The 116,826-nt window shown below is 44.3% G+C and overlaps 3 protein-coding genes across 6 annotated transcripts; 2 read left to right on the forward strand and 1 right to left on the reverse strand.

Annotated features, from left to right (window-relative positions):
* The first annotated feature begins 6,424 nt into the window (after positions 1 to 6,424).
* Positions 6,425 to 17,575, forward strand: PSTK (phosphoseryl-tRNA kinase). Its single transcript, XM_043597783.1, has 6 exons — positions 6,425 to 8,811; positions 10,894 to 11,185; positions 11,419 to 11,617; positions 13,423 to 13,498; positions 14,018 to 14,111; positions 17,307 to 17,575. The coding sequence occupies exons 1-6, from the start codon at positions 8,596 to 8,598 to the stop codon at positions 17,501 to 17,503; spliced, it is 1,074 nt and encodes a 357-aa protein (XP_043453718.1). The 5' UTR covers positions 6,425 to 8,595; the 3' UTR covers positions 17,504 to 17,575.
* A 422-nt stretch (positions 17,576 to 17,997) lies between these two features.
* IKZF5 (IKAROS family zinc finger 5) lies at positions 17,998 to 42,457 on the reverse strand. 3 transcript variants are annotated; one of them, XM_043597780.1, is made up of 5 exons: positions 42,344 to 42,457; positions 40,735 to 40,883; positions 25,517 to 25,722; positions 23,319 to 23,501; positions 17,998 to 22,100 (listed from the first exon to the last, which is right to left on the reverse strand). In XM_043597780.1, exons 3-5 carry the CDS (start codon positions 25,647 to 25,649, stop codon positions 21,157 to 21,159), a joined length of 1,260 nt encoding a protein of 419 aa, XP_043453715.1. In that variant the 5' UTR covers positions 25,650 to 25,722; positions 40,735 to 40,883; positions 42,344 to 42,457; the 3' UTR covers positions 17,998 to 21,156. The 3 variants fall into 3 exon arrangements, with proteins under 3 accessions (XP_043453715.1, XP_043453716.1, XP_043453717.1); XM_043597781.1 differs by lacking the exon at positions 40,735 to 40,883 and having other exon boundaries at positions 42,344 to 42,453; XM_043597782.1 differs by lacking the exons at positions 40,735 to 40,883; positions 42,344 to 42,457 and having other exon boundaries at positions 25,521 to 25,626.
* Positions 42,458 to 42,460: 3 nt separating this feature from the next.
* Positions 42,461 to 80,522, forward strand: ACADSB (acyl-CoA dehydrogenase short/branched chain). Of its 2 annotated transcripts, none has more exons than XM_043597778.1 (11): positions 42,461 to 42,745; positions 61,568 to 61,727; positions 61,943 to 62,043; positions 65,031 to 65,237; positions 66,004 to 66,174; positions 67,137 to 67,262; positions 68,949 to 69,041; positions 73,113 to 73,202; positions 77,366 to 77,503; positions 79,524 to 79,623; positions 80,360 to 80,522. In XM_043597778.1, exons 1-11 carry the CDS (start codon positions 42,704 to 42,706, stop codon positions 80,428 to 80,430), a joined length of 1,299 nt encoding a protein of 432 aa, XP_043453713.1. In that variant the 5' UTR covers positions 42,461 to 42,703; the 3' UTR covers positions 80,431 to 80,522. The 2 variants fall into 2 exon arrangements, with proteins under 2 accessions (XP_043453713.1, XP_043453714.1); XM_043597779.1 differs by lacking the exon at positions 42,461 to 42,745 and adding an exon at positions 54,941 to 54,988.
* Positions 80,523 to 116,826: the final 36,304 nt, after the last annotated feature.

The following is a 116,826-nucleotide window of genomic DNA, read 5'->3' on the forward strand; positions in this document are numbered from 1 at the left end:
ACTTGTGAGGAGCACAAGTGTTGTATGTGAGTGATGAATCACCAAATTCTACACCTGAAACTAATTTTACCATATATGTTAACTAGCTACAATTTAAATAAAAGCTTGAAATAGAAAATAAATCACCAGGTCTTGATTTTCTTAAAGGAAATCTTTCTCATCTTTCTTCATCTCTGCTTCTTATTTTCAAGCACTAGCTTTCATCTGAACAATTCCAGGAGTTTCTTTACTGTCATTAGCCTTCTCTGTCTTTTTTAAATGTTTTATATATTTTTGAGAGAGCACAAGCAGGGGAGGGACAGAGAGAGCAGGGGGTACAGAGTATCGGAAGTGGGCTCCACCACTGATAGTGGTGAACTCAACTTGGGGCTTGACCTCACAAATCTCGAGATCATAACCTGAGCCAAAGTTAAGCACTCAACCAACTGAGCCACCCAGGCACCCCCTCTCTTTTTAAGTGAGCTCTATGCCCAATGTGGGACTTGAACTCGTGACCTCATGATCAAGGGTTGCATGCTCTACTGACTGACCCAGCTAGGCACCCCTAGCCATCATTCTCATACCCTCCATTTCATCCTCTACACTGCCCTCTGTCCCTTCTGATGCTTGATGTCACCATCACCTTTTCTGCTTAGCACAGCATAAAAAGCCCTTGGTACTGTGACTGTGACTCCTGCCTGCCTCTTTCCACATACTGCCTCCTCCTTTTGCACATACTTTTCCCTCTATCTAGAATCCCCTTTCTTTGGGTAGTAGAGAATGTCCTCTTTATCATTCCAAACCAAGCAGATATCCACTTTGCTACAGAATTAAACTGATTTCTCTGTAGTATGCTTACCCCTTTTAAGTATGTGAAGAAAAACCACAGCTGGATGGTAAAAAACAGATTTTATTTAGAACTATTGCAATAGGAGATAGACCTCTATATACAACCAGGCTCAATTCTCGCTCTCTCTTTTTAAGTTTATTCATTTTGAGAGAGAATGAGGGATGGGCAGAAAGAGGGAGAGAGAATCCCAAGCAGCCTTCGCACTGTCAGCACAGAGCCTGACACATAGCTCAAACTCACGAACCGTGAAATCACGACCTGAGCCAAAACCAAGAGTTGGGTGCTCAACCGACTGAGCCACCCAGGTGCCCCAAACCAGGCTCAATTCTGAATATATCATGGACAAGTGGGAATTTATAGGCAAGGAGCAGGCTGGGGAGTCTGTAATGGAAAATTATGAAGAGGAAACATCAGGGGTCTGGGGAATTCTGGCTAAAACCAGCCTAATAGAACATTTGCCAATGAGAGGCCAGGATGGTCAGCACTTGGGGGATGGTGGAAGATGAGGAACCTGATTAAACATCAAGGGTGATCAGATCTGGAGGATGGGGGACTCTTGCTAAACTGACTTGGCAGCAGATCTCTTACTATAACTAGATTTTACAAGGAAGTGCACAGGTGAGCCTAGGAGTAGATTTCAGGATCCTGAGTGATCAAGCAAAGAGTCTTTGTTAGATACGATAATTCTGCAGTTTCAGACTTTATCAGTTTACATAGTTGTGTTCTCTACTATCTGTAGGCTTGTCAAGATTAGCAATTATTTTATGCCTTCTAGAGGTGTTGAGCACATGTTTGTTGTATGGAATCGACAAATTGGCAAAGGCTGGGTGACAGCTTTATCACGAACTAAGACACCGAAAAAGGCAAAACGAGTAAATTCAGTCCTATGCTTTTTTCTTCAAAGCCAATGTGGTGGTTGTCCAGAACTGATCTCAATCTTACTGTGAAAAATTACTTTTGTCATGAATTGCAACTTTTTTCCCTGTTTTCCCCTTTGAAATAAATCATAAAATGTATGTCAATACAATACAATTCCCACCAATATCACTAGGATGAACTATGCAATTTTTAACTCACCTATTTTAAAGTTTATTACAGCTTATTAAAATGTAAGAACTCAATGTGCTCTTTAGGAGCATTTTTCCAGTCTGTTTTCAGAATATAAGCCAATGCATACTGAAAGGTACATTTTAGAAAAAAAAAGTGAGTTGGAGTATTAATTTTCCTGAACCCATTCATTTAGTAATACAACAGTTTAAATGTTGACCATCTTAATTTTAAGTAGAGTTACTTCTTACTGTATATGTCCTGCCTTTTAGCCAGGAGTATACTCCCCATGAAGGTGGTTATAGGAACTTCTCTTCCTTCCCAACAAGTACCACTTGGATTGTGCCTCCTTCCATTTCTGGCTCTTGCAAGGTCCCACAATTGCCAGGAATTCCCTTCCTCTCACCCTGCCTCCATATGGGCCTGTAATTAAGGAAGGAGTTGGGAAAGAAACAATGACTTCCCTGTCCTTTCCCCCCAATTCTTGTTTATAGGTATTTCCCACCCCATCTCATTTATAACCTCTCTTCTGGTTAGCAACATTGCTGTACTCTATATAAAGTTTTTAATATAGCCTGACTTCAACCTTTGTGAGGAAATATGGAAATGATGGGGAAGCTCTTGATCTAGAGCTGAATCTGTGCTCACATCCATGATGTTGACTATGTAACATCTTCTTATACTAAAGTTGCTTTGTCCAGTAAAAGGGTTAACTTGTTCGAAACGTGCACATTCCAAAAAAGACCTGGCTCTTACCCAGCTCCTGGAAATACCCTCTAAGCTGTTGGCATATCCTGCTTGATAAAATTATCTTTTAACTAGGGGCCTTGGACCCCACCATCTTGAGGTTACGCTAACAATTGGATTTATGGTGAGGGGCCACATTCTATCAGTTTGACCCTTGAAAGGCTGAAGACTGAGTAACTAACGTCAGCACATGGGTGCTACATGCCTACCTGACTGACCCCCAATAAAAACCTTAGACACCAAGACTCGGAGGAGCTTCCTTGGTTGGCAACACCCTGCACATGATGTCGCACATCATTGCTGGGAGAATTAAGTGCTGTCGTTACAACTCCACTGGGAGAAGACAACTGGAAGCTTGCACCTGGTCTCACCTGGATTCTACCCTATGTGCCTTTGCTTTACTAGTTTTAATCTGCATCCTTTCATGTTTAAGAATCTGTTATAAGGCACACACAGGAACAAGACATGGTTATATCTCACAGCCATGTTAGATTCGTAACCATGGGTATAACAGCTTTTCTGAGTCCTAACAAATCATTGAGCCCGAGGATTGTCTTGGGGACTACAGCACAGTTGTGGTCATCAGTATATGTCAAGAATTGGACAGGGGCGCCTGGGTGACTCAGTTGGTTGAGCGTCTGACTTCAGCTCAGGTCATGATCTCACAGTTCGTGAGTTCAAGCCCCACGTCGGGCTGTGTGCTGACAGCTCAGAGCCTGGAGCCTGCTTCAGATTCTGTGTCTCCCTCTCTCTCTGCCCCATCCCCACTCATGCTCTGTCTCTCTCTGTCTTAAAAATAAATAAAATATTTAAAAAAAAAGAATTGGACATTCTTCCATTAAGTAACAGCATTTAAATTCTAAATGGGGAAAATAGTAGTTTTATTAGGAGATAGTGTGTATGGTTTCTAAAAAGAACCCCACGCTACTGTTCAATGATATTCTTGCTTCCCTACCTCTACCCACACATCACTATCCTAGAGTCTTAGTAAAGAGAATAATTTTAAAATAAAGTTAGGGGAAAATATTTGAAAATACAAATAGAGGTGTTAGGGGTGAGGTAGGTAGGAGTCACATAACTGTCTTGTTGCTGTGTGTGCCTTACAACAGATTCTTAGACACTTTGATTTAGGACCCCTTTATACCCTGAAATTACTGAAAACTGCAAAGAGGTTTTATTTGCATGTGTTACTTTTGTAACTTAAAAAAATTAACAACTTATGGGGCCCCTGGGTGGCGCAGTCGGTTAAGCGTCCGACTTCAGCCAGGTCACGATCTCGCGGTCCGTGAGTTCGAGCCCCGCGTCGGGCTCTGGGCTGATGGCTCAGAGCCTGGAGCCTGTTTCCGATTCTGTGTCTCCCTCTCTCTCGGCCCCTCCCCCGTTCATGCTCTGTCTCTCTCTGTCCCAAAAATAAATAAACGTTGAAAAAAAAAATTTTTTTTTAAATTAACAACTTGTTCTGCTTGTATCTACAGCCGTATATACTAATGTGAATGAATTCAGTAAAAAGACTAGATTGAAAAGGTAACCAGCATGAGTAACATGGTATCTATGGAAAAATCCACTCCAGCTTCAGAATACCTGGCTTAAAATGAACTTTCGTAATGGACCCGTTTCATGGGATTGTCTTATCCTGCATTCTTGGGAACTCGGCAGTGACCGAGGTTGTTCACCTAGAATTTTAAGATCTGGGTGAGCCAACTCTTCTTTTGATAAGTTCATAAGCAGGAAAGTAGCATCCGAGCTAAATGAGTTATAGGATGTATTTTGTGTTTTTGTGACACTTGCGCTTTCTGAAGAAGTAACCCATCAAATATTCTACATAATATGCTCACAACCCACTTTGAATATTGTGTGCTTCCTAAAAAATTACCCATCTTTATGCATAATTACAGAATTTTGAAGTATGTTTATTAATGCCCCCCCCCCAGGGATAAGTTATAATATTGGACTTCAGGAAAAAGGGAAACTATAAAATCCTTGTAGGATTTTTACCTTTGATAGCTGTGTTTTTGTATACAATACATATGAACAGCCAAGGTATATTTTCTTAATTGGTAGTTATATTTATCTCTACATGCTGTGGACATTTTACTTTTCTCACTTTCCTCAAATATTCTTTTTTTTTTTTTTAACAGCAGGGGAGGTCTTTATTTATGTGCAGATATCTAATATTTTTTTTTAATTTTTTTTCAACGTTTATTTATTTTTGGGACAGAGAGAGACACAGCATGAACAGGGGAGGGGCAGAGAGGGAGGGAGACACAGAATCGGAAACAGGCTCCAGGCTCCGAGCCATCAGCCCAGAGCCCGACGCGGGGCTCGAACCCACGGACCGCGAGATCGTGACCTGGCTGAAGTCGGACGCTTAACCGACTGCGCCACCCAGGCGCCCCGATATCTAATATTTAACACAGTATCTGATACACAAGTACCAAGTGAACATTGAGTGAATAACTTTCAGTGTTAAAATACATGGCTCACTAGACTGTTGAGTTTGTTTTAAACATCTTTGTAACTATTTTAAGCATAGAACAATGGTAGGAAGGAAACAGTAAGAAAGCCCATTAGAAATCTCTAGGAATTGTTTTCTTCCAAAAGAGTTGTTTAGAAAGTTTAAGAAACCAGGAAATTGAAATGTGTAGCATCACTGCTCCTATGAACTAGAGGTTGACAACATCCAGATCCTCCATTATCTTAGCAGAACTGCTTCTCGTACCTGTGATCTTTCCTCAGACACTTTGCTGGTTCTTAGGGTTGAGATTAATGATTTTTCTGGCACGGAGTACCCACTGTCAGCACGGTAGAATGATTGACTCTCTCACACTACCAGGGGCAGAGCAGTCTTTGAGAAATCAGAAAAACACTACATATTGTAAAATTACGTCAAGATCTGGTAACATTTCAGTATCTGGCTCACATTTTGAGATACCTTTGTTAGGATTTTTAAAAGCTCAATGAAGAGATAAGATTGGTGACTTGAAGATGATTCAACTGAAAACGATATCGATAGTGTTGGAGAGGAGCCAGTAAGCTTACAAAGTTTTATGCCAGCCTGAAATTTACAGGAGTTTTTGAAACGGGTATGAACAAATACCTCACTGGAGAGCAAAGAAAGGGAAGTTCGTTTTCACAGGCCCATGGGGAGATGGCAGCTAACGGGACAAGCACTTACTAAATGTCTACCAGGCTACGGACTCGCTTGTCTTAATCTTCTCAGCAATGAGGAGTGAGAAATTGGAGAGGTTGTGAACAATGCCATGTTTGGGTTAAGGTAAAGATTGTAAAAAATCTGTAGGGGTCCAGAAGGCTTAGCTCTGGGAATTAGTAAAGAAAAATGAGCAAAAGAGGTGAAGAGTGAGGTTTTATATTACTATTGCTGTGACTGAGGAAATCTGGGCTTTGGCAAGCTAGATTGTTAGCAGTTTGTTAGCAGCTGAAGAACTTGAGTGCTGAGTTGGCAGAAAACAGCGTTAGTGACCGGAGGAGAAAACCTGCTTCTGAAGATACTGGGGATGTCAGAAGGTGGAATCTCGGGGCGTCTGGGTGGCTCAGTCAGTTGGGCGTCCGACTTCGGCCCAGGTCATGATCTCGCAGTCCGTGAGCTCAAGCCCCGCATCGGGCTCTGTGCTGACAGCTCAGAGCCTGGAGCCCGTTTCAGATTCTGTGTCTCCCTCTCTCTCTGACCCTCCCCCATTCATGCTCTGTCTCTGTCTCAAAAATAAATAAAAATGTAAAAAAAAAAAAAAAAAAAAGGTGGTATCTCTGATTTTGGAAGTGTCCTTTTGAGCCCTTCACTCACAATCAGGAAACTTAACCCCAGAGCTGTCACACACTGTTTTGTGTTCACTTGCTCTCAGCCGAATACAGCTTCCCCTTCAGGACAAATTGACATGTTTGCAACGGGCAACTGAAGCAAAGCAAACTGGAAGCGCTCGTGAGAAGAATGAACAGCCTCCAACATGGAAGACTTAGCCGAGGCAAAAACCGGAATCCGGAGCTGGGCACCCCCCACGTGGTAGTCAGGAGACCTTGGCCAGGCAAGAGTCGGGGAGTGCCTGCGGCTCTGAGGGGCAGAACTGAGAGAACAGAACTAGCAAGGTTAGGTCTGTCAAGCAGCCTCACTACAAGTTCAGAGCAGAGTGACTGCTCCAGCAGGAAGGGTTACTGACCCACCCCCTTGCTTCTGAGAGGATCAGAACGGACAGAAGGATGATAATTGGGGTGCACTTAGTGACAATGCCCGTGTGGCAATCAACTTAAGAGCGATTTAAGTCAATTTGAACAAACCCTAAGCAAGAGTGACCTGTGCCCCTTCAGATTATGTGTTTGTATATGAGTCAAAAGGGCCACAGATGTCTCTCGAGGATGGGCTTGCTTTTTGGTCACTGTGATTACTGCAATGACACCAAAAATAGATCAGTCTGATTATGGATACTAGAATCCAACAGAGCAATGAAAGTTTGGGTCCTTTCCCTCCCCTAAGTTCTTAGCATACTCAGCTTTATCCTTTTTTTTTTTTAATGTTTTTTGTTTTGTTTTTAATGTTTTTACTTTTGAGAGCATGTGAGTGCGGAAAGGGAAGAGAAAGAGGGAGACACAGAATCAGAAGCAGGGGCGTCTGGGTGGCTCAGTCAGTTGGGCTGTCAGCACAGACCCTGATGCAGGGCTTGAACTCACAAGCTGTCAGATCATGATCTGAGCTGAAGTCAGACGCATAAAGGACTGAGCCACCCAGGCGCCCCTTAGCTTCATCCTTAAATCAACTGACATGGGAGGGAAGGGGAAAGGAGGTTCAAGGGAGGGCACTAAAGGGCAGAGACACCCAATGTCACTAAGCAAGACTTTTTAAGTTCCAAGCAGCTACCTGCTTAGGCTGAATAGAACGTCTAAATTTCAGCTCAAAGTTCTGTATCTTCATTGCTGACACCATATATTTGAGTTCAGGGCAGTCTGCAACTCAGCAACCACTGCCATACTGCCTTTTGGTTGGGGACCTTGGGCTTGCTGCCCCACTGTCATAATATTCCTTCCTCATTCTTGCACTGGACCAATGGCAGAATGTCATGAAATTAAGAGTATGTTTAACTCGTGGCTCAGCTTCAACAGAAAAAAGAAAATGTACATACACGTGCCGTGTCAATTTATACCAGATTTAACATTGGGTTACCGATTGTATTTTGCCCCGGTATGTGGATTCTAACCTCACTTGTTCACATTTTGAACATACCACTTTACGACTGAGAAGTAATCCCCTTTAAAATAAGGTGTAAGTTAGAATCCGAATTCAACTTCTCTACACTACATCTGCACACAAGGAGTTTGTCTTATACCTCTCCACAGCTTAGTATTTGAACACTAAAATACCTACTGTCCTCTGCATGAAAGCATTGGAACTGAGGTCTAGGGATGTTCTATCCGGCCTCCACTTCCTCACACTTGCTGTAACTCAGGGCACAGTAACTATTTATTTTTCCCTGCCACCTGTCACATTTAGGAGGGGCAGTGGAGCGCGGCCGTGGGACTGTCAGCTTCGCCTGCTATGCTGACCTCCAGCACTTGACCTTTCAAAGACCGCTAGAGAAAGACGCCCAAAGCTTCTTCCGGGATCTTCCAGGGCCCGGTACTTGGTCGTGGCAAGACCGAGGCGCACTTCCTAGTGGCTTGCAAGTTTCCAGCGGGGAGGACAAATCTAACTGAACACTGAGGCCACCTCTCTGACCCTTTGGGAAGTGGCCGGAGGTTAGGAAACGCATCACCGCGGCCTGCCGAGCCCAGAGGACTCGCCTCACAAACGGGGGCCCTCGCAAACAGGCGGGCCGCGCACGGAGCCAGGATTGGAAGACCCGCCGGGTGCCCCCTCCCGGCCCCAGGCGGCGCGGCGCGGCAGGGCTGTGGGAGACTGCGCGTGCGCGCTGGGCGGCCGGTTCCGGGGACGACGTCCCCAGCCGCCTCCCGTCTCCCGCGACAGCATGAAGACCGCCGAGGACGCCAGAGGAGTGCATGGCGAGGGGCCGCGGAAGCTAGGCCTCTGCCTCCTCTGCGGCCTGCCCGCGGCAGGAAAATCGACCTTCGCGCGGGCCCTAAGCCCCCGGTTACGGCAGGAGCGGGGCTGGGCCGTCGGCGTGGTCGCCTATGATGACGTCATGCCGGACGCGTTCCTCGAGGAGGCGAGCGCGCGGCCGTTGGTCAGTACGGAGGGGGCGGGGCCTAGCCTGTGGTCGCAGAAGGACATAGAGGGGCTCCACCTAAATGCTGGACTGCCCCTTGTGTGGGAGGTGCGGCCCTGACGGAGCAGGGGAGACTGGAGTTCGAGAGAAGTGGCGTTGGTTTAACGTAAAATGTGTCGACTCCGTCTTAGAAGGATTCGTCGCAGAGATTTATATTTGGGGCCTGTACGGATTGTGTATTGCATACAGTGAGTCTTAAGACGGCGTTAGGTTTTGTCGGCGTGCAGGATGGTAGCGTCCCCACCCCCACCCCCACCCCCCACCCCCATCCCCATCCCCATCCCCATAGACAAGTATGCTTTTGAAAAGTCCTTTAGGAAGATCGTACTTAGGAGAGGCACAGAATCTCTTAAAAACCACAGCCAGTTTAACGTCCAGCCACCGGTGAATCCTTGTGGGTCTTCAAGTTTACACAGTTGGGGACTTTTTTTTTTTTTTTAAGATAAAGGATACAAAATTATGAATAACAAAATTACTAGGTTCCCTCCCATGACAATAGAAAGCTGTACAAATGAAGGGGCTGGTGTCTGAAGCTCTCTCTTCACTCATTTCCGGGTAAATCTGCCTCTGCCAGCATTAGAAAAAGACGGCTGTTTCTCAGGTGACCACCAGATGAAGTAACGGGCTTGTGTTTAGGCACCTACTTACATAGAGGTACTTACAGATTCTCTTGAAGCCTTCAAATCACACTCTGTGCAGCGAGATGCATCCCCTTGGAGAAGCACAAGAAAAGTGCGACCTCTGGGGAAGAGTGGATTCATATCTCCCATCTCGTTCTCCCCCTAGACTAAATACTCTTCGACAGATTCTGAAAAATTGAGATAGATTTGTCGTTCAGTACCTGTGTGTATGTGGAGGCATCTAAATAAAATACGAATATGATGTGATTCCACTCTCTATGTATGTAAAATTATAGTACGTTCGGTGGCTGGCAACTGTATGTATTCTGTCCCGTTCTTGTTCTAATTGTGAGATGACTACAGTATCAAGTCCCTGGTAGCACTAGATTTAGTTGGATGATAGTATTTTCGCCACTTGAGTGAAAGCTGAAAGTTGGTGAGATGTATGGTTGTATTTACTGGGCCATTTCCTCACTTTTATTGTTACAGTTTTTCCACTCCTCCCTGTAGACGGAGACTGTGGGACTCACATGAGTAGGAAATCTCACCTTTTAGGAAGTGATCGTGTTTTCCTTCTCCGTAGGTTTAGCTGATGTATTTGTTGTATGTGCTGTAATGTCAGTGATGTGGGAAGGCATGGACAGGCAGGAGAGGGACCCTTATCTCCTGTTCCTATGTTTTCTCTCCAGACTGGACCTGCTCTCCACAGTCCTTGAATGGCACAAGATTACCTATGTTCTCAAGTTACTTATTCTCTTCCCTTCAGTCTAGCTTTCCCCATCCCATTCCAACTCTGTTGTGAACCTCAAGGCTTTTCACCCTGACCCAGGCGCCTTTCAGCAGATCTTTTCTGTCCACAACTTTTCTCATCTCAAGGGCAAACCAGCGTTGCTTTGTCTAAGCCAATTTTATTTTGTCAGGATATTGATTTTGGCTCGTTTCTCTTGGATGGTAACAGCTTTTCATTCTTCCATTTACTTACTCATTCAGTCACTTTCTGTACTGGAGCACCTCTTACGTGCCTGACCGTCTGCTGGAGGCCAGTTAGACCATGGACTATCGATTGAGCAGAGAGTTAGAGATGTGCAAACAAATGCCTAAATAGTGTAAGCCCCGTTAGGGTGGAGACCCCGTCTGTGCAAAGCAGGATGTCATGTAGGCAAGGGAGGATCTGAGCTGCCTCCTGCGTGGATGTGTCTGTGGAGACTTCAGAGGATTATCCTCAGGGAGTAGGAGTTTCGGGGCAGAGGAAACAGGATATTGGAAGACATAGGAGGCAAGGTGAAACAAGTTGTGCTCAGAGAATTCCACATGGTTTGGCTCTGTGAGCTGAGATGTTCACGTGGGGTGGAAGGCGATAAGCGGGAGCACCCTGTTGACCAAAGCCCAATATAAATTGTGATTTTTCCCTCTTTTGTAGCCATCCCAATGGAAGTTGCTTCGACAGGAACTGTTGAAGTACCTAGAACACTTCTTGTTGGCTGTCATTAACGGGTGTCAGATGTCTACCCCACCCAACAGGACTGAAGCCATGTGGGAGGATTTTATAACCTGCTTAAAGGATCAAGATCTGATATCTTCTGCTGCCCCGGAGGCCCGGTCTTGCTATCTCTTAACGAAGACTGCTGTTTCTAGACCTTTGGTTTTGATTTTAGATGACAACTTTTATTATCAAAGTATGAGATACGAAGTCTACCAACTGGCTCGGAAATGTAATTAAAACATTTCTTTTTCTCACACACAGACACTTGTTTGCATATCAAAATCACGACTGCTTTTAGTGAGAATTGAATTGGATCAGGAAGTTAGTATAGATTTACTTAATTTTCAAAGCTAGATGTTCAGTATTTTCCTGCCACAGCTGGGATAATTTGCCTGATTTGTTTATTTTGCATTTTGGACAAAATAGTGCACCACTGATTTCATGGTTTCACATTGCTTTCAGATTCATTAGGCTTTTGCCAGCTTTTTTTAGATTGTTCTCTGGAGACCTGTTTACAGAGGAATGGCCAAAGACCCCAGGCACTGCCTGCCGAGACCATCCACCTGATGGGAAGAAAGCTGGAAAAGCCCAACCCCGAGAAAAATGCTTGGGAACACAACAGCCTCACAATTGAGAGTTCAGAATGTTCTTCTGAAGCCAGGTATCCTACGCAAAGCTGACCTTAGCTGGGTGCCTCCCTGAGGGAGCACTGTGCCCTTGGCTTTACCCAGGTCCACTCGGTTAACCTTTACACAGGCATGGAGATTGCTCTCTCTCCTCTCTAGAGAAGAGGCAACTGAGTGAGAAAGTTAGTTTGCCCAGAGTCCCCGAGCTCGTGGTAGCTCAGATGTGAACCCAAGTTTGCTGGCGCACATGTGCTCTTGTTAAGACTATGTTCTCCCAGGGGCGCCTGGGTGGCTGAGTCGGTTAAGCATCTGACCCTTGGTTTCAGGATCTCACAGCTTGGGAGTTCCAGCACCAACATCGGGCTCTGTGCTGACAGTGCAGAGCCTGCTTGAGATTCTCTCTCTCTCTCTGTCTCTCTCTCTCTCAAGATACATAAATAAACTTAAAAAAAAAAAAAAAAGACTGTTCTCCCAGAGATCAGAGCAGGGAATGCAGAGTTGGACACATCTTTGAAACTCTTGCCACAGTAGCACAGTCTAAATAGGTTGCCCAGTAATTTTCTCACAGAAAGCAAGAGAGTGGAAGTGGTCTGGAGTCCTAATTTTGCCTCAGACCCCCCTGCAGTTACACCACTGCGTATATGTGATGCCTGTGGGCTGCAGTGCTCATGCTTTCGTTTGTGATATATGTCTTGAGAGTTCTACAGCCGCACATTTCTTTTTTTTAATTTTTTTTTTCCAACGTTTATTTATTTTTGGGATAGAGAGAGACAGAGCATGAACGGGGGAGGGGCAGAGAGAAAGGGAGACACAGAATGGGAAACAGGCTCCAGGCTCTGAGCCATCAGCCCAGAGCCTGACTCGGGGCTTGAACTCACGGACCGTGAGATCGTGACCCGGCTGAAGTCGGACGCTTAACCGACTGCGCCACCCAGGCGCCCCTACAGCCGCACATTTCTAATGGAATTTTCGCAGATGATGGAAATGTACTACATTTGTACTGTCCAGTGTAGTAGCTGCTGGCCACATGTGACTCTTGAGCACTTGAAATATAGCCGGTGCATCTGGCGGCCTGAATTTTAAATTTTATTTTAATTACTGTAAACTTAAATAGCCTCATGTGGCTAGTGGCTATTTTCTCAGACAGCACAGTTCTAGAGCTATTTTGCCCTCATTTTCTTAGCTCCTGCCTAACTGTTGTCCACAGGGGACCAGCAGTTTTTAAATGGCTAATTTTTAAAACTCACTTTGTTTTCACTTATCCACTTGTCACTGTCTGAAATTATACATTTTTGCTGATTTAATTATCTGTCTCCTAATGGAGATGATGTAACCACTGCTGGACTTAGAAAGTGTAGGGATCTTGCTGTACCCCCAACTTACAGCACATAGTTTCACATACATAGTAGTAAATGAATGGATTCTACCTGAACCCCCCATGGCCCCTTGACCAGCGAGGAAACTTTGCTAATCCCCATCCAGTAAATAAGAAGCCAGAAAGAAGTCCCTTCTTGAGGAAATAAAGTAGAGTTATAGTAGCACTTAATGAGGGAAAAGAGAGAATTTCTTTTCAAAGCTTATTGAAATGAGTCTTAGAAAATTAATATTTTTTAAATAGGGGGATTCTTTTGCCTTATAATTTGTTTTCAGCTTCTCCATTTGGATTTTGTAAGTAGAAGGTAGCTTCCAAATCTTTTCATTTTTTACCCCTTTGGCTTAGGATCCTTTGGATTATAGCATGTTTATTCCTCTAGAATTCAATTCAGTATTCATAAACACAGGTTCTTTTTAAAAAAGATGTTTGATAGAAGGATTCATTTTATCTCACCTTCTCTTCTAGCCTGAAGTTGATTGATTTATTGCTTACTGCTTTGGAAAATCCAGTAAAATATATTGAGGACAATGTGGAACAAAAGGTAAATCTTCCAGTACAGATGTGGTATAAATGGCAAGGTACAACTGTTTGAAGGAAGGTCTTTCTGAGCTGAATGTAAAAAAGAATATGAGTAAAATGTGAAAAATGCCTTTGTCACCGCCTTGGCATCTCAGCAGCACTCTACTCATGACAACTGGCTGCAGTGGCATCCTGGTGGCCACGTGCAGTGGCATCCTGGTGGCCACGTGCAGCAGCTGGTCAAAGCCGACTGTCACATTTTCTGAAATATTAGGGCCTGTTAACATATGTTGCTGTTGGTAGCTTGAGACGGACAAGGACAGGAGCACTTGCACCGCACATAGTGACAAACGCTGTAGATGGAGAGCCCATTATTGGACAGATTGTCAGCCCCCGTCATCTAGATGGGATCTCGGGAGGGACAGCTGGAACAGAAAAGCCACCGTAACTTTCCTTGTAGTCTCATCAGAAACACATCACAGTTTAGCCACCTCTTTTATGAAACTACCTAACTTCCAGTAACGATGTCTGTGTTGCATAGGAAGCAGACAGAATCATTTGTTCAACCAACCTTCTTCATCAAGCCGATCAGATGCTCCGAAGGACTGTCTCTCAGACGATGAAGGAAGCAAAAGGTATGTTGAGCAGTCGTGTGGGGTTTAGTTGATACAACTCTCCTGCTGTTCTTGTTCCCTTGGGTAGTTGGTTAGCTTTCCGTCACAACGTTGACATCGTTTTTAGTTTCACCATGCAACTGGATTATAGAAAACTAAAAATTCTACCCCCAGAACAGGGTATTTATCCATCCCAATACATTTTTATTGAGTGGCTACTCTGTACTAGGCTTTATTCTAGATACTGGGGTGTCAGCAGGGAGCAGAACATTACTTTGAGGAGACAGACAGATAAATACATGAGTCTCTGCTGGTGCCCTGAAGAAAAATAAAGTAGGGTAAGGCAGTGGAGGGTGATGGGAGAGCTTCTTTTAAAAACTGTTTTTTAATGTTTTTTTGTTTTGTTTTTATTTTTGAGACAGAGAGAGACAGAGCATGAGCTGGGGAGGGGGAGAGAGAGGGAGACACAGAATCCGAAGCAGGCTCCAGGCTCTGAGCTGTCAGCACAGAGCCCAACGCGGGGCTCGAACTCACAAACCGCGAGATCATGACCTGAGCTGAAGTCGGATGCTCAACCGACTGAGCCACCCAGGCACCCAGGAGAGCTTCTTTTAAAGGGTAATCAGGAAGGCTTCTCAGAGGTGATATTTAAGCAGAGATATGAATAACGGAAAGAGTCAGCATGCAGATATCTGGAGATAGATCATTCCACGCAGTGGACACAGGTGCAGAAACCCCGAGGTGAAGTTATTTGGTAGGTCTTGGAGCAGAAAAGAGGCCACTGAATCGGGTGAAATAAGGAATGGGGAGAGGTGGTCAGGGGCCACGTGTCCAGTCAGCAAGCTCAGTGGATTGTCAGTCTGAACTTAGATGGCATGTGTGGTCGTTTTATAAAAGAACTCCTTTAGGGGTGCCTGGGTGGCTCGGTTGGTTAAGCGTCCAACTCTTGATTTTGGCTCGGGTCATGATCTCATGATTCATGGGATCAAGACGCGTGTCAGGCTCTGTGATGACGGTGCAAAGCCTGCTTGGGATTCTCTTTCCCTCTCTCTCTGTCCTTCCCCTCTCTCTTTCTCTGTGTCTCAAAATAAATGAATATTAAAAAAAAATTACTCCTTTCGCTTTTAAATATTGAACTCTACACTATATTTAAAATCTGACTTAAAAACTAATAGCCTACCGTTTCTTTAGCTTTTACATGCTAAGTGCCTTATACATACTGTTTCCAGTCTTGACAGCCTCATGAGGTAGGTGTTATTTTATAAATGGGGAAATGAAGGTTCTGAGAGGATCAAGTAACTTACCCAAGGCTGAACAGCTACTAGATACGTGGACAACCTGGGTTCAGAGTCAAGTCTGACTCTAGTTTATGTTTTCTGTTACGCTCCCTGCATCATCAGCATCTATTATTAACACCTTTACAACAACATCTATTATTAACACCTTTACAACAGTTTCTTGGAAAAAGAAACAATACACTAACCATATGGTGTGTTTCATACTTTTTTTTTTTAACCACGATCCAGAAGCAGATTTTATCTTGTACCCGAGACTGTAGCTCAGTACACGAACACACACATGCATAGCAACAAGTTTCACAGAACCCTCACGTTTGGTGAGCTCTCTATGATCTTTTTGATTCCATTTTAGATAAACACAGTTTGCAACCTGCATCTCACTTGTAGGTTATAATCCAGAGTTTGAAAAACACGGGCCTGGAACAGAAACAGCAGCATAATTAGAATAAAAACAAAAATAGTTGCAAATAGTTGCAGGAGCTGGGGCTCAATCATTTGCCTGCCTTGTCTTCTGTATAAAATGAAGAGAAGGGGAGGAGATAGGATTACACTCAAATCACTCTTATTTCCCACCCATTAAAAAAAAACTTTTTTTTTTTTTTGGTGAGGGAGGTGGTCGTAGCATCTAGATCTATGCTTAAATGAAATTAGAAATTCATTTCTCCTACCACCAAGAAAATGAAAAGACAACCCAGAGATCAGGAGAAAATCCTCGCAAATCATCTATCTCATAAGGGACTTGCATCCAAAACAGATAAAGGACTCTTACCACTCAATAATAAAGATAACCCGGTTTTAAAAACGGGCAAAGGATCTGAATAGACATTTCCCCAGGGAAGATACACAAGTGGCCCACAACCACAAGAAGACACACTTGACATGATTAGTCATCAGGGAGACGCAAACCAAAACCACGAGCGGCCACTGCACCCACTCACTAGGCCAGCCAGAATCAGAAAGTCCAAGAGGCGGTGAGCACGTGGGGAAATCCGAACCCTCGTCCGCTGCAGGTGGGAATGGGAAGCAGTGCAGCTGCTTTGGCAAACCACCGAGCACTTCCTGCAGCGAGTAAGTGTAGTCACCACGGGACCCAGCAGTTGCACTGCCAGGAAAGAGAAGTGAAAACGTATGTTCATATAAAAATGTGAACACAAATGTTTGCGTCAGCATTATTCATCGGAGCCAGGATGAGCCTTGAAAATGTTAGACTAAGTGAAAGAAGCCATCACAGAAGTCCACATGTTGCTTGAGTTCAGTCATGTGAGAGATCCAGAAGGGAGAAATCTAGAGGCACAGAACCCAACGTGGGACTCTATCTCCTGAACCTCGAGATCATGACCTGAGCTGAGACCAGGAGTCAGACACTCAACCGACTGAGCCACCCAGGTGCCCCCTGAGTTGGAGTCTAAATTAATAAAGGGTATATAGTATGCAAATTTATTTCAATAAAGCTGTTTAATATAAAAATCTAGTTCCTCAGTCACATTACCCACGTGGCCAGTGGCTGCTGTATTGAAGAGGGCAGATCCAGGACATTTCCATCATTGTAGGAAGTTCTATGTTGGACATCTGCTCTAGAGACTATTTACAACAGTTTCAACCACACTGTCATTTCCTATTCCTGCTTTTTTTGCCTTACTACCTGTTAGCTCAAGAACATTCTAAACCAACCATCTTGTCAACAACAAAAAAATCCCCTTCAGGCTTATCTTTTCTGCTCATGCATCTCATACCAAGTTATTTAAAAGGTTTGTTATCACGTCAGTGTGACCTTTTGTCTACATAGTACACCAACTCAACTGTGATTAATAAAATCTGATCAGTTTGTCAGAAGTATTCAAATTAATTTCCTATGTTGTTAGACAGCCTGGCCTGATTTAGTTTACACGAATAATTTGAGAATGTCTTTTCATTTTAGAGGAACGAGTGCTTCCTTTCAACTTGAAGCTTCTAGCAGAAGAACTCAACAAGCTCAAAGCAGAGTTTTTGGAAGACCTAAGACAAGGAAACAAAAAGTACCTGTGCTTTCCAGAAACCACCAATGTATCAGACGCTATTGCTTTTTTTCATCATGAGAAAGATAATATTGTCCAGAAATATTTTTCAAAGCATTAAAACTTTTGAACTTACAATCAAATATCCGATTTTGGTTGAGTTTGCAAAATAAAACCATTTTGCATTACTGGATATTTTCTAGGCCAGTGGTGTGAACTGCCAGACTTGTTTAAAAAAAAAAAAAAAGTCCATTCTAAAGATCCATTTGTCATAACAGAAACTACTTCAGTTGGTGGCTTGTCAGATGTGACGTGGACAATTGAGTATCGGCAGCAGGCTTCCTCATTTACGTGCCAGAACCCTTAGGGTAGGGCTGGTGGGGACAAGAGTCTTCGTCAATAAGGCAGAGAAGGAAGAAGACAAGACGTGGATACATGGAGCTGTTTTTGTTTTTAACTCATGTGACAGATCTTCTCATGGGTAAGGCATTCTACAAATTCAAACCAATGTAGCCATAACCCCCCCCCCCGCCTTTTTTTTAATTAACAGTTTACATACGGGAAAATTACTAAAAACCTAACTGGACCCTAGTTTTCAAAGAAGAAAAATCGAGATCAATAGAAGTGTTATTTTTTTATTCATGTATTACAAAAGCAAAGCTTAATTCACAATATGAACTACAGACTAGATATGGTTATTTCGGCATCAAACTGCTCTCTGGAATCCCTAAACAATGTAGTGTTTTGCAACCATACTCAGGTTTTATGTTTTGCATATAAAATATGTTCTTTACATCAAAGTACATATGAACAAAAACAAGTTGTAGAAATCATAATCCCTCTAATAAGATCATTTAATGAAAAAGTCCTTAGCAGGGAATTTCTTTAAAAATAATACATCCACTTGATAAATATCTTTGTAAAACTTAAAATGAAGTTTATCTCAACATTTTTAAAGGAATATCCCCTTTGTCAAACAATTCTGCAGATAAATGGCAAACACTTATTTCTAAAATGAAATAGCAGTGGCTAATATTCAAAGTAAAAGTCTAGCCTTTACTTGAATTTCAAGAAGTTGTAGCTACATACGAGATTAGTAAAATCTGAAACGAAATTATTCCCTGTTAATCGCTTCACAGTTTCTTAAAAAAATATTAGTGGAGATAAATTATCTATGAACTTTAAAAATCTAAACTTATGTTCACTGAACAAAAATAATTTTAGTTTCAGAGCATTGCCTGTTCACAGCAAAGTACTATAAATAGTTCACGTTCAACTTTTCCTAGCAGCTCATTTCTATAAAATATTTGATTAAAAATAAAATGGGAGAAACATATTCAACACTTAATGGAAGATAGTATCATCTTTCCATGTATAAAATTTAACTCACAGAAAATTTAAATAAAATCCTAAATCTTTTTAAAAAATACAATACTAAAAAAGTTTCTAAGGTAGATTTGATTCAAAAACTTTAGTGCATTTAGAATTAATTGTAGCGCTCAAGCACTGACGCCTTTGGAACACGGACTGTGCTCTTTTAAGTCCTAGGAAAAGTAGATTTCTAATTCTAGTTTATAATTATGAAAAAAAAGATATTCTCTGTTTAAGTTAAAATGTACCTTCAAAACATCTATCTTTAGTTGTCAGAAAAAAGTGTTTGTCACTATTGGGCCCAGAATATAGAGTTGTTAAACTGGTTTTAATGAGAGAGTCCTTCCTCTTTCTTTAATGAAATCTCTCATTTTCTATCTCAGAGTATTGCTTTCGTTTGAATTGCAAAAGCTTCCAAATGACGGCAACCTGTTTCTCCTGGCAATAAAAAAATACTAGAGCCAAGTCAGATTTGGAAATGGTTGCATGAACGTGGATCTGAGCGGTGAGTGAGTGAAGCTACAAGAGAAATACAATCGTAGATGGCACAAGCCTCAGATCTGACAAGGAAGAGAGTTATTGACAGTTTGGACAGACTCCTTGCTGCTCTCTCAACAATGCTGCTGAGATTAGTTTCAATTGGACATTAAACCACAAGAACTCCTTTTACTGGCTTTCTAGCATTTGGAAGGGAGGGCAGAAGATTCATTAAGTTGGCACTTGGGGGTTCTGGGGACATACACTGTCCGTGTTTCCCTTTTAGTTACTATAGATGAGCTGAGGTCTTTTTTGCTTATTAAATGCTTAGTAGTTAGGATATTCTCCTTAAGAAGCCAATTAGTAACACTTTGTAAGATCTGAACCAAATTAAAAAATCAAACTTTTGCAAAGTACACAGAAACCAGCAGTTAGTAACAATATATTTTATTGTTTGACCAAACCCTCTTCAGAGTAAGCTAGTTATTACACAATATAAAAACAATAGCCTCCTATTCAAAATTATTCTAGATTTAGCAAGTCTTATTTTTGTAAACAAATTAAATACCACATTTAACTGCATCTTCTATTTTCCTACTTTTTGTACCCTATCCTACTAAGGCGGCGATTCAGTCTCCGTATAGTTTTGTCACTGTACACGAAAAACTGGCAGGACCTGCAAATAAGCATTACAACTTGAATTCACAGCAGATCTTTTACATGGCCAATTCTGAACGAAAAACCAGAATTTGCTCTGCACACACGTTCTCATTTTTTTAAGTATTACTTCACCACCACATTTTCCCATGTGTTACTATACCACCTCTTCTCAGAAATTATGGACGATGAATGGACAGAGGGCAGGAAATGGACATTTCAGAGATTCTGTGTGTGTGTGTGTGTGCGCGCGTGCGCGTGTACATGTGTGTAAAGGACTGCATTTCCGAGGATTGAGATGGATGAATTCCACTGTACCTCTTTGGTCATCAAAGGAATAGAAGGAATAACAGAGTCTCAGTATATTTATCAACCTCGCCTGACAATAATGATGTCAGAATGGAGAATTTAAATGAAAGGTTCAAATTAAAAGAAACAAAAAGGCATCTTTACAGATAATCCTCTTATATTTCTAGCACTCTCCTGTATTTACCTGTGGCTTTTGCAATAAACCAGCATAAAAAGATAGGTGTTTAAACTGGAAATGGAATAAACAGGTATTTTAAATATTAAGCCCATTTTCAATTTAAGTTTCATTTCTTTTCAGAACTTTTACCTCATGTTTTTATAGCTTTAATTTGAAAGGAATGCACTATTACATTTCCCCTTATGGAGAACAAAATCTACACAAAGTAGTTCTGTGATTATCAGTTGAAACGAAAGCACGGCTTCAACTTCAGCAATGTGAACTAAACAGCATGTCAGTTAAGAGTGTTGTTAAAGGCAATTCCTCTCTGAAAACACTGAAATAAGCTGTTAATAGACTTTGGAAGAGGCGGTAATTTTACCATGCTGATTCATGGCAGAAATTACCTAGCTGCAATGTGTATGTTGAAATACCAAGAGTAGCAATAAGCTTTGAAGATTTTATGGACCATAAATATGGGAAATTTAAATGAATACCTGTTAGGATTATGACTGCACTCCAATTCTCAAATGTCTAAATGAAACGAGAAAATAGACCCCAATGTGTCTAACTGTTCTAATACATAAGTGACCCTCACCAGATTTTTATGGGGAGAAGAAAAAAAAAAGGAGAAAGTTTTGTTTCCACTGTCAAACTTACATTCTATAAATATGTAGATAGACTTTAAATTAGCAGACATCTTATTAGGAATGACCCCACCCCCAGAAAAACAAAAACAACAATAAACAAAACGATAAAACACAAAGGTAAAACCAAGGAAAGCATAATGTGATTACTTTCAATCAGTGTTGGTTATGTTGTCCCCTTGCAAAATGACAGGCAAAATCATACTTGTTTTTACATTTGCAGCCACATATGTTACACTGGAAAGGATTTTCATACCCATGACATCCCATGTGAATAGTGTAAAGGATGTTGTCGGCGAAGTACATATCACAGTGCTGGCAGTGGTGCAGGAGCTGAGGGTCCTGGACCGGCAGCGTGGGAGCCGGAGTGCTCGGCTGGCTGTTCCCTAGGCTGGGGGTACTGGTGTGGGCACTCGGTTCGCTGCTCGGACCTGCCACCGGACTGTAGTTCCTCTGGCTGTGGGGCGGCCGAGGCTCAGGGCTCGTGGGGGAGGAGCTCTGAGGAATACTCGCGGACACGGCGGCAACGACCGCTTGGGCAGAGGGCTGCTGCATCATGAAAGGCTTCTCATCGGGGCAGGGGACCACGTCGGGGGAGGCGGGGTTTTGGTTCTCCGGCGGTAAACTGGACAACTGTCCTGCCAGAGTCGAGAGCTGATTTAAAGGGTTGTCAACCATGAGTTCTTGTGGGTCCCTTGGCAGGCCACCCGTTGGTGCGGTTTTTGCCATACTTTCATACGAGTCGGTCTGGATATTTGGGATTTCATGGGTAAAGTCGTTAAGGTAGTCTGGCTTCTGAACCACCATGGAAGGTGGACTTAAGTTGATTAGTGCTCTTCTGCTATAGCCCAGATTGCTTGTTTTCTTCTGTAAAACTCCCCACATTTTCTTGCTGCTTAAGGAAGACCTAGTGCCTTTAATTGGTACCATTTTATGCTTGCGCCTTCGATGATGGGACAGGTTACTTCGATCACTGCAGCGGAAGGAACATAATTCACATTTGTATGGTTTTTCTCCTGTATGGGAACGCATGTGGGCTTCCAGATGGCGCTCGTAAGCAGATGCAAATGGACATAAGTGACACCTATGAGGTTTCTCACCTGTTTAAAAAGAAAAATGGGGGAGAAACTGCAAAGGTAGCTCATTTGTGGAGAGTTTCATGTTTTGTCCGTTCACTAGATTTAGAAATTGTTCACGTTTCTTTGCAAAGAAACCTGTAGGCTTAAATAAAGCTTAAGAACTCTTCAGCCACAATTTGAGACATAGAGATCCATTCTCTTAGTCAATATCATGTAAAAGTTGTTGTGGCTTCAGCTGGCATTTTGGGAAAGAAGAGCAAAACTGACAGTACCCTGTATAACAGTGACTTTACCAAAAGTATGCCTCAGTTATGTGTTTATGTACACACCTGTACACGAGCACTTCTCCATACATACTCATACACACACACACACATACCCCTTCTTCAGAAAAAAAATACAAAAAGCCTTTCTAAAAAGTCCTTCTATTAAATAGAAAGCTCAAAATGGAAATGAGTTTCCTAGTCCAAGTATGAGTTATGCCAAGTGTCCCTTCAAAATGGCCAGTGCTTTACCTCTACCTTCCTCCTTCTCCTCTTCAGCTGCCAGAGGGGACAATTTGAGTTAGTGCCCTTAGCTGGAAATAGTGTAAAATAAGTATCTGGAGTATGAGATTTGGAGTCATTAATTTAACAAATTAAGTACTGAATACTTACTATGTGTCAGCTGCTCTTTTAGGCTCTGTGGGCACCAAGAGGGCCCTGCCACAAACCCTGTCCTCAGAAGGGGTCTAGGTCAGCACCACATAGCATGAGAAACCACAGGCACACAGCTGGGACACGTGACCAGGGCTTGCCCAGGGCAGGCACAGCTAGGAGGGTTTCTCAGGAAGTGGGGTGGCTACAGCAAGCCCTGCAGATTAGCAATGTAGTCTGTGACTGTATAAATGCCTTGTCCCTGGTCGGCAACTGAAACATACTAAGGGTGAAGATAAAAACATTTTATCACTTCACATACTATCAGCATTAACCTGCCCAGCCTGAGAAGCAGATAAATGTTGAGAGATTACTTGGAACACGAAGAAAGATGGCTAAGGAGGGGGAAGCTCTAGAAGGGGCCTTACTTCCTCTCATTATGCTATTGTTTTGAAAAAATAGAGTAACTTCTCCATTTATCCATACCTTGTTATCAGCCATCAATGTTAAACTATTAGAACTATTTATAGGACGCATCAACCTGCCTTCCTTGGCCCCTCTCCCACCCCCAAACAAATGCCTTCTCCAGCTGTTTCTCCATTACCTGTGTGGATTCTAATGTGTTCAATAAGCCGGGCTGTTCCTTTGCTGGCATAGTTGCAGTACCGACACTTGAGCTTCCCATCAAAGGTCCTTTCAAACCCGTCTACTAACATTCCTGAGTTTTCATCCAGAGAAACTTCAACAGATGGGTGATCGAGTCCATTTTGATCACCATCTGTTCCAGCTATAAACAAAGTATAGCAAAAGAAATTATGCATCTCAGAATCAACGCAATTTAGCATTTTGGTTTTGAGTGGTAAAAAAATCATAAATTGATAGTTAATTTAGCACAAAAGCTAAACTCGTAAGCTACAGACTTTCACTTTCTGAACTGAGGTTAATTTCACACAAAAGCAGTATCCTGTTTTTGAGAACCTTTTATAGGGGGATCTCAAATTACTTACACATACATTTTATCAGTCCTCCACAGGCTTCTGAAGAAGAGAGCTGAGTATTATCCTAATGTGACAGGTGAGGAGACAGAGGGGAGTAAGGAGTAATGGCAAAGTTACACACGTTTAAGATTCTAGCCACTTCTACAAATACTATAACTGGCAGTCATGGTAATCTCCCCAATCCTAACTCTATTTACTGTAGTCTAAAGCAATTAATGTTGAGTTTTGCACTGTTCCACTTGGTTTATGCACATGTTCTAGAGGCTGGGATGCATTTAGGATCTTAACATTCTAAATAAGCACATAAAGGAAGATAGTCTGATACCTCTGAATGTTAGAACTGCAAGAATTTGAAAGCTAAAAGGTATCGGTCTGGCCCTTTGTTTTTAATGTGATCCGACTACTTCTTTGTATCTATAAAGAAACTGAAGGGGCAAGTGCTCCTAATCAGGAAGACCAGAAAGCAGTGGGGACTACAAGCCTTTTCTCTTGGATCCCAGTCCAGGAACCTATAAACTCAAGTGTCAGAAGGGACATTTTTGGTGCTGCAACTTCATGGGCAAAGCACTTCTACTGCATCCCCAGGAAATAGCAGTACTATTTGTGTGAACACGTCAAGCCGCCTCCTCCACTGTTTCCTCCCTGCTTCACCAGGAGAAAAGTGATCTTGCTGGTCGGTGAAAACCCAATATCCAACAGTGCCACAGCATGGGAGGGACAAGGCTGTGTCCCCCTCTCTGATTTCTCTCTCGAGCCGGTGACTCCAAAGATTTAATGTGCATGTGTATGAATCACATGAGGAGCTTTTTAAAATACAGACTGATTCAGTAGATCTGCACTGGGAACTGACATTTTACACTTCTGACAAGCTCCCAGATGATGCCTGGCCACTGCTGTTGGCCCCTAGACTACAGGCCACAGACCATCTTCATCAGGGGTCAGCAAACCTCCCATAAGGATCAGAGAGTAAATATTTTGTGGCTTTATGGGCCACATGTTCTCTATCACAACTACTCAACTCTGCTGTTATAGCACAAAAACAGCTATAGAAAACATGTAAACAAGCAAATATAGCTCTGTTTCAATCAAATGTTACTTACGGATGCTGATGTCTGAATTTCATATAATTTGCACATTAGAGTATTGTTTTGGTTCCCCCCCACCACCATTTTCAAATCTAGAAATCTCTCTTAGTTTGCAGGTCATATAAAAACAGTTAGCAGTCCAGGTGGGGTCCGTGAGCTGTGGTTTGTTGACACCTGAGCTACGTTCAGAAATAAATTCCAGTGTGTTTGGTAAGCAAACAAGATAAAGTCTGTCTGTAACAGGCCCAAACGGGTTGCTTTCTCTATTCCAGTTTGCTGTCTAAATGGGTAAACAGGTCAGCGCTTTCTTCATTTTAAGAGAGAAAAAACAGAAACCCCCATCATGTCTCTGGTCTAATCCAGATTTCCTAATGGCCAAATCCTTTGTGTAGTGAAGCTGATGTTAGACCCCCTTGGGTTCCTTGTGTCGACAGTTAGCTACTAGAACTTATAAGATGGGAAAGATATTTGGAACTCCTAACCTTCCAATGAGACCATAATGCCTCTCTAGACCATGTTAGGCCCTTGGGGAAGCCTCATTCTCCCTCAACAAAAATCTGACATGTGTAAAGAGGAAAACAAACTGTACTGTATCTTTCTAAGTAAAGATGGAATGATTCATATTAGTCAATAGTGGTCTTCATCATATGCATAGCTATATACAAACATTAACGTATTTATGAAAAGTGAATTAATTAATAGTATTAAGATGAGTCTACCTCCCTGAAGAGCCTCTGCTTCTTTATCCCCACTAACTGATCCAGAAATCATATTCACATGATGAGTCTGTTGAGTCAGATATTCCTGGAAATCTTTCACGAAGTCCAAAGGCTCTGGTTTCTTTTCACCCATCTTTACTTTTTTCTTTTTCTTTCTTTCTTTTTTTATTTATTTTTATTTTTTTGAAGTTTACAGTTCGTTATGCCTAGGGGGAAAAAAAGTGAAATAATTTCACACTATTTAGTGAGATCCAATATGTATTAAAACAACAGTGACAAAGATTACTATGTTCAAGGAATTAAACAAAGCTACAAAGAACACAGTACCTGCCTTTCAATATCTTACTATTTTCTTGGTGAACTAGATAAGACATACAGAAAATGTTGAATATTTAATATATTTAATATTTAAATAAACTAGGATTCAAACTTAGTCTTAAAGGATGGAATGAAATTACAAAGACAGAAAATAAGAGAAAATAAGTCCAGATGAAAGAAACAGGCACATCAGCAGGATTATCAATGGAGACAGTCAAAAAAAACCAAGTGGCTCAATCAGGGCCAGAGAGAATTTTCTGGATGATGGACATATTACATATCTGCATTGCCCAATACAGTTGCTACCAGCCACACACAGCGATGAGTACTTAAAGTGTGGTGAATACAAATGACCTGAGTTTTTAATTTTATTTAATTTAAACTGAAATAGCTACATATGGCTAGTGACTATCATTTTGGACAGTAAAGGCTCTCAAATCATAGGGTTCACATGGATGAATACTCTAGAAATAAAGGTGATCTAGAACAAGGGGTGGTAAACCTTTTCCATAAAAAGGCAAGACAGTAAGTATTTTAGGCTTTGTAGGTCATAAGGTTTCTGTCGCAACTACTTAACTGTCATTATAGCTGAAAGCGGCCATAAAAAACGCGAATAAATTGAGTATGGCTGTGTTCCAAAATAAAGCTTTATAGAGGCAGGCCTTAAGCCAGGTTTGGCCTACATGCCATAATTTCCCTGACCCCTGCCCTAGAAATCCAAATCACCACCTCTGCCGCTACCCATCATGCTATGAGAATGGAGGGAAAAAATTAAGAAAGAAAACAAAAAATCTGATGCTCATGTAAAGTATCATATAAGATTTTGTAACCACAAACTAAACCGATCCTCACATAGGTATAATTATGGCCCAAATTCAGAAATCAAATAATGAAAAAGTTTTCTAGTAAAAACAAGATAAGGAAGTCTAGCACCTAGGGGACAAAAGTCTTTTCTTCCAGTAAAAATATTTTTATGCAAATGTCTAAGGTCTTGTTAAATAGATCTTCTGCTAAATTTTTTTCCTCATTAAATATTCCAACTATTTAATGAGTTATTTCTATCTAAAAACACTTATCTTTGAAAGCCAGATGATTCATTCAGTAGAATCAATCTAAAGATTAGTCACTTCTCAATATGTAAGTTTAACATTTTCTCAAAGCCCGGCATACACACAGAAGAGCACATAAATCCTAAGGGTAGAGCTCAATGAATTGTCATACACTGAATGCATCCATGAAGTCAGCATCCACATGGAGAAACAGAAGGCCACCCACATCCTGGTAGCACCCCGGCACACCTTCCTGTGCTGGTCCCTGAGTCCCAGCAAGGACCCTGCGACCTCTGAAATTGCTATGGCACAGGGTTTGCAGATATCAGCTTTAGATAGTGCAAAATGGTTTTTCAAAGCGCTTAAACCAGTTTACACTCTCACCAGCAGTGAACAAGAGCTCTCTTGCTCTACATCCCTGCCAACACACAGGTATTTATTGCTTTTTTCATTGTAGCCATTCCAGCACATATATGGTGGTATCACACTGGTTTTAATTTCTATCCCTTGATGATTAATGAAGTTGTGTACTTTTTATGTTAATTAGCCATGAAGACACCCTCTATTTTCATACCCAGTGATAGCTTTCAAGTCTTTTGCTTATTTTTCTAATAGGTAAGAGTTCTTTGTAATATTCTGGATATGAGCTCTTTATTGGATATGTGGATTTCAAGCGTCTTCTCTCACTCTGTTTGCCTTTTCACTTTCCTAAAGATAACCTCATGAACACAAATTCTTAATACAGTCCAACTTCCCCATTTCTTTCCTTCACATTTAGAGTTGTGTCCTTACCAATATCTTACTTGAGGATGTTCTTCTGTAGTTTCTTCTAAAAACTTTACTAGTTTTTTTTTTTTTTACCTTTCATATTTCATCTGGAATTTGTGTATGTATAGTGTGAGGTGAAGAGTCAAAATATACTTTTTTCCCAAAGAGATGTCCTAGCAACACGCATTTCATAGACTAGCCTTTCTCCACTAGATTCTATTATCACCTTTCTAAATCAGGTGATTATATATATGTGGCTCTATTTCTGGATTCTCTATTCTGTTTCACTGGTCTATTTTTGTCTATGCTCACACACCACGTGGTCTTTTTCTTTTTAACAATTTAATTTTTATTTTCTTTTGAAAGTTAGTGATGCATGGGCAGAGTCTACACATACATATTTGCATTTGGCTGATGAAAAGAAAAGTTTCAAGAAAGTGCACAAGAAATAAAGGGCGCCAAGCACAGATGGCAACCACATTAAGAACTAAACAAACAAACCTACTCCAGTGTGATTCAAACTGCAGTGGTGGACGGGACTGTCAAATCCATAGAATCTTAAGAGCTGGAAGAAAGTTTAGAAATCGAGTCCTCCCCCTCCTCCTTCATGATATAATTCCCCCCTCTATGATCTTATGACCAGCTAGATCCTCTTCATTACATCCCTAGTCAGCAATTCTCTTCTCCCCCCTATAGCTAACATGTCTGCTGAACTCAGTCATCCCTTAAATGGCATGATAATTTTTTTTAGATTACTTCTGAATTTTTTCTAGGAGGTGTCACAAATTATGGTATCCGCTCCTGCATTAAATATCAGAGAATCTTCTAAGGATGGAAGGAGCAGGGGGCATGTAAACAACCTCCTTTGACTGCTATTTAGATGTTTCAAAGAGCTAAATATTTCAAAAGTTATTTCAACCAAATGGAGATTTACACAATACATGTATGTCTCCAAACAGTTTTTTTTAACTAAATGGGATTTTTAGTAGATATTCTGATAGTTTTACTATATTAGGTATTTATACACACACACACACACACACACACACACACACACACACACACACATTTTTAGTGATTCATCACTTACATATAACACCCAGCACTCATCCCAACAAGTGTCCTCCTTAATACCCCTTGCCCCTTTAGCCCATCCCCTCACCCAACACTCCTCCAACACCACTGTTCTCTGTATTTAAAAGTCTCTTATGGTTTGTCTCTGTTTTTATATTGTTTTTGTGTCCTTTCCCTTATGTTCATCTATTTTGTATCTTAAATTTCATGAGTGAAATTTGTCTGAATATTTGTCTGACTTACTTCATTTAGCATAATATACTCTAGTTCTATCCACATTGTTGCAAATTGGAAGATTTCATTCTTTTTGATTGCTGAGTGAGATTCCATTGTATATATACCACATCTTCTTTATCCATTCAGTCGATGGACATATGGGCTCTTACCATACTTTGGCTATTGTTGATAGTGCTGCTATAAACATTGGAGTGCATGTGCCCCTCTGAATCAGCACTCCTGTATCCTTTGGATAAACACCTAGTAGTGCAATTGCTGGGTCGTGGGGTAGATCTATTTTTAATTTTTTGAGGAACTCCATACTGTCTTTTGGAGTGGCTGCACCCATCTGCATTCCCACCAGCAGTGCAAAAGGGTTCCTCTTTCTCCACATCCTCACCAACATGTTGTTGCCTGAGTTAATTTTAGCCATTCTGACAGGTGTGAGGTGGTAACTCGCCGTGGTTTTGATTTTTATTTTCCTGATGAGTGATGTTGAGCATCTTTTCACGTGTCTGTTAGCCATCTGGATGTCTTCTTTGGAAAAGTGTCTATTTATGCCTTTTGTCCATTTCTTCATTGGATTATTTGTTTTTGGGGTGTTGAGTTTGGTTAGGTTCTTTATAGATTTTGGATACTAACCCTTCATCTGACATGTCATTTGCAAATATCTTCTCCCATTCCGTAGGTTACTTTTGCTGTTTCCTTCACTGTGCAGAAGCTTTTTATCTTGATGAGGTCCCAATAGTTCATGTTTGCTTTTGTTTCCCTTGCCTCCAAAGACATGTTGAGTGAGTTGCTACAGCTGAGGTTGAAAAGGTTGTTGCCTGTTTTCTCCTGTAGGATTTTGATGGATTCCTGTCTTATGTTTAGGTCTTTCATCCATTTTGAGTTTATTTTTGTGTATGGTGTGAGATAGTGGTCCAGGTTCATTCTTCTGCATGTCGCTGTCCAGTTTTCCCAACACCATTTGCTGAAGAGACTTTTTTTTCCATTGGATATTCTTTCCTGCTTTGTCAAAGACTAGTTGGCCATACATTTGTGGGTCCATTTCTAGGTTCTCTATTCTGTTCCAGTGATCTATGTGTCTGTCTTTGTGCCAGTACCATACTGTCTTGATAATTACAGCTTTGTAATACAGCCTGAAGTCCAGAATTGTGATGCCTCCAGCTTTGGTTTCCTTTTTCAGGACTGCTTTGGCTAACTGGAGTCTTTTCTGGTTCCATACAAATTTTAGGACTGTATGTTCTAACTCTGTGAAATGCGGGTGTTATTTCGATAGGGACTACATTGAATATGTAGATTGCTTTGGGTTGTATCAACATTTTAACAGTATTTGTTCTTCTGATCCATGAGCATGGAATGTTTTTCCATTTCTTTGTGTCCTTTTCCATTTCTTTCATAAGCTTTCTATAGTTTTCAGCATATACATTTTTCACCTCTTTGGTTAGGTTTATCCCTAGGTATTTTATGGTTTTTGGTGAAATTGTAAATGAGACTGATTCCTTGGTTTCTCTTTCTGCTGCTCCGTTATTGGTGTATAGAAATGCAACTGATTTCTACACATTGATTTTATATCTTGCGACATTGCTGAACTCATGAATCAGTTCCAGCAGGCTTTTGGTGAGTCTTTTGGGTTATCCACATAGAGTGTCATGCCATCTATGAAGAGTTAGTTTAACTTCTGCCTTGCCAATTTGTATGCCTTTTATTTTTTTGTGTTTTCTGATTACTGAGGCTAGGACTTCCAAAACTATGTTGAATAACAGTGATGAGAGTGGATATCGACTTTAGATCGTGTTCTTGACTTTAGAGGGAAAGCTCTCAGTTTTTCCCCATTGAGAATCATATTCATGGTGGATCTTTCATATATGGCTTTTATGATCTTGATGTCTGATCCTTCCTTCTATCCCTACTTTCTGGAAGGTTTTATCAAGAAAGGATGCTGTATTTTGTCAGATGCTTTTTCAGCATCTATTGAGACAATCATGTGGTTCTTATCCTTTCATCACAATGTGATGTATCACATTGATTGATTTGTGGATATTGAACCAACCCTGCATCCCAGGAATAAATTCCAGCCGATCATGGTGAATAATTCTTTTAATGTATTGTTGGATCATGTTTGCTAGTATTATTGAGAATTTTCCCATCCATGTTCATCAGGGAAATTGGGTCTGTAGTTCTCCTTTTTAGTGGGGTCTTTGGTCTGGTTTGGTTTGAAATCAAGGTAATGCTGGCCTCATAGAATGAGTTTGGAAGTTTTCCCTCCATTTCTATTTTTTGGAATTGCTTCAAAAGAACAGATGTTAAGTCTTGTTTAAATGTTTGGTGGAATTCCCCTGGAAAGTCATCTAGCCCTGGACTCTTGTTTGTTGGAAGATTTTTGATTACTAATTCAATTTCTTTCCTGGTTATAGGTCTGTTCAAATTTTCTACTCCTTGTTTCAGTTTTGGTAGTTTGGATGTTTCTAGGAATTTGTCCATTTCTTCCAGATTGCCCAATCTGGTGGCATATGATTGCTCATAATATTCTCTTATTATTGTTTGCATTTCTGCAGTATTAGTTGTGATCTCTCCTATTTCATTTGTGATTTTATTTATTTGGGTCCTTTCCTTTTTCTTTTTGAACAATCTGGCCAGGGTTTATCAATTTTGTTAATTCTTTCAAAGAACCAGCTCCTGGTTTCATTGACCTGTTCTACTGGTTTGGTTTTGTTTTTTTTTTTTAATTTCAATATTATTGATTTATGCTCTATTCTTTATTATTTCCCATCTTCTAGTTTTGGGCTTTATTTGCAGTTCTTTTTCCAGCTCTTGTAAGTGAAGGCTAGGTTGTATATTTGAGACCTTTCTTCCTTCCTTGAGAAGGCCTGGATTGCTATATACTTCCCTCTTATGACCACCTTTGCTGCATCCCAGACGTTTTGGGCTGTCATGTTTTCATCTCCACTGGCTTCCATGTACTTTTGAATTTCCTCATTAATTTCTTGGTTAACCCATTCATTCTTTAGTAGGGTGTTCTTTAATCTCCAAGTATTTATGGTCTTTCCAAATTTTTTCTTGTAGTTGACTTCAAGTTTCATAGCATTTTGGTTTAAAAATATGCACAGTATGACCTCTATCTTTTTGTACTTGTTGAGGGCTATTTGTGTCCCAGTATGTGATCTATTCTGGAGAATGTTCCAGGTGCACTCAAGAAAAATGTGTATTCTACTGCTTTAGGATGAAATGTTCTGAATATATTTGTTAAGTCCATCCAGTCCAGTGTATCATTCAAAGCTAGTTTCCTTGTTGATTTTCTGCTTAGCTGATCTGTCCATTGTTGTAAGTGGGGTGCTGAAGTCCCCTACTATTATGGTATTATCACCAATGAGTTTCTTTATGTTTGTGGTTAATTGATTTATATATTTGGGTGCTTCCACATTGGGGGCATAAATATTTACAACTGTTAGATCTTTTTGGTGGATAGACCCCCTTAATTGTGATATAATGCCCTTCTTCATCTCTTGTTACAGTCTCTATTTTATTTTAAAATCTAGTTTCTCTGATATAAGTATGGCTACTCCAGCTTTCTTTTGAACACCATTAGCATGATAGATGGTTCTCCATCCCCTTACTTTTAATCTGCAAGTGTCTTTAGTTCTAAAATGGGTCTCTTTTAAGCTGCATATAGATGGGACTTGATTTCTTACCATTGTGATACCCTATGTCTTTTGATTGGAGTTTTTAATCCATTGACATTTAGAGTGAGTAGTGAATAAATTCAGTACCACCGTGTTGCTGTTTCTGGTGATGTTCTCTGGTCCTTTGTAGTCTTTGTTGTGTCCAATCTTTTTTGTTTCATTTCATCTTTTATCCACTCAAAGACTCCCCCTTAAAATTTCTTCCAGGGCTGGTTTAGTGGTCATGAACTCCTTTAGTTTTTGTTTGTCTGGGAAACTCTTTCTCTCTCCTATTTTGAATGACAGCCTTTCAGGATAAAGAATTCTTGGCTGCATATTTTTCCAATTCAACACATTGACTATATCCTACCACTCCTTTCTGGCCTGCCAAGTGTCTGTGGATAACTCTGCTGCAAACCTGATTGGTCTTCCCTTATAGGTTAAGGCTAATTTTTTCCCTTGCTGCTTTCATAATTCTTTCCTCATCTGTGTATTTTGTGAATTTGACTATAATACGCCTTGGTGATGGTCGGTTTTTGCTGAATCTAATGGGAGATCTTTGTGCTTCTTGGATTCTGAACTCTGTGTCCTTCCCCAGATTAGGAAAGTTTTCTGCTATGGTTTGCTCACATAAACCTGCCCCTTTTTCTCTCTCTTCATCTTCTGGAACCCCTGTGATTCAGATGTTATTCCTTTTTTTTTTTTTTTTTTTTTAACGTTTATTTATTTTTGGGACAGAGAGAGACAGAGCATGAACGGGGGAGGGGCAGAGAGAGAGGGAGACACAGAATCGGAAACAGGCTCCAGGCTCTGAGCCATCAGCCCAGAGCTCGATGCGGGGCTCGAACTCACGGACCGCGAGATCGTGACCTGGCTGAAGTCGGACGCCCAACCGACTGCGCCACCCAGGCGCCCCAGATGTTATTCCTTTTTAATAAGTCACTGAGTTCTCTAAATCTTGTATCATGTTCTTTTGCCTTTGTTTCCCTCTTTTTTCTCTGCTTCATTATTCTCCATAATTTTGTGGTCTACTTCCTCCATCCTTGCCATCATGGCGTCCATTTGAGACTGCATTTTGCTTGCAGCACTTTTAATTTCGTCCTGACTAGATTTTACTTCTTTTATCTCTGCAGAAAGGGATTGTATGTTTTTTTCAACCCAATCTAGTATTCTTATTATCATAGTTCTAAATTCTAGTTTAGACATTTTGCTTATATCTGTGTTGATTAAGCCCCTGCCTGTCATTTCTTCCTGTTCTTTCTTTTTGGGTGAATTCCTTCATTTGTCATTTTGGAGGAATAAGAAAGTTAATGAAATAAAAGTTAAAAATTAAAAACAAAACAAAAAATGAAATAAAAGAAGTTTGATCCTAGGTGTGTTTTGGTCTGCTTGTTGAAAGGTTGATAAAATAGTGTAAAAAAAAAAGGGCAAGAAAAGAAAAAAAGAAAAAAATGTTAAAAAATGTATTTTTTATAAGCCCTAAATATTTTATTTATTAGATTTTTTTTAAACATTTATTCATTTTGGAGAGACAGAGAGACACAGCGTGAGTGGGGGAGGGGCAGAGATGGATGGAGACACAGAATCTGAAGCAGGCTCCAGGCTCTGAACTGTCAGCACAAAGGCCGACACAGGGCTCAAGCTCATGAAGCATGAGTTCATGACCTGAGCTGAAGTTGGATGCTTAACCAACTGAGCTACCCAGGAACCCCTAAAAATTTTTAAACTTAAAAAAAAAAATTTATATAATAAAATAAAACGAAATAGAATGAAAAATTTTTAAAAATAAAAAATAAAGTAAAAAAACAAAAAAAGAAAAATACATTTTTTTCTTTCTGTATCCATGCAAAATAAAATGAAAAAAAAAAACCAATTTACACAAAACCAGAAGCAGAAAAATAAATGAACCAGCAAACAGAATTAAATCCAAATGAAGTTACATCCAATTACCCCTAGAACTCAAACTATGACGTACTCTATAGTCTGTACACTAAGCAGGTAGAGGGACTTGTTCTAGGAGATATGCTCGGAGGGAGCATTTGGGCAGGGCTTGGTGTAATGGCTCCATTCTCCACTAGGTAGCGCTGCTTAGCTTACTGAGGTGGATCGGTGTGGTGCCCATGTGTGTGTGCAGGAGATAGAAATGGCTTTACCCAGCTCCCTAGTCTCTGGCACAGGAACTTCATGCTCTCACCAACCCATGATCAAGCACCCCTCCTTTGTCTCAGGCCTCCGTCCACTCCCCACCTCTACTCTGTCCATGTCCAAGCTGTCTGCCTACCAGGCGGCACCTCCCTCCAGAGTTTTGATCCCAGGTGGGGTTGTGTTTCAAAACCCCACACTTTGGGGTGCCTGGGTGGCTCAGTCAGTTACATGTCCAACTTCGGCTCAGGTCATGATCTCGCGGTCCGTGAGTTCAAGCCCCGCGTCAGGCTCTGTGCTGACAGCTCAGAGCCTGGAGCCTGTTTCAGATTCTGTGTCTCCCTCTCTCTCTGACCCTCCCCCCGTTCATGCTGTGTCTCTCTCTGTCTCAAAACTAAATAGACGTTAAAAAAAAAAAATTGTTTTCAAAACCCCACACTTTGAGAGAACCCTGTGGCTTGGACCCACTATGACTCTCTGGGGGAAGGTCTTGCTGCACAATGGCCAGTTGCCTGCTGGCCCCAGAAAACGTTTGTGTGATCATGCAGCCACAGGGATTCAGAGATTGTGGCAAATCACAATACCCAGCTGGCGTCAGGTTTCACTACACTCTGGCATGTATGTCCCAATACCAGCAAACGTGTCTGCTCTCCAGAGTCCACTGGGACCTTTGTCTGTGGGAAGGCCGTATGGCCTCACCAAATGCTCTCCAAGCAGGGGAACCATTTCTCCCCATGTGGCATGCGGACCCCTCAGACCCTGCTGCCTGCTCCTGGGGATTCGCCCTATTTCCTCACCAGAGCACCACCAGCCACTGGGCTCCAGAACTTCAGACTCTGTGCTCCAATGTTTATAGAATCCTGGTGGTATTGAAACCCTCTCCTTTCTTCCTGTCAATGGTTTTGGGGAACAGATTTCTTGTTCAGTCCCCTGTGTTTTCACTCTTCCTCTCTCTTTCTCTAGCTACTTTCGAGGGAGTGTTTTTCCTGCACTCTCCCAATGCACCACACTCTCCACCTTTCTCTGTCCTCTCTCCACAAAAACAGCTCCCTACCCTCCGCTGCATTTGTCTTCCCCAGTTCACCTCTCTGCACTGCATACCTGCCGAGTTCTGTGGCTCAGGTTATGCAGACTGTTGTGTTAATCCTCAGATCAATTTCCTAGGTGTGCAAAATGGTTTGGTGCTAATCTAGCTGCACTTCAGGGATGAGACAAACTGAGGATCTCCATGCCGCTTGCCTAATAATAATTAGGCAGTCCTACTAATAAAAATCTTAATAACTCAGGTACTAAGGTCCACCAGTACGTTTTTCTTCTTCAAGAATGTCTGGACTAGTCTGGGTACTTTTCAATCTGTTTTCCAAAGCATGAACTGTGGAGTTGAGAAATGAGAAGGCTCCATGACAGCACATTTCCCAATTAACAGCAGCTTGATTGATATTTTAAGACCAAAACTTCTGTTTTAACTAAAGAGAACTCTAATAGATATAGACTAACCCTTAACTATGTCACTCCTGTAGCATGCTGTACTATACAATACTGCAGTGATATTTTAGGAACTAATGGAAGGACACAGGGCAGTTTTTGGTTTCCCTTATTTACTGGCCCCAGAATGATTTTTATTTAATATCTGTATTTCTTGTCTTTCTATCTCCTCACATCTAACTTGTTCTTTATTCTGAACATATCTATCCAAGTAAGGATGTGCAAATGACCAAATTTTCACTGTTCTTAATGCAACATTTGTGAATAGTTCTTTTACTCCCTTCTTAGAAGATGTTTAGGGGTTTTTAAAAGGTATTGTTATTGCTACATCTTTTCATTGTTTTCTAGAAAGTTGAGGCCACTGAAAGTCCATCCTCTAGATAAACAGAGTATTACGGTATTAGGCCAAACGTACTAACTTGAAGACTCTAAACAGAAACTTCTCTCAGCCACAGTTTCTTATTTTGTAAAATGGGATAGTACCAACTGGCAATGCTGTTTTAAGTTTTACAGGTATGTATACGTAAAGTATCTCACAACCTGTGTAGCATACGGCATGTTCTCAGACAACAGTAGCTATTTTGCAGCAAAAAAATGGTTATACCCGAGGTCAAAAAATTCTTCCTGTCCCAGATTTTTTTTTCCCTTTTTCTCAGTTCATCAACTGAGCATCATAAGCTATCATTTTATATATATGTTCTTTAGTTACAATGAAACACACATGGTCTACCCTCGTCTCATTAATTCCCATAGCCCAAATTGCGATTTCCCAAACTCATATCTTATTTTACTCTCTTAGGCCACCTCTTTAAATCATTTGCTTTAGTCTGGCTCAACTTTCTCAGTCTTAAGGATCATTGTTGGTTTCTGAACAAGTTTGTTTCAGTTACTTTTTCCCATCTTACCATGCTTATCTAAACTGGTTCTCTCTGCTTCCTAATCAGTGTATTACTAATTGTTCCATGACTATTGTTGATTCTGCTCATTTGTCCTTTAAAATTTAACCTTTGAGGGGCGCCTGGGTGGTTCAGTCGGTTAAGCGTCCGACTTCGGCTCAGGTCATGATCTCGCAGTTCTTGGGTTCGAGCAGCGCATCGGGCTCTGTGCTGACAGCTCAGAGCCTGGAGCCTGCTTCCGATTCTGTGTCTCCTCTGTTCCTCCCCTGCTCACGCTCTGTCTCTCTCTTTCTCAAAAATAAATAAAGATTAAAAAAAATTTTTTAATTTAACCTTTGATCAGGGGCAAAAAAAAAAAAGTGAGCCAGTCAGCTCCAATGAAAAAGGTTATTAAGAATAAGATCAACAGGGGCGCCTGGGTGGCGCAGTAGGTTAAGCGTCAGACTTCAGCCAGGTCACGATCTCGCGGTCCATGAGTTCGAGCCCCGCGTCAGGCTCTGGGCTGATGGCTCAGAGCCTGGAGCCTGTTTCCGATTCTGTGTCTCCCTCTCTCTCTGCCCCTCCCCCGTTCATGCTCTGTCTCTCTCTGTCCCCAAAATAAATAAACGTTGAAAAAAAAAAATTAAAAAAAAAAAAAAAGAATAAGATCAACAATAATTGGTAGTAAGATGATAACTCAATAAAAGGGAAAGGGAAAAAAGGACAACAAAACACACACGGGTGGGAAACAGTGTAAAGATATACATAAAAAGGTATGAAATACAGCAGACAGATTAATCAAATGAGTTCCAGAAAAATAAAAAGATAAGCCAAGAGAAATGTTTTTCAAAAAAATAACAATCAAGAAATTCCAAAATTAAAGATGTCTTTCAGACAGAAAGGGATCATAGAGTGCAAAACAGAACCTATGATAATAAAATAACAGACACATTTTGAAATTTTAAAACCTCAAAGAAGATAAAGAGAACATAAAACTACTCAGAGGAAAAAAAGGCAATCTACCCACGTAAAAAAAAACCAATCAGACTGATATCTGAGTGTCAAACAGTAGGTGCGAGAAAACAGCAGAGTAATCATTCACTCAAATTTAGAATGTTTAAAATTCCTCAAGTTGATATAGGGTATCTTCCAAAAATCTACATCACAATTAACAGAAAATTTAGTTGCATTCCCTTTGGAATCAAGAACAAGACAAGGATGCTTGCTATTACTACTGCTACTCAATAAAGTACTAGAGGTAGAGGCCCCCCACAATAAGAGGAAAAAGAAATAAAAGGGATGAGGATTGGTAAGGCCCTACAGATTGTCTGTATCCTAATCATAAAAGTTGTAATTAAGAAAGAAATCCTGGTATTTACATTACAACTTAGCATCACTTCTTGCTAATCAGTTCATATGAAAACTGAGATGTGTCCACTGGAAAATATCTGAATATGCTTTGATAGTCTTCAAAAAGCAAGATAAATCTTACCAACTCCTGATTAGAAGGCCTAACATTGCTATGGTACAACATGTGACCATGCAGAAAAAAAAATGCGTGAGATTGCCAGTAAGCAAGCAGAAGAAAATGGTATTTTTATACATGCATCTCAAGTTTTAAGAACACAAATGAACCTAATTACAGAGGATGGCTGGCATATTTTGACAGTCTTGGCTATTATCACATTGTCACATTATAAATTTCACTGCGTTCTCTGCCATAAATTGTGTGATTTTCAATCATAATGCATGATGGACTTTAAAAAAAAAGAATGCCTATGAAAAAAGGGAAGATCACAACACTGTAAATATGGGGAGAAAACTGTTCTTAAATTAGAGTTTTAAATATATTGATGAATTTTAACCTCTGATATTTCTGCAATGGTTCAGAAATTACGTGTCATTCCATCCCTAAGCATTTTTTATGCTCCCTTGACCTATATCACATCTATCTCTCTCACACCCTCTCTTACTTTCTCTCTCTCTTTTGCACACGCGCATGTACACACACACACACACACACACACACACACACACACACACACACACACACACGACAGGCCCTTGCCTAAATCTGAATGGAGTCTTTGGTTCAAAATCCAGCTCTCTCCATCTCAAGCCACTATTTCTAATCAACAGTAAATAGAAAAAGAACAATAACTGAAACTACGGAACACTTCCTAATATCAAAAGAAAATAAAGGTTTCATATCCAAACCCTCTTCCTGTCTTTAATAATCATCAGTCTCTGAAAGTTTAATCTAAGAACTTCACAAATTAACTGAAATCTGGAGATGCCCCTAAGACACTGATAAATTTAAAAACCTCTCCAAACATACCATAAAAATCTACTTTAAGAAATCAGCAAACTATAATGTTTTTACTGGAGGTATCTTTTCCACAAGCCATGAATTCAACACCTTGGGACTTGTTAGCCAAAATATAACTTACACAAAATTTCAAAATGGAAGATCATGTCATCAGAAAAAGAAACATATTTGAATTCTCCAATTTTATTACAGATTTGGGTGGTGTATTCCTAACCTGACCTATTCTTTCTACTAAATGATATCGAATTATATCAACCATGGAAGAATTATTCCCATTCCTTATGATACGGCAAAACTTTTGTGTCTCCCCTGTGATTACTCTGATAAAAGTTAAGTTGGGTCTAGTATGGTACCCCCCCGGGGTGTAGGTACATGTCTGTATAAACTGGGTAGAATGTACCTTAACCATTTTTATGCCAATAGTTTCTCCCAAATTACCCATTCGAGGCTCAAAAATAAGGTTCTTACAAAACAGCCAGAGGCTACCCAGTGAAGGAAAGAAGCATTTAAGAAACAAACTTTGGGATCCCAAAAGAACATGAAAACCTCTTCACCTTCAAGCAGGTAACTTAAAACGATTCTCCAACCTTTCTTGGTTTCTGATATTGGTGTATGAAGTTTTCTGATATTTGTTTTTCAGTCTCACACTATAAATGGAAGCTGTTGATACACATACAAGTGCACACACATAAACCCTCTCTTAACCAGGAGCTAACAAAACAGGCATCATGATGTGAATTAGAAGACAGCCACAACCATGAAACAGCAGTGACATAAGAACCAGAAGAATTCTCTATGACCTACCTTCCCCCCAAAGTCTATCTTTTTTATTAGCTATGGGAAATTTTTGAAAACAACATGATACAGGAATAGAAATATCTATTTTATTCACCTACTCTTTGGGGGTTACTAACCATAAGGTAGAAAACTGAGCAACCAACTTACTTATACAACAGCTTAATTTGGTGGTTAGGTATGCCTCTACAAAAGTGACTGCAGCTTAATAGATGTGCTTATTTTTATGGCCTAATAATTACAGTCACTGAAAGATTTACTTTGCCATGGAATACACATCAATGGAGAAAGAAGCCTGACAAATGAGGACTGATTTGTAGAGAGAGTGACGCAGACTCTTCAAAGATAATTAGGACACATTTCCTTCGATTACAGAATCGTCCAAAACAAATTCTTTGAAAGCAAAGAGGGACATTATAAGGCTTTGAGAAATCAGAAAACATAACATAAAAGTAAAACATAAAGTCAGAAGATATCCAAAACAGGAGCTACACACTCTAACCTTTTCACCCCAAATCAGTTCCTCCTTTTTCTTGCCACTCCAACATTGATGAAATGAAGAGTAATCGAAATTTACTCTGGAGACACACCAAGGGACTCCAAAAGGCCATGGAGGGAATTTCAACTAAAATTGAAAAGCCATACAGAGTTCTGCAAAGAAAAGCACACCACAAATCAAAACCTTTATGACAAAAAGTTAACTAGCATCTACAGGTTTAAGCTAAGAAAATAACCTGTGCCAATTTTAAAATTCCCAGAAAACTAAACTAGTAGATAATGAAAGAACAAAGCAACAAGTTTATTTCAACAAAAGCTACAAAGAACCACCGAAGGCTAACAAGCACTAATTTGACTTGTTCCACCCACTGGTGGATTTCTTAAGATTTCGTTTTGGCAAATTCTCAATAATGTTTATTTTCTTAAACTCAACTTATGAATTTCATTTGTGCACAGTATTGTACACTTACAGAGTCAGGCTTAGTACTGCTGAACAACTACAGTTGCATAAAAATAATGCACTAGTCCTAGGGAAACATTTGTGGGAAAGGGCTAAAAAGGAAACCTCCAAGCACACCCCACAAGGAACGAACACTTGATTCCCCTCTTTATTATGCTCTCTATCGCAATCCCAAACACGTAGGGTTTTCTAGGACACGGTTTGAACCCGTAGGGGGCAAAAAAACACCAAACATCTCAATTCCCCATAACGATTTCCCAACAATATATTAATCAGTAGCTGTTGAAGGCATGTCATAAATTAAAATAAAATGCAATTTTAAAACTAACTATCCAGGTGTTTAAAATTTTGTTTTAAATAAGTTTTGTTTCTTCAAAACCGAATTTTCCTTAGATCTCACAATTTAAAGTACCTTTATTTCTTCTCCCAATTGTCACTTCCCATTAGGGTTCCCAATAGTACATTAAGGGGACACTACACGGGCCACGTGGTCAGTGGTAGCTGGAACCGGTTTAACCTCAATTCAAATTCAGTTACAGAGCACTTAATAGTTGCACGGCTTGGTTACCCGCACTACAGACAGTTTATTAAGCCTGCGTGAACTTGAATGGGTCTTCGCTGCAAAGCCGTCCCCAAACCTCACATCTCCCAAAATGAGAGTGCATAAACAGTAGAAACTAACCCAGGCAGGACCATTAGATAACAGAGGTTTTAAAAGTCCTCCCAAGGAGCAGCCCAGGACTGGCGTCGGGGCAGCATCCTCATAAGGATTCGGAACACTTAGGAGTCCCGCGCCTCGTCTAACCCCCAGGCCCTGGGACCCGGTGAAGACGCAAACCTCGGGGAGACCCCCGCACGACCACCTGTCAGAGCGAGAAGCAGCTCCCTACCCAGGAGTCTCCAGCCCCTGCCTACAGGCGCCGCTCCCTCGGGGCTCCCGGAACCGAGAAACAGCACATTCCGCACTCGGGCCAAGAACACCCTGGGTCGTGACCCTGCTGACCGACCGACCACGCCCAACCTTCCGCTGAGACTGAGTCCCGAGCGGGGTCAGCCGGCCCGCTGCGAACTCGACTCTCGTCTCCCGCCGCTCCTTCTTAACTGTCCTGCTCAGCTGTGTCGCCGCCTTCCGAGCCGGAAGCCTGCTACTTACCACCTGACCACCGCACCGAGTAACTCCCACCGCCTTGTTTAATGCCGCTACCGTCGCCGCCGCCGCCGTCTTCGTCACCGTCGCCGCCGCCGCCATGTTTGTTGTGTCTCCGACTCTCTTCCCGCCCCACAGCCTTGTCGAAGTCTCGCGTGAGCAGCGCTTATGGCAAAGGCGGAGAGGGAGCTGTGTGTCTCTCTTGAGGTTCCGTAGGCACTAGGGGGCGGGGCCAGGGAGGTGTGCTGGGGTGGGGGCGGGGCCTGACCCCGCCCTCAGGCCCCGCCCCTAAGCGCTGGCCCTGGGCCCCGAGGCGCTGAGAAAGGACTTCGCAGGATTGGCACAGTCGCATCTCCCGCAACACCCATGGAGGGAGCGGCGGTTCGGCTGCTGCGCGGAAGCGCGCTGGTGAGTGCGCTGGTGGCGGTCGCCCTGGGGGTCTGAGACGACCTTGGCCTCGGCGGCGGGGTCTTCTAACGGGACCCAGGAGCCCTCTCCACGTCCCGGGTCCTAGCCTCCTTCTCTCCTCCGGGTCGGTCTCAGACCCTTCACCGAGGGCCGACCTCCCACCAGGCCTCTGGGCGAGCCGGCCTCCGCTTCTGTAAGAAGGGCCGGGAGTAGCAGCTGGTGAAAAGGGGGCTGGGAGATGTTCTCGAAGCTTCTTTGAGGGAGCGGGCATTCTGCCCTGAGTCGGAGTGCCATGACTCCCAGATGTCCTTTGCAAATCTTTGGGCCCTGAGCCTCGGATCTTTAGGGGCAGTTTGCAGAGGTGCCCCCTCTCCGAGGCCAACTTTACCCAATTATTACATTTCACCACCACCCCCAAAAAGATTGTGAAAAATTGTCTCTTTCTGAGCGGTGCGTTTCCCCGTCTTCCCTAACTCAGCCCTGCTCCAGAGTTAGGAAGGGACCTCAGAGTTGGTCAGACTTCGCAACCAGTTAGAGAATTCCCTCAGCCCCTTATCTCATGACCAGGGCCAGAGCATCTCCCATGGGTGAGCTCAGCACTGCTCAGGGGAGCCCATTTCCCTCCGGCTTCCTCTACTTGAGCTGAAACCTGCCTCCCAGGAATATCCACCTGTTGTACCTAATTCCGCTCTCTGGACGGATACAAACTGTGGATTCTTTAAAAGATACTGTGTGGGGTTTTTCTCATTACATTAAATGTTTCTATTATTCAGCTTTTCCTTGGGTAGGCTTTCTAGAACCCTCTCACACTTGGATACATTTCTGTTTGTGAGAACATTTCATTAGGGACTTGACCTCTGCTTGGCTGTAGACCTTTGCATTTGCTCTAAGGAGTTAAAGGCTGTTCAGCTGCCACTTCAGTGCCATGCCCGGAGGCAGAACTCTCCTTGTGTAATTAGAGATAATTAATTCTATTTGACTGTCTTACAGACTTGAGGTATTAAGAAGATTTCTAAAGTCGTCTTAGTGTATTGTTGCAAAGAAATTAAGTCTCTATGGTACTATTTAGTACTATTTTATAATTGTTGTTTAGTAGTTTAGGAAAGACAGTTCCCAGGATTTCACAATTTGACTCTTGTGTTAGAGCCAACACAGTCTTAGACGACACGGGGTGTGGCAGGCACGTGTTCTTGGTGTTTTATTTGCGTCATTTCATTTAATTCTTAAAACTATCTTCCAGAGTACTAGCTTAATCAATCTTTTGGCTGCAGAGGCTAATGCCGGAATAGATCAAGTGACTTGCTCAGAGTGACTTGCTAGAAAGTAAGTGACAGAGCTGGTGTTCAGATTCTAGTCTGATGGGACACTTGACCTTCGTGCTCTGCTACCTTCTTCTCTTCCTTAGCCATGCCAGAGATCTCTTTTGTTTGGATTTGATGGTTTATTGTGACTGGTTGTCCTTGTTAGTTTCTAAAACTCTCTTGCATTAATCAGCTAATGTAATTGACGGGATGTTGACTATGTAGCAAGCATAGTGGTTGAGAATGTGGGGTTTGCAACCTGATTGCTTGGGTTTGAACACAGGCTCTGTCACTCCCTAGCAGTGTTGGACAGGTTATTGAATCTCTGTGGATCTTAGTTTCTCGATCTGTAATATGGGGAGAATAATGGTACCTATCTATAGGGGGATGTGAGGCACTTAAAATAGTGCCTGGCATAGAGTCAGCTGTCATTAAATGTCAGCTTTTATTGCCATGCGTGAGACATTGGGTAGTATGGCAGATACAATAAAGACCATGAACACTGACCTTTAAGAAGTGTATCTTTTAGTGGGGAAGTTAGAACTATATCCAACTAATCTGCTATGTAGGTGGCGTACAAATCCCAACGGGTCCACAGTCTGCCTGTGGGCTCAGAGGAGGGAGCGGTATACAGGACCATTAGGGGAGAGACAGCCTCTCCCAGAGCTGGGTTTAGATTTTAGGGGAAAAAGAGAATTGGGGAAGACACAGCAACGAAAGGGCCTGGGGAATTTTAAGGAATTTTGGAGTTTATCTTTTAAGTTGTTGAGGGGCCTTTGAAGGTTTTGAGCTTTGGAGGTACATAGTCAGCTATAATCTAGTGTTATTGCTGTCATAGCAAGTGGTACGGAGGGTAGAGAATTGCAAATTAGGGCTAATTTTGGTCCCTGATATCAAAGACAAATGGAAAGCCAGATTTTAGTGAGAATTTTCTATAGACCAGGGACAGCATCTTACATCCACCACCCTGTACACTGTTCCTATTAAGCAAGTCTTAGTGGCTTCATTTCACAGCTGAGGAACTGGGGGGGTGGGAGGGGGAGGACGGTATTCAAGGTGCTGTTGTCACACAACAGTCAGGTCACAGCTTGGGCACTCAGCCATGCCTGCCTTCTCAGAAGGGCTCTCTTATCCCTGCACGTGCGTTAGAACTAACATGTCCATTTTGTTGGGGCAACCTGGTTTGTGAGGAATTGACCAAGTCTACCTGTGGTTCCAAAGCATTTTAGGCACCTTGATGTTTTTCAAGGGATCGTTTTAAAAACGTATTTTTGAGGCGATTCCGTGTTCAGTTAATTCTATAAAGGATTTCTAGACTTTCTAGGACTTCTAGAAACAGGCCTTGGAATCCGAGCACCGGAGTTTGAATCCTGCCTACCACCTCTTAGTGTGATGACCTGAACAAAACGAAAAGGATTCATTCTGCTTTAGACTTCAGACTTCTAAAAGTGTGAATTGAACTTCTAACTGGAAGCATTTTGGAAGCTGAGCAGGAAAGGGATCTGGCAACTAGCCAAAAAAAATGGGAGCAGAAACTAACAGAAAAATCAGATATAGGTCTGAGCCTTTGGAGTACATTACAGACCATGTGGGGTGAATGCTGAAGACAGGCAAAGTCAAGACGAGAATTAATGTGGGATATCCCTTAGAGGAGGATTTGTGACAAATGCACTTTATTCAGAGTAAGAGCAAAAGCACAAGCACAGCTCGTGCCACGTAAAGAAAACAACCCAAAGGGAGCAGAGGCGAGATGGAACTCAGGACCAGCTTATGGAGATGCTGGAATGCACGTTGAGGCAGGGTGTGAACTGGGTCTCTTTAAGGCTAGAGAACTGCCTTAGGTTCGTAGGCTCCCTTCCCCCCTCTTACTATCCACCTGTCCCTGCAGGCATTTTAAGCGTGCAACTCCTGGTCTGGAAGTCAGGTCTCTTGATTCTGGTTTAACTGTTCTTTCTGCTACCCAGCCTGGTTTCCCTGAAAAGGAGGGAAATTCCCAGTAGCTGATAAGGTGTTGGACCCGAGTTAATGGCACAATTAAAAATTTTTAAGTTCGTTGATAATCCCACCCTGTAAGATTTCTTTGGAAATAGAGGCCGTTTTGGAAAGAGAACTTGTTGACCTGGCCAACAGGTCTCCTTTGTGCTGATTTCCCAGCACTGTGCCCTGTCTTGGTTTATTTCACCCACTCCTGAGACAGTCTCTGTCTATTCTCCTAGAAAGCGGTGGCATTGTTAGGAACCTTTAGATGCTGGAGGAGGCGGAGACCGATGGAAAGGAAAGGTTACCTTTTTAGTAGTTCTGGAGAACGCCTGGAACCGAAGCTGCTGTTTTTGGAGAAAGCAAGCAGAGGTTGAAGAGGTTCTGGTGTAGAAGCTTTGGCTCGGGGATAGGAAGGCAAAGAAAGGATCAATTTAAAATCTCAAATGAGATATGTAGTACTTAGGGGCGCCTGGGTGGCGCAGTGGGTTAAGCGTCCGACTTCAGCCAGGTCACGATCTCGCGAGATCTCGCGTGATCTCGCGAGATCTCGCGTGATCTCGCGAGATCTCGCGTGAGTTCGAGCCCCGCGTCGGGCTCTGGGCTGATGGCTCGGAGCCTGGAGCCTGTTTCCGACTCTGTGTCTCCCTCTCTCTCTGCCCCTCCCCCGTTCATGCTCTGTCTCTCTCTGTCCCAAAAATAAATAAATGTTGAGATATGTAGTACTTAAATGAGATCTTAAAATAAATATCCTAGGGGCGCCTGGGTGGCGCAGTCGGTTAAGTGTCCGACTTCAGCCAGGTCACGATCTCGCGGTCCGTGAGTTCGAGCCCCGCGTCGGGCTCTGGGCTGATGGCTCGGAGCCTGGAGCCTGTTTCCGACTCTGTGTCTCCCTCTCTCTCTGCCCCTCCCCCGTTCATGCTCTGTCTCTCTCTGTCCCAAAAATAAATAAACGTTGAGATATGTAGTACTTAAATGAGATCTTAAAATAAATATCCTAGGGGCGCCTGGGTGGCGCAGTCGGTTAAGTGTCCGACTTCAGCCAGGTCACGATCTCGCGGTCCGTGAGTTCGAGCCCCGCGTCGGGCTCTGGGCTGATGGCTCAGAGCCTGGAGCCTGTTTCCGATTCTGTGTCTCCCTCTCTCTCTGCCCCTCCCCCGTTCATGCTCTGTCTCTCTCTGTCCCAAAAATAAATAAACGTTGAAAAAAAAATTTTTTTTTTTAAATAAATAAAAATAAATAAATAAATATCCTGGAGTTAGTTGGAATTCTCTAAGAGGTCTGCGTAGAGGAAGACGGGAGTCCTTGAGTTGTTACAAAGTGGAGAAGAAACATTGCATCATCTGCTGTCCTGAAGAATTGTTTTATAACCATTACTGACACAGTGGCATTAATAAGCAAATCCTCTTACCTCCGCGTCTTCTCACATTTTGCTGTAAAGGAAACTAGCTGTCTTGGAAGGATTCTCCCTCCGCCTACCACAGAGCCTGAGAAAAATGTGGCCAGCTGATTACATAATAGGGCCCTCTCTGTGTTAACGATTGTCCCATAAACCTGCAGAACTGTTTATATACCATGTTGCTCCGTCTACCCCAAGGAGCATCAAAACATCACAAAAATCACCGTTCTTGTTTTGATTAGGTTAATTAACAAGCAGTGAGCATAATTAAACACCTTGGCATTTAACCTTGAGCTCCTATTTATTATACGAGACCTTGGCACGGAGGACCTGCCCCTCTTCACTCCTACTTCCTGCTGGAAAACTTCTTAAATTGACATGTTTTAGAAACAGGTACAAATGATAAGAGGTTCAATGTTCAAATGTCTATTCGTTAAATTCTTTTGAGTGTTGACATAATCTTCATAAGCCATGTGAATTTCTGTCATGGTAAAGCTATAACATTTGGTTTCTCTAATTTTAAAGTAATTTGCTTAATTTAATTTGGGGGGGAGGGCACTAGAATTTTTTAAAATGTTATTTTCAGTAGATAATTGTAGGTTCTCATGCAGTTGTTAGAAGTAACACAAAGAGATCCTACATACTCCTTTTTTCTTTTTTTTTTTAGAGTGTGTGTGTGCAAGTGGAGGAATGGCAGAGAGAGAGAGAGAGAGAGAGAGAGAGAGAGAGAGAATCTTAAGCAGGCTCCATGGCCCATCGCAGAGCCCAATGTAGGGCTCGATCTTACAACCTTGAGATCATGACCTGAGCTGAAATCAAGAGTCAGACAGTAACTGACTGAGCCCCCAGGCACCCCTGCATACTCTTTATCCAATTTGTCCTAGTGGTGACACCTTATAAAAACTACAGTATAGTATCACAACCAAGATGTTAACATTGAGACAATCCATCACACTTACTCAGATATCTCCAGTTTTACATGTAATTTATATATTTTGTCCTGTGCAGTTTTAATCACGCGTATGTTTGGGTATCCACAACCACAGCCAAGCTACGAGACACTTTCATCCTCACAAAGATCCTTTGTGTTACCTTTGTTTAACCACAGGACATCCCTTAAGTCCCTGTAACTTAGTGGTTCTGTTTTCCATCTGTATACTTGTATCATTTCAAGAATGTTAGATAAATGAAATCATCGATTTATAACCTTTGGGATTGGCTTTTTGCATTCAGCATAATAGTCCTGAGATTCGAACAGGTTATTGCCAAGCTGTTGTCGACATGGAGAGCTTGCTTCTTTCATTGCTGAGCGATATTCCATTTTTCCAGACTGAAAAACTTTTCCTCTGCCCTCTTGGGTTCTGTAGCTGGAGTCTGGAAATTAAACTGACAGAAGACATTAACTCAAGGAAAAGGTTTATTTCGTATGAGTAGGGGAGCCAACAGAAGAACTAGCTGGCTCTTTCAAAGGTTAGTTAAAGATTTCATATCTTAGGGAAAAGGAAAGGAGCAGAAACTGATCCTAAGAGAAAAACAAATAGGGTTCTTTTAGGAAAGACAGATGAGTTTTTAGGAGAACAGACAAGAGATAAGAAAGTTGGTGATGATATTTGTCTCTACAAGTATTGGTGGTCTTTCCATAAAACTCCCCCAAGAGAGGATTTCTGGCACCCTCCTTTCCCCAAAGTTACTGCTTTGAGCCAGATCAGGGAACCTCCAAGAAGACTTTTTCCCGCATTTGTTGAATCTCAGATGTCTTCAGATTAAAACAATCTTTCTGCCAGCCCTGGGGTTCCAAGTGGGTCCCCATGCCATGAGCGGTATACCATTGGGTGCTTAACCAATCATCCAATGGAAGACGTGGTTGTTTCCAGTTGACTATTATGAATAAAGCTGCTGTATACATTGGTGTGCAGGTTTTTGTTTGAACTTAAATGTTCATTTCTTTAAAAAAAAAATTTTTTTTAAACATTTATTTATTTTTGAGAGACAGACAGAGTATGAGCAGGGGAGGGGGAGAGAGAGAGGGAGACACCAGAATTCAAAGCAGGCTCCAGGCTCCAAGCCATCAGCACAGAGCCCGACACGGGGCTGGAACTCACAAACTGCGAGATCATGACCTGGGCCGAAGTCCAGGAGCCCACCCAGGTGCCCCCTTAAATGTTCATGTCTTAAGTAAATAGTGAAGAACACAGTTGTGGTAATTGCATGATCGGAAAAAACTTGCTGAACAGGTTTCCAGAGTGGCTGTGTCATTTCACGTTCCTAACAGCAGTGTACGGACATCCAGTTTATCCCCATCCTTACTGTTAGGATGTCCTTGGAACCACAGTAGAGGGGACGGCCATCTTGCCAGTGCAACCCAACGAAAAGCCCCTAGTAGCTTGCCAGAACGAGTTGGAGGTCAACCAATCACCGAGCGACACCACGCCCTGACGCGAAAAAGGCCCACCCAGACCTAAACCTGGAACCGCTTCAGCTTAAAAACCCCACCCTACCACACCTGGGCACGACTTCCCTGACTCCTCTCTCCCTCTCTCCCTCTCTCCCTCTCCCAGAGTCACGGAACCTCACCCGAGACCTTAGTTCCCAAATAAAGCCTTTGACGGCTAAAATTTTTTAGCCTCTGACTCCTATCTTTACCCTGCCTTACGCCTGACCCTAACACTTACCATCAGCTGGTGTTGTTGTTAGGGTTTTTATTTTAACCATTCTGATTATATCTCACTGTGCTGATGTACCTTTAAAATACTTTTTAGTTCCCAGCAGAATCGGAGAGTGGGATATTCTGATTTGTTGACAGTTAAAAAGATCCTTCTTTTAGTTTTACACATGTTTAATTGTATCATAAAATAATCTTATTTTACCCTTTCTTGATCTGTGAAGTTGAGTCAATGCTGTTAGAAAACCAGAAGCTAGGGGCGCCTGGGTGGCTCAGTCGGTTAAGCGTCCGACTTCGGCTCAGGTCGTGATCTCGCGGTCCGTGGGTTCGAGCCCCGCGTCGGGCTCTGTGCTGACAGCTCAGAGCCTGGAGCCTGTTTCGGATTCTGTGTCTCCCTCTCTCTCTGCCCCTCCCCCGTTCATGCTCTGTCTCTCTCTGTCTCAAAAATAAATAAACGTTGAAAAAAAAATTTAAAAAAAGAAAGAAAAGAAAACCAGAGGCTAAAAATGATGTCCCTTAGGTTAAGGGCCACACAGCAGTAAGCCAAGACTTAATACCTAACTTAACTGTAGTTTTCAACACCCCCCACACACCCCCCACACACCCCCACTCCCCCACCAGCCAACCAGGAATGTAGTCTTTAACAGGTCAACTTGGAATTTCTTGGTCCAACTAAGAAATTTACTGATAGACCCTTTCAGCTCCCCTTAGGAGGGAGGTCAGCCTTGCCTAAACAGTACATTCCTTGTTAATAAATTACTTTTCTTTTTAAATGCTTTCTCTGCTTTTAAAAGCCTTTCTTTTATTTATCCCAGTGGCACTCCCCCTTGCTAGATGGGATGCTGCCTAATTCATGAATCATTGAATGAAGCCAGTTAGATCTTTAAATTTACTTGGTTAAATTTTTTTAACACAAAAAGGACAAGAAAGTTACCATCAAAATCTGCTTACCCAGGGTGAGCACCCTAATTATTTAGCTGTAGAATTAATACATGATTTTAATGGACTTGTATGTCAAAAAGGACTTAGTACCTGGCTGGCTCAGTCACTAGAGCATGCCACTTTTTTTTTTTTTTTTTAAATGATCGTTGGTTTGTTTGTTTTGAGAGGGAGAAAGACAGAGCATGAGTAGGGAAGGGGCAGAGAGAGAGGGAGACACAGGATCCAAAGCAGGCTCCAAGCTCTGAGCTGTGAGCACAGACCCTGACGCAGTGACCTGTGAGGGAGGTCGAGAAGTGGGCTGGATGAGGATGGGGCATCGTTCAAAAGCTTTTTTGAACCTTGTTATTGTTCAACACAAAAAAAAACTGTTTAAAGCCAAACACACTGGGGGCAGACGTGGCAGGGAGAGCAGGGATGCTCATTCGTGGATCATTACCATAGACAAGTGAGTGGTTAGGCTTTTGAAAGGTTGCATTAAGAGGAGTTGAGTTTTTACTTTCCAAGTCATGCGTGTTAAACCAGATTCCAGCCCAGGCTACACATGAGAATCATCTGGGAGAGCTTTCTAGAAATACAGAAGCCCAAGTTTCATCTTGAGCCCGTTGAATCAGTCTTCATTGGTATGGCTCTCTCTTTTTTTTGCTATCTCAGGGGCAACTCGACCCTAGTGGAGTTGGTGAATGTTCCCAGAATTGACCAGTTTCTTTAGTTTAATTACGTGCAACTATATTTGACAGGTTCCCAAGAAAGCCATAAAGTTGTTCTGCAGTATGATTTATCTAAAACCGAACGTAGCATTTTAAAGGCAAGCCTACTTCAAAAATCCAGAGCGTACATGGATTACACATCACATACTTTAAAAAGTCGTAACATTAACATTTCATCAGTAAATATTTCTAATACACAAGAAAGTGCAGGAAAACTGGCACCCATATGCCCACAACCCACTTTTCCTATAGTTTTGGAGGTTTGTTTATCTGTTTAAAAGTTTATTTTGGGGGTGCCTGGGTGGCTCAGTCGGTTCAGCATCCTTCTTTGGCTCAGGTCATGATATCGCAGTTTGTGAGTTCGAGCCCCTCTCTGTGGTGACAGCTCGGAGCCTGGAGCCTGCTTCAGATTCTGTGTCTCCCTCGCTCTCTGCCCCTCCCCCACTCACGCTCTATGTCTCTCAAAAAATAAACATTAAAAAAATTTTTTTAATAAATGTTTATCTTTGAGGGGGAAGTATAGGGGCAGGGGCGGAGGGTGGGGAGGACAGAGGATCTGAAGCAGGCTCTATGCTGACAGCAGACGGCCCCACACAGGGCTCGAACTCACAAACTGTGAGATCATGACCTGAGCCAAAGTCAGCTGGTTAACCGACTGAGCCACCCATTTGTTTTTTCAAGAAGTGAAACAAACATTTGACAAAAACGGTGCCATTTCCACCTTCTCCACAGAGGGAACATAATCCTGACGCTGATGTGTATGCGTCTTGTTGATGTTTTTAAAACTTTTACTGCATCCGTGTGTTTCCATGAGAATATATACTATCATTTGGTGTGTTTTTAGAGTATACATAAATGCTATCATCCCAAACAAATCCTTTTTGCAAATTGCTTTTTTAACTCACTATGATATTTCCAAGATTTATCCATGTTGCTATATGTAGCTCCCTAGTTCATTTTAACTGCTGTAAGCTATCCCATTGAATTATAGAGGAGGAGAAAATATTTTTCACTCTACCCTTATAGGTTCTTGGCTGAGATCCCTGTGTAATAAAAGACAGGTTAACAGGGAAAGACAAGCAAAGAAACAAACAAATTTAATAACTTGGATACCTTCTGTATAAATGGGAGACACCCAGGGAGACTGAGTAACCCCGAAATGGCCCAAGCCACCATCACTTTAAATACTGTTACCAGCTAAATACAAAAGTGGGAGGGAGGGACGTGCAGTTGTGGGAGGTTGCCAGGAAAAGCACCAGTAAACAAGAGTGGGGCAGTTATGCAGATTTAAGCCCTCCCCTTTTCCCTGCATAAGTTTCTAGGGACTTAGTCATCCCACTCTTCCTGGTACAGAGAGGAAGACACCCTTTCACTTGAAGATCTCCCTTTTAATGTAGCCAAATGTCTCGTACAAAAGGGTTTTGTCTACTCAGTTTTGAGACATTCTCTTATGTCTGCTATTTCTGAAAAAGAGCCAGCTCAGGGGGGCGCCTGGGTGGTCAGCCGGTTGGGCGTCTGACTTCGGCTCAGGTCGTGATCTAGGGGTCTGTGAGTTGGAGCCCCGCCTCGGACTCTGTGCTGACAGCTTGCTCAGAGCCTGGATCCTGCTTCGGAATCTGTGTTTCCTCTCTCTCTGCCCCTCCCCTGCTCTTGCTCTGTCTGCCTCTGTTTCTCAATCGTAAGTACACATTGAAAAAAAAAAAAAAATAGCCAGCTCAAGATCATCCTTAGGTCAGAGAGGCATATTTTGTGACGGCAAATTCTTTTCCACTTCAGAATCAGTACCCCACAACTTATGCATTCCTTTGTTGACAGATAATTGGATGTTTAATTCTTCACCTTTATAACTGTCACTGCGTTGCTTGCAAGCTTATCCTCATGTGTATGAGCTAACAGGGAATTGCTGGGCCTTAATGTGTGTCTTGATCTTTATTGTGATTTCTTATACCTGTTTTTACACTCGACCTACAGAGTTGAAGAGTTTCTTCGCACCCCTCCCCCCACCTTGTTAAAGAAAAATTATTCATGACCCTTGTTAAAGATGATGAAGAAGACTTTATCCAAGAAGGGACTACCGCAGGGGCGCCTGGGTGGCTCAGTCGGTCAAGCATTTGACTTCAGCTCTGGTCATGATCTCACAGTTTCCTGAATTCAGGCCCTGCCTCAGGCTGTCTGCTGTCAGCACAGAGCCCGCTTTGGATCCTGTCTCCCTCTCTCTCTTCCCCTCTCCGACTTTGTCTCTCTCTCAACAATAAATAAAAACATTAAGAAATAATTTCAGAATAAAAAAGGGCCTACATTGGATTTTGCGGTAGGGAGGGGAGATCAAGCCCAGTTCCAAATACAGCAAGGACAAGTAGAGTGGGAGTCAGCAGATGCAAAATCACTGAGAAACATTACAGGCAAGTGGGATTCTTTTGTGGGGGCAAGGGGGCAGACCACCCAAGGTGGGCCACTTTGGCATGAACGTTAGTGTGAGTTAAAAGCAACCAAAACCTGGCGGGTTCAGGTAAAGCTCTATACTTCCCCCTTACCTGCCTGCTTATACCAAGAAGAAAGCTATTAACGGAGATTTCTCTTTACCTAAGAAACTCACCTGCATGATTGGGTGACCTCCAGACATCTTTCCCCTTCCTGCTTATGGCCTTGTCCCTTCTGTACGCTCAGATGTCTACCCCGTCCTTGGCTCATAAAAGCATCACGTCGCCTGACTGTCTTTGGAATTTCCAGGTCTGTGTGGATTCAACTGGACTTTCTCCTGTTAATCCTTCCCATCTCAGTTTGATTCTTAGTCCAGCTAGAAGGACCATGAAGGTTAGAAGAAATGCTCCCTCCCTGACACTTGGTAGAGTCACACTCGCCAGCCAGCGAGGATTCTTGCTGGAGGCATGCTGTAGTGATCAGATACTGAGGGTGGGTGTTTTCACTAACCTGACCCGGCAGGATTCTTGCTAAAACTGGACTCAGCGGACCAAGGACAGCGCCCAAGGTCAGGGCCTAGTTGGAATGGACTCAGAGGAGCAGACACCTGTTTGGTTAAGGAGAGAGCCTTTGTCAGACTTCCCCAACAAAGTGAGAGAGAAGCTAAAACAGGAGACCGAGGAAAAACTGACCAGAAGGAACGGGAAGACAATGAGAGGGGAGCATTGGGAAGGAGGAGTGTGTGCTCACCTGAACTGAATCTGCTGGCAGCAAGGAAGTTGAAGCCTGGAGAGCATAGAGATGTTGGTGGAGGGCCTCCAGGGAGAGGTGCCGGTGAGCGGTGGGGGCACTGAGGACTGAGGAGGCAAGGGCAAGTAGGTAGGGGAAGGGGGGGGGGGATGGTACTCCAGGTGGATTCGAGCAGGGAGAAATGGAAAAATGTGAGAAGACAAACGTGATGGCTAAGGATCCCGTGAAGGTGGGGAGGGGTGGGATCCAGAGAGAGGTAGGGGGACGGGCCTTTCTTAAGAGGAGGGACAGCATTTACATTGTAAGAGGAAGAAAGGACAGGAGGGGTGGCCCATGCAGGGCCCCGAGTGGATTGGGTGGTGGGAAGTTGAGGTGTTTACTGTTTGTTGGCATTAATTTTTCTGGTAAAAGGTGAGATCGTTGGCTGACGGTGAGGGGCAGAGCTTGTGCGTGTCGAGGGAGGGTGGTGGTGGTGAGAGAATGTCATCGTTTCAGAGAACGGGAAAGGGCCTAAGTGGAGGTAGGTGACTATGAATTTAGTTTTGGATGAGGCCACACGTGTGTCTGTGTCCTCTGTGCCCTGGATGCCAGTGCAGAGAGGTAGCTCGCTGGAGCCATTCTTGGCTCGAGTTGTGATGGGAAGTGCAGTGCAGTAGATTGGGGAAGAAGTGGATGACGAGAAGTGGGGAAGAAGAGGTGCATCACGAGGAATTTGGGGGTGATGCAACCACTGTATGGCGAGCGGCAGTGGTGAGCACAGAGCTCTGTGCATCTGGCCAAACCCAGTGAACTGTATACTACAAAAAGTACATTTTACCAGGGGCACCTGGGTGGCTCAGTTGGTTAAGCGTTCGACTTTGGCTCAGGTCCTGATCTCGCAGTCTAGGAGTTTGAGCCCTACATCGAGCTCAGAGCCTGGGGCCTGCTTCAGATTCTGTGTCTCCCTCTCTGCCCCTCCCCTGCTCACACTCTGTCTCTCAAAAATGAATAAATGTTAGAAAAAAAATGTTTAAGTACATTTTACCTTATGTATAAAAGAAAAATTGAACCGGGCTCCTGGGAGACTCAGCCGGTTGAATGTCCGACTCTTGATATCAGCTCAGGTCATGCTCCCAGGCTCGTGGGATCGGGCCCCCTGTCGGGCTCCACACTGAACATGTTGCCTGCTTAAGATTCTCCCTCTCTGCCCTCTCTTTCTCTCCCCCCCCCCCAAATAAAAAATAAAGTAAAATTGAACTGGGTATAAGGGGAAGATGGAATGTTGCTGTGGCAAATGTATCTAACGATATTACAAGTTGTGATACTGAGGTTTATAATAAACACATGCCGGGTCTTCCTTCGGGGTTCCTGGCTCATAGCTCCCCAAACCCTGGGAATTTCCTAGGCAAGAAGAGCAAAGAGCATCTTTCATGAAAATAATTGGGATCCTGTTTGCAATTCCTGAAATAGTTTGAGAGCCTTAAAGGTGAAGTGGGTGCCTTGTTACTCATACTGGACCCTCTTCCACGGCACTTGAGTTTCTGTCAATGAGATGACTTCTAGACTGCAGCAAAGGGTGGGGGCTGGGTTCCCCGGGAGCCACTCTCGTGATGAGATGGTTGGGCCTTTCAGTTTCATACCCCCCACCCCCTCCACCAGGCTCCTGGGAGGGAAGAGGGGCTGGAGGTTGAGTTAGTGGCCAATGGCCAGTGATTGAATCAATCTGGTCTACATAATGAAGCTTCCATACAAACCCACTGGAACAGGGCTCGGAGAGCTTTCCGGTCCATGAGCACAGGGAGGTGCTGGGAGACGGGTGCCCGAGTAGAGAACACAGAAAGGTGTGCCCTTTCCCCACACCGTGCCCTGTACATCTCTCTGTGTGGCTGCTCGGGAGTTACGTTCTTTGATAATAAATCAGTAATCCAGTAAGAAAAATGTTCCTCTGAGTTCTGTGAGCTGCTCTAGAAACCTTAATGAACCCAAGGTACTAGGAACCTGCAATCTGTAGCCAGTGAGTCTGAAGCACGGGATGCCCCGGGCTTGCCAACTGCTGCGTGAAGTGGGTCGGGAGCCATCTTGTGGGACTTGAGCCCTTGACCTGTGGGGCCTGACACCGTCTCTGGGTTGGGAGAATTGCTTATTTGTGTGGGGAACACCCCCACGTGTTGGAATTGGTCCCAGAATTATTACAGGACAGTCACATCACCCCACACAGGGGGCGGGGAAAAAAGAAGCCGCAGAAACCATGTTTCGATCGCCAAAGACAAAAAGGCCTGTGCGCGAGCACAGATTTGTGTCTCGCAGTGGTCTGGGTTAGCAGTTCTGAAACTGTTGTAAGCGTGTGCTAGGTTTAAGCAAGTAAATCATCCTAGATCTCAGAGCCAAGTTTCTCACTGTCGGAAAGAAGTTACCACTAAGAAAAGAAAACTGGAATGTGAATTCCGTGGTGCTGGAATGGAATCCAAGCAGGAAAGGGCATGTCTTCTTGCACACATGCGGGAAAAAGAGCTGGGGGCACATTTGGTGGGAACCTCTTAATATAGACATTTAAGGTGCAAAGCCCTCCACGTTGCATTGGAACACTTCCTCGGGAAGAGCCTAAGCGGGGCTTCGCAGGTTCGCAAACTTCTCTCATGTGTCCTCCTTTTTACCTTTCACGAATTGTAAAAGCCCGTAGAACTGAAGCACTCTAAAAATGTTGGGAACGATATTTCATTATGCTGGAACACGATGGATATGTTCCATATATGACAGATGTAATGGATTTAGCAACAACAACAACAAAAAAAACCTACCATAACATTCCACAGTCAAGGGTTCTTCACCTTTTTGTGTGCCATAGATGAAAGGTACACAGCACTATAGTGAAATTTAATAGACCTTTTCTCAAAATGTTTTAAAATACGTAAAATATACAAGACACAAAGGAAGCCAGTTATGAGAAAAGTTATAAAGATATTTTTAATTGTGATACAGTAATACGTATTTCTTAAGATCTGCAGGGCACCTGGGTGGCTCAGTCGGTTAAGCGTCCGACTTCGGCTCAGGTCATGATCTTGTGGTTCGTGAGTTCAAGCCCCGCATCAGGCTCTGTGCTGACAGCTCAGAGCCTGGAGCCTGCTTCACATTCTGTGTCTCCCTCTTCTTTCTGCCCCTTCCCTGCTTATGCTGTGTCTCTCTCTGTCTCAAAAATAAATAAACATTAAAAAAAAATTTTTAAAAAAGATCTGGAAGCAGCTCTGTAGTTTTGAAGTAGTAAGGAGCATCAAGGTATTTGCACCAATTTATTTGATACGAAAATATCTGTAATTTCTTTTGGTGACAGAGCCACAGATAACTTGTAATTTGTTGCCTCCGTTTCATAACTGAAGGAAATGCTTTATTTCCATTAGAGGTTAGTGAGATAAAGATATAATTTCCCCCATGCAAGTTCATGGACTTTATTGTTCCATCCACAGGAGTCTACAGACCCCAGGTCTGATCATCAGTACTTCTAAGGGCAACAGAACTCTGGTCAGCCGAGTAGGAAACAGATCAGACTCATGTTACGGAAAGTATTTGGCAAGGCATAAATAACTATTATTCCATTCAAGGAGCAATTGCTGCCCTGTACAAAAAAATGTGATGATGTGGTACAATGGGTTATAACTGTGGAAAATCATTTTGATGGAGTGGACACCAAAGCCGCACAGGCTGAGGTCAACACTGAAGGGCAGGGGACAGTCGAAAATCATCATCGAAACCTTGGGCTGTGCAGTTTAAAGGCGAGGCAAGGAAATGTTTCCTTTATTAAAGACTGTCATATTAAAAGGAACTTTTCTTTTTCTGCCAAAAAGGAGAGGTAATAACGTTCAATGCTTTGGTTCCTAAGGCATTCCAATCCCTTAGCACACAGCTACTATATTTTATTATCGCATCTTCCTACGTTTGTATGCCTACTTTGTAAAGGACCTTTGCCTCTGTTGTCTTGTGAATCTAAAATAATTGCTCTGTGTCGAACACTTTGTCGGTAGCAATTTTGAGACTAAAGCGGGTCATGGTTATGTCAGCAGGAAAAAAATGGGTATTATTGTCATACCTGCTGGCTTCTTAAGTTTCTCAGTGGTGGGCTTTCTGTTCAACTCCAGTACAAAGGTGATACATTGACTCAGAGACACAAAGAACTCTGTAGGGGGTCTGGTGAAGTAAATAATCTCTTCCAGAAAGAAGAGAGGTGAGCAATGTGTTGGGGTTTTAAAATGTAACAGGCGAGTTTCATGATCATTTTGTGGAGGAGATTAGTCAGCTCATTCATTCATTCCAACATCTCTGGACGGTCCCATTACAGGACTCGCCCCCCCCCCCCCCCGCCCGCCCAACCACTGAGCAAAACATACCCTTCCACCTCCATAATTCCATTCCTTCTCCCAGCCCGTCCCTGGTGCCTGCTGTCACCGATCACACTCTCTCCTGCTCCTACTTAGCACTCTGCTGCCCTCCTCAAGCCCCTGTGCACCTCCCTTTCTCAACCCCCCTCTCCTTACCCGTGATTCTTCACCTGTGTCATCAGGAAGAAGACACCACCTCATGTATCCCCCTTCCTTCTTTCTAGTCCAAAGTTTTCCTCTCCCAACTGTGTCTTTTAATAGGAAGAAAACGTTCCGCGCAACTTCGCTAAACTATCTGCCTCCTGATTCTGAAAACAAAACAAATGAACTACAAAACTGAACCATATTTTTCTTCCATCTGGCCAATGTGTGTTTCCCCCCCTGAATCTAGAGCAGAGCACATCTGTACTTGGGCACATAATTGCAAAGATTGACCCGTATGTGGGAAAGATTAACAGTGGTTTCAAACACAGTGACTCTTGCTCCTTTTCTCTCTCACTCACTCTCCCGATTTTTACTACCCTTCTTTTTAATCCTGCAAAACTTGACTTTTTTTTTTTTTTTTTTTTTTTGGCCTGTTCCATGAGCCATATCATGCTCTCCCTTTTGCCCCACACTCTCAGGCAATTGGCAGGTGCTCAGAAAGTTCATTTTTAAATCTCACTGAGTAAAAGGAACACACTAATTCTTTTTTAAAGCAGCTTAATTGAGGTATAACTTACATACCATAACATTCACTCCTTTAAAGTGTGTAGAGCAACGGGGTGCCTGGCTGGCGCAGTTGGAAGAGCATCTGATGCTGGATCTCGAGGTCATGGGTTCGAACCCCACGTTGGGTATAGAGATTACTAAAAAATAATAAACTTTAAAAAAAAAAAGGAAAAATAAAGTGTACAACGCAATGATTGTCAGTAAATTTACAGTTACAGAATCATCACCACAATCCAATTTAGAACATTTCCATCACCCCCCAAAAGATCATTGTGCCCTTTCTTATTTTGTTTTTTAAGTAGGCTCTACACCCAGTGTGGGGCTTGAACTCATGACCCTGAGATAAAGAGTCACGCGCTCTACCAGGTAAACCAGCCAGGAGCCCATCATTGTGCCCTTTGTAACCACTGCTCCTTCTCACCCCCCAGCCCTAGGCAGCCACTGCTCTACTTTCTGTCTCTGTGGATTTGCCTTTTCTGGAAATTTCATGTAGATAGAGTCATACGATCTGTGATCTTTTGTGGCTGGCTTCTTTCACTTAGCATGTTTTTACGTTCAGGAAAAGACTGATACCTTATCTGTTTCCCTTGCAATAGAATTCTACAAAATAAAATTGGAAAGGTATGGCAAGTATTTAAAATTAGATGACTTCTTTTTTGTACAAAATTGGAGCAAATCCGTTGTTTAAGCAGAATTGGCACGTTTGAAGGATTTGGGCCACTGCGGCAGGGAGATACACGAATGGCAAGAAAAGCCAGCCTTGCGGGTTAACTCTGTTACTACTGCCACAACCACCTCTGGTAGGACCCCCACTGCTGTGTTCTTAGGGGCCCGAGTAGAAATAGTCATCACTGTTTATTGAGCTCTTACTATATGGCAGCTGCTATGCTAAACCCTTCATGCAGATTGTCTCATGAAGCCTCACAAAACCCAAGGGACTATTATCTACATTTTGCAGGGAAGGAAACAGCCTCAGAGGTTTTAACTGAGGCTGAAATCACTTGCCCAAGACCACATAGCTGGTAAATACCAGATGCTGGGTTTGAAACTTGTCCAGTCCTTGCAGACTATAGAGCCCATTTTCTTAACCCTTATGCCACATTGTCTCTTACTAATGAGAAACTGACAAAACAAAAGTAGCCTCAGGAATCAAGAGGCTGGCTTCTGCAGCCAGCAGGGCAGGGGACTCTCCTCCCCCACCCCTGCTCTGTTGCCCTGTGCAACCCACCCCACTCGAGAATGCGCTGGTCACCCAGTAGTGCTTTTGTTTTCAGGTTTCCCCTTTAACGAAGTCCGTGGAATGCAACATTTTAAGAATGAGTTCCACCTACAAAGTTCTGTTTTCTTGAAGGTAAAAGGTAATCATCCGGGAAATTGCTTTAGTTAGAAGAGCTCATCGCTGGTTAAGGACACACACGTTAAACCAACTTGGGTTTTGGGTCCCAAGACTGTGAATTTTAAAATGCGCCAGCTCGCGTTCCCCTTCTTTGGTGACGCAAGAGAGGAGAGTGGGTTATAAAGTCATTCCCGAAGAAACTGATGTTCAGATACTTTTCTTTACCTTGTGTGTGTTCCCTGTTCCACGGGGGGACCGGTCCTACAGCTAAGAAGACATGTCCCAACTTGCCTGTCTTCTTGGAAAACTCCTCCCCGTGTCCTGAAATCTTCCCAGTCAGCAGCTCTGCTCGGTGTAACGGATCATGGGCCATCCTGCGCCCCTCTGCAGATGTTTACAGAGGAGGAGATGATGATTAAGAACACAGGTGAGTAGACGGCTCACTTTCACCTCCGGACCCCTCTGGTCACCAGTTGGGTCCCTGGTGTGAAATTCCGTGATGTGCCTGGGGGATGTGTGCACCTCAGTTTGTGAATGCAATTTTTTCCCCATGAATTTAAAACATTTTTTTTGAAAACAGTGAAACCTGCTATATTAAGTAGAATAAAGACGTTATCAGTATTGTTTTTTTTTCCCCTACAGTTAAAAAATTTGCCCAGGAACAGATTGCTCCTCTGGTTTCAACGATGGATGAAAATTCAAAAATGGAGGAATCAGTAATACAAGGATTATTTCAGCAAGGGGTACATACTTTGTAATTCTTCCCATTTCAAACTTTAAAAATACTGTACTTTCCAGCATTCAAATGTAGGCATGCTTTTAAATTTAGGGACTTTAATGATGGCATAACGAAGTCTTCATTTCCTAGTCAGGATTATCTGTGTTCTCATTCATTCATCCATTTATTTTTAAATGTTTATTTATTAGAGAGCATGATTGGAGAAGGAGAGGAGAGAGAGGGAGAGAGAGAGTCCCAAGCAGGCCGCACACTGTCAGCACACAGAGAGCCCGACGCGGGGCCCGATCTCCTGACCGTGACACAATCGTGACCTGAGCCGCAATCCAGAGTCGGATGCTTAACCGACTGAGCCATCTAGGCGCCCCTGTATGTTCTCTTTTAGATTGAGGTCCTAGTTAAAGATTTTCTTTTAATTGATTTAACATTTGAAATTGGAAATCCTGTACTTCTTAAGTAAAGGGCTTAGAAGCAAGTGAGAGTGATTTCTTTGGACCTGTGGTACTCAACTAGAGGCCGTTTTGTCCCTCAAGAGATATTTGGCAGGGTCTGGAGACGTTTTTGGTTGCCACAGCTAGGGGTGCCACTGACAACTGGTGGGATAGAGGCCAGGGATGCTGCTAAACATCGTACTGTGTACAGGACAGCTGCGTGACAAAGAATCATCCAGCTCGGTAATGCCCAAGATTAAGAAGCCAACTTTAGTTAGTGAAACTTCATAGTCAAGTGTATATTCTACCTGAGTCCCTCTGTCTGTACATGGTAAACTTAGAAGTTCAGGTGATATCTGAATTCCACATTAACCAGGGAAACCGATTTCCAGATTTCAAGTCACGTAGTCCTTTGATGGAAGCCCAGGATACAGAGCAGATAAAAGTAGAATTGTTTTGGGGCGCCTGGGTGGCTCAGTCAGCTGAGCTTCTGACTTCAGCTCAGGTCATGATCTCGTAGTTTGTGAGTTCAAGCCCTGTGTCGGGCTCTGTGCTGACAGCTCAGAGCCTGGAGCCTGCTTCGGGTTCTGTGTCTCCCTCTCGCTCTCTGCCCCTCCCCCACTCACACTCCATCTCTGTCTCTCTCTCAAAAATCAATAAACTTGAAAAAAAAAAAAAGGTAGAATTGTTTAGGCTGTGGGTTTATCAGCATGGGGGTTCCAAGGAGAACATTTTCAGAATCACTGCACTGTCATCTCTCCCTCTCCATAGGCGTGAAGCAATAATTCATTTTTCATTTTGAATACTAGGGATATCCCAGAACTGGTAGCTCCTATTCAGAGCCGTTGGCTAAATCTGGTGTGTTGATCCTGTTTGAAAAATAGCCTTTCTCGCCGAACCTAAATAGTTTTGCTTCTTCCCGGTTTTAAAGAGACCAGCTTTTTAGGGGCGCCTGGGTGGCGCAGTCGGTTAAGCGTCCGACTTCAGCCAGGTCACGATCTCGCGGTCCGTGAGTTCGAGCCCCGCGTCAGGCTCTGGGCTGATGGCTCAGAGCCTGGAGCCTGTTTCCGATTCTGTGTCTCCCTCTCTCTCTGCCCCTCCCCCGTTCATGCTCTGTCTCTCTCTGTCCCAAAAATAAATAAACGTTGGGGAAAAAAAAAAAAGAGAGAGACCAGCTTTTTAATATCATACATAGTAGTGATTTTTCCACCTTTCTTTAAAGCAGTGAAACGTCTGGGAAAATGGAATCTTCTCTGGAGTCCCAGCGGGTCAGATAGCATCCGTGAATCCAGTTTTTTGGGCAGGCTTCGTCTCCACTGTCTGCAGAACCTCTAAGCTGCTCTGAGGAGTCTTACTTAGTGTTTGCTCCACAGTTTGGACTCCGCTCTCCCCACCAGAGAGTTCTCGCTGGCTGGGTTCGCTGTGGCCCCACGGCCTGCTCTTCCTTAGGTGGAGCGCCACCTGGAGGCTCTGCTTGGCTGCACACATCCTGCACCGGCCATTCTCAGCCTCCTCTCGTCCCCGTGCTGTGGTCACCTACCGTAATAGCTGACAAGTACGGTATTTCCAGTACTTGTAGGGAAATACTTTACAGTAGGGAAAATCGGTGCCTTTTTTGGAGAAGCAGTGTCTCTGACAGCTCTAAGGTATTACAATCAGATGAGTTATCACGCCCTCCTCAGACTTCAGGCACGCCCGAATCCTTCAGTTTTCCCTGGTAGAACATCATTTGAGTTCTCACCGTCTCAGTCTCCCCCCTTTGTGCTTCTACCTGCCCATCCGCTAAGCTTCCCATCAGCTTAACCATAGCAGCCGGAACCCAGACTGCACCATGCTGCCGCATTCCAGAAGTGTCTGCGCAGAATGGAAAGGAGCAGTGTTACCCTTTTACCTGTGAACAGCTCTGGGTCTTGATTTACACGTACACACATTCTCTTTCTGAAACGAGAATACTTAGAAGTAGGGGACTGGGGACATTTCATGTTCCAGACTTAGGAGTAGCTGCTGAACAGTCAGATGGTCACTGGAAAGCCTTGGCCAGAATCTGGTCATGTTCACCAGGCTCCTCTGCCTTGTCTGTTGTGGTTCAGGAAGAGACCACCAGATGTCCACTAGCCGTCCGGACTTGCCACAGTGCCCCCAGGAGGAATGGTCATTCAGTCATTATCTTGGCTGAATGAGTCAAGGTGGAGGCGGCTGACCAGAAGAGATTGTGACCCGCTGCCTTCCTCCGTTAGTGTGCGAGACTTTCTCATTATTCCATTCCATTCCATTGGAAATGCTTCAGAGCATTTCACCAATTTTTGTGTTTTAGATTCCATAAGGAATCAAATGATAGTTCTAGTGTATAACTACATCCTTTTCAAATGTATATAGTTACATATAGTTTTATAGTTTTTGTAACTTACAACGTAGTGAAGTAGCCATACCAAAGTAAAATGAAATATGCGATTTTAAAATTAGGAACTTATATAGTTAAACTTTGGTTTTGAACTTGTTCTTGCAAGAAACTTTCCCATATAGAAACTAACTTTCTTAATCTGTTTCTTTGTTCTTCCTTTAGTTGATGGGTATTGAAGTTGAAACAAAATATGGAGGAACAGGAGCTTCCTTTTTTTCCTCTATCCTAGCGATAGAGGAATTAGCCAAAGTTGATGCATCTGTGGCTTTGGTGTGTGACCTCCAGAACACCGTCATTAACAATCTGATTAGAAAACATGGAACAGAAGAACAAAAGGCTACCTATTTGACCGAGCTTGCGACAGAGAAAGTGAGTTGATAGTTGTTGAAATGAATCTGATCTCTTCCAAACTTAGGACATCTTCAGCTGCAATGTTGACTCCTATCCAAGACTACAGCGCAGCACCATTCATCAGTCAAGCAGTGCTCCATAAATTAATGCTATTAGAAAAATCTATTCTACCTCTCATTTCTGCTCAGCAATTCAGAGAATAATCATCACAGAAAAAAAAAATTTTTTTTGGCCCCAATTATGTTTTCGTAATACCTTTGTTGGTAGTTTCATTTATGGTGAGATGTCTAGAAAACTGCAGTTATTAGAACCAATTTCATTCAATTTAACATTGAATATACATGCTTAAGTCTTTAAATCTGTCTTCGACAAATAGTAGGGTATATTTTATGTTTAAAAAAAATTTTTTTAGTGTTCATTTACTTCTGAGAGAGAGAGGGACAGAGCATGAGTGGGGGAGGGGCAGAAAGAGGGAGACACAGAATCGGAAGCAGGCTCCAGGCTCTGAGCTGTCAGCACAGAGCCCGACACAGGGCTCAAACCCGGAGCCGTGAGATCATGACCTGAGCTGGAGTCCCAACACTCAACTGACTGAGCCACCTAGGCACCCCAGTAAGGTGTATTTTAGAAAATAATCACGTGAAGATACCATTATTATTTTGATAAGTACAGGCTTTTAAAAGTGGCTAAAGCTTTCGTTGACAAATGTTTGCTTTACTGTATTTGTTATACTGAATACGTATACGGTTATTAACTTGGAATTTTTTTTTGCTTGCATATGTAGATAGGAAGTTTCTGCCTTTCAGAGGCTGGAGCAGGTAGCGATGCATTTGCTTTGAAGACCAGAGCTGATAAAAAGGGAAATTATTATGTCATCAATGGGTCAAAGATGTGGATCACCAATGCTGAGTATGCGGGGCTCTTCCTGGTGATGGCAAACATAAATTCTGACCTTGTAAGTTTGGAAGCAAAATTGCTTCCCTCCCCCGCCCCACCTTTTCTCTTTCTATCTCTTGCCTGCATGCATTTCCTTTTTACAACTTTGTCTGAAATCCTTCCTTCTCCTCAGGACTAAAATGTTAGGACAATTGATTTCTTTTCATCCTCTTATTTACTGATCTTCCTGAATAAATACAGTTGATGTGATTATTACTTACATGGAGGACTATTTATTAATTGCCACCTAGTATGTTACATAGGAAGCTAATCTTCCATTCTGTAGGATTCCAGAGTTTCTATTTAATGATGAATGTAAGTACTGACTTAGTACATTTGTTTTTAAGAATATTTTGTGTAGTTAGAAAGTCAATACATTTTATCTTTTGTTCTTTCTCTGACCTAACAATCGAATTAAATTTTGAAACTTTAAAGTATTTAATAAAATTAAATTTAAAACATGGAAATTCTCGTGATCACACAATACCTTAGCATATCTTAATTTTACTAGCCATAATGGCTTTTGGAAAAGTCAAAGAACCTGTAGCATTCTTAACTCTGAATCTCGTGCTTTCCAGAACTTCTTGTGTCCTAATGCACATGTTGTAATTCTGAGTCCATTAATATTTAAAAAAAAATTTTTAATGATAATTTATTTTGAGAGAGCCAGAAAGAGAGAGAGAGAAAGAACACAAGTGGAGGAAGGGCAGAGATAGAGGGAAAGAGACAATCCCAAGTAGGCTCTGTGCAGTCAGGCCAACGCAGGGCTCGATCCCACGAACCATGAGATCATGACCTGAGCCAAAACCAAGAGTCAGATGCATAACCAGCTGAGCCACCCAGCTGCCCCTGAGCCCATTACTATTTAATGCTAAAGTTCAGTTTTAATTTTCTGGTAACTTTCAACTGTTGGAAACAAGGGATCTTCCCAGTTCGAGTGTGGCAATAACATTTTTTATTTGCATTTTAAATCCTTTTTAGGGGTATAAAGGAATTACCTGCTTCTTAGTAGATCGCGATACTGAAGGCCTTCACGTAGGGAAAGCAGAAAACAAAATGGGGTTGAGAGCTTCTTCCACCTGCCCATTAACGTTTGACAATGTCAAGGTGGGTGTCTTAGAATTTCCAGTGAAAGACTGGTGTGAAATAATAAGCTTTGCACGGAATTATGGATGTGCAAGAAAAGTGTCACAATGTTGAGTGTGCATAGGAGAGTATTTTGTAAAACTGGGATGATGTTCTTAGGTGAGACTGCGACTAAATGTACTTATTTTTTAAATAAGTATTTTTATTTTTTTTAAGTTTATTTATTTATTTTGAGGGAGAGAGTGTGCATGCAAGCGAGTGGGGGAGGGGCACAGAGAGAGGGAGAGAGAGAATCCCCAGCAGGCTCCACACTGGCAGTGCAGAGCCTGACGTGGGGCTGGAACCCATGAACCATGAGATCATGACCTGAGCCGAAACAGGAGTTGGACGCTTAACCAACTGAGCCACTGGGGCGCCCCCTAAATGTACTTTTCACAAGAGTTTAGGCAAAGGATGGAAGCTTCTCCCCAGCAGCTGGCCTCAGAGCCAATGCTGAAGATTAATCCCATTTATCCTTAAAACAAATTTTTGTTGTTGTTGTTTACTTATTTTTGAGAGAGAGAGTACGCGTGCACACAGAAGAGGGGCAGAGAGGGAGAGAGAGAATCCAAAGCAGGCTCCTCGCTGCTTATACTCACGAACTGTGAGATCATGACCTGAGCTGAGGTCGGATACTTAACCGCCTGAGCCCCCAGGTGTCCCCCCACCCACCCATTTATACTTTTTAGTTTATATGCTTGTGAGCCATTTATACTTTATAAACTTGCATTCCGAGACAGGTGTGTGGTGTTGGATATACTAAAGGCCACAAGGTGGGGATGTTACTCAGAGAGCCTGGGAACCGACCTGGCGTCGCCCCACCATTGAGTGGAATCTGTTCGAACCGAGGAAGAGAAGATGGCCAGAATGCTTAGTTAGAACTTGACTCAGGTGGAACAGGTTGTGACGGGTTTTTTACCACTCCTATTGCAACTCGGTTTTTCTGTTCATGAGTGAGCATGTGTTGTGTGTGCCCACGAGGTGACTGTACAGATAGATGTTTCAGCCTCACTAATTCCCCCGGACTGGCTTCTTTCCCGCTTGCCCTTTCTTCCTCTGTTCTGCCCACTTCCTCCCCCAGGGTTATAAAGCTAAGTGTCTTGTTTTATTGTTCCTAGTCTAGATTTTTTTTTTTTAATGATGAATAAACGCTTTATTTCTTCTCTCCTTTTCGCCCTCCCTGGGATACACATGTATCTGTGTGCACACAACCTCAGTTGATTTTTATGGGAATAGTAGTCTTGGCAGAAGAAAGGTTTCACACCCTTGATTTAGGAAACCACTTGCCTATTTTCTGTAATCTCTAAAATGTTGTATCTCATCCTATAGCATACAGATAAAAATCCCAAATCTCATTTGGGATTGAGGAATCGTATGAGAGAGATTACCCTTTCTCTAGACTCATTCATTTGTTTCACACACGCCTGGGCTAGACGCTAGAGGACGCAGTAGCAAACAGCACAGACCTGAGTCCTGTGTCTCCCAGAGCCCGTGTGTGGGAAGCGGTGCAGAGGGAGAGATGGGTGTAGCTGACAATTTCCTTGGAATTTGCTAAGTCCTGGGCTGGAGTCCTATGACGCGAATTGGGAGTATTGTGCATGTAAAACTATATAATCAAAATGAACTCTGTAAAATTAAATGGAGAAATAACTACATTTTTCCCTTCAGGTTCCAGAAACCAACATCCTGGGACAAATTGGACACGGCTATAAGTATGCCATAGGGAGTCTTAATGAAGGCAGAATAGGAATTGCTGCACAGGTTAGTCACATTGTGGCCATTTCGTTTGACTCTTGCACAGTGTGGGTCAATTAAAACGTAGAAAGAAAAAAATGCAGTAAAACTGATGAATATTTGGAAGCATGTGAACACAAGATGGCGCCCTTCCCTTCCATGAGGTGGGAGAATGGCGTCTGACCACCAGCTTGAAAATCCCACTTTTGGTCAATTATGTAATGCCCTGAGAGCCAAACAATGGCTTAGTGGTGACACTTTTTCTGCTTTGAGAATGTTAAGTATTATCTGATACCTGCATCAATCACTTCTCAAATATATTGTAAATTAAATGTGCATTTTTAAAAAAATCTTTTCAATTTTTGAGGTTCATGCTAGAAGAAATTTTTTAAATTAAGAATACGTGTTCCGATTCTGTGTCTCCCTCTCTCTCTGCCCCTCCCCCGTTCATGCTCTGTCTCTCTCTGTCCCAAAAATAAATAAACATTGAAAAAAAAATTAAAAAAAAAAAAAGGGGCGCCTGGGTGGCGCAGTGGGTTAAGCGTCCGACTTCAGCCAGGTCACGATCTCGCGGTCCGGGAGTTCGAGCCCCGCGTCGGGCTCTGGGCTGATGGCTCGGAGCCTGGAGCCTGTTTCCGATTCTGTGTCTCCCTCTCTCTCTGCCCCTCCCCCGTTCATGCTCTGTCTCTCTCTGTCCCAAAAATAAATAAACATTGAAAAAAAAAAATTTTTTTTAAAAAAATTAAGAATACGTAACAGTCTGTGTAGTAAACATCTCTAATCTATAATATCTTTTTTTTTAATGTTTATTTTGAGAGAAGTAGACAGAGTGTGAGTGGGGGAGGGGCAGAGAGAGAGGGACACATAGAATCTGAAGCAGGCTCCAGGCTCTGAGCTGTCAGCCCAGAGCCTGATGTGGGGCTTGAACCCTCAAAAGCTCAGACATGACCTGAGCTAAATTCAGACGTTCAACCGACCAAGCCACCCAGGTGGCCCTCTAATCTATAAATAATGAAAAATTTGTTGCCTAGTGTTGTGCGTGTGAAAATCTGGCAATTTTTTGTGTGTAGTGCTTGATATAAAATAACCACAATAAAATAGGATATATAAGATGAGAACTGTTCCATTTTTTTTTATCAAATTTGCCCTTTGTAATGCATATTACATTTTTCTGTGAAGTGATACCAGTTTTCTTTTTTTTATTTTCTTTTTATTATTTTTTTTAACCTTTATTTATTTTTGAGACAGAGAGAGACAGAGCATGAACGGGGGAGGGTCAGAGAGGGGGAGACACAGAATCAGAAGCAGGCTCCAGGCTCTGAGCTGTCAGCACAGAGCCCGACGCGGGGCCCGAACTCACGGACCGCGAGATCACGGCCTGAGCTGAAGTTGGACGCTTAACCGACTGAGCCACTCAGGCACCCCTCAGTTATTTTCTTGATTAGCAACATGAATAAAGTCTTGGGTTTTATTATAAATGTCGTTTGAGGGACATGTGGCTGGCTCAGTTGGTAGAGCATGTGACTCTTGATCTCGGGGTCGTGAGTTTGAGCCCCATGCTGGGTGTAGAGATTACTTAAAAATAAAACCTTTTAAAAAATATATCATTTTGTAGAATATATTTACAGAATTTGTAGAATTCATTTAGTCAGTGAATATGCAAAATTTACAAACTGACAGCTTTTAGGTTTTGAAGATGTTACATGTATTAGCTATTGGAATAGTAAATGTCATGCTATTACTCTAGGGGTTTTTGTGTTGCTGTTAATTTGCTGACAAAATATTCTTAGATCAAAACTTAACCCGTGTTTCCCACAAAGCTAGATAATGAGAGAATTGGCATATCTGTTGTTCTTAATGTTTTTCTGTGATTCAGCTTCATCAGATACGGTGTTAAAAACCATAGTCCAGGGACGCCTGGGTGGCGCAGTCGGTTAAGCGTCCGACTTCAGCCAGGTCACGATCTCTCGGTCCGGGAGTTCGAGCCCCACGTCGGGCTCTGGGCTGACGGCTCAGAGCCTGGAGCCTGCTTCCGATTCTGTGTCTCCCTCTCTCTCTGCCCCTCCCCCGTTCATGCTCTGTCTCTCTCTGTCCCAAAAATAAATAAACGTTGGAAAAAAAAATTAAAAAAAAAAAAACACCATAGTCTGAATCTCCTTGTTCTCAGACATACAAATAATATAGATGTTCTGGCATTAAAATACACAGCCTGGGCTTTAGTCTAATTACTCTGAGTTATCTTATAACCTAATTAAAAGTTAAGGTCAGGTAGTTACTATTTCTTGGCTAGCATCATGAATGCCTTTTAGAGCAAGAGTCACATCTGACAGAGACCTGAAGGCATCAGTCCTCAAAACTGCGGCCGAGGACTATTTAGTTTTTCAGTAATGATAGTGAAAACATTGTACAGAGATGAAAAGCCTGTTGTGATTGACAGCCAGTGATTTTACTTTTCACGTCAATGTAGGATATTGTTAACATGCTGTGAATTTTAGTCCTAAGGGTTTGGTGACCGTTGGCTAAATCAAATTTAAATTAAAAAAAAAGTTTGATGACATCATCTTGACTCAGCCAAAAATGCATTGGGTCGCTGCCTCACTAAAATTTGGGAGGTTTTTTTTGGCAGGGGGGGGGGAGATCCTTTAATTTTTAGCACAATATTCTGTTCTCCAGAAAATTCAAAATAAAAGGCTAAAGGAAAATGTGAACACTAATGGAATATTAATAAGTCTATGGGCATTTGCCACAAAGCTTTTGCTATTGATATTTGTTTCCTTTTTCTATTTTTTTTTTTAAATGTTTATTTTTGAGAGAGAGAGACAGAGTGTGAGCAGGGAGGGGCAGAGAGAAAGAGAGAGAGAGACACAGAATCCAGAGGAAGCTCCAGGCTCTGAGCTGTCAGCACAGAACCTGACATGGGACTTGAACCCATGAACCGTGAGATCATGACCTAAAGCCAAAGTCGGACACTTAAACCAACTGAGCCACCCAGGCACCCCTGTTTCCTTTTTCTAAAACCCACATAGTTTGGCATAAGTAGATGGTGGCTTAAGTGGCTACCTGATGTTGAAATTTGGAAACCATTTCTAAGCTTGAATAGTTCGATACAGAGCTTAGTTAGCAGTGGGACAGTTCAGCTAAGATTGTCACCACGTCCTGATTTGTTCAAGAGCCTAAATCCATGTTTTCACCAGGTGCTCTCGCTTTAGCCCTGCAGTGAACCATTAAGGTTTTAAAACTCTGATGCCGGGGCACCTGCGTGGCTCAGTCGGTTAAACGGCTGACTTTGGCTCAGTTCATTATCTCACAGTTCGTGAGTTCAAGCCCCGCATCGGGCTCTGTGCTGACAGCCTGGAGCCTGCTTCGGATTCTGTGGGTGTCTCTCTTCTCTGCCCTTCCCCGACTCGTGCTCTGTCTCTCTCTATCTCTCAAAAATAAATAAACATTAAAAAAATTTTTTTAAACACTGATGCCTAGGCCACTCACCCCCTCCATTCTCAAGATTTAGATTCAGTTGTTAGACCCTCATGTCGCTTTTTTCTTTTTTAATCAAGTCCCCACAAATGATCTTGATATGCCTCCAGGGTTGGAAAACACTGCTCTTTTATGTTCTAGTGCCCTTTCCCCTGAAGCCCTTATTAATCCTGATCGTATGCAGAACGGACAGGAAGATAGAAGGTTAGGAAGTGACCTTCCATGCTTGCCTTCTAGAAGGACCAGAGGGAGCTGCTCTAGTCTTTGAGGCCAGTTCCGAGCAAAATTTCTGTGGCTTGCTTTATGCCTGGAGAATCAGAGCTTAGAGGAGAAGCTTCCTTAGAAGTAACCTGGTTGTACAAGCACAGCCAAGCCGTAGGATTTACCCTGCAAGAATTCAGTAGACTCATATGTATGTGAAATCTCTCGAATCTTCTCCCAGTTACTGGAAATTAACTTCTACGAATGCAGTGGGTGAAGGTATTAACACACACCTCACCAGTCCTTCCCCTACCCCAGCTATTCAATTTGCCTGTAAAAGGGATTTATACCCTAAATAATTAAAAGTGTTAAACTTACAACAAAATAAGAAATTCTGCTCTTTTTTTTTTTTTTTTTAAACAGATGTTGGGATTGGCTCAAGGCTGCTTTGACCACACTATCCCATATATGAAGGAAAGGATACAATTTGGCAAAAGGATATTCGATTTTCAGGTACGTAATTCTCAGTCTCTTTCTAGCCAGCTATACTGTCGTGGCTTCCTATTAATGAAGAGCTGTGTCATAAAGCTGTGGAGGGCATCCCCTCGGGGGGATTTGAATGGGAGAGGTGGAGAGGAGGAAGGAATAGGTCTCAGGGAGCATACCTGTGAATGCCTTGACCTTCTCCAAGGGCAGAACAACAGTCCTTGAGGCCCGCCTGTGGCATGACTCCTCTCTAAAGATGATACTAGGGGTGACTTCAGGGTGACTTCGCATCCGCTAGATGTGTAGAGTATTCAGCACATTTCCTGAGTCTCACGAGCGCTCAGTAAACGGTAACACTTGTTAGGAATCCCCTGCGCAGGTCAGAGCCATGCGGTAATCCTCAAAAGACGACACTTTGACCCTTCTTTCTTGTAGAAGGTACAGTGTGCTGCAGTGGGTACAAACGAGATGTTCTCAGCCAAGCGTATTGGGAAATAGGGGCCTGCTGTAATGATGTAGCTTCTCGGAGCTCCCCAGATAAGGGGACCTTTGGTGACGGTGGCATCTTCCGGTCCATGTTGAGGCCTTGCCGGGTTCGGGAAAGCCTGGAGTGACAGCTTACCAAGTTCGCTTAAGCACTTGACCTAAAAATCCCGAAAAATTGCTTTACATGTTCACAAAACCTTCTTGTAAGCAGACCCCAAGTACAATTTCTTATTCCATTACCAGTTCTGTTGTGATGTGTTGTCTTCAGGTGCTGTAGTAATTATTTGTCATTACGTGGGCACACACAGATTGCACGTGCATGGAAATACGAGGCACAGTCAGTTCTGGCCTGGGAAGTCTGAGTGAGCATGTCAGTCCTGGCCAGGGCCCCCCACAGCCTGTGCTGTCGTGGCGTCTCATACGTGGGAAGCTGAAGCATCTGGAGATTGAGTTCCCAAGGACATACAGCTAGTAATGTGTCAGATTATCAGATTATGTCCCAAGGACATATCAGCTAGTAATGTGTCAGATTCTGTCTTGGCTTCTGGTCTGACTTTCATGTTATTGTACTAGCGAACTCTCTCAGACCAGCTGCCACACAGATTGCAAGGAAAGGGACAGAATACGAGACAATTTGAGGGAGATCTGGGTATGCCAGAAACTATTTTTGTGTCTGTGGAGTTGGTAAGGGAGGGAGATGGGGTCAGGTGTACTAATTGGCATAATCGTGGCACTTCCAGAGATGCCTCTTATGGCATTAGAAAACAGAAACACTTTTGGAAAACACTTTTGGAAATTTGATCTTGAAAAACAACATTATTTATTATATATATTTATTTTATAATATATTTTTATACATACAGCCACATATATCTGATGCTTTGGTTAAAGGTAGAGTTTTCTCTAACTGCTTTAATCTCATTAGAATGGTTTGTGTTTTGCTTTGCATGTGATCATTCACATCTTTGTCTTGTCCAGACTACAAGCTCCTTGGGTAAAGATGAGGCCTCTTCATCCTCACTTCTCTCAGTTGTGTGTTCAGGATAGACTCATTGAATATGTTCTCCATGTCAGGCCCTGTGTTCACAGTGTAGTCAGGGAACCAGTATTCAGCAATCGTTAGTTCTTGTAGGGCAAGAGACATTGCCGGCATCAGCTTTATGCCTCTCCTGGCACCTGATGTGGTCATTGGAGTGGACAACCTAGATGGCAACTGTTGGTTTAACTGAACCGAATGTGCTTTTCAAAAATAATTAGAATCTGCATTCCACATAACAAGCCATAAACTATTTCTAGAATAGTGATATTGGCATAGAAATAGACACATTGACTGATGGAACAAAAAAGAAAGGCCAGAAATAGACTTAGGCACATATGGAAACCTGATGTAGGATAGTAGTGGTATTGCAGATCACTGAGTGGGGCTATTCTTTCCTTGTGGAAAAAAAATGAGACTGGATCCCTACCTCACACCATACATGGAAAATAGATTTCTGATATACTAAAGATGTAACATAAAAAATAAAATTTTAGGGGCGCCTGGGTGGCTCAGTCGGTTAAGTTTCTGACTTTGGCTCAGGTCGTGATCTCACAGTTCGTGGGTTCAAGCCCCATGTCAGGCTCTGTGCTGACAGCTCAGAGCTTGGAGCCTGCTTCGGAATCTGTATCTCCCTCTCTCTCTGCTCCTCCCCTGCTTGCACTCTCTCTCTCTTAAAAATAAATAAACGTTAAAAAAAATTTTTTTTTAAGTTTTAGGAGAAAATAGAGAATATCTTTATGATCTCATGGTAGGGAAATTATTTTGTAAACAAGGCCCCAAAAGACTAATTGTAAAAGATAATAATAATGGTGAATTTGGCTACCAAATTTCTTTTCCTCAAAAGACGCCATAAAGTAAAAAGATAAATTAAAAGGAGGATGATAATTGCTGTACACATAGGTTAGTGAGTGTTCAATTTATTATGATGCTTTATAAGCTACACACATGTAACATTTTTTTGTGCATACCAAATATTACAGAAAGAGAAGGAGAATCTATTGGGTATTTTTGAACTGTTTTTAACTGTTCTCCTTGCTGGGCTATATAAGTCATAAGCACAAGGAACTCTGACTGTCATGTTCAGTGCAACATCTTCAGTGCTCAGCACAGTGCCTGGCATATAGTAGGTGCTTAGTACATATCTGGGCGGACAGAGATATTGGGCATGAGAAATTTCTGTTCGTAATAGACATACCCATGTCCATATTTCCAGGATATAGTTTATAACTATAAACTGCTAATATTCATATTCTCACTCACTGACTCACTCCTTTTCTTGACTAACATTGAGTGTGTGCCCCTCCATCCTCTAAAATTTGAAGTGGTAGTGATTTCTTCAGGGTGTTTTATTTTGTTTTGTTTTTTTAATTAGTCTTCTGTTGTCTATAACCCTAAAGAAACTGGTACCTGCTCATGAATATTGCCGTAGAGGTACTTTAATAAAGATACTTAGAGAAAATTGGAGCTTCAACTGTTCTTTCACTACTTTGCAACTAACAGCATCTATTTATTTATGTATTGATTTACTGATTTACTGATTTATTAAAAAAAATTTATTTATTTATTGTTGGGACAGCACAAGCAGGAGAGGGCAAAGAGAGGGCGACAGAGGATCTGAAGCGGGCTCTGCACTGACAGGCTAACAGCGGCGAGCCCCACTCAGGGCTCGAACTCACAAACCACAAGATCATGACCTGAGCCGAAGTAGGATGCTCAACCCACTGAGCCACCCAGGTCCCCCCTAACAGCATCTTTTTTTTTCTTTTTTTTTTAATTTTTTTTTTCAACGTTTATTTATTTTTTGGGGACAGAGAGAGACAGAGCATGAACAGGGGAGGGGCAGAGAGAGAGGGAGACACAGAATTGGAAACAGGCTCCAGGCTCTGAGCCATCAGCCCAGAGCCTGACGCGGGGCTCGAACTCATGGACCGCGAGATCGTGACCTGGCTGAAGTCGGACGCTTAACCGACTGTGCCACCCAGGCGCCCCTAACAGCATCTTTTTAATGCACCGAGGCTATATGCAGAATCAAAATTTTATGAATTCAAGCAGATGAAAAATATGTTCACACTTTTGCTTTGCTGGGATTTAGTTTAAGCTTAATTTTGATCATGCAGTGGGCTTAAATTACTAAATGTAACAGTCAAATTGTGTTTTTTTTTAATTTTTTTTTAACATTGATTTATTTTTGAGAGAACGAGACAGAGCATGAGTCGGGGAGAGGCAGAAAGAGAGGGAGACACAGAATCTGGAGCAGGCTCCAGGCTGTGAGCTGTCAGCACAGAACCTGATGCGGGGCTCAAACCCACGAACTGCGAGATCATGACCTGAGCCGACGTCAGACGCTCAACCGACTGAGCCACCCAGGCACCCTAACAGTCCAATTTTTAAGCCTCATTTTGTGATGATTTCTTCAGTCTTGACATTTATAATTACATGAATTTTGAAAGTTGTCTGGGAAATAATGTATTTCATTTTAGATTGCATATTTTAATAATTCTTTTTTAGATTGGAGACTTTACAGTATTTCTACAAAATGAATGTAAATTCCTTTGCGGGGGGTGCATATTTTCAGTGTGTCAGCACTCCATGTCCAGGCAAGACTTTGAGGATAAGCGGTGTTTTCGTGAGTCCTAATTCCCTAACTTGGGCCCAAATGTTACAGGGGCTCCAACACCAAGTGGCTCAGGTGGCCACCCAGCTGGAGGCTGCAAGATTGCTAATATACAACACTGCTAGGCTTTTAGAAGGTGGAAAGTCATTCATAAAAGAAGCATCCATGGCCAAATACTATGCATCAGAGGTAAGACAAACAAAACGTAATTCACCTTCCCCTCCCCGTTACTTAAAAGTATTAACCTTTCCACTTAGGAGTGTTGGTAATTGGTTTGTTTTTCAAGTAAAATAACGTAGACTTTCCAGTTCCTGCAACAGAAAAGCACACTTGCAAACCTTGCATAGGAAAGTGCTCAATTCTGCGAGGTCTTGATGTCTTTACAGGCTCTTCTGTGGAAACCGAGTGGCCCAGTTCAGGTAGAACAGCCACCATAAATCCCTGGGTGAGCCTCAGTCTGAACGATGGCATCACATCCGTGGCTTCCAGTTGGGGCCAGGTGAATGCCATGGGAGCTCATGTGAAATAAAAACACAAGAAGAGATTGTTTCTGCTTTAATTTAATGCTTTCTGTTGATACTTCTGCCTTCTCTGTTTAACCCATTGGACACTGGCTGGAGAACTTTGCCCGGTCACTGGCTGCTACAGCCCATCCTCGGCAGTATGCCTTATTCATTCCATAGCTTCCGGTAGCCACTTAACGTCTCAGCCCCCAAATTTAATCTCCTGCCTCAACCTCCCTTCTGGGTTCCAGACTAATCGATCCAATTTCCACTTCACCTGCCCAACCCATCGCACCAGTCAGATGCCTGAGCGTCATCTCACCACCCCCTTCCCCGTCGTCTCCACCTTGAGCCCATCATCCAGGTGCTGAGGATTCTGCCCCGAGTATTTCTTGTATTTGTATATTTCCCTCCCTTTCTGCTCTCCCCTATTGAACAAGCCGGGTGATTTCTTCACCAGACACCTCCTCTCATCTTCCGACTGCTCCATTGGTCCTTGTTGCTTCCTCCAGTCCCCTCTTCCCTTTTCTTAGTGTTCACGACGCCATGCCGTTCCAGCTTAACCTTCGTGGCTTCTCACGGCAAATGGAACAGTGCTTGTATTCATTTCCTATTGCCGCTTTTAACAAGTGACCAAAAATGTAGTGGCCTAAAACACTGCAGTTTTATTATGTCATGGCTCTGGAGGTCACAAGTCTAAAATGAGTGTCACTGGGATAAAATCAAAGTGTCAGCAAAACCGCCTTTCGGAAGCTCTGGGGAGAATCCATTTCCTCACTCTTCCCGCTTCTAGAGGCTGCTCACGTTCCGTGACCTGTGGCCCCGTCCTCCGTCTTCAAAGCCAGCGGTAGCGTGTTCAAATCTGGCTCGAGCCGTCCTGCCTCTGTCTTTCCCTTATGAGGACCCTTGTGATGCCATTGGGCCCACCCAGGCAGTCCGGAACCATCTCCCTCTCAAAGCCCTTAACTTAACCACATCTGTGGGTCCCACTGGTCATGTAACGTAACAAACATTAGTTTGTGGGGATTAGCATGCAGACAGATTGGGGGGCCATTACAGTATTAAACATGCTTGCCCTCAGGAGGCCCGCCTGCCTCTCCATTCTCTTCGCAGCTTGCCCTGACCCCAGCCCACTTCCCCTCAGGTCCTTGAGGTCGATAAACCCGCTCGCCCCTTGAAACCCTCCCACACGTTCCTCAACTTGACATGTCCCCTCGCTTGTCCTTTGGGCCTCAGCGAAGCTGTAATTTCCTCACACTGTTCTCCTTCTACATCACATCAGCTTCCCTAGCCAGTTCTCCTTGCCTCGTAGAGTTGATCACTTTCTGTAATTGTTGGTTTGATGTGGGAACCAAAAGAGCAGTCGTATACCGCCCCGCCCCCAACCATCGTTTACCCAGTGGCTGGCGGAGTGCGTGATGCCAAGAAGGCCCTTTGTGTGTATATTTGCCGAGTAACGATACCTGTCGGTGTGCATAGGTGTCTGAACAATACCCTAATGTTCTTAAGAAAATAGGAATTTTGCGAATAAATACGAGTTGCCAAAAATGGCGTAGAGAATGGGGCTGAAGAGACAATGCGATCTCACAAAGTAACTCCGATCGGCGGACAGCAGTGGCTCCACGTTACTAAAATATTCCGCAGGAGTGTTGATGGTGCGTGAGTTGTGCGGTTTCAGCATATTATTTGCTGCTTGGTTTTGGCAGATTGCAGGCCTCACAACCAGTAAGTGTATCGAGTGGATGGGAGGAGTCGGCTACACCAAAGATTTCCCTGTGGAAAAATACTTCCGAGATGCAAAAGTTGGTAGGTAGATGTTTTTACGTTTTATTTTGTTTTCTTTTATTTGCCTCTGTAGCTGTGTGGCCTGCTGTATATGTTTGGTTTTATATTACCGTACTTAGGCAAAGGCAATTGTAATCTCTTCACTATTGTGTTTATTGGCTCTCTTCTTTTCTGGGGCTGGGCTTTTCTCCCCCACCTCTTCCTTCAAGAAGAAGGATGGATTTATATTTTTTAAGACATCAAGTTGCCTTTATAAACGCCTCAACAGAGCCTTTTCGCAAAACTGCAACCAAACTGACTTGTCATTTTTCTCTTACCAAAAATGTTACTACGTTTGATTCGTTTAATGCCGTTCTTTGAAGCTAAGTTCTCATTTCGGAAGCCTAGCGCCCCATCAAGCCTGAGCCGTCTGACGCTCCACTACTAGGCGGGAAGACCAAAACAAGGAGCTTTGAAAGCTGCCTGTTTCAGAGTGACAATCCAGGCTCATGCGTTGATAGATTAGGAACAATGAACTTCAATCGTTTACTACTGATTCTGGAATCAGAATCCAATTTCCAAATGGAATATTTTCATCTCTTAGGCAAAATGACTTTGTCATATAGTACCATATTCAGGGGATATTGAATGATATCACTAGTGACAGTTTTATAGCAAATATACAGAGGTAATGTGTAGAAGCTATGTCTTAATGTAGACACGTAGTTATGGGTGCACTCCTAATTTTTTTTTTTTTTTTGCTCCCTTTTTATTTAAGGCACAATATACGAAGGAGCTTCAAATATCCAGCTCAACACCATCGCAAAGTGCATTGACACAGAATACTGATGTCCACAGGGACGGGCCTCTCCCCCTTGTCGCTGGTATAAAAGTCTGAACTATCGTGCCTTTTTGCGGAAGTAAACCTCCATGGCATTGAAGTATTCTGCTCAAGGTCTTAGTCATGATTCTTGGGATTGATCTTTTGTGTTTTATCTTTCCAGTCTGCATAAATTAGGCACCGGGAAATCATTTTTCAAATTTGGGAAGAAGGGCATCTGTGTTTTCTCCAAAACTGTTGTTAAAGTTGTACACGTGTAAATCACTTCAGCTTCAGGGCAGACAGACGTTTCACTCTGTCAGCATTTGGAGAAATGCATGTGAAGTATTACGTACAGACATGACTGCTTTATATTCCTGTTAAATCTTTATTTTTTGGATCAGAGAAACATTTGTTATAGTTGGCAATTTTATTGATCGATTCAATTCTAAGTTACTAGCCTAGGTAGGAACTGAAAATGTATTTAGAAAAATCTAAAAAAAAAGTTTTAAAAAAAATGTTTATTTTGAAGGAAAAAGAGAGAGAGAGAGAGAGAGAGAGAGAGAGGGCAGGGGAGGGGCAGAGAGAGGGAGAGAGAGAATCCCAAGCTGGCTTCTCGCTGTCAGCACAGAGCCCAATGCAGGACTCTTATCTCAAGAACTGTGAGACTATGACTGACCAGGAGTTGGAAGCTTAACTGAATGAGCCACCCAGGTGCCCCTAAAAAAGAAAGTTACTTTTAAAAAAGAAAAATCTGGGGCGCCTGGGTGGCTTAGTTAAGCGTCCAACTTCAGCTCAGGTCATGAGTTCGAACCCCGTATCGGGCTCTGCATTGACAGTGCAGAGCCTGCTTCAGATCCTCTGTCTCCCTCTCTCTCTGTTCCTCCCCAGCTCATGCTCTCTCTCCCTCTCTCTCTCTCTCTCTCCCTCAAAAATAAACATTAAATAAATAGATAGAAAGATCTGAAAGTTCTAGTTCTAAATGGAAGTGGGTGGAAAATAAGGGTATAATTCTGTAGGTCATATGATTGAAGACATTATTTTAACAAAAGAAAGCAATACGACTTGTTCCTATAATTGAGCTGCGTAAAAGATGCATTTCATGATGTTTTCCACAGATCATTTTAAAAACAAGTCTTCTCGGGGCTCCTGGGTGGCTCAGTCGGTTGGCCGTCCGACTTTGGCTCAGGTCATGATCTTGCGGTTCGTGAGTTCAAGCCTCGCGTCGGTCGGGCTTGTGCTGACAGCTCGGAGCCTGGAGCCTGCTTCAGATTCTGTGTCTCCCTCTCTCTTTATCCCTCCCCTGCTCGCACTCTGTCTCTCTCAAAAATAAATAAACGTTAAAAAAAAAAACAAGTCCTTCTATTAGTTTTCAAGCATAAAGTTTAAATAGTTTGATTTAATAATCAGAATATATTCAGTATTATAATATTCATTGTATCACACACTGTTTTTCAGCAACATCATTTCTTTCTGTATTTGAACTGAATAGTATTTCCTCAAACTTAAAGTTATTGGGCTTGACCATGAATAGTAATGCAGATGCTGTGTTTTGGTTCAGTGGTTCTCAAGAGGGAGAGGTCTTGTCCCTGGAAAGAAGTATATCAAAATCTTATAAGGAATGAGTTAGAAGGGGCCTGTAGAGTTTGAAAAAGCATATTCAGTGATATGGAAAATAATATACAAATAATTTTATATCTTGGAAGGCAAAAATCTATTTGTTTCACAATACAAATTACAGAAAAGCAAAGCTCTACAAAATGTAGAGCTGGTGATGCCATCTCTTCAGTATTGGGGATTCTCAATCAGGAGAAAAGGACTCTCCTCCCCCTCCCCCAGGCCAGGATACATATCCTGAGTCCCCTCAGGGAAGTAGACGACAGACGGATTAGAGTTTTGTCTCTTCTGAAAAGGTGGGATGGGTCAGAGATGTTGAAAAATGCTTCCGGGTTCATACTGCTGCTGCATGGGAAGCATTTTAGTCCATAAATGAGAGGATCATGCTTATTAAGAAAACCTGACATTTTTAAAGTAATTTTGCTCTTGCACCTTCATGTTTCTTGAATTGGATTAATTTCTGTGATGCAAATCATAGTTAAATACTCAGAATTGGTAAATACAATTGAGATAGGAATTACTTTAAAATATCAGAAAGAAATAAAGACAAATACAGATCTTGGATCAAAAGAGATTACGTCTACGTGACTTTCAAATGGGAAGATGATAGAAATTCCTTCATTCAGTCTTTCGGAACAAAAAGGCAGTGTAATCTGATTTAAAAGAAAAATAGGGGAATGGATGAAATGCCCTAAAACAAGGCTAGACGTCTAGTCTTTAATTTCTGTGATTATGTAAAAGGTGGACTTCACAAATAATGCAGAAGCCAACATTAGTACAAAAAAAACAAAAAATCCCACTGGTTCCTGTGGAATTGTAAAGACGTGAAACTTCAAGAAACCTCGTGTTGGAATTAGCAGCATTGGAGAAACTCCTGTGTACGTCCAGACCTTGAATGTATATTGAGTGTTGACAAAGTTCTAATGATGTGTCCCTTTGTCCATGTTCACAAAAACCAGTTGCAAGTTAATTCTGTAATCTAGTTAATGTGTCTACCTTCTTGTATTAGGGAATGATTGTGTTATTTTGCCTTTTACCAAAAAGGATGTCGTGGGTTTTCCCTGTAGTTCTTCCCTTATACCTTTTCTTAATAACCATGACTTTAGGGGCTTTAAAACGGTCTATCCCGAGTTTGTGTCTAATGGAGAATGAGCTTGTTCACCTCCTGAAGGCTGTCATTATTCTTCGTGAGTTTGAGGATTGGGCCTCCGTGGCTCTCAGGAGTTTCAGACTTGAACCCAAACACCAAATACGTCTTGGCTGTATTTGTGTGGAAGGAGCTGGGCTCAACCCAACTGCCAAGTCAGTATTGTTAGAGATTTCATTTTACAACACGAAAATGAATCAGTGTCAAAAGATTTTAGAACCACGGAAAGATAAACCTGGAAAGACCTTAGAGAACTATCCGGCCGACTCTTTGTTTTAAACGCGAAAGATTCATGACCCAGAATGTTTGCCCAAGGTCATCCCACCAAGGACAAAACAAGACAAGAATCCAAGTGTACGGCTCCCGATACAGTGTTCTTCCTCCTACCTGACATCATCTCTGTTCAGCAGATTTTGGATTTCATTCTTACTATATTTCAGTATGATTGTTGATTTATTTCTTTTAACTGACCAAGAGCGTTTCAGAAGTGTTGTGATTGATCACTGTCATGACTTACATACATTAATCTCCTGCCAAAGACACCAGCTGCCATCAGTTGAAGCTGGCATGTCACATGTGAAGATTATTGTGTATGATTTGGTTTAACGTTTATGACATATGTTAGCAAATGTGCCAGTTCTATCCTCACTGTTGTATTTTGCTGATCCTTCATGAAGGGAACGGTGTATGTCAATCAGACTACTCAGTGTCACAAAGTCCGTATTCTGTGGAGAATGAAAAACTACGGCACTAAGTTAACTGGAGATTTTTGCCGCTCTGACAAAGCAAAATCGTTCATTCCACATACAGATGAAGTAACAAAATGGTGTAATCTTCCTGCAAAATACATAACACTTTTGTTTGCCAGCCTGATAGCTTGCCTCTCCTGTAAGCCAATTTCGTTTTCAGAGAAGAGGTCCTACGATGTAGACCAAGTTTAAATTCTGATGCTAAAGAAAATTTTACTGGAGGACCCTTTTTTCTTTTTTTTTTTTCTTTTTGCCTTTTTTTTTTTTTTCAGCAAAATAAGGAACTCTTCAGTTTGCGAGGTCACCTGTTTTGAGCACACCTTCACAGGATAGATCTCATCTAGCTGATATTTATACCTGTGCTTTCTAGTACTACTTCTGGAAATTTTATATCGTTGTGCCTTTTACTCAGTGATCTTCTATAGCCCGAAGCCGCAGGTTTCAGCCTATCTGTTCCCCGTTCCCTCCTATGCTACTTCAGAAATCCAGGTATCGGTCGTTCAGCGACCTGTGCCGAGCATTCACTGTGTCCAAGGGTCGAAAGTGCCCCACGGGGATGAGAAAGTAGATACTTAGTGAAACGTGTGCTGATCTCAGGGGTCATTTTTCTGTCCTCGTTGGTGCCTCCTCATACAGAGATTGAGTGGGAAACTACCAAGCCCAACCCTATGCAAAAGTACTTCTTTAGATCCTTTAGAATGATAACACTAAGCGTTAACGTCTCTTGAGCTCTTCCCATGTGCCACCTGCTATTCTGTGCTCTTGATATATATTAACTCACAACAACCCTTTCCAGTAGGTGCTCCTGTTAGCCCATTTTACGGGCAAGGAGACTGAGGCATGGAGAGGTTCAATAAGATGCTTATTGGTACATGACAGAAATGATTCAAATTCAGGCAGTCTGGCTGATGAAGGCCACCCCAGATTCGTTCCTCCGGTCTTACGGGTTTGCTCACCTTCAGGAGGCTTCCAGTAAAATGCCAGGATGATCTTTTCAAACAGGGAAGGGTAGCTAGCAGGCCTGCAAAAGAAATCATTAGGGGTGGTGGGAGCCTGTGTGTTTTGGGAGAAAGACTGGGGAGTGGGGTGGATAGGGTGACGGAGAGATGTGGCTGGAAGGAGGGCAAAGTACTAAAAAGGGCACTAAGGCAATACCAGAAAATGTCCTGCCCTCCAGAGTGATCTGGAAGTTTCCCTGAGACAGGAAGAATGAGAGAGCAGGATAAAAAGCTGAGTGGTGGTATAGGATGTTTGATGTGCAGTTATCTGTATGGATAGCTACAATATAAAGGGGAAAAGCTAACTTTGCAAGTTACTTGTTTTTAAAGAAAGCGTGGTAAGTAGGACACAAAATAAGGTAGGGGTACAGCCAAACATAATAGGTATACGTGGGTTAAACTCACGCATGAAAAAGAAAGGATGTTAAGATGGGACAAAAGGAAAATACAACTCCCAGCTACCTACGGTTAGAAACGCCAAACAACAGGAACGTTGAAGGGAAAAGACCGCACAACTGCTTCAAGAAGTACCAGCACCGAATTAAAGGCACAAATAGTCGTAAAGAATATCCATGAGAAAATAGGAAGATTTCACCAAGAAGGCCCAATAGTCGTGAACTTTATGTCTCTAACAACATAACTGGGAACTATATAGAGCAAAACAAATGGAAATACAATGAAAACCATCGACAAAACCATCATCCTGGGCGCTGACTCAGAAATCAACCAGCCTAGTAGAAAAAGGTAAGAACAGATAACAGAGGATTGGGATAGCAGAAGTTACAATTGGTGTCAACGGGGGCAGGACTGTCCTTTTGAAATGCAAACGAACGACCCTTCTCCAGGAAATTGCTACAAATTCTGGGGGGAAAAAAAAAAACCCAAATTTTACAGGCAACCTTCACCATACACGATGGTAAGTAAATAAATAACAAAAAGAATACAAAAAAGGGAACCATAGCTTTAAACAACTTTGGTTAATTACAACATGAAAATACAGGTTACGATTGTGGACAGAGGCGTGGGAAGCCCAGCTGTCTTGGTCGGGTGCCTAAGGGAGGACGGCCAAGAAGGCGGGTCCCAGACTCTTAGGACAGCAGAGTTTGTAGTAGTGAGAAAGTAGACACGTAGCGAGAGAATAAATAAACGATGGAATTACACATTGTACATCCCATGTGGCAGTTTAAGAGCCACATAACCTCGAATATTTGCCCAGAATGGTACAGATCTATTTCGGTAAGTCCAAGCAGGCATAGAAGTTTTTAGAATGAGCTCGGGAAGTGCGGTGGCCACGCTGATAACTGCACCGAGGGCCTGTGCTGGCACGTGAGAAGGTAGCCCTGGGGGTCATTGGCATCGTCTATACTGTTGGAAGTTTTATAACGGGGTGTAATAGTACTTGTAATTAAATAAATGTAAGAGTAATTGTGATTCGAAAATAAAGCTACCTGTAGGGTTGCTGAGAATTTTCACTTTGGTGCATCATTTTACCTTTCACGGACTTTTCTGCTTTTCTCAACGAGCCACAGCCAAGTAGGCAGCTCTGTCCAGCCACACAGGACACTAGGCTGACAGGACCGAAAGGGATCTGAAACCTAGTCCCTTGAAGGGTTGGCCTCTGTGGGTAAGTCGCACTGGCCCAGTGTAAACAGCTGTCCCGCACAAAGCCTTGTACGTCTTGCTTTGCTGAGCAGGACTTCCCCAGGGAGGTTTCTCGCACTCAGCTGCAAACTGGGCCACCTGCACTGGCCTTGATGTTAGCATCTTGCCTCTTGTCGTAGTTTGATTTTATGTGATCGGACCTGAGATCTCCAAGCCTAGTATTTATGACCTGCGAAGGAAAACTTTTTTTTTTACATTTTAGATGGCATATAAATATGTTCATAATATCCTCAGTTTTGCCTCTTGCCCACAAAATATTTACCGTCTGGCCCTTAGGGAAAAGTTTGCCAACCCCTGATTAAATTATTGCCTCTTAAATCAGATTCTATGGAAAAGGTCAAAGCTAGTCTGTTTGGAAAACACCAAAAAATAATAGTAATAATAAAGGAAGACACGATGTTCCCTGAGACCTTGGGTCATTATTCCCTTAATTTTATTTGTAGCCTATCTGGCCCCATTGGCTCCCTCTTTCAATCTCTAACAGCGTTCAAGTCTCCCATCTTTAAAAAAATAAAACTTCCCTGTGGGGCACTGCCCCATAGCACTGACAGGTGGTCACATGGCCACAGGCCTCGGCTCAGGGCCTGCTCCTTTAATCTCATCTTCGCTGACATTCACTTTTGTCAGTGGGCTTAAACAATACTCTCAAAAATTATCTTTTTACCTTTAATTGGTGATCTATTATATCCATTCCAAACTATACTTTTGGCCACCCTCTTCTTCCTAAGGCTCTCTGCTTCCTTCGTTTTTTGTTTTTTGTTTTGTTTTTGACAAAACACCCAACTGTTGGCTGACGCTACTGGTTTCTTTCCTTTTAAATGGAAATTCTACCATTTATCAAGATTCTACCATTGTACCTCCTACCGTCCTCTGTTCAAAGCCTTCACTGAGCTCTAGAATAACTGAGTTTAAAAAAGGCAGACTGTGGAATGCCATCCCCAGAATTTGCTAGTCATTAGGTCCGATGCTTATTTTCAGATCTGCCCTGGTAGGATGTCCAGCAGGGTCTTGGAAATTTATGTCTAAAATGCCTGGAAGGATTAGGGTGGGAGGGAGAGACTTGGCAGTCTTCCGTAATTACTGATGGTGTAAAGACTGATGAAGTCCTCAGGAGAGTGGAACAGCCCTGTCACAGACCTTCTGCCCCTAACTCACCTGAGATCCTGCTCTACCAGTCAAATCACTGGGCCTGGAATCCGTTTCAGAATCCCTCGGGGGATTTTTCATTGCACACTAAGAATTGAGTGTTCCAGGGATTCCAGCCCCAGAGTCCACGTTCCTTTGCAACTTTCCAGCACCCCAATATAGCAGGACCAGCTAACAAAACCCCAGACCTTCCTTAAAAACCCACCTGTTTAGAGGGCCAGAGAGGCAGCAGGTGGAAGGGGCAGGACACCTTCCCCTTCATCCTACTGAGTTCAGAGGTGACTAGCTCATTACAGATTACCCTGCTTCTCTCCTCATGTGGTATTGAGAAGCTATGCACCAGCTGTTTTCCTAGTTCTGTGGAACCAAAAGCAATTTAGGGCAATGTGCTCATTGCATTTCTCCCACACCAAAATAGGAGGCTTGGTGGGGCTTGTTTAATGAAAACTTACCTTTATTAGCAAGAGAGTTAATGAAGAAACTACGGATAAATTACCTTAGATGCAGTGTTTTAAACCTAATAATTTTTCTTAGAGAGAAATGGATTTTTTTTCTCTCTCTGTCTCTCTTGGCGATGTAAGCTAACAAGTAATTCCAGAGTCTTAAGGTTTTGTACCTTTGGAGGGTCAGGGAGGCTGGAGGGAATACATCTGGTTGAGTGGCTTTATTTTGCACGTGGTCATATGACAGAAACCTATCACTGTGTAACGTATGCGCAGTTCCTTTGCACATTAATACTCCGTCTTATCAACCCAATTGATTTTTCCAAGTAGACAAAGGCTAAGGATATGCTTATTGATTGCTGCTAAGCTCATTTTAAGCGCATTTTAATAAAGAGCATTTTGAAACTAAGACAGCCCTGTACTTATCCAGTGGGCAAGTCTTGGGAATTACTCAGATTGAAATGTACTAATGTGAAAACAGTTGCTGGATACAGAAAGGTGTGTTTTGTTTTTGTTTTGTTTAAGATTCCAAAAAAGAAAAAAAAGCAATTAGGCTCTGTCAACCGGTCATGTTCTCACAAACCAGGTCGTCATTTGGTGCAAGCATTTGTGTGGTCTTTGAGTTAACGCACTTCTCGACCTCAGTAGTCCCCAAGTTTGTATAGATGTTCGACACAGGCCAGCTGATGTTTTTGGCCTGGAATTCGTTCTGGGCCTCAGCACGTAAGGGCAGTTTTCCAGAAGAATCAAAATTTCAAAAAAAAAAAAGTTGCTTCATCACCTCTGACTGATAGATGGTGAAGAACCTGAATCCTACTCAAAGACTGCAACATTCACCACTGGCCCCTTGGGGGAAAGGGTTGCACATGATGATGCAAAAGCCAGAATGTTCCACAGGCATCTGAAAGGAGTATCTCTTGAGAGAAAACCCTCATAGTTGTTAACAACCAGCAGAAGAGCGTGCTCTCAGGGTGGGTTCTTTGGTTGGTTGGTTAGTTTTGAGTCTCTTGTGTGACTTCTCTCAAGACTCATTTCTCTTGTAGTCCTGTTATTGTCCTAGGGCCTTAACTCCTAACGGTTTTTCGACCCCTAATTCCTCTATCATTTTTGCTACTATTTCAGTCAGTGGGTTTCCTCTGAGACCTGTGGCAGTGTCCGCACGTCCTGGGGAAAGAACACAGGATCCCCCAGCATCTCTGCAAATGCCCTCTGAGGGTTGAACCGGCTGGTCCTGCGTGTTCGTGAGCCTGGAGCTAGCCTTCAACTGGGAGCTGAGCCACAGTCTTATTGTTTTGTCAGTGATAACATCTTTAATGAAAAGGGGTACAATTGCAGGGATGTTAATTTGATGTGGATCCACTGAAAACGTTTTCACATACATTTTCATTGTTCTGATTGGTAAGGAAATCTTCATTCAGTAAAGAATGCGTAGGGGCATTTACTTGACTGGCTCAGTCCATAGAGTGTGCAACTCTTGACTTCAGCGTTGTGAGTTGGAGCCCCACGTTGGGTGGAAACGTTACTTAAAATTAGATCTGAAAACAACAAAAAAGAATGTGTAATGTCCTGTTTGTGATCACTTGGTTATTATGAGTTTTAAAAATGTGAGTGGACCACCTCTATGAGGATTTTCTTTTTTTTTTTTTTTTTTTTTTTTTTTTTTTTTTTTTTTTTGAGAGAGAGTGCAAGCAGGGGAGGGGCCGAGAGAGAGGGAGAGAATATCCTAAGCAGGCTCTGAGGCAACAGTGCAGAGCCTGACTTGGGACTTGATCCCATGAACCGTGAGATCATGATCTGAGCCAAAGTCAAGAGTCAAACACTAAACTAACTGAGCCACCCAGGCGCCCCTCTATGAAGCTTTTCTATTTCTTATTTAGTTCGAGTTTTTGTGTTTTCTAACTTTTATATTTGTGTGTTTTACTTCTGTTAAGATCATATACATGCTCCTGAGCCACGGGAGTTTTAAAAATAATTTTATTCATAATGTACAAAACTGGAATGTATTTTCATTAAAAATGCAAATTAAAGTTAATGAAAAATTTGAAAATTATTTTTACCCGTTTTCCAAAGTTATTTTTAAAGTACTTAAAATCATTGATGTGAAAAAGCAAAATAACACTCTAGCTATAAGACATTTTCATTTTGGAAATTTGAACTATTAAATACTTTTTATAAAAAAGACCATTCACAAATCTAGCATCCAGTTACCATCGAGTGGGTATCATGTGCCGTGCACGTTACACGTAGGTCACATAAATAATCCAAGTTCAAAGTCATGTGAATTATGAATATCGCATCATGTCAACCACCACGTAAAACTGTTGGGAAACCATACCAATTCATGGAAAGTTCTGGTAGTGCCCACTGGAACACAGAGGAGCCAGAAAGAGGAAGCTCATCGCTTTGGGAAATGACCATGGACTCTGCAAGAATGTACTGCATTCTTGTTCTCTGAGAGGAACGATGTAACAAGTCAGTGAATTTGTCCATTTCCTGAGCAAATCCTCCTTCCCCCCAGAGCAATATCTGAGAAGAGGCTGGGAGCCAGGGGTCATCAGGTCCTGGCTTTCAGGGGCAGGGTGGAAAGGTGCCTGTATCTTAAGAACAAGCAAAGAGGCAGCCTGGGGAACCCCCCGGGGGTGCTGGTGGGGGTGGCAGGGAGAAGCCCACGCAGAGGGAAGGCCTCCAGCAGTCCTGAGCCTGGGGAAGCACCATGGCGCCAGGGGTGGGTGGGGGGGTTCTGAGGGAGAGTCCAGGCAAGGATCTGAAGGTTTGCAGCTGAGCTTGAGTTTGTGAGGATGACTGAGGTCCTCTTTTTTTTTTTTATGTTTATTTTTGAGAGAGTGGTAGCAGGGGAGAGGCAGTGAGAGAGGGAGACAGAGGATCCAACGTGGGCTCTGTGCTGACAGCAGAGAGCCTGAGGCGGGGCTCGAACCCACGAACTGTGAGATCATGACCTGAGCCCAAGTGGGACACTTAGCCAACTGAGCCCCCCTGGCACTCTGGGTGCCTCTTATTAGTAAGGGAAAAAAGATGGAGAAATACATCAAACTAAGTTGGAGGGATTAAAAGGTGGTTTGTGAGGTCTTCTGAAATTAGGGGATGCATTTTCTTTTCTGGATGAGGGAAACTTTTGGGATAGCCAGGGACAGAAGGGAGACGCCGGCCAGAACCATGAAAAGCTTTGGTGGAATCGCCCATCTTGGGGGACGAGTGAAAGAATCTTGCCCGTCTGATATTGGTCCTCGTAAATTCGCACGTTGAAATCCTACCCCACAAGGTGATAGCGTCGGAGGTGTGGCCTTTGGGTGGGGTGGGGAAGAATGAGATTAGTGCCCTTATAAGCGGGACCCCCGAGGGAGCCCTGACCCTTTGGGCCATGTGAGGACACACCAACAAGACGACCCTCATCTGACACCGAATCTGTGCCATGATCTGGGGCTTCCCAGCCTCTGTGAGAAATAAATTTGCTTATAAGACACTGCTCCCTGGGGCACCTGGGTGGCTCAGTCGGTGAAGCATCTGACTTTGGCTCAGGTCATGATGTCACAGTTCGTGGGTTCGAGCCCCGCGTCAGGCTCTGTGCTGACAGCTCAGAACCTGGAGCCTGCTTTGCATTCTGTGTCTCCCGCTCTCTGCCCCTCCCCCGCTGCACCCTGTCTCTCTCTCTCTCTCTCTCTCTCTCTCTCTCAAATATAAATAAAAACATTTTAAAAAATTAAAAAAAAAAAAAAGATACTGCTCCTGCCCCAGCCTCCAAAAGAGCTGAGACCAGGTGTTGAGAAACCATCCATGGGATGGATGGCCAGGTAGGAAGAGCGAATTGGTCAGAGTAGCATCTTAATAAGTGTTTCCCCTTTCTTTTACTCATCATTTCTAATCAAGCAGGAGTTGCCACAGGAGCTGAAATATCATTTGGAAAAGCAGCCGGACGGGGCCAATGGTGTTTGCCAACACGGCTCTCTTTGGGTTTGTACTTTGTTAAGTCACTTGGATGGAGGAGGAATGAGCCTTGTGTCTGTTACGTCACATAGCTTGGAAAGCCCAGAGGCCCAAGGCCCCAGAGCCAGTTGAAGCAGCAGCTTACCAAGGCCAACAGACTTAGGCTCTTTCCATCTCTGTGCTCCGCCATCCTTCCCGGACATCATCCTGAGCCCGGGGCTTAGGTGGCTGCAGCCGCTGGAGGTGTTACCCACCGACACAGTCATGTCCCAGGAGAGAAGAACATTGGAGAAGCCGTGCAAACAGATGGCCTCCACAGACTACTCTTCGGACCATCCTGGCCAATTTCGGGTCACGTACGCACTCCAAAATCCTCCCTTGGAAGGAAGGTAGGATTGTCTCCAGATCAACAGCACCCACCCAGGAAAGATTGGCTCCCTGACGTCCACGGCTACCGGGGAAGGGGTAGTTACCAAAACAAAATTTAGATCTGCTAGGAAGGCAACAGGGAGTGGATGCTGGCCCGGTGCATCTATGTTCCAGAGCTGCCGGAACAAACTACCGCAAATGAGGTGGCTGAAAACGACAGAAAAGCGTTGTCTCACAGTTCTGGAGGCCGGGAGTCTGAAATCAAGGTGTTGGTGGGCTCATATACCCTCTGGAGACTCTAGGAGAGGCTCCTTCCTTGCCTCTTCTAGCTTCCGGGGGCTGCCAGTCACCCTTGGGGTCCTTGGCTCATGGCAGCACAGGCCCCAACTCAACCTCATCATCACATGGCCGTCTTCCTTCCGTGTGAAGTATCCGCGTTTCCCGTGTCTTCTAAGGGCACCAGCCCTATTGGATTTGGGGCCCACCCTAATGCGGTGTGACCTCATCTTCACTTGATGACACCTGCAAAGGTCTTATTTCCTAGTAAGGTCACGCTCATAGTGTGGGCATGAATTGTGGGAGACACCGTTCGAACCTGTACATATGGTAACCAGCTGTGCCCACCACCGAAAGAAGACATGTCCCGGGTCAGGGGTCTCTGTGAAGCGCAATGAATGATTCAGAATGGGTTCCTACAGAGGGTGATCTGTTTAGAGGCCAGTGTGGTCTTGGTAGTGGCACATGGAAAGCCCAGTCGCCTGTGGGCCGCCTTCGCTGGTTCTGCCTCCAAAATAATTCTTCATCTGTACATCTTTCCATCTCTACTGGCACTTTAGTCCAATCCAAGGTGTGATCTCAGTCTGGGGACAGTACCCCCTAATTAGCTCCCAGCTTCCTCTCTTCCCAGGATCCAACCCATTTGCCACCTATCCGCCGATGACAGTCTTTTAAACGTCAGTTGGATTCTATCTCTCCTCTTCAATGATTTTTCTAGACCCGTGCTGTCCACTATGATAGCTACTGACTAACCCCGTGTGACCATTTCAATTTAAGTTAGTTAAAAATAAATAAAATGTGACATTCGATTCCTCAGGAGCACTAGCCATGTTCCAGAGCGCTCACTGGCCACGTTTGGCTGGTGGCCACCGTATTGGGCAGCACAGCTATAGAGCATTTCTGTTATCGTGGAAAGTTCCGTAGGTCTGGGCTGCTCTAGAGGACGCAGCAGCTGCTTCCTCCAAAGAACAAACGATGCCCAGAGTGCCTGACTAAGCAAACATCATCGTTCTCCGAGAACTTTTGGCTTTGAAGCAGTGTGGCAAGATTAATTTTCAGAGATTGTTTTGGTGTTCTTTTGGTATTTTCTCCTTTCCCTTCTCCCCATGCAAGGAGGTTCCGTGATCCTTGCCTCACACAAGGCTGGCAGCAGCCCTTCCTGACTTCTGTTCCTATTTTCGGTGGAAACAGAGTTTGAAGGAGAAGAGACACCTAAGTCCAATATGGAAGATAAGGCTTGAGGAGAGATGAATGTCTCCCAAATTAAAAAGGGGTTTCCCAGGTCAGGAGAGGAGAGAGAGGCCTTCATGCCTTACGTGTAGCCTAGACTAGCATCCTGGGAATGTGAGCCAGAGGGAACGGTGTAGGGGACACCAGGAGGCTGGATTGCAGGCAGAGCCCTCTGGCCTTGATCTCAGACATGTCCCAGACGAAGCAGAGAAGCCAAGCAAGGAGGTGCCCAGACAGTCCCAGTTTATGCCTGTTGCCTCAGAATAATTGTCAACAGGGCCATCTTTCACTTTCAGAAGGGCTTCCCAGTTTGGGCAATAAATGATAAGGTCGGCCTACCTAAGTGCCTCATGTTGTAAGTTCAGAAAGCCACCAGGGGTAGGACCACCTACCTCCTCACAGGCCTCAGAGAGGTGCCACGAGCCATGGTCCACGTGAGAGGAGCATAGGCTGAGAGGGAGGGGAGGGTGCTTTACTTCCCCGAAGTCAAGGTGGTTGAGGGTCCTACAAGGAAGGCAGCCTGGCATTTTGTTCACAGGTGGATGCCTTACTTGGCCCGTAGATTGATGCTTTGCATAAGAGCAGGAGAGGAAAGACCCGGGAAGCAATGACATGATGAAAGGACCCCCAGAGAGAGGCCCAGACCACCCTAATTTGAGTTCCTGGTTCCAAAAAGTGAAAGCACGTGGGTTCTGCACATACCGGCAGGCCTGAGAGTTGGCTCAGGAGGTAAATGAGATCGTGTTATCTGATCTTTCTGGAATCCTTTATGTTGAGGACAAAGAGGTATGCACAGAAGAGGATGGAGCCAGCAGTAGAATGTAGCCACTCTTGCTAGAAGAGACCCCCAGGGCCCAGAGAGCAAGTCCTTGATAGCAGGACTTGGTGTCGCCAACACTCCGGCATCCTGTGCGTAGAGAAGAAGCCAGCACAACGAGGTCCGCGAGGGACTGCACCCCGCCTGGCCATAGGAGGAGGCAGAGTTCTCTTTGCTCTCCCTCCTCGCTCCCCGACTCCACAACCAACCCCAGCCCCAGATGAGGAAAGGAAAAAGTCAAGAGAGACCCTGCACTCTCCCCACCCTACCACACACACACACACACACACACACACACACCCAAGCTGTTAGAGCCCCAGACAGGCATGGCCAGTGCTGACATTCACGGTACAGCTTCAAAATAGACACGAGACTGCAGTAACTAAGCTATTGTAGTGAGCTGAGATCGACTGTTGTCAAGGGACTTGTCCCCCTAGCAGGAGCCAGGGACTCGGTCCAGGGTAATTGGGGATGATTATTAGCAGAGATCCTCAACACTCTGACTCAATAATCTTGTACAATCAAACCTAAAGGAACATGTGATTTCCTTCTTGCTCACCTGTGTTGGGGCACAGGGATCCACACCACCCACCCCCTGTCATTGGACCACTTCCTGAGATCTTCAGCCGCTGTGATCCCTGGGTCCCTGGCCTCATCCTCTCTCTGCAATGGAGACTACATAGGAGACCCCCCAAAGCAAACTAGCTGGTGGGACAAGATAACCTGAAAAGTCTTCTGAAAAATCTCAGAGTCGTAAGCTGTTGCTTGGGACGCTAGGGACTTGTCAGCTACCCTCTTACTCACCTTGAGAGAACCAGAGCCCGGGAGAGTGAGGGCCTTTGCTCCCATGATGGTGCAGTGGATGACCAAGGGCTTGGGCCCGGATATCAGACTGCCGGGATGTGGCTGTCTGCTCCCCAACTTAATTGTATGGCTTGGGTGGCTCAGTTGACCTCTCTGGTGTTTTATTTTCTGAGAGATAAATAAAACCTCTCAGTTTTACAGTTCAGTCTGAACTGTAAAATGGAAATTGTGCTCGACAGCTTACCATTATGAAGAAGGTATACAATGCGTGTATTCCAAGCCCCTTAGCAGAGAACCTGGTATCCAGAAAGCCACTCTGTAGATGTTCGCTCTTACTCTACCGCCTAGTTTCCTGGCTCCTCCTGACTCATAAAGTCAAACCAACTGCTAACGAACAGGTCGGAAAGTAACGTTGAAAACTTCTGAAGTCCCATTTTTTTTTCCCTCAAATTATAGCAAGTCCCTTAGCCAAGGGTGAAATACCCTGACCCGCTTGGTTAGAGCGGGCATCAAGGCCACTGCCGCATCTGGCGGTGCAGCCAGCAGAAAATGCGGAGCCTGTTCAAGCACTTTGGCTTCCGCTCCAAGATGATCTGCATGACATTTGGGTCAATCAATTTAGAGATAATGATTCTTGCCGCTGAGCTGTGCGTGTCCAATCACAAGAAATAGGGGTCCCCAATTGATTTTTGTGGACTGGTTTCATTTTCTCGGAAAGCTTTTCAGGTCAAACATTGGCCAGAGCTAGGGTGCTGATAGGAGGTGGCATATTTCCATCTACTTTTGCCCAGAAATGTCTGGCTATCATTGTGCTCTGTTGAATAAAATTGAAATCATCAAAGCCCTTTGAGGCATTGCAAGGACATTTTTCAAGCAGGACTTTTAATCGGGAATGGGGGCGGGGCGGGGGAGGGGGGGAAGGACACAGAACATCTGTGGAGACACACACACATATACACACTCACACACACACACACACACACACATATATATATATATATATATTTTTTGGTCTTTTCCAGAATAAATTTCTCACAGCAACACAGTGAGATTCAGGAACCTGGGGGGGCTCTCTTCCTGTGCTACGTTTCCCGCCCCCCCCCCCACACACACACAATGTGTGGACTTCATTTACAGCAATCTTTAAAAAGTAAAATACAAGGAAGCCTAAATGAATAGTTAATTAAAAATAGGCAAATGGCCTTATTTCTTTCCTAAACTGGTTGATGTGTGCCCTGTTGTGGGTTTTTTGAGAACACAAAACTATTAATTTATGGGTGCAAAGAACAGGGAATTAATCCTAAAGAGCCCTGCAGCCTTTGAAGACCTGAATCATATGTTGAGCTCGTTTAAAACTTGCATAGGAAATTAAGGTAGAATAAAGCCCTTTAATTTGAAAAGTGCATCTATAGTTGCCATCCCTAGGATATCTGCAGGGTCATTATTCAGAAAGGTTAAGGAGGACTTTATTTTTTTATATTCACTATGTATTCCTCAGTCCCAGCTCACCATGGTGCATTTCAACTTATAAAGAGAAGGAGATAACAAAAGGGGGAGGGGAGCTTTTTATTCACTTTCCACTTAATTTCCTTGCCGCCACGCCAGTCCCAGCTTAATGAATGTAATTGCTACCTTTGATGAAAATACTATTATCAAGATCACACATTACATTGGAAAACAGTTTTTCTTTAAACACAGCTACTGCAGTCTCTAATTATGCATGTAACAAGTGTCTCCCGAACAAAAGAGCATGTTGTCTACAATTGCTAGGAATTGGAGCAAGGCAAATTTGAACAAAGGACAGATTAGATTTGCTCCCGCTCCACAAAGCCCATCCCTCTGATTAATTTCCTGCAAAAACTAAAACAATTCTCTTAAAAGGAGCTCACCCTTCTCCAGAATGATCCATATGCCATTTGGGTCTTTCTATAGGGTGATAATGGCCCCTGATTTGAACTCGTGTTAGAAAATAAGAAAGGGCTTTTATGAACTTCCTCTTTCATATGCAAATGAGCAGCACGAGATCTTGAGGGATAATGAGCCCCCCAAAAAGTGACTTTTCAGTGGCTGTGAAAGAGCTCGCTGGTAGGGGAAAGTCTGCATTGAGCATGTTCAACCTAATTATTTTATTAGTTCCAAGAAATGAGGCATCTTTGAGAAAATATTTCCCATGCCTGCTGAGACTGGTCGACAACAGCTTTTCTGGGGTCACCTTTCCTAACAGACAGACCGTTTCTCGACTTGTGCATAGACTTTTCTGAGCGGATTCATGACTACACATAATGTACACTTACTAGTTTAGGAGGCTCTGGGTTTTTATGGCACGTGGCTATGGATGTTGGAGGCCACATTTATCAAATGTGGGCGAGGGGCTGGACAATCCCATAACACCTCAGTTCTGCCCCCCAGCATTTTTCAGACCCAGAAGAAAAAAGGCGAGTTACTTTCCAACACGATGTCCACCAGGAGTATGAGTTCTAGAGTCGGATCGTCTGGGTTCAAACCTCCATTCGCCATTTACCACTCGTGTGATGTGGAAAAAAAAATCATCTGTGTCTTTATTTCCTCAACTGTCAAACAGGGGTAAGACGGAAAGTGCAGTTAGCGTTAACTAAGGTAATACTTGTGACATGCTTAGTGCAGTTCCTGGCACATAGTATGCACTCAATAAATTTTACTTGTTGATATTCTTACAACCTGGAAGATCACTGGTGTTTAATGAAACATCCGGTCCGTGTTTGGGTTTCCCAAAGTACTGTCCATCGCCTCCTTGAGTCCTTAAATCCGGCTGCCTGCTGCCCCTGGGAAAATGGTACAGGATGTGTCATCTCAGATGGGAATCCTGTGCCCTGTCCAGGGAAGACAAGACTGCCAGAACCAGTTCGAGGCCATCCCAGTTAGGTGTGGAGCTCTCTTTTGCTGCAGCTCTGCTGTCTAGAACTGGCCTGACCCTTTTCAGAGGCATGGTCAGGAGCCCTTATCAGGATGAGTCTCAGACATGGTCCATAAAGGACCCGCAGGGACAACACAGGATGAAGCCGCGTCTTGTCTGGAGAAGGATCTGGATACATAAAAGGAGAACCACCATGCATGGATCATCACTATCCTAGGATCCGGTACCTGAGTCCTTGGGTCACGTGGCTTCCTTAGGGCAGTGAAAGGGATCATCACTCTGTTCACCAAGGAACTCACCATCCGTAAAAGTCGTGCCCACCAGCACCGCATGTCCCTTCCTGCGGAGCTCCAGCGGCCATCTTTGCTCACCTGTGCAAACCCGCATCTATCGATTGCAAGGAATAAATCGATCACAAAGGGAAACTGCAAATTGTGCCAACCTTGCAGATTTCGTGGTGTCGTGAAAATGGTGCCGGGGAAGCGTTCGTGTGCAAAGCTCTTGGCGAAGGAGGATCTAGCCATTCTTAATTTGAAGAGAAGCACGGGCAAGGGCGTGGGCACAGCAGACACCCCGGAGAGAACAATCTGAGGGCCGGGGATTAAGACGTGTGCTCATGAAGACGTATGGCGCCTCCGGATAATCTCACAAAAATGACCCTCTGTAAGACAGTGCTGTGAGGATCACCCACCCAGAGTGGCCCACAGAGTGAGCCATCACACAGTTTTGTGCTGAAAAGCGTACTTCCCCAAATCAACATTCGCTTCATTCTTCTCTCGGGCCAAGATTATAGATGCAATCATATCCTTAATTTCAAAAAAAAAAAAAAAAAAAGCAAGATACGTTTGTTTGAGTAAGTCATAACACAAATTTTAAGTGGTAAGACAAAGGTGAGTTTTAAGGCTAATTCCACATCAAGCCTCTTTTCTCATCACCATTTGCTAAGAAAGGAGTCCCCGGTTTTATTACATTACCTCTGTCGAGCACCAATGTTCCTAGAATGACGTGGGCCTTGTGTGGCCCAGGTGATATCTCGGGATCCCTAGGACAAAAGGCATACGTTCCAATATTAGGAGCTCAGAGCTGCGCAGCTCTTTACCTACCTCTGCCCGGAGTGATGGGGAAACACTCTCACACAGAGGAACTGGTACCCCTGAGATTTCACTCCGGGGCCGGTGGGGCGGGCTCTCCAGGTTTGTGCTATCCCGGCAGGGAAGGCTTCCCCCAGTCTGGATGGCCTCCCATGGCACCTGTCAGCACAAATCTCTGTGACTGTGGTCAGAGGGGAAGGAGCCCAGCCGGACTGGACTCAAGTGCACAGCACTGGGGCTGCAAGGCATGGACCTAAGAGGGATTGAAGGGTAGCCACAGAGGCTCGGCCTTGGCCTCAGGCGCCTTACACAATCTGAAAACCGTTCTGCAAACAACAGGCAGCCTTCTGGCCCCACCCTCCCCTGCCACCCCAGGAGCAATGGAAAAGGGCCAGCACTGGGCTGAGAGCAGGCAGACAGTGCAGAGGTGGCCCTTACTTCACCACAACAGCAATTCTGTTCTTTTCCAGGAGACTGATGGCCCTGGGGGCAGCCCACCGGAGTCCTGGTCCCGGCCACAGCCCTGGGAGGGGGACCCAGTGAGCACAGGGGCAGAGGTGGAGGTGCCGGGGCGCAGGGCAGCCTGAGAGCAGGAAGGGTCCCCTCGAAGGTCCATACATCGGTCACCTGTCCCGTCCCTCCTGCTGCCCGCACCCCTGGAGACAGTCTGGAACAACTGTTTCTGAGGACCCTCAACAGGGGGACAGCGTTAAAGACAAGGGAGCTTTGAGGCAGCATCTCTGAGTCTTGATGGCGGTGCAAATGACCAGCCATTTCCTGGTCCACTGGTTAGCGGAATTAGCATACTGTGAGTGGGAACAGCCTCCATCTGTCTTCTGTGCTCTTCATCACCCGCGGCAAGGTGGAACCGGCACCTGACCTTTGAGTCCATGAAGGGTAATGCCCCACACTCCTGAGAAGACGTGCTCGTCTCCACTGGCCACATCATGGGACTCCAGAGCATCCTCAGCCTGCCGTGTAGGTCACATCTACCTCTGGGGGTGCTGGTGTTTACTGAGGGCTCCGGGCTCACCCAGACGAGAAAGGGGCGAGCGAGGAGCTCTGGCTTTGGAGTTGGGACGCCTGGCCTCTCTGCTGTGTGCCGTCTGCGGGTTGTTGGTCGTCTCCGGCCTCATCAGTCAATCAGGGGTTGTCAGAGCAGGTCTTTAGAGGTCTTCTAAACCCCGATTTTCTGGCTTCCCTCCCAGAAAATCTTTTCCAACCTTGCCCTCACCTTTCCCCCTAACCCGGGGACCCAGCCCCAAACCTGCCCACCCCCCACTCCCATAGTCTGCCATTGTTCCCATGGCAATCCCATGGCAACTGAATACTCTATCCCTAGGAGACTGCAATCCCAAATTCGCTCCCTCTAGGCAGCCTCCCCCTTAACTCAGCAGGAGATCTGGCCCTGGCTCCCTCCTTGTGTTTGCCTCTGCTCAAAGCCACGAGCTGGGTTGGAGGACAGAGTCCCTGCAGGAAGAAAAGGAAGATAAGGCTGGGAGAGGCCTCCCCCCATGCCCCCCAAAGCGGGGTCTCCAGGATGCCCCCACTGTCTGCCAGGGGCTTCTCCTAAGGTCAGCCAGCTCCTGGAGCCACAGTGCGCATCCTATAAGGTGGCTGGTGCTTCTGGGTAACCGCCACGCTGAGGGAGGGCTGGCTGTGTGTCAGGGGATTTGACCATCGATGGGGTGCCCCAAACAGTTGGTTGCAAGGTGTTATTTATAACTCTCACGGGGTATAATTTCTGTCATCGACTGCACAGGAAGGACCTGTGTGGGCCAAGACGACAGGGAAACTGGGCTCTAGCAGAGCTGAGCTGGGTGTGACCTTGGGAAAAAAATTTTTTTTCCCTCTTTGCAGTTTGGTTTATTCATCAGTTAAATGGATGGTTGAACCAGATCATGGCTAACCATGGTTGAACCAGCCTTGACCTGGAAGGCTGCAAAAATGGCAGAGGGGACTGGAGAATGTGTATTTTTAAAAAAATTTTTAATGTTTATTATTTTTGACAGCGACAGAGACAGAGAGAGACAGAGGGAGAGCAGGGGAGGGGCAGAGAAAGAGGGAGACACAGAGTCCAAAGCAGGCTCCAGGCTCTGAGCTGTCAGCACAGAACCTGATGTGGGGCTCAAACCCATGAACCGGGAGGTGGTGACCCGAGCCAAAGTCGGAGGCTTAACTGACTGAGCCACCCAGGCGCCCCCTCATTTTGCAAAGTATTAAGTTATGGCCGAGGACACTGAACCATGTGACTCACACGCCCAAGTTCTGGCGTCTGCCCAAGCAGGTTCGGGATGTGACTGCGGTGTAACCAGAGGCAGACAGATGCCATCTGGCTCCCTCACAGGGATCTGTCAGCCCTGGAGGGACCTGGAAACCTCCCTGGATCTGGCCTGCTCCCCGTGGGGAGAAAAGGAGGGGCCTTGGCTGGGGCCAGTCACAGGGTGGGGGCTGTCTCATCTGCTTGGTTGACGTCATGTACTTTCCCTTCCATTCACAGCTGCAATCACTTGGCACTTGCTTGGCGAGCTTTTATGTGTTCCTCCAAACCCCAGGCTATTGTGGGCTTGCCTTCTCCTCCGCTCCCTGTGCCTGTACCGCCATCATCACGGTCCTGCCTCCGCGCTGGCAGGAAGACTTTGGCGATGGGCAGTCAGGCTGTAAGCCCCTGGAGGGCAGGGCCTTCTGTGCCCTGGGGTGTGGCACAGCATGTGCTTAACCGGAGTTTGCGGAATGAAGGAATGAATGGAAAAAGCGAAAGGAGCAGATGTACAGGATGAGAACATCCCAGGATGAGGGGCAGAAGCCAGAGGTGGGAAACAAACCAGTGTTCAGGGACCTGGGAGTGATGGGTATGGATGAGTATGGGGGTGGAGAGAACCTACTCTTGCTTTTTAATGTTCGTCTCACTGGTACCTGGATTAATTTCTGTATCACGCACTACACTGTGAATCTCATGGACACATTTGACAGTGTCCACACGGGCTTTTGCCTGAGACCTGGCACATCTGAGGTGCTTAAACAGAGCTCATTAAATGAATTACTTAGATATGGGGGGAGGGCAAGAAGGTAGACAGTGCTTTGCAGGCCTACAGGCACCAAGAACCCAAGTCCATTGCACGGTAGCTATACAAAATGCAGAACGCCCGCTTAGATTTGAATCTCAGATAAATAATGAATCATTTTTGGGGCACCTGGGTGGCTCAGTCGGTTAAGCGGCCGACTTCGGCTCAGGTCACGATCTCGCGGTCCGTGAGTTCGAGCCCCGCGTCGGGCTCTGTGCTGACCGCTCAGAGCCTGGAGCCTGTTTCCGATTCTGTGTCTCCCTCTCTCTCTGCCCCTTCCCCGTTCATGCTCTGTCTCTCTCTGTCTCAAAAATAAATAAACGTTAAAAAAAAATTTAAAAAAAATAATAGTGAATCATTTTTAAAGATAAGGATGTCCCAAATATGGCATGAGACATACTTATACTAAACTAATTATTTGCGGTTTAGCTGAAATGCAATTAAACCGGTATTGTGTGGGTTTTTGCTTGGGGATCTGCTTGCTTGTTTTTGTTGTTTCGTTTCAGTTTTGCTAATCTGGCAGCCCACTCTGCCCTCTTTCCGCTTTACTGTACTTCTCTCTGGTTTTGTCCTCCAGTTGACCTCAGAGTCACAAGATGGTTGCTGGAGCACCAGCCTCCATGTTTGCGATTTAGAAAGCAGAAGGATAAAGGGAGAAAGATCTAAAGAACACCTGTCTCCCATCGGGGTCAGCCTCTTTTTTTTTTTTAATGTTTATTTATTTTTGAGAGACAGAGTGAGCAGGGGAGGGGCAAAGAGGGAAGGGAGACACAGAATCTGAAGCAGGCGCCAGGCCCCCAGCTGTGAGCACAGAGCCCGAAGCAAGGCTCGAACCCACAAACTGTGAGATCGTGACCTGAGCCAAAGTCCCATGCTTAACAGACTGAGCCACCCAGGCGCCCCTGGAGTCAGCCACTTTTAAATGGATATCCTAACTTAAACATGGGCTGATTCTTTGACGATAACAAGGAGTCATTGTTTATTTTACTAGGTATGAAGGGTATTGTGGATATATAAGAAAATGTCCTGCTTTTCTGGAGATGCATCCTAAAATATTTACATGTAAAGTGTCATGTAAATAAGCAAATAAGCAAACTGTTAACGACTGTTGAATCTGGGTGATGAGTATGTATGGGTGCCCATTATCCTAGTCCCTCTACCTTTCTTTTCTCTTTTTTGGGGGGTCATAGATTTTAAGATATTTTTCTAAGTGATCCCTATACCCAGCGTGGGGCTCGAACTCACCATCCCAAGATCGAGAGTTGCACGCTCCACTGACTGAGCCAGCCAGGCACCCCCCTCTACCTTTCTTTATGCTGGAAAATTTTCATAATGAAAATTTTATTTTTGGTGGTCCTGGCCTAACTTTTGTGTTTTCTCACTGCCCAAGCCTCGCAAAGAGAAGGCTGGGAAAAGTAGTCTTTGAGCTGCCATACTGATGCCTGGATCTAATCAGGCTTTTTGTCATTGAGGACAAAGGGGAGAATGGACAGTGTCTGCCCAGGGCACAATTTCTCAGCTCCCCCTGTAGGGCACACGGAGAAGCGAGGACCACAGTACCCAAATCTCTGCTTTGGCTTCCTTGTTGGAACCAGCCCTTTCTGGTCTTACTCGGCCTCCCGATGTGATTTCTACCCTTAGAAGGGTAGCTAAGTCACAGCCAACCCCTCACCCATGGGTGGGTATTCACAGGAGCCCTGCTGAGCCCCAAATCTGCAGCTTTTTCACCCTGCATTATCTTTTCAGGGACCCCTGAGGCTGCCTTCCTGAAGAAAATGGAGCCCAGCTCCTTCCCTCCTGCACCAAGAGGAGTTGACATTTCCCGGGGCACTGGGCTGCCCCCACGGGGGATGTACCAATCATGTGCGGAAGAAAGATCCTTGAACAGAAGGCCACATTCAGAGCTATGCCCCAGGTAAGATGATTAGACGGTTTGTTTGGCTTTCTGCCTCTGCGTCTCCATCTGTCAACAAACCAGGAGCTAATGACTCTGGGTGTAGGGCTCACTTATATCTCAAGAACTCAAAGCCATGATGAATACAGGCTGTGCTGCGTTCTACATATTTGGCACATAGTAAGCCTGCTATGAGGACTTGAGGGGGGAAGCTTGGGGGGCATTCTGGTCCATCAGCTAATGAATGGGTGAACACAACATGGTCTATCGGTGCGATGGAATATTATTCAGCCATGAAAAGGAACAAACTACGGATAAACGCTACAACACAGGTGAACCTTGAGAAGATTATGCTAAGTGAAAGAAGGCAGTCACAAAGGACCACATATTGTTTGATTCCGTTTATGTGAAGTATCTGGAACCCGCAAATCTTCAGAGACAAAAAGTAGATTTGTGGCTTCCTAGGGCTGAGGGTTAAGGGGAACTGGGGAGTGACAGCCCGTGTGTTTTGGAGGGGGGTGATAAAATGTTTTAAAATGGACTGTGGGGATGACTGTGCATATCTGCAGTTGTAATAAAACCCATTGAATTGGGGGCACCTGGGTGGCTCAGTTGGTTGAGCATCCAGCTTCAGCTCAGGTCGTGATCTCACGGTTTGTGAGTTCGAGCCCTGCGTCGGGCTCTGTGCTGATGGCTCAGAGCCTGGAGCCTGCTTCCGATTCTGTGTCTCCCTCTCTCTCTGCTCCCTGCCCTGCTCACACTCTGTCTCTGTCTCTGTCTCTGTCTCTGTCTCTCTCAAAAATAAATAAACATGAAAAAAAATTTAAAACCCATTGAATTGTACACTTTAAATGGGTGAATTGTATCCTATGTGAATTATATCTCAATAAAGCTGTTTTTATTTTTTTTTTTAATTTTTTTTCAACGTTTTTATTTATTTTTGGGACAGAGAGAGACAGAGCATGAACGGGGGAGGGGCAGAGAGAGAGGGAGACACAGAATCGGAAACAGGCTCCAGGCTCCGAGCCATCAGCCCAGAGCCCGACGCAGGGCTCGAACTCCCGGACCGCGAGATCGTGACCTGGCTGAAGCCGGACGCTTAACCGACTGCGCCACCCAGGCGCCCCAATAAAGCTGTTTTTAAAACAAAAAAATAAAAAGACCTTCTGAAAAACAGGAGATATTTTTAAAACAAAACAAAAAAAAATAAAAAGACCTTCTGAAAAACAGCAATAATATCAAATGTTGACGCTGGGGGGTGCCTGGGTGGCTCAGTCGGTTGAGCGTCCAACTTCAGCTCAGGTCATCATCTCACAGTTTGTGAGTTCCAGCCCCGCGTCTGGCTCTGCGCTGACGGCTCGGAGCCTGGAGCCTGCTTCCGATTCTGTGTCTCCCTCTCCCTCTGCCCCTCCCCTATTCACACTCTGTCTCTCTCTCTCAAAAATGAATAAATGTTAAAAAAAAATTTTTTTTTTAAATGTTGACGCTGGCCAGGACTCAGTGCATCGTGGACGCCCAGGATGCCATCCTCTCTGGAAGATTCGCAGCATCGATTTGAATTCTAGAAGCCAAGTGGCACTGGACATGGCGGGGTGGGGGGGCAGGAGCCCTGGCTGCCCAGGCCGAGCCGCGAACGGTCGAGTTAACGTGCCTCCACTTACATATACCGATTGCGTACCTCCCTCTGTTCCCGGCGCTAGATCTATGAGCGAGAGGAAAGGAAAAAGGAGTTCAGGTTTAAACTCTTATCACTAAAGTGAGTCTCCCTCTACATTAAAAAACTATCCAGACCCCGTGGCGGGAATGGGCTCTGTTCTTGGGGCATAAATTTGTGTGTGTGGAAAAAAGACTTATTGGTGAATTTAGCAGTATTTTTCGTTCAACTGGCAGTTGCTAACCATTACACCAGTATTTATTTGATTCTTAAAGAGTACAAAACCATGGACCACAAATAAAGAAGATGGAGTAATAGTTTGTGGCTGGGCCACTAGCTTTAAACTTGAAATGAAGTGTCCAGTTTTGAGTTACTGTGTCCAACCACCATTTGTACAGTTTGAAAAGTGGGGGCATTTTTCCAGGCTGTCAGTGCGACTGTAGTTCATTCCCGTGAATGATATCGCTGAAGGAGCAGTTGTTCTGCTCCGAGCACTTCACTCATGACCGGAATATATTAAATGTATTAATCTGTGCCTCCCGGCGTAATTTAGGAAGGTCCTCTATTTGACACATTCCCGTACATCCTTGTTTTATTGCTTGCTCTCGCAGGTAACAATGTCTCAAAAGTCTTGCTCCTGAATGAAGTTAAAATTACATGTCACCCAATAGCATATGCAGTTTGGTGGCTTATTTTGCTGTCAGAATTACCACCCTGCAACAACACGAGACGTTAATGGGGACGTGGCATGATTTACCTCGGCCGCTCCGGGCCCGCTGGCCGGGGAGGACTCCCCACGTCCCAGCGGCCATGTGCTTGGGGAAGCCTTGGCCGCCTCAGCCCTTCGGCTCTGTCTTTAACACCCAAACCGTGTCACCGAGCGGGGCCGGCCCCTCCTAAGAGGAAAGTAAGTGCTGTGTGAGGCAACTCCGCCAAGTCAGTGGTAACTTGCCTTAAATGGCTGGGGGAAAACGTGTGTTTCAAGCAGAGAGGACTTAGCCCGTTTCGCATGCAGTCAGGCTGGTGGCTGGCCTGTTAAGAACGTGCCCCAGACATCGCGTAGACACGTCTGTCTAATTTTTAGGCGAGAGGGAGCAGCCTTGATTTACAGTTTGATGCCCTCTTTTTCCACCCTCCCAAGCCAGCATCTTTGGAACGTTTATCTCAGGTAACAAGACAAGGCACAAAGCCAGGGTATATATGCCTTTTAACGAGATTACGGGTTGTCCACACGGGAAGCGTATCAGATGTAGTTCGAAAACTCCCGGGGCTTGGACCAGTGGCTGCATTTGGACTTTCGTGGCTCCTACGGGCTTGTTGCCTTTGTGGAATGCTTCCCCCATTTTCCTATATATACACTTTCAAATATATAAAAATATGTAAATATGTATGATATATTTTGGAATTATATTTTATGGCTGCATTGGTATCGAGAACAAAATCTAGGCTGGACCCATTATTATATATTCTCAACTGCTATATTAACGTTTTTGTTTCTGCTTCTGATATGAAATGAGACCTTTCCAGCGGCCCTAGGCGCTGTGCCTGATGGGTACGTGAGCCCTGACCTAGGCTGCAGGACCCAAGCCTCCAATCTTTCTTTAGGAGTTGCTTTCTTTTAAAGCCAGAACAGCCTGGCTGTGGCAGCTCACAGGAGAAGGCTTAGGTGACCAGGATCTCACGTCCCCAAGCCTGGCCCGGATTGTTCCCCCTGCTTCCTAGGGCTCCCCACCTCGGGCGATGACATCAGATGCATTCTTCTTCGCTGGCTGCCTCCCCCTCCTGTTTATCCGTCTGTATTTGAAGCAAATAGGCCAGGGCCACTGCTGTGGATCTTCCGATGCATTCGAGCGCTGGGGACAGCTCCTGAGTACGGGATCAGAAGGCTCCACCTGCAGGCATGGTTGACGCACTGATGGGAAGGGCACTGGTTAATGATGGGCCACCTTGGCTGACCCCGACCCCATCGACCGCGGCCTTCTCCCCAGACGAGCCTCTGCGGTCCGGTCAGCTGCAGAGAGTTTAAAGGGCAGCTGTCGTCCTCGGTCACCAAGCCCGCCATTAATAATGTTTTCATCCGTGACAGTGACAAACCCGTGGTACTCGAAGAGAGTTTATTAAGGTCAGTCTATAAATAAGAATTAAAATTTTTAAAAAAGGGGTTGACACCAATCAACAGACAGATGAAGAAAATGATTGGGAGAAACAGCAGATACAGGACAAGGAGTGGGAAGGCGAGGCCCCGCCCGCTGTCTGTCTCTGGCCTCGCCTGCCGTTCAGATTCCAAGAAGCGGCTTTAGGACTTGGAGGCTTCGTGAATCCAGGCCCTGGCTGATATTTTGTCATTTAGTGCCTGTTCTCTGGGCTGATAAAAAGGATTGCAGCCATTTCTCTGTGTCAAGCCCGTAACTGAGAGCTGGTAAAATTTAAATGTCTCATCCGTCCTCGGGCTTGCATGCAAACAGCCTCACCCGAGGGTTCGGATCCAGGGCCGCAGGTGAGTGACGGTCAGTCCCTGCTTGCCTGGCCCAGCCCTTGTCTTGGGATGGACAGAGCAAGTGGCCACAGAGAGCTGTGAGCCTGAAATGTGTCTTCCTGCAGCCTGGTCCCCTGGCTCAGAGGGCAGGAGTCTCTGCGGCAGCCTGCGTGTGCGTGGGGTGTGGGCACAGACTGTCGGGCTTTCTCACAACCAAGACGATTTAAAAAAAAATTTTTTTTTAATTTTTTTTTTTTAAATTTTTTTTTCAACGTTTATTTATTTTTGGGACAGAGAGAGACAGAGCATGAACGGGCGAGGGGCAGAGAGAGGGAGACACAGAATCGGAAACAGGCTCCAGGCTCTGAGCCATCAGCCCAGAGCCCAACGCGGGGCTCGAACTCCCAGACCGCGAGATCGTGACCTGGCTGAAGTCGGATGCTTAACCGACTGCGCCACCCAGGCGGCCCTAACAAAAAAATTTTTTTAACATTGATTCATTTTTGAGAGAGAGAGAGAGACAGAGCGTGAGCAGGGGAGGGGCAGAGAGAGAGAGAGAAAGAGGGAGACACAGAATCCAAAGCAGGCTCCAGGCTCTGAGCCATCAGCACAGAGCCCGACGCAGGGCTCGAACCCTGAGATCGTGACCTGAGTCGAAGTCGAACGCTCAACCGACTGAGCCACCCAGGCGCCCCTACCACCAAGATGATTTTTAATCACGTACTCAAACAGCTGTTCTCCAAGCTCTTTTGCATGTGTTAGCTCATCGGGCCCTCACAATAAGCCCGGGAGAGCCTCAGGACAAGTTGGATGATCTCTGTTTAGAAGATGTTCCAGGCACACAGAGGTTAGGCTGGTCACTCAGGATGTAGGCACAGAGCCAGGTCACTGTCCCCTAAATGTGGGGAGAAGAGGTGGAGGAAGGCTGCGGAAAGTCTAAGTGCTGAAGGGAAATGAGACTCAGCAGGCATTCTGCCTGGCAGGTCTGACCACGGGTACCAAAGCCCGCTCGTCTTGGCTTTGGTGATAACCAGGGAGCATCGCCATGGCCCTGCAGGGCTGTCAGGCCCTAAAGAACCTTCTGAAACCCCACATTGTTGGGATTGGGTCTGGTTGGTGCTTTGTTCCACATAAGGGCATGTCACCGTGTCCCCTCTTTCAGAAAACTAGACTGAAGCACTGTGGTCATTAATTCTGAGTTAAGCAGAATCATCGATAAATCAGAATGCTCCCAATTTGGAAGCAGGCAATAGAGCAGACGGTAAGTTCCTCTAAATGCCCTGTCCACTAGTCCTCAGATACCCCACGATCTGTGCATAAGCTGGAGCTACTCAGGGATACACCAGAGACCAGGAGATGTGCAGACAGAACGCCCACCCGGAACCCTGGGCAACGAGGAGAAAGACTTCAGAGCTTGGAGTCCAGAAGAGAGGATTCTGGCATTTAATTTGGTTTGGCAAATGTCTAGTGAGCCCGGCTTCCATGCCAGACCCCGAGCCAGGGAGCACGGAATTAAGGCCAAGGTGAAGCGGCCCGGGCCCCTGAGCTTTAGGGGGAGAACAGGCTGGCATGTGCCCAGCTGTGAAGACCTCAACTGAGGGAAAGGAATTCTAGGGATGCCTCACAGAGGAGTCGCCCCGACGGAATTGAGCCTTGAAGGACTGGTGGGACAATGCCACACGGGACAGGGAAGGGCGGGCTAGGTCACGTTATGGGCTGAATTGTGTCCCCTCAAATTCACATGTTGGAAGTCTCTACTCTCAGGACCTCAGAATGTGACTGTATTTGGAGATAGGTCTAAGTTTAACTTTAAATGAGGTCATGGAGGTGTGCCCTAATCCAATATGACTGGATGGCCGCTGGGAACAACCATCTAAGCTCAAAGCCAAGGTCGTGTTGGAAGATGTTTTGGGTCCTCTCTGCTGACACAGCAGCCTCCGTGGTGGGGGAGAGTATGGTGGGCTGGATAATAGCCCCCGAATGGATCGGGTCCCAGTCTCAGAAATTGCAAAGTTTCCTTGTAAGGAGAAAGGGTCTTTGCAGATGTGATCTTGAGATAGGGAGATTATTTCAGTGGGCCCTAAATACAATTACGTGTATTCTTATAAGAGGGAGACAGGGGGATTTTCCACACAGAGGAGAAGGCAGTATGAAGACAGAGCAGATACGTTGGCCTTGAAGATGGGAGGGATGTGACCACAAGCCAGACAATGGTGACAACCACCTGAAGCTGGACGGTCAAGGAACAGAACTCCCCCCTAGAGCTTGGAAAATGGTCCCGACCGCACCTTGGTTTGGGCCCAGTTACACTGATTTCAAACTTCTGGCCCCAAGAACCGTAAGAGAATAAACTCTGCTCTGTTGAGCCACCTCGTCTGTGGTGCTTTGTCACAGCCACCATAGGGAACTCGTATGGAGAGTCAGGCCAGGGCTCTGGGCTCAGCCCTAATGCTTGCTAGGTGTCCGGCCAGGGCCTCTATGCCCTCTCTGTGAGCCTCCGCTTCCTCCCCTGTGTGATGGGAACAACAGTCGGTCCGTCCTGTGCACTCCGCGCCTCGTTCTCTGAGCCTAAGACAGTTCTGCAAGGGCCTCGTAGGTTCACATGCTCCTCAGGGGGCCCCGGCAGCAGCCCAGCCGGGCCTGGGAGCTGCAGCCGAGCACCAGCCCTCACCAACTTTCCCACCGGTCGTACCCAGCGCGGTAGCAAGCCTGGAGGCCCCAGGGACGCCGGCCTGGGAAGGCCCTGACACCTACGAAATGTCGCTAAGGTTGGACAAAAGAAGGAAATCGTAGTTTGCTTTCCAAAGGCCCAGGGTCTCCTCGGATGGCCTGTCCCCCTGGTCCCATCCCCAGTGACAAGCGGCACTGGCGTCCCAGCCAAGAGCTTGATTCGGGGGAGGATTGCCCTCTCTCTCCAGCCAAGGCTTGCACGTGAGAGACGGTGTGCATCCCGGCAGGCTGGGCAGGGGTGAGGGGGGCTCATGCTCCAGAGGGACGTCCAGGCAGCCCCTACTCAGTGGGGTAGGCTGCTCTTCATGCCTCACCACCGGCCCTGGGAGCGATCCCAGGCCAGGAAACACGCAGGTTTTGCAACCGGTGAAGGAAATTCTGTGGACACACCTGTGCTCCCTGACAGCAAACCCTCTTGGGGCCCTTTCCTGGTTCCCGGTCCCTCCTCCTCCCCAGGCCTCTCGGACCTGGATCCCAGCCTCCCCCACCTCATCCCTGCTCACGTTCATCACGGCACTTATCACGGCCCGAAATTACCCATTTTTTACCTTGTACATTGTCTGCCTCTCCCTCTAAGAAAGTAGGTGCATGGAGGAACGCAAGGCTGTACCCCCAGTGCGTCTCTGCACAGAGAACCCGCTCCATAAATAATGAGTGAGTGAATGGATGAGTGAATGGACAAGAAGGGCGCTCAAGACCCAGAACAACCTTCCACAGATGGCGAGGAGGGGATTCTCCGAATCGGGATGAACCCTCAGCTGGAAAGTGAAGTCCTTCTCTGAGCAAGCAGACCTGCCCCCGTTCTTCTAGACTCAGCATTCATTGGGCTGATTTCTGGGAATCTCTAGAGAGCTTTCCAGAAGCTTCCAGAGCAGAAGTGCGAGGAAGGTTCCCTCTCCCTGATCCTGGGCTTGAAGTCCAGGGGCAGAGGGACCAACCAGATGCCACTGTGATGCATGCGGTGGGTTATGATGACGTGCCCGGGGATCAGACAGGACCAAGAGGGATGGTGGTTGGCAAGATGGATCCAGGCTGGGTATCTTGGGCGCATTTCGTTGATTTTTTCCCCCCAGTGTTTAAAGAAAAGTCCCAAAGGCATGCAGTTGGACTTCTTTCAAAAAATGGCAGCCATATTTCAACCCATAATCTCACCGTAACTGGGGATGCCCGACACAATTTAGGCTGCTGAGACCCGGTCTGCACAACTCCACCCTCTCTTGAACTCCCCACAGTCTCACCCACGTTCTAGGGATGAAGGTGCCCCTTTCATTCCTTCCCAGCATCTGATTCGCTCAGTGACATTTTAATCAGTTGGGACGGCAAGGGAATCGTCTCTCCGTCACCCTCGGAAAATCGTTAATTGTTAAAAAATTCTTTTTTTTTTTTTTTTTTTTTGCTGCTTAAAGTTTCATTACTTTTAAACAATCCAATTTTACGGACATTGCATCCTTAATGTGACCTAATTACGGGGGACGTGTTGGTAAAGAAGAGGTGGGTTACTTCATCCAGGAAGTTTTGTCTTCCCGAGGAAGGGGCTGACGGGCGGATTTCCAGGGAGTCCTACATCACTACACTCCGGAATTACCCGTAGTTGTACTAGGGGGCTGGGAAAACGCTTCGTTGCAAATAATTAAATTAAGCACAACCAGAACCGCACGGAGGAGACGCCAACCTTGCTTAAAAGCGATGAAATCCTCAGCTTCAGCGTACACCTTTACTGCCTTTACTACTTGCCCACTCTTCTCTTTCTCTGCAGCTGCTTTCGGTGGGGGGTGCTTTTCCTGTACTCTCCCCCCGCCACCCCGGTCCTCTCTCCGCCAGCACGAACAAGCTCCCTGCCCCCCCGTGGCTTCTCTCTCCCCCGGTTCACCTCTCCACGCCGCGTCCCTGCCGAGGTCTGTGGTTCAGGTTGTGCAGATTGTTGTGTTAATCCTCAGATCAGTTTTCTAGGTGTGCAGGGTGGTTTCGTGTTGGTCTGGCTGCATTTCAGGGACAAGAGACGCAAAAAACCTTCCATGCTTTTCTGCCATCTTGGTCCTCCTGCCTTTACTACCTTTCGATCTGCCTTTATGGCACCGGTCAGTCCTCACTAGATTGCGATCCCCCAGGAGGCAGCTGGGAAATTCCCCTACTTGACTCCACGTGAGTGGGTTGGGGTCAGGAAACCTACGTCTGAGTCTTGGTGCTGCTTCTTAACCAGCCGTGTGGTCTTGGGTGAGTCATTTTTGTCCTGAGCTCTGGTTTCCTCGTCTGCAAAATTGGGAAAATAGTAAGCCAAGCCTCCCCAGAAGTCGTGAGCATCACTCGGGATGATGGAAGGAAACACACGTTGCAAACTAGAAGGGCCGGACGCACTAGTCAGAGCCCCCGCCTCCCCTGGAGATTGAAGAGGGGGATCTTGGGGAAGTTCGTTCGCTGCCCGCTGGCCAAGCTGGAATCCTCCACGGCAGACATTCCATGCTGGCCTCTGCCCGAACACCCCAACACTCCTCCTACCGCTTCAGGAGCCCCCTGCCCCCCGGGGCCCCAAAACATCCTGACATTTCTTATCTTCACGCCTTGCTTTCATTCTCCTTGCTGGTGACTGTAGGTCTGTGGAATGGGTATTTCAGAGAGCCCAACGCACAGGGCATAGAACGATCGCCTGCACAATCTAGCCCCTTTGTTTTTACTTAAAATTCAGTCACATGATGATGGGTGATTCACTGAAATCAACCACATGGTTTTATCAGGGGCCTCAAAAACCACAGACTCCTTTAGGGTTAAATATACACATGCATGTTGGGGCGCCTGGGTGGCTCAGTCGGTTAAGCATCTGACTTCGGCTCAGGTCATGATCTCACGGTTTGTGAGTTCGAGCCCTATATAGGGCTCTGTGCTGACAGCTCGGAGCCTGGAGCCTGCTTCAGATTCTGTCTCCCTCTCTCTCTGCCCCGCCCCTGCTCACGCCATCTCTCTCTCTCTCTCTCTCAAAAATAAATAAATATTTTAAAAAATCGTTTTAATATGCCTGCGCATATATCCAGGGCCACTGTCCTCAAAGAAAGCGAGCACTGCAGAGAGGCTATGGCCATCTTTGCCATTGGTGGGTGCCCACCCGCCTGCCACCTGGAGTCGCTCTGGAGCCGTGGTCACCTACCTCATTTGCAGATTCTACGCCCGGTCCAGTACCTTCCCCTGCTGTGCATGCCACATCTTTATTCTTTGGCATCAGTAATGACAAGTCATGTTTGGGGAACGACATGACTTAGCAGAGACCCCTTCAGATGCCCCTCAGTGGGACTGGGGGCCCTAGAGACAGTGAGGGAACACAGACCACCAGTCCTAATGGACACTCGGGGAGCCAGCCAGGTTACAGAAATGCTGTCTTAGAAGGATGGCCACAGCTCAACAAAAGAAACCTAGAAGCCGAAACTAGGAAGTTTCTTCCCCGCACCCCCCCAGAAGGGGCAGCTGACACTGATGGGAAGGACTCTGGGGTGGGGGTGTCTGCTGAGGGGTTTTGCTATTCTGGCAGCTTCACTTGGTTGGTGGGAGCCATCGTCAGCCCCCTTCACCCCCGAAGCTGCTGAATTCCCCGATGGTGGATTTGGTTCCCGTCTCCAAGACAAAAGGCGCTATGGCAACTGGAAATGATCGTTGTGATTAATCATTCCTGACATCTAAAGGGTTTGCTGCTGAGGTCATCTGACACGGTGGCAAAACCCATGGGCCCAAGGAGCAGCCCCCTTACTTTTTAACTGGGGGAGACTGGGGATATCACTGGCCTCTTAGAGCCTCAGTGTCCTTACCTCTAAAATGGGACCAGTGACAATTACAATTAGAGTCGCCATTTTGTCACAGGGTCACCATAAAGATTAAATGGTGTCAGCTGTGTAAATTACCCAGCAAATACTAAATGTTCAATATATTTTGTTTCAGTTCGGAAGTACTTTCACTTGTGTTAATCACATTTTATCCTTATGGTAACTTTGTGAGTTTGTAATTATTATACCTATTCTCCTGATGAGGAAATTAGGGCTCCAAGAGGGCCCTGGACGTACTTGTGATCACTGAGCCAGCAGGGGGTGGAGCCGGAAATGGCCCCAGGGTGCCCCACCCCCACCCCACACTAGCTGAGCCACCTTGGATCTTCAGTGTGCATCAGAGGTTCGTTTTCCTCCCCAAATCACTCCCAGAGCCCAACAAACCCATCAGCAGGGCCATCTAGACTAGTACTGTCTATATTATGGAACATGTGGCCACGTGTAATTGAAATAAAATCAAGTTAAAAACACAGTTCTTCAGTTCTTGTGGCTGGTGGTCACCATATTGGATAGTGTGGCATTTTCGCTGCCTCAGGAGGCTCTCTGGGACAATGCTGAGCTCTCCTCTCAGCGTGGCCTTCGTCTCCATGCACAAAAACTCTCTTTGGGTCAAAAACAGCGCTTGTTTTATTAGCAGCGGTCAAGGAGGAGATGGGAAGGTTTCTCAATCAGTAGCCAATGTGACAGCCAAGACAGAGATGTTACCATTTTGACCAGAAGTAACAAAATCCTGGCAGGGCAAAAGGGAAAATTCACTCATCAAGTATTGTTTAAATTATTTGAAAATATACTGCATCTGTTTAATGTTTAAAGCAAAAGAAAGTGGCCAAGTAACCGAGCATGAGATAGCTTTCAATAAATAATCACGGAATAAATAGGAATATTCGCATGGGAGCCCTGGAAATGCACGAGTAGTTTGGTACCGATAAAATGCAAAGGATAAAAATAAAATACAATACAGCAGCAAAAGTATTTATATAAATCATGAAAATGTAAGGAAAGAAAAAAAGCCAGCTGCCCCAGCTCACATTTGGAACAAGGTAATACGAGAAATATAAGTCTGCCACCAAAGACTGCATTAGAAGCTGGAAATAACGAACATGATTGCACTGTAGTTTTTCCAAGGGTGAAATTTACAAACGATTTACTGTAAATGTTTACCCAGTGTACAATAGAGAAATGTGATCAGAGATCATTTATCTTAAAATTTTCACCGTATTCTTATGTATGCCACTTGAGAAGGGGGCGCGGGGGTTTTAAACATGTTATTGTGTATTCACCTCCCCAGCAGCTCTCCCCTCTCCCCACCTTTTTCCCCCCTTTTTGGCTTAACTTAAGCTGCTGGACAAAGTTGTCCCTTTGAGCTTCTGTTAAGAAAGTCAAGCAGTATGGCCTGCAGTGAGGTGTTAATTGATGACCAATCCGATCAATATCCATTCCAGTAATCAACAGTTTCAGAGCAAAGTCCACTCCATTTCCCTCTTAGTCCATAGATGGAAAGAGAAGTTTGGCTGATGGATCCCCCGCCCCCCCCCCCCCGCCCCCATGGGTCTGGTCGTACCCAATAGGGTCCAATTCCTCATTTGTTGGACAACCCATTCCCCAGTTCAGTTCAT

This window comes from Prionailurus bengalensis, chromosome D2, assembly GCF_016509475.1.
Source record: "Prionailurus bengalensis isolate Pbe53 chromosome D2, Fcat_Pben_1.1_paternal_pri, whole genome shotgun sequence".
Classification (NCBI taxonomy): domain Eukaryota; kingdom Metazoa; phylum Chordata; class Mammalia; order Carnivora; family Felidae; genus Prionailurus; species Prionailurus bengalensis.

Excerpts from the sequence above, each read along its gene's own strand:
- PSTK (XM_043597783.1), top strand. The coding sequence starts at position 8,596 with ATGAAGACCGCCGAGGACGCCAGAGGAGTGCATGGCGAGGGGCCGCGG. Across the intron at positions 8,812-10,893 it reads AGGCGAGCGCGCGGCCGTTG|CCATCCCAATGGAAGTTGCT; the intron begins GTCAGTACGGAG and ends CCTCTTTTGTAG. Across the intron at positions 13,499-14,017 it reads AGGACAATGTGGAACAAAAG|GAAGCAGACAGAATCATTTG; the intron begins GTAAATCTTCCA and ends TGTGTTGCATAG.
- IKZF5 (XM_043597780.1), bottom strand. The coding sequence starts at position 25,649 with ATGGGTGAAAAGAAACCAGAGCCTTTGGACTTCGTGAAAGATTTCCAG. Across the intron at positions 23,502-25,516 it reads AGCAGAGGCTCTTCAGGGAG|CTGGAACAGATGGTGATCAA; the intron begins GTAGACTCATCT and ends CTTTGTTTATAG. Across the intron at positions 22,101-23,318 it reads ACACATTAGAATCCACACAG|GTGAGAAACCTCATAGGTGT; the intron begins GTAATGGAGAAA and ends CTTTTTAAACAG.
- ACADSB (XM_043597778.1), top strand. The coding sequence starts at position 42,704 with ATGGAGGGAGCGGCGGTTCGGCTGCTGCGCGGAAGCGCGCTG. Across the intron at positions 42,746-61,567 it reads TGCTGCGCGGAAGCGCGCTG|CTAAGAAGACATGTCCCAAC; the intron begins GTGAGTGCGCTG and ends CCGGTCCTACAG. Across the intron at positions 79,624-80,359 it reads CTTCCGAGATGCAAAAGTTG|GCACAATATACGAAGGAGCT; the intron begins GTAGGTAGATGT and ends TTTTTATTTAAG.